This window comes from Grammomys surdaster, unplaced genomic scaffold (assembly GCF_004785775.1).
Source record: "Grammomys surdaster isolate TR1022 unplaced genomic scaffold, NIH_TR_1.0 140, whole genome shotgun sequence".
NCBI lineage: Eukaryota > Metazoa > Chordata > Mammalia > Rodentia > Muridae > Grammomys > Grammomys surdaster.
The window spans coordinates 12,121,893-12,250,878 of record NW_021604598.1 but is presented as its reverse complement, the minus strand read 5'-3'; the positions used below and the strand labels follow the sequence as shown (position 1 = coordinate 12,250,878).

Below are 128,986 nucleotides of genomic sequence, written 5' to 3'. Positions count from 1 at the left end.
TCACTCTGTAGACCAGGCTGGCCTCGAACTCAGAAATCTGCCTGCCTTGCCTTCCAAGTGCTGGGATTAAAGGAGTGAGCCACCACCGCCCAGCTTCCAACATGCTTTCTTACTAATTGCTAGAGTTGTGAAAGCCCAGTGTAACATGGGAACACAGAAGAAATGGAACTTTTTCTTTGTGTGTTTGAGACAGGTCTCAGGATGTAGTCCAGGCTGGCCTTGAACTCATGAGCTTCTTGCTTCTGCCTCCCAAGTGCTGGGATTACTAGACATGCCTAGCTACTAGTCTTCCTTAACATGTAATAATGAGCATGATATGCAGATTACATTGAATATTGCAGTTTTATGAATAGAAACTCAAAGAATCGAGAGCTATCACAGTGTGTGTTGTATATCTGATTATCCATGTTTAAAGTGATATGTGGACAGACATCACTGTAAGTCATGTAAATAATTTGTCACCAAACATTTTGATTGTGATATAATATATAAAACCTGTGGTGGATAGAGGCTCATGCCTTTAATCCCAGAACTTGGGAAGAAGAGGCAGGTAGATCTTTGAGTTCCAGACCAGCCTAGTCTACAGAGCGAGTTCCAGGACAGGTAAGCTTACACAGAGAAACCCTGTCTCAAAAAACAAAAACAAATATATATATATATATATATACCATACATTATAAAATGTAGCATATATTTTTAAATGTACTATTAAACCCATTTAACTGTCCAGCATGTGGCTGTGCATCATCTTTAATATCCTGATCCATAATTTTTCTCAACATACCATGCTGGAATTCTGTATTTATTAAATAAACATTCTCCAGTCCCCATCTTCTACTCCTTGGCAAACGCAATTCTTCTTTGTCTATAAATCTGACAACTCTAAATACATCATATAAATTAACTTGTCCTTGCCGGGCAGTGGTGGTGCATGCCTTTAACCCCAGCACTTGAGAGGCAGAGACAGGCAGATTTCTGAGTTCGAGGCCAGCCTGGTCTACAGAGTGAGTTCCAGGACAGCCAGGGCTACATAGAGAAACCCTGTCTCGAAAAAAACAAAAAACAAAAAAAAAACAAAACAAAAAAAAAAGAGGTTGAGGAGGGAGCAAACAGCCCCTTTTATTGTGAGTCAGGCATACCTGGCTGTTGCCAGGTAACTGTGGGACAGAGCCTAGGAGGAATGCTAACAGTGGTGATAGAAGTGGTAGATGTCGAAAGACCACCACAGTCTATGATGTCACCAAAGGTCATGTTGGTATCTGTGGTCCATTCTGCTGCCTCCAGACCTAAGGGACCTGAGAACCTCTTTTGGCCTCCACAGACACCACACATATGGTGTACAGAAATAAATGCAGACAAAAGACTCATAACTATGAAATAAAACAATCTTTAAAATTTTAGGTGTTGCCGGGCGGTGGTGGCGCACGCTTTTAATCCCAGCACTTGGGAGGCGACAGAGACACAGAGAAATTCTGTCTCAAAAAACAAACAAACAAACAAAAAAATTTAGGTGTTGATGCTTAATGGTAAATACAATTTGTTCTAGAAGGCAGTAAAAAGATTAAAAAGTGATGAAGTTGTCAGTGCATACCTCATGTCAGGGATGCAGTTAGGTTCATTTTGCCTTTCTTCTTCCTTTATGCAGGAACACAGCATTTTCTCCTGTGACAGAGGCAGAATAAGGTGCCGCCATGAGAGTAGAGTACAGTATTCATCAGATAACCCAATCTGCATACACACTGAAACAGCATAAATGCTGACGTATTTAGATAACTGTCTAACTGCCTTTTAAATGGTCTCCTTAAATATTATCATGAGGATTTAAGTTACTGCTTAGTATCTGTCAAGTTGAGGCAGAACTGGCCATGCCCTCTCACGTCCTTTTAGTGGCCCTTGGAGGCATGGGACTAGGAACAAATTCTTCCTGCTTTTGTTTATCCAGAAATGTCTTTAAGTGTCCCTTCACACTGAAGAGTGCTTTTATTATAGAGAATTATTTGCTAATGGTTTCTTTCAGCAATCTCACTGTCTTCCTGTGGCTTTTGATGGGAAGTCAGCTAGGAGTCATACTGAGGATTCTGGAGGGAACACGTCACTTCTCTTTGGTACTCTTAGGCTGTGCTCTTGGACCCTGAGTTTGACAGTTTGATTACCATGTGAGCTGGAATGGGTTTGAGTTTATCCTGCCTGATATTAGGATTATTGGACATACAGATTTAGTCTTTCACCAGGTCTGGAATATGCTTAGCCATTATGTCTTTTATTAGTCTTTCTTCCCCTTTCCTGCTCTCCCACTGGGGACCCCTTATGTGTAATGGTATGCTATTTGATGGCCCACAAGTCTCTGAGGGTCTGTTCATTTTTATTCATTTTATTCATTCTTTTTCTTTTCTTGTTCTTCAGAATCAGCGATCGCAATCAATTTATCTCAAATTTGGCAAATTCTCTATTCTGACTCCTCCAATGTGCAGTGAAAGTCCCACAGCAGGAATCATTTTTGTTTACGATATAGTAGTTTTCAATGTGAGAATTTTTATTTGGTTCCTTCTTGGCTTTGGTCTCTCCATGAACATTTGTAATGGCTATGACTTTGTCCTTTTGATTCACTTTAGTTGTTTGACCATCACCTACATTAGCTCTTGCAGTATTTAAAAGATTCAATGGAAGAACCGGGTATGGTGGAACACATTTGTAACCATAGCGTTTGGAAGATACAGGCAGAAGGATCAAAAGTCAAAAGGCCATTCTTACCTACATAGTAAATTTGAGATGAGACAGAGATATGTGAGGCTCTATCTGATAAGGAAACAGACAAACAAAGCTATAGAAAGCCTATGTAATATTTTAAATTCTGTCCTTCAGGGATGGGCTCACTCCCTTTCTCTTCTATATGGGTCATACTATGCTTGCTCAGAAATTCTTTAGTAAGGGGCTAGAGAAATGACTCATCAGTTAAAAGCATCTGCTTCTCTTGCAGATTTCAGAAGGATTCTGACAACCTCTTCTGGCTTCCATGGACACCTCTATGTATACAGCACAGATACACACAAGTAGGCACACACATTCACATAAATTACAAAAAGGAGTCTTCATTACAAGCAATGTTTTTTGAATATAATATGAATATAATTATCGGATTCTTCTCTCTAGATTTTGTTGCTGATGTTCACTTAACTTGATTATTGTTTGCTCAGTGGTTTTTGTGAACATTGTGCGTCTGTGAAATCGCTCTTCTGTTGGTCTAATGGTGAATTAGTATCTTAACAGATATTTCCTCCAGTTTCTGAAATAAAAACAAGAAAAGAAGGTTTCTGTCAATAGGCCATTTGCTTTACAGCATGCCTTCAGTTTTCAGGTAAACAGCTCACAATGCATCTAAACTTTTCCTTCCAGACTTGAGCCTGAGTCCTAGGCAGAAGTAATGAGTCAGAATTGGAACTCTTGGTCTAATGTAGCCTCAAACTTACTACTCAGTGAAAGATGACCTTGAGCTTCTCTGATCCTTTCCTTTCCATCTAGGCAGTGCTGAGATTTCAACACGAGCTGCCATGTCCAATATAAGAGTTGGAGCTTTAGAAGCCTCAATTCCTCAAAATATCTTACTTCATCATTTTCTCTCTGAGCCACTTTTGATGTGTCTATTTTTTTATCCCAGCCATAATTCTTGTCTATGTGGTAATACATAATATACATGCTTTTAAATATTTTTGATAAATATTCTATGAGTGAAGAGTCAGCTCTGTGTTTCAGAACAGATTTGGGTAAAATTAAATCAAGCACTTTGCACCAGTCCTCTAGGGAGTTGCATGAAGACTAAAGTAAACCACCACAATCCTTTGAGAACAAGGTGCATTTTTCTTCCTGTGGCACCAGAAATGCAACTGTATATTCAACTGCTGAACTGGGGACAAGGGGACAGTGAATATAAGCCAAACAACTCTCCTCTGAGATATAGTCAGCTTTTACTTAAAAGTCCACAAAAACGTGATTTTGACAACATGATTTGCTAGTTTATTCATTGGGATTTACGTGTGTGTGTGTGTGTGTGTGTGTGTGTGTGTGTGTGTGTGTATAAGGATGGATCTAGAGTTACATATTTGTCATTTAACTTTTAAAAGATTTATTTTGCTGGGCAGTGGTGGCACATGCCTTTAATCCCAGCACTTGGGAGGCAGAGACAGGTGGATTTCTGAGTTCGAGGCCAGCCTGGTCTACAGAGTGAGTTCCAGGACAGCCAGGGCTACACAGAGAAACCCTGTCTTGAAAAGCCAAATAATAATAATAAATATAAATAAAAAATGAAAAGATTTATTTTATTTAATGTGTATGAATGTTTTGCCTGCATGTATATACGTGCACCATGTGCAAGCCTGGTGATCACAGAAGTTAGAAAACAGCACTGGATGTCTTGGAATTGGAATTATGGATGGCTGTGAACTATCATGTAGGTGATGAGAACTGAGCCCCGGGCTTCTGCAAGAGCAACTAATGCTCTCAATCTCCCATCCATCTCTCTGGCCCCCTTTCTTGGCTTTTTTGCTGACCTCACCTCCACAGGACTGATGAATGACAGAATAGAAAAGATGAGTCTGTGAAAAAGAACGAGAGGAGTGTCAGTGCAGCAGAAGGAAAATACAGAATACATTGTACCACAGAAGCAATAGGACAAGAGGGTGCAAAGAGGGGGTCAGATATTGTGAGATCAGGAAAAGAATGCCCAGTAAAGACAGGTATAATAAGATCATTGGCAACTTTAAATTTCTTTTTCTTGGGGATGGAAAGGTGGCCAAGGACACTCAGTATTCTTCCAGAGTAACAGAGTTCAGGGCCCAGACACACATTATGCAGTTTAGAATCTCCTGTAACTCAGCTCCAGAAGACCTAACGTCTCTGGAAACTACACTCACATGCACATACCTACACCTACACACACACACACACACACACACGCACACGAGAAATAGCAGTAAAAGTGGAGATACTGGTATTATTCTGGGCAGAATGATTCTTAGCTGTAAAGGACTGTTTCTAAACATCTTTGACCACTGACAGCTAAATGTCTGTAATAACCCCTACTCTCAGGTATTACCGAAAACCATATAAGAGATACAAAGAGCTATTGCCCACCCCCCTCTGAAGAAGCAGCATCCTCATGAAGATGCAGTGTCCTGAGGCAATCTGCATTGGTGATATCACAGAGGTGGAGGTCTGACTGACTCATCTGAAATAAGAACAGAATAATGAAGCCTGTGAGGGCCAAGGTCAAGACTTACAGGAAGTCTGGCTAACATGAGGAAGGGGACAGCCTAAAGGCAAGAAAGTTGGGGTCAAGAAATTTCTTAAAGAAGGATTCAGAAAGTGAAAACAAATCAGATGAAATGGAAAAAAATAACGAATCATCAATAAAAGGAAGAATGAATAAAGATAAGTGAAAGTATGTAAAGAAAGTAAAAATGAATGACCTTAGAAATATTGACCCTAGAGCCCTAGAGCCAGGCAGTGGTGGCGCACACCTTTAATCCCAGCCCTTGGGAGGCAGAGGCAGGTGGATTTCTGAGTTCGAGGCCAGCCTGGTCTACAGAGTGAGTTCCAGGACAGCTAGGGCTACACAGAGAAACCTTGTCTCAAAAAAAAAAAAAAAAAAAAAAAAGTGACCCTAGAAAGTCAGAAGCTTCTTACCTGGTGTTCTTCATTCTTTCTTCACCTCCCAATAGAACTCTGAGCTCTGTCTCCAGCACCATGTCTGCCTGCATGTTGCCATGCTTCACGGCAATATGAATTCACCAGGAAATAATGGAGTAAACCTCTGAAACCATATGATAGCCTCAATGAAATGTTTTCCTTTGTAGGAGTTGCCATGGTCATGATGTCTCTTCATAGCAATAAAACCCTAATGTGGAGAGCTTTTGGGGCTGCTTGGCAGGAATCTGACATTGGCCAAGGACAAGGAAATGGGCTTTAGGCAAGAATCTGACTTTGGGCCATGACAAGGAAGTAAGTTCATGCAGGAATCTAATTTTAGGCTAAAACAGAAAAGTAATTTCAGTCAGGAATCTAAGTCTTTGGCTAGAACAAAGAAGTAGGCCTCAGGCGTGAATATGACTGTGGGTGAGGACAGGGAAGTAGGCTCAGATATTTTTGTCATCCTGATGAGCCCTTAGAAACAGTGATCATGAGAGTGATCACGGGACTTTGTCTTTTGCCTTGCTTGTTCTGGACTATTTGTATCTATTGTATTGCTGCTTCCTTAACCTAGAACTGACCAGCCAGGCGGTGGTGGCACACACCTTTAATCCCAGCACTTGGGAGGCAGAGGCAGGTGGATTTCTGAGTTCGAGGCCAGCCTGGTCTACAGACTGAGTTCCAGGACAGCCAGGACTACACAGAGAAACTCTGACTCGAAAAACCAAAAAACAAACAAACACAACAAACAAACAAACAACCTAGAACTGACCTAAATACTTGCATGTAATTAAAATTATTTAAAAGAAAAGTGGGAAAAAATAAACCTGCCTTCAGCCTCAGAACTGGCTGGGATCATGCTGCAATATTGTCTAATTGTCTTTCTCTTTTATTTGGTTTTTCGAGACAGGGTTTCTCTGTGTAGCTCTGGCTGTCCTGGAACTCACTCTGTAAACCAGGCTGGCCTCGAACTCAGAAATCCACCTGCCTCTGCCTCCCAAGGGCTGGGATTAAAGGCGTGTGCCACCACCGCCCGGCTTGGCTAGTCTTTCTTTTTAATCCTCACTCCTGTGCTGGAGAACCTGTTGACCTGCTGAGCTGGCTTGGTCACCCTAAGACAGAAGTTGGTACCAGGGACTCGGGTGTTGCTGTGATAGGCCTGACCATGATTTTGTTTGGAGAAATGGGGACTTTGGATTAGGAAAGCAGCTGAACACTTAAGTGGGGCTTACTGGGCCATCTTAGTAGGAGCAATGGAGACAGTGGTGCTGAGTGTAATGTGAACTGAGTAGGCCTACCTCAAGAGGTTTCAGAGGAAAAAGAAATGTTAGTATGTGTCCTAGAGATTGTTTTTTTGTGATAATCAAGAATGTAGCTGCTTTCTGCCCTCGTAAACAAAATTTGCCAAGGCTAAATTAAAGAGTTTTGGATTAATTGCTTTTGCTGAGATTTCAAAACAGCCTGGTGTGGACCTTGTCCTGTGGTTATTAGTGGCCATGCTCATGCAGATCTATAATGCGAAGGTACAGGCTGAGCAAGGAAAACTGTAAAATGTACAATTTGTATTTGTACAGAGAAAAGGGGCACCAGGAAATGGAATGGAGCTAAATCCTGTGTTCAAGGAGATAAATAGATTAAAGAAAATCCTGATGTCACATGGCATAAAGGGTGTGGTGATCTCAGGGCAAGATCCCATCCAGCCAAGATTTTAACAGGTGAAAAGGAATTTAAAAAAAAAAATACTTAGAGCCCGGGGTGGTGGTGCACACCTTTAACCCTAGCACTCTGGAGGCACAGGCAGGCAGATTTCTGAATTTGAGGCCAACTTGCTGGTGTACAGATCCAATTTCAGGACAGTCAAGCTTAGGCAGTGAAAGGAAACACTTGAAAACAGAAAAATGGTGAAGATGTAATTGAACAAGTGGGTCATGTTCCAGCCCCCAAAAGCAGCAAAATTTGGTAGCTTTGGCCATGTGCTAGTCAAGGATAGAAGAAAGAGGCTATGGAATCAGCCTCCATATTCCATAAAACCTCTGAGACTAGGCATATGTCAGGGGTGTCCCTTCATGAAGGGCTAGCAAAGCCATTGTGTGAAACTGTGGAGGTGAAGCCTGGATTGCCTTGGAGAACCCAAAATGTTAGAGACCTGCCTGCCTCTGCCTCCCTCCTGAGCACGAGGATTAAAGGTAGGAGCTACTATAGAAGACTCTGCTTCTTGAGGGAAGATGCAGAATAACCAACCAGTCACCTCATACTCCTGCCAATGAATGGACCAGTTCTCAACAGGGTGGGCTGTATACCCTTTAGCTTGTATCCCAAACAACCTTTCCTGAAGTGGTGTGTCAGGCATTTTGTCACTTTAGTGGTAACATCGATCCTCACAGTGAGTTTGCATATGTGATGGCAGGGGAGAGGCTCCAGGTGCCTTCATTTAGTTTGGAATGATGAAGCAATACTATCAAGTAAGTGAAAATAAGGTAGGGTAGTGTGGAGAGAGTCTAGGGAGGATGAGAATTTGAAAAATACCTTAGAATAGGTGAAAGAAGTTGCTTTTGTTTCAAAAAACAAATAACTAAAAAGCTTATTTAAAAAAAAATAGATGGCAACCACAAGTAGAGAGTGTATATGCCAGGGACAATCACACTTATTTACCTAATTCCATTCACTTTTCAAACAAAATAATACCCTCCTTGAGTTGAGTTTAGAGATAAGAAAACTGTCAAAGCAAAAACACAGTTCTCACCTCAGAGGTAAGAGCTTGCTCACTTGCATCCCCCCTTATTTCCTCTCTTTCTCCCTCTCTCCCTTTCCTGCATTAGTGTTTTGTCTGCATGTTAAGTATGTATACCTTACATGTATGCAGTGCTCTCAGAGGCACAAGAGGGCATTGGACTCCTGGAACTAGAGTTCCAGGCAGTTGTGAGCTGTCATGTGGGTGCTAGGAATCATCCTGTGGAAGAGCAGCCAGATCTCTTAATGGCTGAGCCATCTACTTAGCCAGGGATAGCTTATTCTTGTTATGTAAGTAACCTTAATCCATGTTTGTAGATCATATGAATATGAATGGTGACGATCTAGAAAAAAAAAGGATTAAAGTTGTCACCAAAGACTTTTTCTGCAATGGAATGGGTTACATGAAATTTTATTAGTTAAATAACAAGGACCAAATTAAGGCATATACCAGATAAACTGGCACATTATAGCAAAACAGGCAAACTACTATAAGTGTCAAATGCTGTCTGGTGCCATTCTTAGGTTTTGGAGTAGTAGAAGTTTGTGGTCTGTTAAGAAAGCATTATAGTGGTTTTGAGAATGACAATGATGTTAGGTCAGATATAGATGTGGTTGTTAAATGGCTTTTTAATATATGAACTAAAAATGCCCAAGATAATTTGTCCCTGGTCTATAACATTTAAGTTCTCCACAATCAAGAAATTCAGTCCATTTGACCTGAGTCTAACATAGTTGTGACTTTTTTTTTTTCTGAGAATTTCCCGTTTGCTAATCACATTATATATATGTAGGAGCCATTCTTTTATGTCTCGTGGTGCTGAAAAGGCTCACTCTTAGAGTTTGATTAAAAAAAAAATGGAGCTGGGTAGCAGCAAAACAGTCTTCAGAAGAGAGAAACAGCTGCCCAAGTCGTGTAGGAATAAATCCCTGGATTATATCAAATTTATGTTATTATAATAGGGTCTGATTTTTCTTTTTCCTGCCCTCTGTATCTGACTTAACATTCACCTGTGACATTGTAGGAATACTAGGTCTAAAGTAATCAAGAATACAGTATGACCTAAAGAAGTAAAAATTATCTAGGGGGAACAGGCAGTTTAACCCCCCAACCAACCATAGTCTTTAATCAGACTGACTGTATGTCTCCACTTGTGTCTACAGTTATTTGTATTCTGCAAAATATTTTATTTGATGTTAGGAAGATAAGCTGTTATCTTTTAATTCCTACTTTTCTCCTATCTAGTTTGATTCCATAGCTATACTCTTCTGTGGTGGCTAGTTCTAATTTTAGTTTAGTTTAGTTTTTTTTTTTTGTTCTGTTTTGTTTTGTTTTTCGAGACAGGGTTTCTCTGTGTAGTTCTGGCTGTCCTGGAATTCACTCTGTAGACCAGGCTGGCCTCGAACTCTCGAACTCAGAAATCCGCGTGCCTCTGCCTCCCAAGTGCTGGGATTAAAGGCGTGTGCCACCACCGACCTAGTTCTAATTTTAGAAAAAAAATTTTAAATAAAAATATTATCAGACACCGGGCAGTGGTGGCACATGCCTTTAATCCCAGCACTTGGGAGGCAGAGGCAGGCGGATTTCTGAGTTCGAGGCCAGCCTAGTCTACCAAGTGAGTTCTAGGACAGCCAGGGCTACACAGAGAAACCCTGTCTCGAAAAAAAAAAAAAAAAAAATATATATATATATATATATATATATATATATATGTGTGTGTGTGTGTGTGTGTGTGTGCATATATATATATATATGCATATATATATTATCAGAACTCCAATGGCTCATGGTCTAAAATCATAAATGGGACCTCATGAAACTGAAAAGCTTCTGTAAGGCAAAGGACATAGTCAATAAGACAAATAGGCAACCTACAAATTGGGAAAAAAAATCTTCACTAATCCCACATCCAATAGAGGGGCTAATATCCAAAATATATAAAGTCAAGAAGATAGCCACCAAAAAAAAAAAAAAAACAATCAAAAATGGGATATAGAACTAAACAGAGGAGGAATCACAATGGAGGAATCTCAAATGGCTGAGAAGCACTTAAAGAAATGTTCAAAGTCCTTAGTGATCAGGAAAATGCAAATGAAAACGACTCTGAGATTTCACCTTACATCAAACAGAATGGCTAAGATCAAAACCTCTGTGACAACAAACTTTGGCAACGATGTAGAGAAAGGAACACTCCTCCATTGCTGGTGGGATTGCAAACTGGTACAACCACTCTGGAAATCAATCTGGAGATTCCTCAGAAAATTGGAAATAGAGCTACCTGAAGACCTAGCTATAGCACTCTTGGGAATATACCCAAAAGATGCCCCACCATGCCACAGGGGAAGATGTTCCACTATGTTCATAGCAGCCTTTTTTTTGTGATAGCCAGAGCTGAAAACAAACCAGATGTCCCACAACAGAAGAATGAATACAGAAAATGTGGTTCATTTACACAATGGAGTACTACTCAGCTATTAAGAACAGGACATCCTGAGTTTTGTAGGCAAGTGGATGGAAGTAGAAAATATCACCCTGAGTGAGGGTAACTAAGACCCAAAAGGACATGTAGCGTATGTACTCACTAATAAGTGTATATTAGCCAAAAAAAGGTACAGAATACCCAGGATACAGTCCACAGAACTCAAAAAGGTTAACAAGCTGAAGGGCCCAAGGCTGCCTCAATCCCACTTGGAAGGGAGAAGAAAGCAATCGCAGGATGGGGGAGGGACGGAGGAAACTGGGTGGGAAAGGGGACAGGGAGGGGAAGAGGGGAACATGATTAGGTATTGGGGGTTGGGGGGGAGGGGAGAAAGGACTGAAGCCCTGAAGGACAGCAGAAAGAATGAAAACAGGCAACCTTGGGAGGTAGGAGGTGGAGGTGACCCTCCAGAATGTACTAGAGACTTGGAAGCTGAGAGATTCCCAGGACTCAAAGGGAGGATCTTAGATGAAATGCCCTACAGTGCAGAGAGAGAACTTGTAGAGCCTACCTCCAGCAGAAAGACAGGGTATCAAGTGAGGGATGGGGCTGCCATCCCACAGTCAAAAACTCTGACCCATAATTGTTCCTGTCTGAAAGATTGCAGGGATGGAAACGGAGAAGAGCTTGAGGAAAGAAAGGTCCAGTGACAGGCCCAAAGTGAGATCCAGGTCAAGGGGAGGCCCCAAGACTGACACTATTACTGAGGCTATTGAGTGCTCACAAAAAAGGGCCTATCATGACTGCCCCCCGCCCCAAAGACCCAACAAGTAGCTGAAAGAGTCAGATGCAGATATTTATGCCCAACCAAATGGACAGAAGCTGTTGACCCCTGTGGTTGAATTAGGAAAAAGCTGGAAGAAGCTGAGCAGGAGGGTGACCCTGTAGGAGGACCAGCAGTCTCAATTAACTTGGATTCCCGAGATCTCTCAAACACTGGACCACCATATGATACGAGGTATACACCAGGTGATACGAGGCCTCCAACGCATATACAGCAGAGGACGGGTGTGCTTGAGTTCAGTCAGAAAAGATGCACCTAATCCTCAAGAGACTGGAGGCTCCAGGGAGTGGGGAGGTCTGATGGGGTGGGAACGTCCTCGTGGAAGACAGGGATGGGGGGGCGGTAGAGGGGGAAGGAGATATGGGATGTGGAACAGAGAGTGGACCAGGAAGGGGATAAAATCTGGACTGTGAAAAAAGATTAAATAAAAATTTAAAAATTATCATAACTTCTTGTGACACATAATTTTGTAACAAACTATTATTCTGTTATCATATTAGGTTCCAGTTTGGGAATGTAAATGGATAGTAACATTACAGAAGAAATCAGAAATTCTAGTATCACTTTAAAATTTTTAAAACAAAATTATCCTTTCCCAGATATCAAACAGTGACAGAGATGAAAAGCTTAAACTTGTGAGAAGTCAGGTTTTTCCATAGATTTTGTGAACATAGCCAAATCATGTTTCTTTTTTTTATAATCAGAAAAGAAACTGGAACCACAATAGAAGTAATTTTGTAATATTGCCATTTATTTTCATTGGCAAAACATAAATATTATTCAATTAAAAGTTCTGGGTAACTGTGACAGTCTAATGACTCAATCAAGAAACATGAACTCTTACAGAGTAAAAACCACAGTGAGCTTTGTTGTCATTGGAAACTTTTTGTACAATTGAAATAAAAAGGGTCAACTCAGAGCTGGAGAAGTTTCAGTAGTGGGAGTTCTTGAAGCTTTTAATTGGTTAAATCTAACATTTTAATATACATAGTGACACAGTTACCTACCCACTGGATCCAGATACTCTATTTCCTTTTTTCTTAGCAGAAGTAGTGCTTTACTTCCTCTGCACATTTGTATTTAAAATAAAGGAATACCCCAAATGGAGTCCCTTTAAGAAACTTTAAGGTTTCAACCTTAAATAAATCATTTAAAATGATTTATTAAAGTCCAAATCATACTGTATGATGAGAAAATTATTTTATGAAGGCAGTGAGATTTGAAGCATTTAAATATGAATTTATGAGTTAAGTAAAACAAGATCTTGGTAAGCTGTCACAGCAAAAACACGATTAATGAAAGGGCATATTACCATCATTTCTAGTTTTACCAAAAGCACCATTATTTCTCACAATAGAAAAACATACCAAGGAAAAATTTAAAGATCTCATTTAAAAAATACCTAAATTTAAAAGGATTTAGAGATATATGAGGTAAGCATTAGTGGTGAAGTATGAGTCCATGTGGATATGCTTTCACAAGTTGGCACAAGTTTGAGATAAGAAATTTATGTAGTTAAGTCTTATAGCACAGGGGGTAGTCAGATGTACCCAATAAAATTCTTTTCCTCCAGGCTGAAGGGATTTTTTTAAAAAAAAATTTTAATTTTAATTACTGTGTGTCTGCATGTTTGTGTGTACATGAGTGCAGGTGCTTGTGGAGGCCAGAAAAGGGTATCAAGCCTCTGGGAACCAGTTACAGGAGGCAGTTGTAACAGCCTGACATGGGTGTTGGGAACTGAATTATGGTATTAACTGATTTTTAATACCTATATATACATGCATCTGTATATATACATGTATATATGCATATGTATATGTATGTATGTATGTGTATATGTGTATATGTGTGTATGTGTGTATGTGTGCTTTTTTCACAACAGGGTTTTTCTGTATAGCCCTGGCTATCCTGAAACTGATTCTGTAGACCAGGCTGGCCCCAAACTCAGAGGTCTGCCTCTGTCTCTGAAGTGCTGGGATTAAAGGTATGTGCTATCATACCCAAGGTGACTTTTAATTTTTTTTAGTTTTTATTTTTATTTATCCTTCTCATACATCCCAAACAGAGTTTCTCCTCCCCAAATCTTCCATTTCTCTGAATTTTAATATTTTTAACTATGGTAAACTAATATATTTGTTTCTTTCTATTAATCTCAGTCTTTTCTAAACCTTTTAATAACATAATTAACCTTCTAGTTTGTTTTTACCCTTCTCTGCTAAAAACTATTTTACTTTAGGAAAGAAAATTTACTGTAGAAACCTCCATATTAATACCACAAGACAAAGTTAACATAAGAATATATTTTTGTTTTGTTTTGTTTTTGTTTTTTGGAGACAGGGTTTCTCTGTGTAGCCCTGGCTGTCCTGGAACTCACTCTGTAGACCAGGCTGGCCTCAAACTCAGTAATCCGCCTGCCTCTGCCTCCCAAGTGCTAGAATCAAAGGTGTGCGCCATCACTGCCCAGCAAGAATATTTATTAACTTAATCCAAATTACATTTGTGGTACAAGGTAACAACCTAGGACAACCTGTATGTGAACAGGCAGGGTTTCTCTGTATAGCCCGGGCTGTCCTGGAACTCACTCTGTAGACCAGGCTGGCCTCGAACTCTTGAACTCAGAGATCCGCCTGCCTCTGCCTCCCAAGTGCTGGGATTAAAGGCATGCGCCACCACTGCCTGGCTGCTGCTTAGGTTTTTTATTTTTTACTTTTTATATTTTTAATTTTTACGTGTATGGATGTTTTGTCTGCATGACACATCACATGCATGTAGTGCCCACAGAGGGCAGAAGAGGACATTGGATTCTTCGGTCTGGATTTACAGATGGTTGTGAACTACTATGTGGATGCTGGGAATTGAACCTGGACCCTCTAGAGGAGAGTCAGAGCACTTAACCACTGAGACACCTGCCTAGATTTAAAAAAAAAAAAGATTTTTTTTTTTATCTTTGAAGACTCTGAGAGTTACAGAACACAAAGTTCTAGGAGAGCCTAGCTGAGTTACCAAATGACGTTGAATAATTATTTTACTTTATATTTTTTATATTTTTATTTTTTTATATTTTATATATTTATATTTTATAATAATTATTTTACTTTAGTAAAGGCAGAGAGACACAGCTAACCATTGAACTAATCATGGGGTTCCCAATGGAGGAGTTAAAGTGAAGACTGTATGAGCTGAAAGGGTTTGCAGCCCCATGAGGAGAGCAACAATACCAACCAACCAGAGTTCCCAGAGTCTAAACCACCAGCCTGGGAGCACTTAGGGAGGGATCCATGGCTCCAGTTGTATATGTAGGGGAGGATGGCCCTGTTGGGAATAGGTGGGAGAGGAGATCCTTGGTCCCATGAAAGCAGGACACCGTGTGTGTGGGAATTCGAGGGTGGGGAGGTGGGAGTCGGGGTATAGGTAGGGGCACGTCCACAGAGAAGCAGGAGGAGGGGCGGTAGGGTAGGGGTTCCTGGGCAGGGGGTGGTGGAATGGGGTAAGGGAATAACATCTGAACTGTAACTAAAATATTCAATAAAAAAAACCCAAAAAACAAAAACGCAAAACAAAACGAAACAAAAAAGGCAGAGAAAAAATACACAGCTAAATTTCTTCATGGTCCTTTAATTAATTATGGATACAGAAGCTTTCTGTTTCTCTGAAAAACTAAGGGGGTTAGTAAATGGTTAGTTTTATTCTCTAGGCTAAACAGGAGTATCTGTTGAAAACACTAGATGCAGACCAGACCTAGAATATTTGCATATTTATGTAGTTTTTAAAAAGCATATTTGAAAATTTATATCATATTCTACAGTATTCCATCATGTTGAATATGTCAGAAACCCACTCATATAGCACTGTCTTACATGCAACAGAAGCACATTTTCTGCTAAGACAAATATATATTTAACTTTTCAAAACTTATTATTATTGTTATGCTATGTATGTGAGTGGGATATTAGAATGCCACTGTGCGTGCGGGAGACATCTCTCCTTCCACTGGGCTTCTGCTCATAGAATTCAGGTGTCTCAGGCTTGCACAGCAAATGCTTTTATCTGCTGAGCTATCTCACCATCTGTAAAACATCAATATTGAGTCTAACGACAATGAGTATAGAGATTCGTAGATCTAATATTGTCTTTTGTCAACAATACTAATTCACTTTGGTAACTTTAGCGTATATACATTCACTAGCTATTAAAATATCTAATTTTATAACATTTATAATAGAATGCACCAACTCTTAAAAATGAATTAATGTTGAGTAATACTTTAGTTTGCTTACCATTTCTAAGATAAACAGCATGACCAAACGATCTTGGAATGAAAAGGTATATTTCAGCCTGTATGTTGTTTCTATGTTTGTTTGGGGTTTTTGTTTTTCATGGTTTTGGTCTTTACTGTACTGTAATTAGCTATGTACCAGGCTGTCCTTAAACTTACAGAGAATTCTGCTTGCTTCTGCCTCTCAAAGGCTGGGATTAAGTTTTACAATGTGCATTGCCATACTGGGTGGGTGGGCTTTAGCTTGTATTTTATAGTCCATCTCTGAGGGAAGCAGGCAGGAACTTGAAGCAGGAACTAAAGCATAAGCTTTGAAAGAGAGCTGCCTATCGGCTTGTTCCTCATGGCTTGCTCAGTTTGCTTTATTATACAACCTTCCCAGGGAAGGCACTGCCCACCATAGGATGGGGCTTTTCACATCAACCATAAATAATAATAAAAAAAAATGCCCCATAGACTTTTCTTCAGGCAGTTTATAGAGGTAGGTTTCTCAACAGAGGCTCCCTCTTCCCAGATTACCCTAGCTTGTATCAGGTGAGAAAAAAAAAACTACCATGAGAGACAATTTTATCTTTCAAATAGCAAAAGTAGCAAGCTCAACCTTTAAAGAAATGCGTATTTCATATGTAAAGCCCAGAGGCCATGTAAAGGTGTGTCTACATATAAGCTGCTTCCTTCTTTTCTTTTCTTTTTTTTTTTTTTTCGAGACAGGGTTTTTCTGCATAGCCCTGGCTGTCCTGGAACTCACTCTGTAGACCAGGCTGGCCTCGAACTCTTGAACTCAGAGATCCGCCTGCCTCTGCCTCCCAAGTGCTGGGATTAAAGGTGTGCGCCACCACCGCCCGGCTCTTTTTCTTTTTAAATCTTATAAATTTATAAGTTTGCCTAGAAAAGAGCATTAGAAATTTCTTGAGCATTTAAGCATAGTTTAACAATTTAATCAATCTTTAAGCACAAGATACTATTTCTCATGTAGTAAATATTTTCTTTTGTAGTTTTTTCAGAATTAACATTTGAAAACGCCAGATATAAATCATTCTATCATGAAACTCAAAATTAACATTGCAATACCTATAATTTTGTTAGTTCTGACTGAGGTAAAGTCTTTGTGTAACTCAGACTTTACAATTAACTCTTAGTTTTCTTTCTTTCCTTCTCTCTCTCTTTCTTCCCTTTTCTCCCTCCCATACTTTCTTAGTAAGGTTTGGCTAAGGACCAAGACAAGTTTTTTTTCCCAAGAGACAGTGGTAGAGACAACGAAGAAGGAACAATATAGGTAGACAAGTAAAAGCCCATATACATTTATGCCATAGTTCTAATTTGAGAAATTATCCTAAACACACACACAAACCCTTATATTAGGCATCCTGAGTATAGTGACATTAGTGGATCCTAAGTTAACAGAAAACTGGGGCTGGAGGGATTGTTGAGAGGTTAAGAGTATTTTCTGCCCTTGCAGGGGACCCAGGCTCAGTTGCCAGTACCCACATGATGCTCAGAACCATAACTCCAGTTTGGTCTGATGACATTTTTTCGCCTCTGCCAGCACCAGGCTTCCTGTAGTGCACATGTATACATACAGGCACACACATGAAATAAATCTTTTTTTTTTAAAGCATAAAACTGAAGTGGAGAAAGGTTTGCTGCTCACGACTGAGCAGCAAACCTAAAAGCTGGTCTAGATTAAAACAACTACCAAACCCCCTCCGCCAAAACACCCAAAAAACCCAACTGCCAGAATGCATGTCATAAACTCCAAAAGCACAATTACATTAGACCATCATTCACAGAAATACAGTAGTAATGTATGTAGCATCTGTGAAAGGAAAAGATGAACACGTGAAGCTTGTTATGTAGACTTTGGTCAAGTCTATTTTTTAATATTTATGTAAATTATTTATTTATTTATTTATTTAATGTATGTGAGTACACTGTTGCTGTCTTCAGACACACCAGAAGAGAGCATCGGATCCCATTGCACATGGTTGTGAGCCACCATGTGGTTGCTGGGAATTGAACTCAGAAAATGCTTTATTATGCAGGTAGGGTGACTCAAAGTTCCTTGCAAATTCTACCAAATCTAGCAGTGGTGGTGCACACCTTTAATCCTAGCACTTCAGAGGCAGAGGAAGGCGGATTTCTGAGTTTGAGGCCAGCCTGGTCTACAGAGTGAGTTCCAGGACAGCCAGGGCTACACAGAGAAACCCTGTCTCGAAAAAAACAAACAAAAATTTTCAACTATGATTTCCAAGTTCTTTTCTCGTATTACATTATTTAGAATGAACACTGTTGTAACTTTTTGGATACCAAATAGTCCTTTCGATTTTTTTTTCTTTTTAAACCTTGAAGGGGTATTGTTGTTTTCCTTATGTGTTTATCCTGCTCTCTATACTGTTTACTGCAATTCTTCCTGTTAAGCCCATGTTCCGGGAAATAATAATAAACCAGTCGACTGCCACCAAGAAAATATTGCCACTGATACGTTTCCTCCCCGTGTATCGCAAATAATTTATAGCAACCTCACTCACTACACCGCATGCCTTCTTTTACACCCGTACTCTCGGAAGAATTTCCTTCCAGGGAGAGGAAGGACGAGGAGGGACCCCGGAGTCGAGGTAGGAAGGCTCCGTGGCGCGGTGCGGCCGGCCACTTACGTCTGCAGAGCCGAGGCTAGTGCCACGGCGCACGCTCCGCGCTGGCCGGAGACAGTACCGGCCGCAGTTCTCGGTTCACCCGGCGGGCTGAGGGCGACTTCCGCCGCGGCCCGCCGAGGCTCCGCGACAACGGTCTGGGCCGCCCAATTAGGGGCTTTCCGACCCCCGCACAGAGCCCGAGGGGCGGGGGCCGCGGCCGCCTCGCGGAGAGCACCCCGCCCCCGCCGCCGTTGCGCCTCTGGGCGCACGCGCAGCTACCGCCGCTCCGCATTTAGTCCGAGATGGCGTCCCTCGCGCCCCACGGTTCTCCTCCCGAAGGCCGCTCCCACCCCGCGCAGCCCGGAGGCCCCGGGGCCCGCCTCACGCAGGCTCCCGAGCACGACTACCCCTAAAGTGGAACGGGAGTGGCCGGATTCGAGTGTGAGGAAAAGCAGCGACCGGAAGGGCTTGACGGGTCGCGGGGCTAGGAGCCCAGGCCTCGGAGGAAGAGGAGGGCGGGAGCAAGCCGAGGTTTGCCGAAGGCGGCGTTCTCGAGCCGTGCGGGGTGGGGAGGAGGGGGGTGTGGCGGAAACTGCCGAGCTTTCCCGAAGGCGGCTGCGTCCGAGTAGCCCGGATGTAGTTGGTGGAGCGGCGGCGGCGGCTGTAGCAGCGGCAGGAGGCGGCGAGAAGGACCCGGCGGCGGCGGCGGGGGGAGGAGGGCAGGCGGCGGCGGAGCAGGAGGAGGGAAGGTGCTGGAGGCGTTCGCTCTCCGCGGGGACCGGAACACGGCCTCTCGCCCCCCTCCCCCCGGCTCGCGCTGCCGCCCTGTAGTTGGCACCTCTGCCCCGGCCGACCCTAAGCGGTAGTGACGGAGGGAGATGGCCCGGGACCGCCGGCGCCAGTAACGGGGAGGTGCCGCGAGCCGCCGAGGGTGCGCCGAGTCCTGGTGCCGGGGCCGCCCGCCGCCCGCCCGCCGCCCGCGCGCGCGCCCGCCCGCCTCGCGGCCGCTCTCCCCCCTCCCCGACACACACACACAGCCGGGCATTGATGGTAATGTATGCGAGGAAACAGCAGAGACTCAGTGATGGGTAAATCGTCTTTTCGTTTCGGGCCGGGCTGCGGCGGAGGGCGGGCGGGCGGGCGGGCGGGCGTCCTTATCGGGAGCTGGCCGCGCCGCCATTTTTGTTGTTAACCCTGATCGGGATCGGTCGGAGGAGGCGGCGGGCCGGGCCGGGCCGGGTAGACAGGCGGGCGCCCTGGGGATCTGGAGGGCTTGGCGAGCGGGCTGCGGTTGCGGACCAAGTGCGAACCCGGGCTTCTGAGCCCGGGGAGCGTCCACGGCGCGCAGTTCCGCGCCGGTACGTTTGTCACCGACCCGCGGGGAGGGGCGGCCGGGAGACCCGCTTTCTTCCTTTCCCGCGATGTCTTACACGACTGTCCTTTACTGTTTTTCAGCTGTCACGACCGGAGGGGGGACTCTCAGCCTTTCCAGGTACCAGCCGGTCCTGGGGTGGAGGGATTGAACGGGCTGGAGGGGGAAGGGAGGGACTACTACTCGAGCGCAGGCTTCAGAAGTCGCTACAGGCCCTTTGGTGCAACAAATCTGAAAGTAGCACCACTGGTCCGCTTAAAATTCGGTATTGGGTTTTATTAGCATTCTACAAACACATCTAAGGGCTTATCTTGGGAGGTGACTAGAGGAAGTTCAGCATTTTGTTTTGTTTTGCCTTATGTTTTTTGTTTGCTTGCTTGTTTTTAAGAAAAAAAAATACTCGGAAGTGGGAAGACCTGTCTTGGTTTCCTTGTGAAGGAGTCACTTGAGTTGTAGTGATAGGTGACTTCAGAGGCCCATTTACTTATGCTGTTGGAGCGCTGAAAGATAAATGTGAAAGTTTTAAAAGTAGATGAACGGCTAGAAAGAAGTAACTTGAGTTACTCTCAGTAATGGTACTCTTACCATTTTGTTTATTTTTAGTTCAGATTATTCTATTTCAAAGGAAAGGTTTTGTTTTTGCTTTAGTTAATTTAGACCTTCCTTTATTTAGTACTTCATGCTAATAGAAACGATTCTGGGTGTCCCACTCAAGGTTTTTCATGTAAAGTTTTAAAGGTTTGTTGAAGTGTCCTCAGGGTACTGTCTGAAGACAACAGAAGCAAACACTTTATGCCTCCAATCACCTTTAAAAGAGAAAGAATAGGAACAGGTCTGTGTCCCCTCAAGGTTCTGTGGTCCAGGCTTGCTTCCAGTTTTACTCCTGTCTAGTCTTTTGAATGCTGGGTTACACGTGGGAGCCACCAGCCTGGCAAGAGTGCAAGCAGGTTTCCAACCTGCTACTTGATAACTTGTTACTTACTGTACTGGAGCTTCTAGGACCGGGAATATTTGCATCTGTCAAACATTAACCTCCCTCCCTTACTCCCTCCGGGATTGATACATTGTGTTCATCTTCAGACACCTGCAGTGTAAAACTATTTTTTGGAGGGCATTCAGAATTATGCCTTCTTAGAAACACTTCATGTATCAGTTTGTTTTGGCACATATTGTTGTTACATTTTGAAAAGTATTTTATCCCTGAAAGAGCTTATAAATTAGGGATAGTGTTTTATTTGAATCAAAAAAGAAGAAAAACTTGTCTATTTAAAAAATAACAGTTATTAAAATATGCTTATAGATGTGCTTGGATGCATTAGTTGTAGAGGTTAAATGGATAGTAATTTAAGCTCTCAAAAAGTGATTTTAGTTCTGAAGTTTTTTTTCCTGGAGGATCAGTGTGTCAAAATGCTGTTTAAAAAAAGTTTACATAATCAGATAGGATTTTTCTTTTTTTTGTGTTTTGTGGTTGCATTTGTTATCAGGAGTTGCAAGGTAACTCTTGAGCATTTACATCTCTGAATAAGGGAAGTACTGAAAATGGAAATTCTGAGTTTTGATGTAAGGGAACTTGACTTACTAGAATTTGTAATTTAAATTGGGAATTGAATTTAAATTTTCAATTTTTCTCTCTCTTTGGGGGGGTGATGTTTTACAGGCACTTAAGTATTCGTCAAAGAGTCACCCCAGTAGTGGTGATCACAGACATGAAAAGATGCGAGACGCCGCAGATCCTTCACCACCAAACAAAATGTTGCGGAGATCTAATAGTCCTGAGAACAAATACAGTGACAGCACAGGTCACAATAAGGCCAAAAATGTGCACACTCAGAGAGTTAGAGAGAGGGAAGGTGGTAAGTAGCTTTGGCCTAAACTATCCTGTACTTTGAGAGTTAAAACAGTGTATTCAGCACGTTTGAATTTAAGAAAGTTCCCATGTGCTAATGCTATCACATTAAATCCATTTTGTTTTGTTTTTGAATTTAGCAGGCACTATGGGAAAATGGTCTTAGCATGAGCATATAGTGTTTTTTTTTTCCTTTTTCTTTTTTTCTTTTTTTGATTGGATATTTTATTTATTTACATTTCAAATGTTGTCCCCTTTCCCAGTTTCCCCTCCGGAACTCCCTATCCCATCCTTCCTCTCCCATCCCACCCACCCACCTACTCCCACCTCACCACCCTGGCATTCCCTTACACTGGGGCATCAAGCTTTCACAGGACCAAGGGCCTCTCCTCCCATTGATGCCTCACAAGGCCATCCTCTGCTACATGTGCAGCTGGAAGCCATGGGTCCCCCCCATGTGTACTCTCTGGTTAGTGGTTTAGTCCCTGAGAGCTCTGTGGGCACCGGGGGCCTGGTTGGTTGATATTGTTCTTCCTATAGTTTGCAGACACCTTCAGCTTCTTCAGTCCTCCTCCACTGGGGACCCCAGAGCACACATTGTTTGATAGTGCATTTACAAATACAGTCTTCTAAATGTTTACTAGTGATTGGAGAGTTCCTTAACAGTTTCCCAAGAAAGAAACTTGAGTTAAGAATTTTGGTTTTAGTTTGAAATCATTGGTCATTCAAATTATTTCCTAAGGTGTTCAGGATTTAATTATAATTGTGAATTATACACTGAAAGAAGAGGTTTTTATCAAGATAGCTAACCATTAAAGGTTTTTTGAAATTCAAGAAATTAGTTTTTGTTGTAACCATTTAAAATTTTATACCACCCCCGCCCCATCCTGTTGATGTTTAGATGAAACATGTAGTCCTTTGTTTTTTTAATTCTTTGCCTTTTGTTCTGAGGCTGGCCTCAGATGAGCTCTACAGCTGAGGAACATTTAAGCTAGCCTTTTTTTTTTTTTTTTACCGTGCTGATATCTTCCTGCTACCTGCTCACAAACAGTGGTGGGGACTGGGAAAAAGTACATTCTCAGGCTGCCTTCGCTTACAGTTTATGAATGTAACATTTACTTATAAAGCCTACATTGTAGGATAAGGTGATTTCACTAGGTAATTAAAAGCTGTATATTTTTCTTTGCCAATAAGACCTCATATTGCTTAAGTAGATAACATTCACTCACACAGTATTGCTTGACCATGGGAGGAGAATCGCAATAGACTGACAGGGGCTTATTGTTTTTGTTTATGACTAGTTCTAGATGTCTTTAATTTTTGAAAATATTTTGCATCTTCTGTTTCACTTTTTTTGTTGTTGTTTTGGTTTTTTTGCCGCATAGGGTAGAATCAGCTTTCCTCACTGTGATCATATATTGAGAAACACTGGCCTCTGAATAATTAATTACTGGATTGAGGAATTATTAATAATCAGAAGATTGCTTTGGGATGGAGTAATTGGAAGGAAGAAAGATAGTTGTATTGAATATAGATATCACTGTGGTGCCTATGCAGATAAACTTACATGCTTATAAGTGTAGCAGGTATCTCATTTAATGTTAGAAAATTCTGAGTACTAATTGATGATTGTCAGTTTTATGGGTGAATTCTCTGTAGTTTTTCATGCATCCTGGGGTGTTGAGGATAATATTTTAAAACCCAATCTGGCTCGTTCTTATGAGGTGCCATGTTCCCGACAAGACAAGGCCTGAGGCCAAGAGTGGCTGTCACTGAGGCTCAGGCTGGCCAGAAGCACTGGCCCTGGCACCCACGAGATGCCAGTATGGGAGGTTGGCAGAGCCATCCTCCCAGGCTGTCTCCACAAAGCTTGGCTGAGCCCAGATAATACCCGCCATCCTGCGGTACCTGGTAGAATGAAGACTTAATGGCTATCCAGTTGGTACATATATTTGGTAATGCTCAATTAACAAGATGCTCACACAATTAGTTGTTACCCAATACCTAACCTAGATATTATAACTACCTTAGACTGCTAGAGACATGCCCACATCCTCAGCCATCTTCTCCTCCCAGGTTCCTCTCCTTTTCCTTCTCTTTCCACATTAGCTCTTCCCTAATCACTGTGCTTATTGCAAATAATGTAGGCAATAGCAGCAGGAAACCATCCTGCTACACTGGGGTAGTACTATTGATCAGTCACTCTTCTGTGTTTATTTTACATGTTAACTATTGGAAGACAAGACTAATTGTACTTTTTGTACGCTTTATTTCAAGGCATTTTGGCATTGACAAATAGGATATGGTACTTGATCAGATCAGACTCTCAAGTTGTTTTTGTAACAACTTGACCCAATTAGACCATCCATTCCAAAATCCAGGAAGAAATTAGTTTTACACACTCAAGAAAGTGTAAGTGATTTCATCTACTTATAGTGAGGCAGTGAATTCCTCTAGAGTTGAAATAGTCTTCATCAAATTCTGCTTATTCTTTCAACAATTGTTGGACATATGTTATATGCCAAGAGTTGTGTGATATTCTTGAAGTCAAGCTATGATGCTATCCTTTGCCTAGAAGCCTTCCTTAGGGTTTTTGACTTGACACTTAAAAGGCCTAGTAGTAGTGGTTTAGTTGCTTGCCTTCTCTAATTTTTTTTTCTTTCTTCACTTTGATTTTCATTCCCCTTTATAAGTGAACTCAAATACTCATTGGCTTTTACTTTTTATTTGTGTCTGTGTTGATTAGTTCCATTTGCAAGCAGTTTGTTAGTAATTTTTCTCCTGAGTTAGTCATTTGCTACATTATACTTGACTTCGTTATTCACTTCCATTTCTTATCTGACTTCTCCTGGAGCATAGCAGATACCATAACTTTATTCTTTCATAGTCATTTACATCAGGAATGGAACATACCATGAAATAATGTTTTTTTTTTTTTTTAATTAAAATTTTGGTTTTTTGAGAGTGTCTGTCTCACGTGGGCTTGGAATTTGATACAGACCAGGCTGGCCCCAAATCCACAGAGATTCATCTCCTTTTCATAAACTCAATCTTTAGTTCAGAGTACATCTAGGAAGTTCATTATACATGTGTATATAGTGTATACTTTTTTTTCTTTCTTTCTTCCTTCCTTCCTTCCTTCCTTCCTTCCTTCCTTCCTTCCTTCCTTCTCTCTCTCTCTCTCTCTCTCTCTCTCTCTCTCTCTCTCTCTCTTTCTTTCTTTCTTTCTTTCTTTCTTTCTTTCTTTGTGTTAGGGCCTTAGGTGATTGATTACCTTACTGCCTCAGCTTCCTGCTGAGTTCTGGGAGTTGAAGAGTGATCCACAGTTTCTAGATCTGTTTTTGTTTTCATTGTGTTCAAAAACAAGAAAAAAGAAAATCTTTGAGAGAATCCTTAAGAGTTTTGAGTAATTAAAAAAAAATTAATGGTACAAATAAGTTAGGGTGTATTATCTTTGTAGTGATTCTATGAAACTTCACAGAACTTCAGTCTTAGAATAGTCATTCCTGTCTTCCATGAATCAAAAAGTATATTTGGAGTCCTTGGTTAGATGAAGTAAGTACGTATGGATGTACATATATATTTATGAATGTGTGTATGTATATATCTACACATATGTGTGTGTGAACTTCGTAAAATTGTACAATTTTACAATTGTACATATTTTGTTAAAGTTGGAAATTGTTCTTAGTAGAAAGGAAAACTGCAGCTGGGTGGTGGTGGCGCACGCCTTTAATTCCAGCACTTGGGAGGCAGAGGCAGGTGGATTTCTGAGTTTGAGGCCAGCCTGGTCTATAGAGTGAGTTCCAGGGTTCCATGACAGCCAGGGCTACACAGAGAAACCCTGTCTCGAAAAAGCCAAAAAAAAAGGCAACTGCTTTCACGAGTAAGTTAAGTACTGCTTCTAAGGATTTGAAGTGTCTAGCTCTGTGTTCTTTTTATTCCACCAGTTCTGGAAATGCTCTCATCCCGTAATGTAGTCATTGTATATGTTGAGCATGCTTGCTTCATCAGAAAATCTGAAATCCTTCTGGATGATGGTACATGCTCAGTTGGAAAACTCTAAAAAGACTCCCCAAACCTCAGAAGGTACTAAACATTTTGTGGTGACACACTAATATGTTGAAGAATTAGTCATTACTGATCACTGGAAATTTAAGTTTTCTAGTTGCAGTTTAATAGTGTATGCATCTTTTTATAAAATAATCCTATTCCGTTTGGTCCTATGTTGATCATGGTACATTTTAGACAGCATTTCTCATCATTAATAAAAAGCTCTGAGTTGTACTTGGGCCTCATTTTGACATTGGAAAGTAGCACAAATAGTTTTCGCTATTTTTACAATTCTACAAAAAAGGAAATAAAGCAAAACTTTTGATAGGTATTTCTTAGAATTTTCTACTGGTTCTAAACTCAGAAGTGAGACAAACTAAAAATTTATTTGGTAGTGTTTAATATGGGATAGGTTAGTTTAAAACTTGGCTTTTATCATCTTTGTACCTTTGTTAAGCTTTTCTTTTCTTTTTTGTTTTTGTTTTTGTTTTTGTTTTTCAAGACAGGGTTTCTCTGTGTAGCCCTGACTGTCCTGGAACTCACTCTGTAGATCCGCCTGCCTCTGCCTCCCAAGTTCTGGGATTAAAGGCATGTACCACCACTGCCCAGCTTGTTAAGCTTTTCTTAGTGGTTAGTTTTTTACCTAATTTGTAATATCAAAGGTAGGACTGGACATTAATTATAGTATACTATACTTGTATAGCTCTAGGCAAAGTTGTTACATGCTAGTGTTTTCTATTTACCAAAAGTTTCTTTAGGAAGAAACTATAGTTTTTTAATTCATCTGTGAATTAAGCTTGTTTATTTTTCTTTTGCAGAGTGAGTTTGTCTAGTGAAAACAACTTTTTCTTTAAAAAGCCATCTTATGTAGTAGAGATAGAAATGCAGTCATTGAATCTTTTTAGGCGAGTTAAACACAAAATATTTTGTGATCAACAGAGTAAGGTTAACATAACAGATAAGCAGTCTGATTTTTGTTTTTTTCTTTTGGTGACACAGGGTTTCAATGTAGTACCCTTATCTAGTCCTGATGATCCTGCATCCGAATCCCTACATTTTTTTTTTTTTTAATTTACATTCACATACTTGTGTGTAGGGAACATGTAAGAAGGTCAGAAATTATTTCTCTCCTATCATGTGGAACCTGGCGTTTGGACTCAAGCCGGGCTTGGCAGCAAGCACCCCTACCTTCTGAGCCTTCTCACCAGCTCCTCCCTAATGTTTTTCTTTTTTGATCATTTTGAAAGGTGGCCCATGCTGGCCTTGAATTCCTGATTCTCCTGTCTACACTTCTGTAGTGCTGGAACATACTAGCAGTCTACAGTCTCAGTGTCTTAATGTTTCAACTCTGGCATTTTCCCCTTAATTTGAGAAAACACCTAACTGTGCTCAAAGCATGTGTGATTGTAAATCTTGATTGAAAAATTTATAACAAGTTATTTCTCTTACAGCTTTTTGTCATGCCATTATTTTTCGTTTCTACTTTACTTTTAAAAGAAATTGCTATTTAGTGAGGTTGTTTTGCATTTCTATGTCATAATATAAACATTTGGATGGTCCACTTTGACTGTTTAAGACAATTTCTTACTCAAACTAATTTCTACTTAACTGGATAACAAAAATAATTGGTATTAACATACCAATGACTTTGGCTTTGTAAGTTATAGGAAAGTTATGATTGTTGTATTGGCTGAAAATACAACTCTTCCTATGTGTGTTTGTAGTGTGGCTTTGCGGTAACATTTCAGTTAACTGATGCTAAAGAGAAGATGACATTGAACTGGTATCTCTGAGAGAGACACTGTAAGAAGTTATAGAACACTTATTCTCTATCATTCCAGAGCCTGGTATTTTAAGTTTATATGTCCATCTCTTTTAAGGGATTCTGTGATACCTTAAAGTTGCAAAGTCCCTTTGCATCTGACTATAATCTGAAATCAGTCCATAATGTGTCCTGGTCTGCTGATGAAATGAATCAAAACCTTTAGGTCCTACTGTTGAAAGTAGCAAGCTAGAGTTTTCCCTGTACATAAAACTTTATTTCTGCCCTCAGATTATACTTCAGGTGGAGTCCTTCCTACTACTTAGAAGAGGATGATTTTGTGCTCACTGCCACTTTCTAAGCTCCTGAGTGGTTTTTTTTTCTTTTTGTTACATATATTTTTTCCCATATAGGAAGTAGAATCAATCTAGTTAAAAGTGCTGTTAAGCCCGTGCCACTCTAAGATTTAAGAGTTTTTCAGTGACCTGAAATTCTTAGGCCTGCTCTTACTATATTGAACGGGTTTTTCAGTTTTTACTTGCTTGCTAGTTTGTTTTTAAGACAGGGTCTTGTATGCCCAGGCTGGCCTCTGACTCATGGCAATTTGCCTTCCAGCTTTTGTGCTGGGGTTGTATGCCATGCACTCCTGAATACTTAAGTTAGTGTCAGTATCAAAGAGCTAGAAAAGGAGAGTGGTGGATAGTTGAATAAAGAGCTATAAAACACACTAGAGAGACTGATAACGTTTGTTCACATCCATTGTGCCATTTGCAAATTTGTGTGGGGGTGTTGATAAGTAAGAACTTCAGTTCGTGTGGAGACATGATAACCAAATTTAGCTGCTTGTCAGGATTGCAAGAAGAGCTTGCTGCAGTTTATTTGATAGCATCTGAATTACTCTAAGTCATAGGAGTTAGGAGATGGAACCTAGAAAATTGAATTTTAAATAAAACTTGTTGAATGTATTTGTAATATGAAGTTCTAGGGTTTCTAACTCTTGACAACATGAGGAGTCTGCATATTAGAGTGATTATTTGCTAGAACATGTATTCTGCATACAGCTCAAGGACTTCTCTGTGTCACCATCCTATACAAATGGATGGTATTGTAATTTGTATGCTTCTTAAATAGCCAACTTAATGTCTAGTGGCAAAGGTATCTAGCTAATGTCTGGCAGTAGAGAGATTTCTAATTGGTATTAGCGACTGCATAGATCAGTGGATATACTGAATTTGGGTAATTGTAGCCACTGTTATATTATATAAAATTATTTTAAGCACTAGGACATTTCAGTAGTAAATTTGAGTTCTTGCTTGTTTGGAAAACAAGCATACAGGTTAGCATATTTAGGTGCCAGCAATTCATATAATTTATTTATGTGTATTTGTGAGACATTAAAGTGAGACATCAGAACAAAGCACTTTATAGCACAAGCCAAACGACAAGGTTGATCCTGGGAACCCGTGGTAGAAAGAGCCCAATCTTTAAAGTTGTTCCTTGACTGGTACACTTAACCTGTAGTATGAACCTGAACTAACTTATCTTACATACTGACAAACCACAAGCTTTCAAAGTATTAGCACTTAAAGAATACTTCGGATATGTCTTCCTGTTAAATTGATAGGCCTAAATTTAAAAAATTTTTGAGTTCTTAATTTGAATTTGTATGACAACAACGTTTTCTGAAAAATTTTAACATATTTCAGCCTCATAGAACTTACTGTCTGGTAATAATTAAAAACAATATTTGCAAAGTATGATCTCAGAATATTATGCCTAGTATGAGGAAAGGATGCATAAAATTTTTGCATTCAATATTTGTGATTTATAACAATAAATTTGAATCTTTATTGATATCAAAGAAAGCTGCGCCTGTTGGAGACAGTTGAGTTGTAAAGATGCTTGAGAGTTGTTCAGTAATAAAGAATGCTAATATTTTGGCATAATGATAAAAGACATCTTTTTGTTTCATTTTTTGGCGATTTTCTTTATATATCCCTGACTGTCCTCAAAGTTGCAATGTACTGGCTGGCCTTAAACTCAGAGACAGATCTTTCTGCTTCTGCCTCCCAAGTGCTGGGAATAAAAGCTTATACCACCAGACCTGGCCATGTATTTAGGTTTTTTTTTTCCTTTTCTTTTTTTTTTTTTTTTCCTGAGACAAAGTCTCAATATCTATCCTTGGCTGGCTTGAAACTTGCTGTGTAGTGCAGGCTGGCTTCAAACTCCCAAGTGCTGAGATTTTTGGTGTTATGCCACCATACCTGGCAGAGAACTTTTTTTACATGATCACTATATGTTGTGCTTTGAAAGCTGGTTGTGCTTTGAAAATTAACATGTAGAATTAACATATATTGGCTAAAAAAACTGGGACTGAAGTTATTTTTGAGACCTGATCTTTAAGTAGGCTAGAGTAACTTTGTCTTGATTCCCTTTTCCCCCATATAAGCTTTTTATTGGAACATGTAAAATATGAAAGTATTGCTGCTTTGTTTACATTGTATAGGCTTTGATTCAAAGTCCAAGGTTATCTTTTTTATTTGTATCTATGTGATTTCAGTTCGCTTTTTTGACCTTTTTGGTCCTTGTCTACATTAATTAGTTTGTCTTTTTTTTTTCCCATGTCTACATGAATTCTAAATTGTCATTATTATTTAGTTTTCTTTTTATTAAGCTTTACTGGTACTTGCAATTAATGATTCTTTGTATATCATAGATTCCTCACTATCCTAGATACTTGTTATGTTTCATTATACTAGGTACTTTTTGTCTTGGGAGTGAAATCCAGGCAGGGACTCATGCTAGGCAGTTGCTCTACCACTGAGTTGCACTCTGCCTTAGAAATAATTTGTTTGATGTTGGAAAATATTTTTTCATTGCTATGATTTCTGTAAATAGATCAAGCTCTTTGCTTAGTATCTTTTGTATTAATTTGTACTTGATTCATGGGTTTCCTCACAGTGGGATAATTGTACAGTTAGATTTCATTTCTCAGTTTTTAAGGCATATTTTCTATGTATTCTGTCTTTGAGAATACATAGAACATAGAACTCAAGCTTTTTTCCTGGATAGTAATGAGACTACATATGAGGAAGGTCTTATCATCAAGCTTTAAGAAAATGAGTTGTTTAAGTTAAATTAATCTTGTTTTAAAATTTTAATTGATGAGTTGATATTTTTGAGCTTATTTGCTAGGTGTAGTTTTACCCTGCAATTCAGTCTATGTAGACTAGGCTGCTCTTACAATTGGGGTAATCCTTCTGTCTTCCAAGTGCTGGGATTACAGGTGTATACCAGTAAAATACTTATCAAGTTATTTTTCTCTCCTACAATGCAGCTAAATCATGATTGTGCATTGATACAAATGAGTGAAATCTGCTATTAAATGCAAATGGTCCTTGACCCCAATGTCTCCTTTTCATTTGGAAGTTAGGATTCTTAAGTTTAAATGAGTTTAAATTACATTTTTAGTCCTTTGTAAGATTCTAGACATTATGTGTTCTTATGCTAAATGAAGCTGTTACTAGTTTCCTCCAACAGTAACAACACACCAGGAAGGACCAGACAAACACAAATTAAGGAATAGAGTTTTCCTACAGTCCTAGACTGTGTTCTTTTAGGACACTGAGAACAAGATAATGCTCTTTGTAGGGAAACTCTGTCTTGTTGACCTACTAGCCAGCTTGGCTTTTAGGTCAGCTTGCTGTTTGCTGTGAGTGAATGTAGGGGCCCTGGATTAACAATGGCAAGAGACTGGATTTTGCTAGAGTCTAGGACTGTCCTGAGCAGTCTGTCAGGCCATGATATCAGTGCTTGCTCTGCTTTTTACCTTTTCCAAATGTTCCTTTTCTGTCATCCTTCCATTTGTCTCTAATTCAGCTTAGTAAAACTGCATAGATAGTCCTGGTATGTTCTTTTATTTTTATTTATTTATTTATTTATTTTTTGGTTTTTTCGAGACAAGGTTTCTCTGAGTAGCCCTGGCTGTCCCGGAACTCACTCTGTAGACCAGGCTAGCCTCAAACTCTCGAACTCAGAAATCCGCCTGCCTCTGCCTCCCAAGTGCTGGGATTAAAGGCGTGCACCACCACCGCCCGGCGGTATGTTCTTTTATATACTATTGTCTCTTTCTCTTTATATCTTAAACTGTCCTGCTGCAACTCCTGTCCAACTTGGCTAAGAAAATAGTGTTTAGTTGTTTGTTTTTTCTTTTCCTATGTTTATGTCTGTTTACCATGTCTGATGGTACAGAAGAGGAGGCCAGAAGAGAATGTCTGATTTTCTGCAGCTAGATTAAAGATGGTTGTGAGCTGCTGAGTAGGTGCAGAAATCAAACCCAGATCACCTAGAAAAGTCTCCAGTACTCTTTTAATGGCTGAACCATTGCTCCAGAGCCTTAGTCTGTTGTTGTTGTTGTTCTCACTGTAGGAAACCTGCTTTAATCTTGACTTTGCTTTATATCATGGCTGGTTTTTTGTTTGTTTAGTATTTTGAGATAGGCTCTCAGATTAACCAAGTGGACCTTGAACTCACTGTGTCTCAAACTTCTGATCTTTCTTTCATATCAAAGTGCTGTGATTTTAAGTGTGTACCACTACCAGAACTGTTAAAAGTTTTGCTGCTAAACTGAATGCAGGGCTTTGTGTATACTAGGCCAACATTCCCAACTAATTGAGCTACATCCTTAACCCATATTATAAAATTCTTTTTTTTTGGGGCTGGAGAGATGGCTCAGTGGTTAAGAGCACTGACTGCTCTTCCAGAGGTCCTGAGTTCAAATCCCAGCAACCACATGGTGGCTCACAACCATCCGTATTGAGATTTGATGCCCTCTTCTGGTGTGTCTGAAGACAGCTACAGTGTACTCATAAGTAAAATAAATAAATCTTTAAAAAAAAAAATTCTTTTTTTTTTTTTTTTTTTTTTTAAGGTCTTTCGAGACAGGGTTTCTCTGTATAGCCCTGGCTGTCCTGGAACTCACTCTGTAGACCAGGCTGGCCTCAAACTCAGAAATCCACCTGCCTCTCAAGTGCTGGGATTAAAGGTCTGTGCCACCACTGCCCGGCTATATGATTCTTTATATTGTGGTAAATATACTGCACTATAGGCTTCTGGTAGTCAGATTATATTACCTATCTCTAAAAATGCTGACAGATTGTGGTCTATGCTCTTCATTCTTGAGAACAATTCTTATTTAAACTAGTGATACTACATGGGTAAACTTAATCCTTTACTATTTTTATACAATACATTGACTTTTGAAAGTAAATCCATTCAAAGCATAAAAGCTGTTCTCATTCAGCAATGACTGAATGTTTAAAAAGTTTTGCAGATTGATTTCACTAATTTATGTTGCGAAGCTATTTGACAGATAAATCAATGTCTCTTGAGTCACATCTAAGTTTTCACCTAAAATGGTAAACCAAGTTGCCTTCTACTTTACAACATGCTAAATTTACTGATTTTAGCCATCAGACCTGTCCTTAGTGATAAAGGAATTGGATATTTGAGTTAAGTTCTTAGGTTTATTTTTGGAGGAATACTATTTACTATTAATGTGTTTGTGGCTCTCTATTCCTTTTTGAATATTAATGTAATAATATGTGCTTCTGAAAAATCACCACATTGTCGCCTTTCCAGTATTATCCTGTGTGTCCTTAAAAAAAAATGTCTTCAGGGTTTAAGAAGAGTTCAGTCCTTTATTTTTTTCTAGATGCTAAGGTGGTATATCATGTTGCTTTTCTCCTACCTAGGTTCATAACTGACTAAACTCATGTTGAGAAATTCAGAGTTGTTGACTCACAAGATACTTAAGTTTTGGTTTGTTGGCCTAAAGAGGGTATATTTGAGGATTTTATACATGGCTATATCTTGATCAAATTCATTCCTTATTCCCCAACTCCCCTTTCTGTGCCCCTGCCTCTTATTCTTCCAGTCAACTTCATAGGCTGCATTTAGATATTTTTAGTTCACTTAGTGCTGACTTGTATGTACATGGGGTAGGACCATCTCCTCCTGCAGGGAGCACAGCTATCCTTTCAGACCTTATCCCTAAAGAACATTTTTTCTCCTAAAGCCATGATTTGCCAAAAACCTCTGAGATAGGGCTGGAACTCCATGAGCTCTTCCCTCATTCATTTTGGGACTTTTCAGGCTTCATCTTGTGCATGCATTCCCAGTCATTGATGGGTCATGTGTGCATTGGTGCTGTATTGACAGTATGTAAATGCATATATAAAAGTGACATTTTTTTCTTTATCCCAGCTAGTTAATAAATAAATTTGACAGAGACTATGGTTTATTATTGTACAGCATAGTAGCTGAGCAGTTGTTAATCCAGTCTGTTCCTCTAAGCTAAAATCCCTGAGATATTTGCATTTTAGTATTGGTCTGGCTTTCTCTGCTCTCAAGTATGTTCTCATTGTGTCTCCCTCCTCAACTCTCTGGCAAATCCTCTCCTCTCCCTTTCTCCTGGCTAGATCAGAAATTCAGCCCTAGTCTCTCTTCTCTTCAGCCATTGACTGGTCAACTTTTATTGACAAATCAGAATAAATTGAGACAGTGTTTACATAACATTCAGGCAGGAGATACTTAGAATAAGCATTACAATTCCTTGTCTAGATTGCAACCAGGTATGAGGGCAGAGAAATCAGCATTTTAATAACAGAAGCATTATGCCTATGATATGTCTGGCAAATACTGTTCTATTCTAATCAGCTTTTGGCTGTTAAATTGTTTCTGCCCCTTCTTTCAAGGTCCATCTAAGTACCTTGGTGGCAGTGATTTGTAATTAAGATAAGCCATTTAGCTTTATTATCTGTGGCTGTGGTTTTCTGTTGAGGATTGAGAAGTTCACTTATATATAAAGACAGTTAAGTACACTTTGTGTATTTAGCTAAGTAATAAGGGTTTCTTGGGGGATGGGGCATGCCCTAGCCAGCTACTGTTTTTGTTTTTTTCTTTTCTCTATGGATGTGGGTGCCACGTTAATAGTGTCAAGTGTGAGTTCTGTTCTGCATTAATACATTTTTAAAAAGTAGTTGGTAACTCCCATAATATTTGTGCCACTATTACATTAGTGGGCGTATCTCTCCAGGTTAGTTATTATTGTAGCGTACAAGGGTCCTGCAGCATACAGTGAAAGCTAGCCAGTTGGTACCACCTTGGTTTCTCCATGTCCTATGACTCAAATATGTGGTATTTTCAGTAGGGGTCTTAGCAGTCATTCTTGGAGGGCAAGAAGGGGTGTTGTTTATGGATCCCACTGACCAACAACTCAAAAAAAGGTAACTCAAAGCTGTCACTGGGCTTTTTATTTGATAAGCTTTGGTTTGGAGGTGGAGAGAGACAATGTCTACAATTAAACTCCACACATAAAACTAGCTAGCATACAGTAGTAAGAGAGAACATGCAGTATTTTTTTCCCCCTAGTTCTGGGTTACCTCTTTCAGAATGATAATTTCCGGTCCATATATTTACCTGGAAATTCCATGATGTTTCCTTTTTTAGATAAGCAATTCATTGTATATGTAAACATGTTACTGTATTTATAAAATATTTATGTATGTATTAAGCTTATGTAAATATTTTGGGAAGCTTCTGTGGTTTTCCATATGGTATTTTTAAATACATTTAGTGTCTTTCCTCTTTTATTCTGTTCATCTTTATATCACATCCCTGTCAACCTTACCATGAACTCTTATTAGTTTCCTGCTTTTGGGTACTTCAACTTAATTAAACATATAAGTCTAGGTAGCATCTGTATGCAGAATACATGCATTTTTTTGTCTTTCTCAGACTGAGTTACCTCCCTCAGAATGAGACTTTTCCAGTATCAAGCATTTACTTGGAAATTGCATTATTTCTAGGTAAATAATACTCTATAGTGTGTATAAACCATATTTTCATTGTTCAGTACCATTTCCTGGCTATTGTGAATAGAGCAGCAATGAACACATGAACAAATAGCTGTGTAGTAGTATATAGAGTTCTTTGGAACATAGCTGGTATAAGAATGGTAAACTGCATAGTATGCTAAATGTATCCCTAGATTCTTATGTCAGATGTATAGCTGGTGAAGTCTTTGGCCCCTCCCATTCTGTAAGCTGCCTTTTTGCTCAAGTGATAGTATCCTTTGTTTATGAGGTCCCATTTGTCAGTTGTTGGTTTTAATATCTGTACTACCTGTACTATCCTGTTCAGATAGTCCTTTCTTGTGATGCACATTCCACATTTTCTTTGAGATTCAGGGATCAGGAATAAATGTTACACATTTTAAAGTTGAGTTATGTGTATCTTTAATGTGTTATGTACTTTAGCTTTTTATTTAGTATCATTTGTGTTGGTGTCAGTGGAAGAGGACAAGTACATGGAGTTCTTGGGCTTTAGAAGACTAATTAGTTGATCTGTGGGTCTGTAATGTACATGTTTGAGTATCACAGGAATGAACAGTGAAGAAGAAAATGTTGAAGGGCTGAGGATCTAACTCAGTTTGACAGTGTGTGTGTGATATACTCTGTCCACAGTATTGAGGGCAGGTAACTTAAACTCATAGCCAGAAATCTTTTGAGTTCTGACTGGATTCTGACATTGTGAAAAGAGTCCCTTTTGAGGTTGGCAATGTGTGCAGAGGTAATGAATTAAGAGGAAAGAATATTAGCCAGGTCTTAATTAAAATTTGGAGGTTAAATGTTTGCTAGATTTTAGCATTCTGATTGAACACATAACCTCTTGGTTATTATTTAACAAAATACAGAACCAGATTATAATGGATAAATACAAAACTCCCTTGTAAATAAATAAGTAAATCAGGAGAAACAAGACTTTTGCTTGAGTTTCTGCTTTACAGGGTTTTGCTATATATCCCACCAGCACATGCTAACTAAAACTTGTAGCCAGAAGTGTAGTGTTTTCTTTTGGTTATATGTTGGTTTGACTTGTTGGTGTGGAGATGTTCATGTAGGATTTTTAGTAGGTAATGCAAAGAACAGCAGACACAGACACCAAAACCGAGACCTTTGGTATTTTCAAGTTTAAATTGATGAAGACATAAAGTTTCAAGAATATTGTAGACAGAACTCAGTTTAGGTTTTCTTATAGGTGCCAAATAAACTTTAAAAAGACTGAAAATATTTTGATTTGGGATATACTTCTTTAATCTCAACACTTAAGGATCAGGGATAGGTGAGTAACATTACTTTAGTTCTATCAGTGTAACTTTTAGTTTGTCTTGTCTGTTAAGTTTAAAAATCATTTTCAAGAAGAGAGGTTTCTCAGCCCCCCCCCCCCCAAAAAAAAAAACTAGAACCAACTGTTTCAAGACATTTTATTACTTATGAAAGCTTAGGCCTTATAGCTTTATAGGTTTATTCCCAACTAACTCATATAACTTAATAATAATTCTGTCTATACTAATCCCTGTTTGCCATGTGGTCCATTATCTCTCATTCTGTCCCCCAAAGTCCAACTTTCTCTGATCCTGATTCTTTCCCGGAGTTCCAGCTCTGCCTGGAAGTTGCTGTCAGCTCTTTATTAAAACCAATCACAAAGTGATGGAGAAGAATGTTTACAAAAGACCCAGGGAGGTAAAATCCAGTAAAAGTAACAATACCAAGGTCAGCCCATTACACAACTCTGACAGTTCAGAAGTCAACATTTGAATAATACAAAGAACCTTTACATGGTGTGCAAGGTGATTATCTTAACAAATAATTTCTCCCACTTACTTTTCTAACCATTCATTCATTGCCCACCCATCACCGCCAACTCAATTCATGTTCTTTAATTATTACGGTTATATGTGCATGTATGTCTGTCTACACACACACACACACACACACACACACATATATATATATATACATGCATATATAAATAAAGCCTGCTGAATCCATTTGGTATTGCTTGTTTGTATGTCTTCAGGGATAATATTTGGATTTAGGGGCTCATCCCTGGGGAAGACTTAAATCTCCCTCAGTCAGGACAGAGCACTAACTCTAGGGGTGGGACCCATGGGATTTAGCATGTTTGTTGGTGTCATCTTTCAGCATCTTTCAGGTCTTGTTAGGCAATCATGTTGAGACATGGGTACAGCAGACTTGCTGGTCCTCGGTTCCTAAAATCTTTTCTGCACCATCTATGGATGAGCCTTAGTTTGTGGCTCATCTTGTAAGTTCATACCATTTGGAGTTGAGTATTCCTTCATCAGTTGTTTTCTTCTTTTTATCATTGTGGCTTTCTGTAATGATCTTTACTCCTGCAAAGAGAAGCTTTGATGAAGGATGAGAGCTACATTTCTGTTACCACAGATTCTTGCACATGTTCTATTTAGAATAGTATGGAAATGGAATCATCTTCAGTGTACATCAACTGATGAATGATGATAAATAAATACTTCATAAGCATAATGGAATTTTATTCAGTCACAAAGTGAAGTTTCGTCAGAAATGGATTAAGTGTGGAAATAATAAATAAAGTAACCCAGACTCTGGAAGTAAAGTGCTACATGTCCTCTTTTATATATACATCCTAGGTTTTTGTATTTTTTCATTGCTCTGGAATTCTAGTAGATTTTATTGGGTGGCCAGCACCTCCTTGTTTGTTCCTCCTAGTTGTGTGGTCACAAACTCAGACCACCATGCCCATCTTCTTTTTAAATGGATTCTGAAGTAGAACTGAGGTCCTATGCTTGTACAGCAAGTACTTTACTGACCAAGCTATCTCCTTAGTTCCTAGATCCTAGCCTTTTAAATATGTATTTGTATCAGTGATTGTTACTATAGTTGGCTCATGAGACTGTAAGGGAGAAAGGGAATATAATACAGATTGAGAGGATCATAAAAGAATGCTTGTTACATGAAAACAGAGAAAGTCTTATTGGGGAAGGAAAGTTACAAACGGGTGAGAATGTGCGGCTAGGATCTTAAAAAACAAGTTGTATTTTTAAAAACACCACAAAGAAACCTAGTATTTGGTATGCCAATTAAAAAATACTTAATATCAGAATGAGTAGCTTTTACCCTCAAAAATTCTGGCTATTAATCGAGTAGTAATTTTTGTTTCTCATAAGTTTAACTTTAAACTCAAAATATTAGGGTGCTGTTGGTGGTTCAGAGGGTGAAGGCACTTGCCACCAAGCTTGAGATCCTTAGTCTCTAGGATGTTCATTGTGAATGGAAGGATCTGTCTGACACTTTGTCCTTTGCATCCTCATGCACACACATGTTATCGTAATAAAAAAAAATCGTGTAAAAAGGCATTATACAACTCTTATAAGTTATTTTGATGGTTTTATACATGAGCATGCTATACTTGGATTGTTTCCATGGATACCCCCTCCAGCTCCGTCAGTCTTCATGCATTTTTTAGATTTCTATTTTGTGTGCATGAGGGTTTTGCCTGCATGTATTTATGTGCACCACTTGTGTGCCCCATATTGGTACTGGAGATCAAGTGCATGTCCTGTAAGAAAAAGAACAGCAACTGTCTTAATCTCTGTCACCTGTTTGGCCCTAATCTTTATATGTTTATTAAAACTCAAAAGTTACTTGAGGATGTTGTATATGAATACAGTGGATTTTCATTATTTGTATCTCACTCTATTTAGTTCCTTCTGTATTTTCCCAGCCACTCGTTTTTAAAGTTGTGATTTATTCCATTTGTCTTTGCTTTATATACACTTAATATACACACATAACTTGAGTCCAGTTATGTCACCCTTATTTGCATTCGTGTAGGGCTGATCACTTAAGATTGTGATAAGTATCCTAACTTATTATTCCTTGTTGTGAATATTAAAACCTAAATTTCATTATTGATTTTTAGAAATGGATATTTCAAATAGCTAGGATTAGTATAAGTTACAGACTTCTGTAACTCTTGAGTTGAGGGTACTGAGGTTTAATGAAACTTAGTTATCATGTTATCGATGTTCACTTAATGTTTGCTTAAGCAGATGTGACTGTATAGCAGAGGCTGGCCTTCAGTTCCTGATTCACAAGCTTCCACAGTTTAGACCTTGATTTTTGATGTCTTTATCTTTCTTTGTCCATACCATTCATTCACTACTGTTCATATCTGTATGGAGCATGCTCTGTACTTTTCTCCTTTTTTGGCATGGTCAGTAATGTTATATAGTTGTTTTTCAAAGCTTGGTTTATGATTGCTTGAGTTATATAGAAATGCCACTAGTTTAAGGCCAAGTATCTGCAAAGTTGTGGGTGATAGGAGCTGCAGGTTTATCATGCTTCCAAAATCACAATGTTACTCTTAGATAGACATTGTGCCTGTGCAACTCATTTAAGAACAAGATGATTAAATAACACAAGTTAAGGGCCAGATGTTAAACTCATGGTTAGGTCAGATTCTAATTTAATTATAATAAAGTGGTTTCAATGTACTCAAATAGAAATGATTAGGAATAGCTAAGATTTAACAGTTCAAATATACTTTACATAGTCTTCAAAAACATCTGAAATCCACAAAATCTGATAATTAATCATTTCATTATTACTAAGTTTTGACTAGAGACATGTCTGCTCCTGACAGCACTCCCTTCACAGATCAGAAAAGATATTGCACATCTTTATCTCCACTTTTTGTGGCAAGGTAGCCACGGAGCAAAAATTGCCTACTTCATCCACAATAAAACACTGCCCCAAATGAATGTACTATGTGGAATAGTTGATTGATAGCTGTCTAGACAGGGTAAACAGTCCTTTAATTCTGTTTTACAAAGGTCTGTCATGATCCAGGGCCAAAGGGCTCCAACGTTTTGAGGAATAGAGGACTGTCCAAGTAGTCAGCTGTCCAAGTAGTCTCTACAATTGTTTAAATTTGAGAAGCCATGTTTGGTGCTTCCTACATACTCAGGTAATGTTTAATTCATTCTCAGATTTCTGGCAGGGTTGAAAACTACTTATAGTCCCATAAACAAACTTAAGTTGTTTATCATTAGAGACATGATGTAGAGTAGAAAACATAGTTTTTTTCAGATGGTGTTATAGGCTAAAATCTAAACATAATTCAGGGATAGAATAGTAACTAAGGAATGATGGTAGACTACATTATCTTGACAAGTATGATTGACTGGATTTTTATTATATATTTGTAGTTTACATGATTGTTATGGTTCTGCTCAATTTATGACTGAGAGGAGTTTTTTTAGTTGAAAAAGGTAGGATGCAGAGGATGGTTCTGATGCTTTGATTTAATCGGGAATCTTTTTATTGATGAAAGTGCTTGCCCTCAATTGGTTGCCAGTAGCCAATGGCTGAGCACAGGGTGGGACACTGAGAGTTGCAGGACAATCAGAGACTGGGAGAGTAGAAGGGGACACAGTAGCAAAGGAGATAAGGCCAACCAGCCATGTGAGTTTTCGGGTAAGTGGCCTCTGGCTACTTCCCCTACTGGGCCTCTGGTAGCAAGGGAAGATTTAGGAGTGCCCAGTAATTGAGTTAGCAAAGAATATTAAAAACAACTGTCCTGCGTGTAGTAGTTGTGTGTGTGTTATGTGTGTGTGTGTTTGGGTGCACACGTGGGATCAGCTTGGAGCATCAAACAGAGTAAGGAAACTATACACAGTGGTAAGTCCATTTAGAGTTTGTATGCGATGTCTTTAGGGCTTCTCATTTGTGATTGGATAGACTAGATATAGCCTATTAGGGCCTTGTTCCTGAAGAAGACTGACTCTCAGTGGCTATTAGTTGCTTGGAGCTCATCAAATAGGAGTGGGTCCTAAGATTTCTCTCTTTATTATTGGCATGTTATCTGGCATTGTGTGGGTCTTTTTTAGGAGTCTTGTTGAGGCTTTATGGATGCAGCTTCCTTGTCATGTATAGAAGACATTGTTGTAGTGGCACCCTGGAACTCTGGCTATCATCTGGCTGTCATTTCTGCTACTTCTTCTGCAGTGTCCTGTGGTTGAGGAGGGGTAAGGTGTACACTTGCCTCTGCACATATGAATAAATATATAGAGTGCAGTTAGAGAGTATACTGGTTTGGAAACTGGTACTATATTAAGAGTTCTTTAAGTCCATAAAATTCTGTAAAAAGTCTGTAAAAATCTTGAAGTCTGTTAAATTCAGATAGTGAACTGGATTTATATTACAGGATAAATCATTTCCTTTTGAGAGTGCCTTAAATCCAGTTAGACAGTTGCTGGTTAATCTAAGATATACTTGCTACTATTTCACCATGGGGAATATCTTACTTTTCTGGTCATTGTTGTGGTTCATAGGCATCATGCCTGGTCGGACTATTTACTTTTCTTCCTTGGCAGCTTGGATAGCACCTGTGGATATTGTGAGAGCTAGTTCTTAAGACAGGGGACTTCCAGGTTATTCCCAGCTTGATTCTTCTAAGTGCTGTGGTACAAGTGTGGCATCTTCAGCAGAGTCAACCAAGGGCGAGGGCAAAAGCCTATACACTATTTTGCTAATCTCTTCAAACCTCGTGATCAACTTGAAGGGAGGTTCCCCATGCCTGACACTGTGTTTTTATTATCTGGCACCATTTTTCTCATTATGCATCAAGTGGGGTAGTTTTTTTCAAAGTGCGTGTATACAAAAATAAATGTGTTTTTAAGATGTTTCCTTATATCTTTTCAAAGTCCTTAGTGTTATTTATCTCACACTCATTTCTCTCCCTTTGAATTTCCCTACTTTCCATATCTGCAGTTAAGATACATTACTATACTACATTGCCCAATAGCCACCCCACACCAGCCTGGTTTTCCCAGTTTCTCTCCTTCATAGAGCCTGTGTTCTACCATGCCCACACTAGAGCTTCTTGTACCACACCCCGTCTCCAGGACCTTTGCACTTTCCTGGTTTCTGCAGTTAATCCATGTTTTGTACTCACATCAAGACTGCAGGCTGGAATCTATGAATAAGGGGACAGTCTTCTGATCTGGTGTATTTGACTCTATATAAATACATTTATCATATATTTTATATATTAGAATCTTATGAGGTACTTGACTCAAAACCACTTGTTCCATTTTGCAGGGCAGTGTCTGCTGTTGCTACTTCTGCCACTGCTTCTGCCGCTGCCTCTGCACAGAGGGTGATTTGTGCTGTGATCTCAGTGAATTTGTATGTTGTTGTTTGTGAGCTCATGTCATACTCAAAATTATCACCAAGAGACATTTCAATCAGTATTAACTTTTTACTTAAGTATTTAACTTTTTTGCATATGTTCTAAAATTTCTCAGTGTTCTTCCTTCTTGCAGTTGTTTAGATCTCCTGTTATTCATAGTTTGTTCCTTATAATGTATTTCTCAATAGCATATGCTTTGTGTGTTTGTTTTGTGTATGTCTTAGTGGCAGACCCATACTAATTGAGTTACTATATATTTTTTTTTAAATTTTTATAATTAAAAGTATGATTACTGCTGTTTTCTTAAAAATGTTTATTTAGTATGTTTTATGAGTGCATTCAAATTTTAGAAGATTTTTTTATCTTTTGAGAAAGGATAGTTAACGATGACTCAGATTGAGGTGATCTTTGTCTAATAAGCAGTTATTTCTTGCATGAAAATGGCCTTATATAATCAATTATGATAATTAGCTAATAAACAGGTATACAGCTGATACTCACTTTTGACTACTGTGAATATGGCTTTTTGTGTCAGTGCATCATCTGTGTCACTCCATGTCCCCAGTCTATGAGACTACATCCCAGAACTCAATGATGGTACAATCATCACTTCTGCCCAAATCTTAGTAGTTAGAATGGCAGAGGCCTTCAGTGTCTCTGCAGCCTCCTTTACCCACTGCTTCTCTCCCCCTCTTCCCACAGCCAGCTCTCTAGCTGCAGTTCACCGGCCACGTTTCCCTTGTCCTTAAGAGCCAAACAAGTAGGACAGCTCTTGGTAGAGCCTGACTCATGGTAGTTTACTCAGTGTCATCCTGGGGCTTCAGGCTTCAGTCCAAGAGCAATGTGCTCCATTTCATTTTCTGTATTCCCTTTTGTTAACCACCCTGTTCTGACTCTGTTACATGGAACATTTGTTATGTTTTCTGACAGGAACTATATAATTGGTTGATAAACTGTTGGCCATAACTTCATATGTTTACAATGCCAACAGAAATACCTACTTAGACAATGTAGCAGTAGTAGTATAAAACTAGTCATAATACACAGTGTCACCATTAGGTTTATGAAAGATTTTTTTTAAAGCATCCCTAATAAAAAACTTGAATAGCTTCAAAATAGTTCAGAACTCAGAAAAATGTTCTCTTGGCCTATTTTTCACTTTTACTCCTTGCCCTTACCCTTACTGTGCTTGGAAGGGAGAAGCAGGGTTACTCTAAGAGACCTTCAGTACACCAGATTGAGAACCTGGCTTTTGGTGTGGAGGATTTCATGGAAGTTGAGTGATCTGAAAAGTGAGTCTTGGAGGAATTTGAACATTAGTTTCTGTGCTGCAGTCAAGTGTTGGAAGAATCAAAGAAGTAGAGGTGGTTTTTCTTTGTGTTTTTGTTTGTCTTATATCAGATTGGTAGCTAGTGTCCCGAAGGCAGAACATTGGAGTGGATTTGCTAACACAAAGATTTAGAGCTTAAGGGAATCAATTTAAGACTCTAAGATGAAGCTGGGCGGTGGTGGCGCACGCCTTTAATCCCAGCACTTGGGAGGCAGAGGCAGGCGGATTTCTGAGTTCGAGGCCAGCCTGGTCTACAGAGTGAGTTCCAGGACAGCCAGGGCTACACAGAGAAATCCTGTCTTGAAAAAAAACAAAAACAAAACAAAACAAAACAAAAAAAGACTCTAAGATGAATGAATACTAGGAGTCAGCAGAATTTTTTTTTTATAAAGGTCAGATAGTAAATTTTAATTATATAGTCAGTGGGCATTGCAGGTACTATACTGCAATATTGTAAGTCAGTATTAAATAACTTAAAATATTGTAAGTCAAATGAATTTAGTGTATCTATCTGCGTTGTAATGTGGCTGATTAGGACTTACAGATTGACCAGAGAGTCCATGTACTAATACCCTGGGAAAAGATAAATATTTGAAGTATAACTTCTACTAAATTTATATTGATTTCAAACCATTATAAAATCATTAAGTGTAACCATTGCTAGTTGGGGAACTTGAACTTATACTAAAACAATCATAGGCAGGAGGGGTGTGGCCTGATTTAAATAAGGATTTGCCAATGCATATTGCTCATAAAGAAGTGAGGGCTAGGGATTTGCCCTGGAACTTAAGTGAAATTTTGAGAACAAAACTTAGCACAGGAGAGTGAGCTGCTATTGATAGAACAAGAAGAATGCCTGGGAAGGTTATCTCCTGGAGGCTCAGTGAGGAAAGCATTTTAAAAACTGTGGGTGGGTCAGCCCATGTCAGTGAGTAGAAAATGTGAGAATTGGTATCTTGGAGACCTGCAGGATATGGACCACAAAAAGAGAAGAGTGAGTGGATTTGGGCTTTTGACTCCCCACCCCCAAAATCAATCTGTCTGTCTGTCTCTCTGTCTGTGGTGTTAGATGAAAAATAAGTACTTGAGACCCTGCAAGTCTCTTAAGGTATAAAGAAAAAATGTATTTTAATGTCTAGCAATTCTTAGCTGATAATTTTGACCCACCCATCAACATACTTGCCCTGTTTAATGATACTATGTGTAAGTGAAAAGTCTAGATTTACGAATAAGGAAAGTTGCAGAGATTAAAAATTGTTTTTTTCCCCCATGTACTTATTTTGTTGTTTTTGTTTTTCGAGACAGGGATTCTCTGTATAACCCTGGCTGTCCTGGAACTCACTCTGTAGGCCAGGCTGGCCTCGAACTCAGAAATCCACCTGCCTCTGCCTCCCAAGTGCTGGGATTAAAGGCATGCGCCTCCACTGCCCGGCTCCGTGTACTTATTTTGTGTGTGGCTGTTTGCATGCCATATAGTGAGTAGAACACAACTTGGATTGATTTTTCTAGGGAATCACAGTCATCACTGTTTACCTGCTGCCTATATCAGTGGCCTCAGGGTTTTATTCAAAGATTGATGTTGTCTAAACCTGTCTTAACAGCATCTAGGCAACCAAGGCTGAGGCCTGAGAAGTGTCTTAGTTTATTCATGCTCCTGTAGGATGTGACAAAATCCTGTCACCAAAAGCAGCTCGGGGAGGAAAGGGTTGGCTTACAGGCTATCATGCAGGCAAGTCAGTCAGGAACTCAAGGCAGAACTAGAGGCTGGAACTGAAATAAAGATGCCAGGGGAATGCACTTTACTGACCTGCTCTTCCTGGCTTCCCTAGTTTTCTTTCCTGTTTCTTTCTCTTTTTTTTTGAAATTGATAATAGATTTTTATACTATACATTTTAATCCTGGTTTTATCTTCCCCAGGTCCTCACAGATCTTCCCTTCCATCCTAAGCTGTAGCACTTTTTGACTCATTAGCAAATAAGCAGACATCTAAGAATTCTCATTGTGTTTCTATTTATAGCACCACCTACCCAGTGATGGTAATGCCTCTTCCCAAATAACCCTAGGTTATATCATGTTGAACAAAACAAAACAGAAAAGCCCAGCTAGGACAAATGACTGACCTATTAACTGGAGCCAGTCTGGGCTGTGGAGTGAGGTCCTATCTCAAATTAAAATCAAATAACAACAGCAACAAACCCTCTCATAATTACTTACTTTTAAGCATATTCTTTTCAAATATTTTGATTGTTGTCATCAGCACTTTTGAAGACCTGGTTTTAAAAGCACTTAGTATTTTTTATCTATTGTGAAATTTGACTTTTAAACAAAGCTTGATGTATTGTTGAGGTATGTATAACTGGGAAGTTTTGGGCATGGGTAGGACCTGCTTCAGGTGTTATATACTTTGCTCTTTATTTCTGAAGCAAATCTCAGGATGACACCTGAAGAATGACGAAGTTGTCCTCTGTCATCTTCATTAACATTGCACCTTACACATGTGTGCCTTCCTATGAATGAATACACATGCACAACAGAAAGAAAAATTGAAGATTAGGAGTTGTGGAAAGTGAAAATGTCATTAATTTGACTGATTTTTATAGCTATAGGGAACTTAAATGGGCTGATTGAAGTTGGAGAGGGAATAAGGTTCAGAAGAGCCATTAAATTAACATAGTTAATAAGAATGATTAGTAGTTATCAATGTCTATGGAGTGTCAGAAAGTGGCTTTAAGCGAAAAGCATACTACTACTCTTGTGAATGTACTTGTATATATTTAATGGTCTGCTTTTTAAAAATTTTTAGCTTGTTAACATTTGGGGTGTGTGTGTGTGTGTGTGTGTGTGTGTGTGTGTGTGTGTGTGTGTATGCTCTTGTGCTCTTGCTTTCTCATTGTCTGTGAGGTCTCTGAGCCTGGGCAGGTTGGTATAGGTGTCCCATTTGGGACTGAGCACTCAACAATCACTTCTTAGCCCTTTGACCAGTTTTGACTTTCTGCATCAACTGATGCTCACTGCAGAGAGAAGTATCTTTCTTTGTACAAGGTTGAGGACAGCAGAAACTCGGGAGGTATAGACATAAATAACTTAGAAGGCAGTTTTGTAATATTATTTAGCTAAATGACATTAGTAGATTTATCTCCTAGAAGCTATAACCCTGTAAGCTGAGGTCTTTCACCAGGTTTATAGTACCAAGTATGAGTTCCTCCTGTGGCAGCAAGCAGGCTCCCAGTCAAATTTAGAAGGAGTTGCTTACCTTATAACAGGCAACGGGAAGTTTTACTTTTATGTTGTCTTCTGTGTCCAGAATAAGGTCGTACCCTACCACTGACCTTTACTTCCCAGCCCTCTTTGATTATTTATTGTGTACTATTTTTTTGATCATATTAGTTTGTGGGGAGGAAAATCTTTGCTTCTGAGATTTCTTTGAAATGTATTTTCTTGACTGGTTTATGTTGTAAACCTTTTAGCCTTTGTTGCTAAGATAATATGTACTTTCCATATTCTTGTACATTTAAATGTATTTGTATATAGGTTTTTTTTTTCTTTCATTGTCTTTCATTCTTATTTTTTTTTTTTGGTATATTTTTTATGTCCTTAAAGTCTGTTTTTATAATCTCATACAAATACAGAAGAAAGTTTGAAAAATTTATTGGAGTGGACTGTGAAGTGGAGAGATTGTTTTCTCTGAAGTTTGTAGTATTTGATTAGTTATCCTCTCAGGCAAAGACATAGATATCTTGTGGTTCAGGAAGGTCTTTATTACACTTAAAAAATATCTTAAGGAAAGAGTTCTCATCTTCCACTTATTTTTGGGCGGGCACATTTTATGTGGGTCATAGAGCAGCCTTGTGCATTTTTCTGTTTTTTTTTTTTTTTTTTTTACAAAGTTTTAAAATATTACTTATTTAATGTGTTTTGGTGTTTTGTGTTTCTGTTTGTTTGTGTAACCACATGTGTGCCTGTTACCAAAGGAAGCCAGAAGGAGGTGTGTTGGAATCATTGGGCCTGTATTTGTAAATGATTCCTCTGAAGAGCAGTAATAGTTCTTAACTACTGAGTCATCTCTCCAGGGGCTGGTTTCCCCTGATTTTTTAATTGGGTTATTTTTACTAAGCTGTAACATTTCTTGTTACTACAGCAGTTGAAAGTCATTTTCCCATACTGTTTGGTTGTAAAAGATGTCATATCCATCTTTGTTACCAAAATCTGGATAGAGTTCTGTGTATAAAAATGGCATAGTTATTGCATATGGCCTATACTCATCTGCTTTATCATCTATGATTTCTACACTAATTCAAATACTATGCAATTAAAATAGTTTTACCATATATTGTTTAGTTAAATATATTTAAATGATCTATATGAGAAATGATAGTATATTTATTTTGTACTTTCTGATTGATTAGTGTGAATAGCATACACACACAGACACACAAACACACACATATGATAAAGCTCAATTCATGACCTTTCAAGTGTTTACTAATTGGTGGCTGTCATTAAAATCACTTATCCAAAAGTGATCACTGACTGTCAAGTGCAGTCCTTGTTAATTTATCTTCTAATCTACACATTAAGAGACTTTGGTTCAGTTTTGGTTTGACATCTCACTACTACTAGGCAGCTGTTAAGTATTTTGTAAATTACAGTATAATCCAAAGTTAGCTTATCTTGGTTCATGCATTGAAACATGTTTTCAAGGCAGAGAAGATCAGTATTTAAATACCATTTAAAGAGCAGAAAGCAAAAATTATCAGCTCATTGCTGAGCAGTCAAGAGTTTAGTCTAAAAGTAGTACAGATCCATGTTATATCTCCAGGTTATGCTTCTTGGGATAGACATAGAGGAGGGTAGAACTTTGCTTATCTTCAAATTACAAATATAAATGTCACCTTCCCACCCCCAGTATTACCTTATGAAGAAATCCTTCAAGTGCTTTACTGTTCTGTGATTTTTTTTTTTTTTGTAAGAGTTTGGTAGATTGATAGATTCTTGGGTCTTAACTTTGTGAGACATCATGCACAAAATACTGTGTTCATAGAGTAAAACCATTGTGTCTTTAACAAAGCTCTTACTTGATCCTTCTGTAGATTTAACATAGCTTTTTCTTTAAGAAAATTAACAAATGTCAAAGTAGATAATCTTAATTCATCCTTATTACTAGATTATTTTGTGTTCATTTTAGACAATAGCAGTAGTTTTTTTTCTTCTATCATTTTTGCAATATTGTATGGAAATCCAATGTAAGCAACAAGTTGATGAATAGTGCATAAAGACACTAATGGCATGTGCTAATTGTTGCATTATTTTTCTGTAAATGGAAATTTTAGCATATATCTAAGATTCTCTTAAAACCTTGGTGTAATAATTGGTAACTGTTACTATATATTTATTTGTAACAACCTTGTAGGGCAACCTGTGGGTCATGATTCCTTTGGGGTCAAAACAACTTTTTCACAGGGGTGGTCTAAGACAATCGGAAAACAGAGTTATTTGCATTATGATTCAGAATAGCAAAATTACAGTTATGAAGTAACAACAAAAATAATTTTATGGTGGGAGGTCATCACTACATGAGGAGCTCTATTAAAGGGTTGGCAGCATAAGGGAGGGGTGAGTACCTCTGTAGGCATACTTTGATGTTGAGTTCCTTGAATAGAAAGATCCATGTGTTGCAGTGTGGCAGATTCCAGGGCTATGTTTCCAAGTGTCTTCGACCAAGTAGCCCCTGAAAAATACCCTTCATTCTTCCAGAATCAGATTTTGATAGTAGTTCTAGAAGGCTGTCTCTAGCATGCTCAAATTGGATTTAAGTTAAATTTTAAATAAGATAGGAATAGTTTTATTCTTACACATGAGAAAATTTATGCTCTTAGTGGGAAATTGATGTTCAACACAAGCTGTATTTTGTGCATGCAGGTTAGAAACGGTGAGCAGCACTTAGAGTTAGGAAATTGTTTTTGTTTTTTTTTGTTTGTTTGTTTGTTTTTTTCGAGACAGGGTTTCTCTGTGTAGTCCTGGCTGTCCTGGAACTCACTCACTCTGTAGACCAGGCTGGCCTCGAACTCAGAAATCCGCCTTGCCTCTGCCTCCCAAGTGCTGGGATTAAAGGCGTGCGCCACCACCGCCCGGCGGCGAATTTCTTTTGTTAAATTCCTCACATTGGTGTAATTTGGTTAACTGCACTAATGCTTAAGTGGTCCTCTTATCATGTGTGACATCAATAGAGCTTTTGAGTCTGTTCATAACTTCACTTATAATAAAGTGAAGGATCCATATCTAAAAGTCAATCTCGGCCTGTTGCTGATTGCTTTCTATTCATGCACCATGAATGTGTATTAATTCCCAGGGCAAATGCATCTACTTCTGATCTCACACACTCTCTTCTGTTTTTGAGTAGGTCAACTTATGGTTCTGAGTTTTGCTCGTTTAGATTTGTGTAGCTTCTCTTTCATTTCCCTGGTGCTAGCAGTTAAACCTGTTGTTTGCCTTGGTGTGAGTGACAAGAACTCTGTACTGAAGGCTCTACACTGGGTTTTCCTAAGACAGTAGAGGAGAAACTGTGTGTAGATTATTGGTTACAGCTCACATTATTTTTAAGAACTTCTAGGTTGAGTTGGTCCTGTCAAGAGGAAACATTTGATTTCATCTTTACCAACCAGAGAATAGGTTCCTCACTTAGATTTTAAACTCTTAAAATCTTTAAGTTATTTTAGCTTAAAAAATCTCAAGACCATTAAAAAGCAAGTTTAGAGATTATCTTTTAAAAATCAGATTTCAAAAGTACTGAAAACAGCTAGTTCTGTTTTGTCCTTTATTATTTGAGTTTTTATACTCCTTTCATTTTTCTTTTAAAAACAGTCTGATATGATTCCTTCATGTCATAGCTTCAAACTCCTAGAGATCACACTGCTTCTGCCTATAGAGTTTTGGAATTAAAGACTTACACCATTATGCTTAGCTGTGCAGTGTTATTTTTAAGCCATGTAGGATCAGACATTTTGTGTAGTATGAGCTGTTATACCATGTAATTTCAGCTGTCTTGTGCTGAGGCTATATGAATGAATTAAGTACCGATCTGGATTAATCAGGGATTACATGTTTTTATTTATGTTCATAGGCTATGATACTCAAACAGTATTTACAGTTGTATAAAAAATAGATGAAATATAACTATGCTTATTCTTTGTTCTTTCTACTTAAGGGACCAGTTACTCTCCACAAGAAAATTCACATAACCACAGTGCTCTTCATAGTTCAAATTCACATTCTTCTAATCCAAGCAATAATCCAAGCAAAACTTCAGATGCAGTAAGTATTAGAATGATGATAGACGGTCAAGATAAAAATGCATACTGCAAATATTCTTAGATGTTGTCTTTTAATTTTTAAAATATTTCAATTGGAATAGAGCGTAATATATTTGTTTTCCTTTGTTATATATGAAGTACAAAAAATAACAGACCAACACATTTCTAAAGTTATTTAAGGTTTAATTTCTTTTAGATTTACATTAATTGCTTATTTATTCTCTGCTCTGTACTTTGTACTTTATTAGACAGTGAGGACAATATCCTCGTCCACAAAGGTGTGAAAAAAAATACCATAATTTTAAATACTTAGGCAGGCTTAGATTAATGAAGTAGCTGGATACGTTTTAGTGTTGTGGGTTCAAATGAGATTTGTATATATATTCACTTAGCAGAAAAATAACTTTAATCAAATATATGCTAAAGTGTCATAAAACTAAGACAGTGTGGCTCATTTTATTGGAACTTATTGGTGTCTGGTGTTGACAGAAATGCCTTCAATTTAGAATGTTCTTGGGCTGGAGAGATGGCTCAGCGGTTAAGAACACTGACTGTTTTTCCAGAGGACCTCAGTTCAATTCCCAACAACCACATGGTGGCTCACAACCATCTGTAATAGGATCCGATGCACTCTTCTAGTGTGTGTCTGAAGGCAGCTGCAGTGTACTTATAAATACAAAATAAATAAATCTTTTTTTTTAAAATGTTCTTAAAACTGGGGGGGGTCATTAAGATGACTTCCATCTCTTCCAACAAGTTGAGTATAGCTTAGGGAGCTCAGGATACTGTTTACTATTAAAGAGAGAAAACAGCGCTTAAAAAGAAATGTGAAATTGATGGACAGGATGGCACAGGCCAATAATGCCAGAACTTTGGATAAACTTGCCATAATTAGCAAGAACTTTGAAGTCAGATGTCAATAATAAAATTGTCTTTTACTAAAGAACTTGAATTTCATACAAAAGAGTGTGAATGAAGGATATAATATATAGCAAACACAGATTTGCAATTTCAAAACTTATCAAAAGTGTTTGAAATACAGGAAAGAATAAATAAAAGGAAAAGTGTTTGAAGAGATGCCTCAGAGGTCCCAACAGTTTACAAACTAACTGATACTGCCTTTTAGCTCTGTGAGCACCTGCTCTGCACATAGTATGTACATACAAAATGTGAGTCTTAAAATATTCCTTAAATACTTACGATACATTTCAGCAAAATTTCCCTGGGTGACCCTCATGTTTTAGCTGGCATCGGAAGACAGGCCTTAGCAGTGTAGTTTTTCTTCCTCTGGTCAAATAGCATAGATGTATAGAACATTCGAATAGCTAGTCGGGTATTATAAAATTCTAAAATGTAATTTTAGATAATGTGCCAGGTAAAGGAGGAAATAAACATGCTACTTATTTTAAAATCATGAATTAAATACATCTATATGTAGACTTGAAACAAAGACTTTTCTGAATTTGCTCCTTTAGTTAAAAATAAAATGGGTCTGGAAAGATGATTCAGTGTGTATTTAAGACCAGGATCACAACCAAAGTGATAGAAAAAACCATGGAGTCCTACGTAGTAGCAACACTATGATAGAGGACTGGAGAGAAGACACAGTAGGTAAAGGCTCTTGCTGTGCACCCTGAAGACCTGAGTTCAGTCCCTATCCAGGAAAGATGAAATGAGAACTGACTCCACAGCATCCCTCTGTCATCCACAAGCTCACACATGGCTTGTGTGTGTGCACTTGGGCAACAAAACCCAATCCTACCCCAATCCCCAAGGAGTCTATGCTGATGTTGTGTGGCTGGAAAGTGCTATAAACGCAACTTTGACTTTTTGCATTAATGTAACAGCACTCTTGTTATGAACTAAGCAGCCTTTATAATTTTGGAGCATTTGTTTATCCTAGATCTTTGCAATCCTCCCCTTTGAGACAGGGTTTCACTGTGGTGCTCCACCAGGCAGGCCTACAATTTATGCAGACCAGGGTGGACTAGAACTCAGAGTCCTAACTGCTTTGTCTTCTAAGTGCTGGGATTAAAGATGTGTAGAACCATGCAGCCAGTTTTGCAGAGACAATCTCCTTTATCTACAAAAAGAAGGAAATTTATTAAAGAATTACTGGAACTTTATGAAATTCTTTGTTATAGGAAAGACCATGTGTGTTAATGAGCTGTTAGTAACTCATGAGTTAATTTTATTTAGTGTTACATTTCTGTACTTTTAGGAAAGTTGGTAATGTGAACAACTTAAGAAAATGGAGATATTTTTGAAGAAGAAATGGCCACATTCATGTCAGAGATATATCCAAATTAGAATTCAGAGAGAGAATAGATAGATGTCTTGATAGAAGTTCCTTTTTGTGGGGGTGGTTGAGACTGTCTCATGTAACCTCAGCTGGCCTGGAACTTGCTATATAGACAGGATGGCTTCAAAGCCTTAGAGAACAGCTTTCCTGTTAGAGGGTACTTTTCAAAGTCACACATTCTTGTGCACTTTTCCTTGGACAGTTTCTATAAGCTTGATGCATATTATATTGAAGATAAGAATATTTTACAAACTTAAATCATTCAGAATGCCAATTAAGTCCATCATGTGTTAATATGTGTAACATTTAACATGTAACCTTTCTAGAGAAAAAGATACATTAAAATCTGTGATTTTGTTGAAGTATCATAGAATTTCATATATGTCTCCTGCAGCATGCGTGTGTGTGTGTGGGGGGGACCTGTGTGCGTGTGTGTTTGTGTTTGTGCGTGTGCGTGTGTGTTTGTGTGATATCACTCGTCCTGTATGGCTTCTGGGTGAATGCCCATTTTCTTTTGATAGATGAAGGAAGAAAAAGGCCAACTCATTTTAGTAGTGTTAGGAAGTATTTTAGTCATTTGAAAGAAGTTCAAGTTACCTCAAGTGTTTCTCATAATACCCGAAAACTGATTGTCCGTGACTATATGTTAAGTAAATTAGAAAATGTGATGTGTATGTAGGACTTGAGTTGTCAATTTTAATATACTCTTTTTGTAAAATTAGTAAAGTTGGCTACTGCCTGCCATTTATTGCACATTGATATTTTAAAATTATATACAGTATAACTCAGTGGTGTATTAGTAACTCCTTACTAGAAATGGGTTGAGATGATTTCAGAAGTGTCTTGCATTTTATAAAATAAGATATCCTATTTGTACAAGGTGAGATCTGATGTAGTGTTGTAGGCTACTATACTCCATGGCTATGTATGTTGTATGGTGGGTAGATGGGTTTACTGTATAGCCAGTGAGGATTATATGTTAGGTAATTTTGGAACTAGCTTATATATAAACAGACATTTGCTTTAGGGGGAAAAAAACAAAACAAAAAGATTGAAACAGCTGACAATTTGCAGAATATTCCTTGGTGCACACCAGTTGTTTAGACACTGGTATGTATCTGCCTATTCGGTTCCAATGTCCTTTTATTATTAGCCCTGAGTCTTAGTCTGTTTCTCTGATCAGTCTCTCAGTCACATTTTACTTCTGGCTAATGCTAGCCTCTTAACAAATACTTAATGGAGAAGGATTTCTAAAGCCAAAATACTTGAAAGGTTCCATATACCATATACCATAGGGTTGTTCAAACAGGTCCTTACTTTTAACCTGTCTTTCTTGTCTTAGACACTAATTCCATGGAACTGCTCCTAAGATTTTTCTGATTTCATCAGAACTTTACAGGCCTATCAAATATTTGTGTAAGACCAACTGAGAAGTTTAAAAGAACAGTGTTAGTTGCAGAATTACACTGCTACCTTCTGTTTTTCATTTTTCTCTTTCTAAATTTAAGATGTTAATAATTTCATGTTCTTCATATGCTTAATACAGTCTATATACACTATACTATGCAATATACTATAGTCTTTCTCAGATACTCTTAATGCATAAAGGTTTTAATCGATTCTGTTTATATATGTATTTGTATGTTTGGTATGAAAATTAGAATTTTTAATATTTCATGTCAAATGCTTAAATGGCAGACTAATTTTCAAAATGTATTTTTAAGCCTTATGATTCTGCAGATGATTGGTCTGAGCACATTAGCTCATCTGGAAAAAAATACTACTACAATTGTCGCACAGAAGTTTCACAGTGGGAGAAACCAAAAGAGTGGCTTGAAAGGTATTTGCTTCTAACCTAGTAATATTTCCTACTTAACTCTGCAGGTCAGCATTCTGTGGCATTAAACAGTAGCTTTAGGTTTTGTACAATAAACCCCTTGATTTTTCAGTTTTAGTCATGGTCACATTTCTGTATCTTCCCTTATATAAAAGTATTTCTTGGACGTAAAAGCAGTCATGTATAGGTCTGGTAATACTCAATAGGCTATGGAATTAGTAGTATGAATAGCTACAGTTTTCCTTTCAGTGAGAATCATTTAGTAGTCTGTTTGCTGTTATCACATCTTCCAGATCAGCTTCAGTCGGAGACCATGTTCTTTTTTATCCATGTACAGTCTTGTGGAATATTTGGCAAGAATAGTACAGAGACTCAGGTACTTAATGTCATTTTTATTCATAAAGTGATGTTTACTTATTTTACTTCTAGAGAACAGAGACAAAAAGAAGCAAATAAGCTGGCAGTTAATAGTTTCCCAAAAGACAGGGATTACAGAAGAGAGGTGATGCAAGCAACAGCCACTAGTGGGTTCAGCAGTGGAAGTAAGTGTTTTTTTTTCTCTCTTTCCCCTTTCCTTTCATTTCCTTTCCTTTCCTCTTTCCGTTCCTCCCCCTTTTCCTTCCCCTTTCCCTGTCTCTGAAACGGTATGTTTGCTCTGTTATTATTGTTTGTTTTAATTTAACAACTCCTAAGTTCCATCTGCATGTGTAAATTGGCATGAAAATATTCATGATTTCTATTATGCTGAATGTCTTTTCAGCTCTCTTGGCTTTCTGGAAAGGGAAACAGGTGCAGGGTGGAATAGGTGTCTGTGTGATAATCATTATTCATGTTGTCTATAGTATAGACTTGGTAAAGAACAAGATTTTCATCTTTAAAAAGAGGAATAGCTTATAGTCTTAGTAAGTAATAAATAATTGAGTCCTAGCCATACACATTGATAACATTCATGGTGGTTTAGGCTGTAGGGTTAGTATGAGTAGCTGACAGCTTTCCCTTTTAGTGCGAAACATTCTTAGTAGTCTGTTTTCTGTATCCCAGTATGCACTACTATTATTTTGGTTATGAATGAGAAGAAATCAGTATGTAGATGATCTCCTAAAATGGATGTTGTTTTGACATTATGATGATGTTAGAATATATGTAAACAACTCTTCTGTTTTTCATTTTCACGATAATACTAGAAAATCACATCAGGTAGTAATTGTTCAGTACAAAATAAATTTTATGATAGATGTTGTACTGAGTTCACATGATGTTGGTTAGGCTATACTCTCCCCTCCCCGCCTCCAGTAGCATACATGTGGTAAGTGTGTTTTCAACATCTCTGGTTTACAATAGTATTGTTGGGGTCTAAAACCCCATTATCTGTACTTAGGTATTAATTCCACTGTGTTTAGAGATCTGTATAAGCTGGGTACTGAGGCTTTGCATAAACATTTAAATCTTAGAAATTATTTTTCAACCCTTGTTTAAGGGATCCTTGATCTATGTGATAAACTGAGGTTATACCATAATGTTTTATTGAGATTTATCCATTGATGTGGGTAATTGAGTCTCAATAAACGGGGTATTGATTCTTTAATGCCAAATTTATTTAGTGTGATCTTGGAACATAGCAACATTAAATTTTCAAAATATGAGCAAAATTATTCTTAACATTTAGTGACTGATTTATTAATACTATTTATTAAGTATTAATAATGCATTTATTATTTATTAAGTATTAAGTTAGAGAACTAAAGAACATTATATTTTAAGATGTAAGACATGGAGGTTGTGTTGCCCCTTGTCTCAGGTTACTAGATGACTGACTAAACAAAAAGAAGCCAAGGTTTTTATTTTGAAGTAATTATGTAGCATATAGTTTATTGTTGCTAGTGCAGTTGGTGGGCGGGGAGCATGGATGAGTGACACGTGTGCATGAAAAGAAACAAGGAAAGCTGTTGTTCTTGTGAACTAGATCCTAGAATTAGACAGTGCTGAATTGGACCAGGTGGTTGCCATTAGGCTTAAGCTAGTAGTTTCCAAAGAGGGAAGTCTGTGACTTCTTGGTTTCCAGGAGTATTGGGTGGCTTTCATTAATTTCACAGTCTGATTTGTATCTGCTCCTTAACTGAATTCATATATGTACACATAATGAGTCCATAAGTCTGTAGCTGGATTCATGGTTATATATATTTTTGTTCTCTAACTTTTTAAGAGTTTTTCTATACTAACCACCTTTTAAAGTCATTCTTCTCTAAGGTTATAAATGTTGGCATATATTCAAAGCCTAAGTGTTTAATAGAGTTAGGAAAGTCTAATATGGTTGTGCAATCCTTTAATTACTCTATCAGGCAAAAATAGGTGGATCTATATAAAAGTTAGAGTGACCTCATGACCCAGGAACATTTCGATGTACATGCTTTGTTTACTATATATGTGTGTATAGAAATCAGACCTGTTTAGAACCAAAAATGAGATTATTTTATTGTTTTAGCCTATTTGTTGTTCAGTATTTATTATATCTGGGATCTGCTTTTATTTTGGTTCTACATCTGTTAAATTAATTGTCTGCACCAGCCTGCTTTATTGTACCATCCATAAGTAGTCTGCTATCTGAATATTGGGTGGATTTCTCAGGTATTTTACGCTCTGATTCATATCTGTCCCTTAATGAAACTAAACTTCTGTATTTACAAATGATGAATCAGCAGATTTGTGGCTGAAGTAATAGTTGTATGTATATATTTTTCTTATTTTTAAAGTTTTACATAATGGTTGAGAAAGATTTTAGTTTTTCTGTTGAATTTTTCCACTAAGTGCTGTAGTAAGAAAATCAGTGTCTCATTTAATTATTTGACATTGTCAAAAACTGTTGGGTGTTTATTAGCATTCGGGTAGAATAATGGTCGGAGTGTGTTTCTTTCAAGAAATGAAAGGAGTGGGAAGATTCTCACAAAGAGATAGTAGAAATGTTACCACAATCTGAATCTCAGAAATGTATGGATAAAAATTTTCTTTTCATATTAAAGCTGCATGTTGATTATATTTTTCTAAACTAGATAGTATGATTCTTCTAAGCTCAGAAAAATTTCCCCTGGGATTTCTTATAACACTAGTGACATTTTGGATCAGGCAATTCTTTCCTGGAGAGACTGTCCTGTATTTTAAATTGTTATGCCTGCTAAATTAGCTAGTCACACACCACCTACCAAGGCCTTGAAATGAGTGGGGAGTGGTGGTGCAGATAGAGGCACTAGTGTAAATTCTAGTGATGATAGGAATCGGTTGCAGCTTTGTCTTCCCCAGTTCCTATGATATACTGTCATTTTGACTTAACAGGTATTTGAAGTATCATTTTATGTCATCTTCTGAACATTTTGACCCTTTGTTTTGCTTCAGCTATATACAACTAGAGAATTTTCTAGGTTAATGAAATAAAATTGTAGGTAATTAAAGTGGTGTGGTGTTGTTAGGCATAGGGTCTACCTAATGTTTCAGGTAGAGTAGCATCTTCTTTGTAGCAAGAAACTAGAATAAGATTCTAATAGTGCTACGTCCATACAAGGTGGAACGTATGTATGTATCTATACAGGATTTTGGATACCCCCGTCACGGTTGAATCTACATTCAATATTGGTTTGATGTATAACATACTGAGTTATAGTAGATAGTTGGAGAGTTTCTTTTGATACAGTTGAGGTCTTTTTGATGGTAAGCCACTGTGTTAAAGGTACTGTTGTAGTTCTATAGTGACAAGGTAAAAACTGACTCCTAGAAATCTGCTCTTTGTACCTTCTTTATCTTAAAGTAGAGGAGTTATGGGTTGGGAAAGACATGCACATTCACTGGTGGACATTCTTTGCAAGACTGTTATGATCAAAGGGCACACTCATTCTTTTAATCTTTTAATCTTGTGGTTTTTCTTGGGAATATTAGAGGTTTTTTTTTTAAACAAGTAACCTTTGTTCACATAATTGTTTAAAAATTTCCTCCTTTTGTATTATTTTGTAGATGCAGAGTGCCAGCATTTAAACTGTTGGCAGAGTTTTAGCTATTTTCTGTACCTCCTTTTTGAGCTTAAATTCTGGTGTTTATTGCCAGTTATTCTGGAAGTAAGCACATTTTTTCCCCATTATGCCTGCATACATATCTTGGATTTCTCTTTTCAGAATAACATGTGAAATATGATTGTTACTTTTGTCGGCATTATTTAAAAATCTTTTATTGGTTTTATTTGTGATGCACAATTCAGTATATGTTGAACCATTTTGTATCATTGAAAGATGTACAATAAAACACTTTAGAGCCCACATTAGCTAGCTGCTTAGGTATTCAAAAATCTGGAAGTAATGAAGCCAGTGGTCCTTTGTAATTGAACTACTGGATAATTATTTGACCCTGTGATCGATATTTTAAAAGAAACAAGACTTTTTATTTTTAGAAACATTTTTTTAGTAAAATGTTAGACTAGAATCTGAGTATCGATTAATCTCTATTGTTGTTAAAATTCTTGCTGTATTGCTGTTATATGCCATTGTTAAAGTTGCAGCCACTAACTGGGCTTGCAGTTTTAAGGAAAGGAAAATAAGTTCAGGTGTGTTGTTCAATTAGCTGATGTTCATGACGTAGATTTCTAACAGCATTTGTTTTTCTCCCCCCTTCTGTCATTCCAACATCTCTTTTGGGAACTGTGAACTACAGTGGAAGACAAGCATTCCAGCGATGCCAGTAGCTTGCTCCCACAGAATATTTTGTCTCAAACAAGCAGACACAATGACAAAGACTACAGACTGCCAAGAGCAGAGACTCACAGTAGCTCTACGCCAGTACAGCACCCCATCAAACCAGTGGTTCATCCAACCGCTACCCCAAGCACTGTTCCTTCTAGTCCATTTACGCTTCAGTCTGATCACCAGCCAAAGAAATCATTTGATGCTAATGGAGCATCTACTTTATCAAAACTGCCTACACCCACAGCTTCTCTCCCTGCACAGAAAACAGAGAGAAAAGGTATGCTGTTACTGCTACACGCTGCATGTTGAACTGTAGTTGTAAAATAGTCTTTCCTTTGGCTCAAATAAGATTCTTAACTCTAAATTCTTTTTCAGATTTTCAGAGTTTATTAGGTAGGCTTAGGTCTAAAATTAGTAGTTTAGTTTTTCTTTTAATTTATAATTCTCAGAACTTAGCGTTTTTTGTTTTGTTTTTTGTTTTTGTTTTGTTTTTGTTTTTTTGGGGGGGTTGTTTTGTTTTTCCTTTTCATTTGTTTTGCTTTGACACCAAAACCAAGTATTTATTTAGTTTGTAACACTTAGTAGTTGTTTTAAATAACATGTTAAACTCAGATGGCACAATGAATTCCCATTTGCTTAAAATTATTTCTCAGTTTTTGTGGATATTATCTTCATAGTTCAGGAGTTTCTGGCCTCAGCTTGTATATTAGAAAGCTAAGGTATAAAGCAGAAAATAAAAGCAATCATACCTCATTTCTAATTAGACCTCAGATCTGAGAACTGGAAGTAAACATTGCAACACAGATTTCCTTCATACAGCATATATTACATTGTGGCAACAGTGTTACAAAAGTTACATTGTGGCAACAGCTGCTTGGGGTGGTAGACAACATAAACAGCATGAAAAGTCCTCATGGATAAGGCCTTCATATTTCAATCTGAAAACAACCCCAGTTACATCTGTATTAGAACTGCTGCTTCACATCGGGTTAATCTGTAGGTTTGTGGTAGTGTGCAATATTAAATGATGTATGAGCAGGGTCTTTGGTTGTGTCTCTCTTAGTGATGTTCCATTCCTGGGCCTTGACAAACAGTAAGACATTTGTGGTTTGTTTTACATGGTGGAACAGGGTGCCGGGAATAATGGTAATATGTTTTGAATTGGAGAAATAACTTCATTGGCTATGGTTTGTTTTAAAATGTACTTATAATCTGAGAGCAGTATATTTGTTGCACATGTAATTAAAGGATTTTACAATAGGTGTAGATCTAGTTAATGTCATATTGTTTGAGAGAAATCCATTTGTGTTTATCTCAGGACAGAAGTGTAGGGAAAAGAGAACCTCATCAGTTTTGCAGGTTATGTTGGTGTGTGTGTGTGTGTGTGTGTGTGTGTGTGTGTGTGTGACACAAAGGGGTCAACTTGTCCTCTGTATGTGTGTGCCTGTACTTATTTCAGTGAGAATGAACATTTCTTGGTTATCTTGTCTTAAAACAAACAGGAAGTGATAGACAGCTACAGCAGGAATCTTACTTTCATCAAGCAGCACACAATGGCCTTTCTCAATTGCTCTCATGTCCCTTCTAGTTCTAAGTTCCTTCCTAGAGTTGTGAAGTTACAAAACAAGCGGTAGATACAAGCCCCTCTGGTGAAGTAAACCCATGTTAGAAGAGTTTGCTGGATTTAAATAAATTAGCAAGTTTCATCTTGTAAGTAAAGGTATGATGTGTTTTATGTTTTGCTAACACAAAACAGTTAAAAAAGCCGGCCTGTTCATATCGAGCTCTTAGCACAACTAAGTTTGATAGCTAACAGTCTGGTTCAGAAATGGAGCAGGTAGTCAGTTATTGATTGATATGCTGGATGAATCAGGTACTTAGTGTAAAATTCCTTACTCTGTTTTATGTTGTCCCAAACACGAATGAGCCTTAGATTTACTATGTGTTTAGGCAGTAATGCCTTTTTGTTGCTGTCATAAAGTATACATTAACTAAAGTGGACCTCCCTCAAATGCTTGTTTTTAAAACACGTTTAAAAGGATCCTAAGTATTTTCATAAGAATTGAGAGATTGAGCTGGGCGGTGGTGGCGCTCGCGTTTAATCCCAGCACTTGGGAGGCAGAGGCAGGTGGGTTTCTGAGTTCGAGGCCAGCCTGGTCTACAGAGTGAGTTCCAGGACAGCCAGGGCTACACAGAGAAACCCTGTCTCGAAAAACCAAAAAAAAAAAAAAGAGAGAGAGAGAGACTGCTTTAGACAGAAATCATTGTTAAGTATATGTTAGTCAATATAGTAAAGTAAATGTTACTTGCAGTTTACATTTGATAACTTAATATTTGCAACGTTTCAGAAAAAAATGCTTACCGTGTCCACTTTAGGTGAAAAGTGTAACAGAAACAACCTTGTAAAAAGATTATTAGAAAATAATTGCTCATAATGGGAGCAAGAAATATATCAAAAATTTTTTTTTTTTGCTGTGCTAGACATTTACGAAGACTCTATGCCAGATTGAAAAAAAAACAAGATTGGGAAATATCAATCAGATTTTTTCAGTTTAATGAAAGTAACACTTGCAAACATTCATGTATGTTTATACATGTGTAGAAAAAAGTATGTGTGCCTATACATGTCTTTGCGCGCAAGTACACACACCTGTACCTGCACTTAACAGCCATTACTGTCACCTTACCATGTTGTTTTTCTGCCATATAATATGTTGGTCAAGAAACAAACACTTGAGTGCTGTGTGCCACAGGAAATTGATCAGTAGTGTAATACCTGAGCCTTAGAATCTTACCGTGTACCAGAAGGGAGTTATTTGCCAGACCAGAAAAGCGTGGATCAGAATTACATTTTGACCAGTGTTTTCTCTGTTGGATAGCTTGGAATAGCTAGGAATAGAATGTACTTCTTTTAAGTTCTTCCCCCTCTGGCAAAAGTTGGAAATACAAGTCAACAATTTATAAGTAAAAGCATAAAGGATGGGTAGTTGGTATCTCTCCTTTGGACATATAGCTTAAAAAATGGAACATGCCCTGCTCTGTATTTCAGTACAAATCACATAATTAAGGTGATGCTGATAAGCAGTCTATTAAGATATAGCATTCAGAAGCAAACACTGATTTGCATTTTGTGGAAGTACTCTCATTTATGTCATTTTGGCTAGCTTAGAACTTACTAGGTCACCTAGGCTGCCCGCAGACTCAGCTACATCTGCTCCTGCCTCCTCAGTATTGGACCCAATACTTATCCCGAAATAAGACTAGAGAATTTAAGCCTTAAGGGATGTCACTTGCCCACTTACATAAATTGTAAGTGGGAACCACTCATCTCCCAGTCACACTGTTAAGTCTCATAAAACTATATACATCTATTCTTAGTAAATAATCCTATTAAATTTAGAAGCTAAAGCTTTCCATAGCTTTAAGGATATCCTCTAGTGGTGATTTATACTCTATTCCCCTGTCTTACAATCTTTTTTGTTTGTTTGTTTGTTTGTTTGTTTGTTTTGTTTTTTTGAGACAGTGTTTCTCTGTATAGCCCTGGCTGTCCTGGAATTGACTCTGTAGACCAGGGTGGCCTTGAACTCAGAAATCCGCCTACCTCTGCCTTCCAAGTGCTGGGATTAAAGGCTTGCACCACCACCGCCCAGCCCTATCTTACAATCTTTATAGTGATAAGTACTACTGTCATTCTTTGCTGATTTTCAGTTCAAAACTGAAAACTTTTTGTGTCTTCAAAAACATTACCCTGCCCATTCAGTGGCAGTCTAGTGATGAAAGGAGAGGATAATACCATAGGAATATAAGTACTGATTTAATAATTTACACATTAAATCAAATAGCATTTGTGTCTTTCTGAAGGAGAAGAAAATGCGTTCAAGGAGTAGGTTCTAAAGAAAATTACAAATTATAATTTTTACAAAAATTTTGAATGTACATATAAGTATAAGGTGTAATAGACTGAAAAATAAACCAGACTTGGTGACAACAGATTTTCCTGAAGAGAAATTGCTATTTCAATAATTAATGTTTCTTTCTTTTGTCTAAGGACCCAAAGCAGCAATGCTTAAAAGTGATAGGTAGTCTTCTATCTAGTCTTAGGGTTTGAAAAACACTTCATAACTTCTGAGCCAATATTTATAGTAGTTTTGGAATCTATACATTAGAAACATGTCATTCCTAGGCATTTGACCATGGAAGTGACATTGTGAAAAGACTGGCACTCAGTAAGCTTGAAGACATTCTCAGCTTCTTCGGGGCCATGAAGGTTCCTTTTTTAATTTCTAGAGTTAAGTGCAGATGTTTATGATCATATTAGTTGACAGTATAATTCTCATGCAAGCACTCTTGAATCTTGTACTTGGACTCTTGGCTTCATTTGTGCAGCCTTAACAGTCATAACATGTATATGATTCTTACAAATGAATGTATAGAGAAAGTGATGCTTTAGCAAATGTTGATAGTCTTTTTTATGTCAGTTTTAATAGGGTACAAAAACCAAACTTTTTTTTTTTTTTGGTTTTTCGAGACAGGGTTTCTCTGTGTAGTCCTGGCTGTCCTGGAACTCACTCTGTAGACCAGGCTGGCCTCGAACTCAGAAATCCGCCTGCCTCTGCCTCCCAAGTGCTGGGATTAAAGGCGTACGCCAACACTGCCCAGCAAAACCATTTTGAATTGTCTAATCTGCTGTTATTTAAGTGCCCATATTTTTAAAACCCTTTACATGATTAATGCCGTGTGAATTGAACTAGATAATCACAAAAGGAACAGTTTTGGTTAATGTTGTGTGAATTGAACAAGATATTATAAAAGGAACAGTTACAGATAATAGTGCTTAGTTACTCATACATGTACATAAGTATGTATATGTATGTGTATCTACATCACAGTTTCTGTGAAAGCCATCAAGGAAGTTTATGGTCACCTGTTCTAGATGACATGAGTTATGTTCAGTGTGGCTGAGTTTAGTCTGCTTCATAAATGTTAAGTAAATGCTTCTTGTTCTATAAGAATGTAGTATATTGTTTGGCTTAAATTGTGTCAATATGATAAGTACATTTTTTCCAAGTTTGCATTTTTCTTTCTGTTTAATGAAATGTAGTGTTATACTATTCCTATGTGACAGGGTCTCACTAATGTAGCCCACGGGCCTTGGAATCATTCTTATTCACATTCCCATCCAGCTCTCATAATGTTAAAGATAAACACAGTCACACTACTTTGGGTTGTTATTAATCTGGCAGGGTATGGCTTGCTGGTTGTTTACTCTTTGATCAGCAGTTGATTCAAGTCTTCAGGATTTGTATTTCCAGTTTGTCAAATACAATGAAGATTACACTATTATTGATGCTTTGCGTTCAGGTGCATTGAATGTATACATAAGAAGAACTTACAGCTTTCCATGCATGGTCATGTATCTTCTGTTACCAAATCCTGGGACATGGGGTTCTCCTTTGTTTTTACTATTTAATTAAAGGCCCTGTTTATAGATAGTGATGTTCATTGCAAAATTTTAAATCTTAAATCTTAACCACCATAAAATGTATCCTGGGTCTTCTCATTTGCCTACTTTATACCTTGTCCTTTAAGGTCATTGTTGGTTGGTTGTTACTGTGGTCCTGGCACTTTTGACTTTTTTTTTTTTTGGGATACAATGCATAAGTCCTGTAGCCTTGTTATCTTCGATTAACTTCCTTGTGTGTATGTTTGGTGCGTGACCATATAGCAGTGTGATTTTCAAATCATACATGAAGATGAAGATCATTTATCAGCTTTTTAAAGTTAAGCAACTAGAGAGTCTCTCATGCTGTAGCTTTTTACTGATAAATGGGGTTATAAAATTATCTACTTCAGTATATTACAGGCAGACGTTTCCTGAGGTTCAAATACAGTTAGTTAAGTGTATATAGCACATGGAAGATGTTGCTGTGGTATGGTTGGTTTAGTTTCTGATGTTGAAACATTTCTTTTTTTTCCCTTCCTTCCTTCCTTCCTTCCTTCCTTCCTTCCTTCCTTCCTTCCTTCTTTTCTCCTTTCCTTTTCTTCATTTTTTCTTTTTTTTTCTTTTTTTTTATGAACGTTCTCTCCCTGTCATTTAGAATCTGCTCCAGGAGACAAGTCGGTATCACATTCTTGTACAACTCCTTCCACATCTTCAGCCTCTGGCCTGAACCCTACATCTGCGCCTCCAACATCTGCTTCAACAGTACCTGTTTCTCCCGTTCCACAGTCAACAATACCTCCGTTACTTCAGGACCCAAATCTTTTTAGACAGTTGCTTCCTGCTTTGCAAGCCACGCTACAGCTTAATAATTCTAATGTGGACATATCCAAAATAAATGAAGGTGAATATCCATGTTTACAGTTTTTCAACATTATTATCTGCATTATACAAAATTATTTATACAATTCTCAACTCAAGGAATGACTTAGTGTTCTTTTTAAATTTATGCTGAAATTTTCTGCTTTAGTATCTCCACCTCCATTTTGCTTGGTTGTATAATTGAGTTAGTGGTGTTTGTAGACAATTTTCAGGTCTGTTAATATGAAGACCTTAGAAATAACGAGAGGTAGCTACTTGGTAAAACTGCTAGGTTTTTGTTTTTGGTTGTTTTTTTGTTGTTGCTTTGTTTTTAGTAGTGTTTTAATCATATGAATTTGATATTATTATTATTTCCATTTCTAAAGTATATGGACCAACACCTCAGATAAGCCTGATCAAAAATGGATTTGGTTTTAATTTGAAGACATTACAATTCAAATGTTAAATCTCTGTTTATGCATTTTCTTACAATAGAAGGTGTTAAGTGATTTTTGCTTCCCCAAAAGTTAGAGCCTTCTCAAATTGCTTGGTTTTCTTTTTACTCTCAACTTCAATGTATTTATTTATTTTGTTCTTTAAGGTAACTTAATTCTTTAGTGTTTTTTTTTTTTGGCTGAATGTTTTATATAAGTAGTCTGAAATTATAAAGCCGTCTTAGGCATCAAAAATACATGGTATTCCTAAATATCAGCTGTTTTGGTATCCCTTTTAAAGATATGGTAAGTATTGGTATATAAGGCTTTATTGGTCAGCTTGTTAAAAATAGTCATGTAATAAAGCATCCATTCCTTCAGTCTTGCTAATAAAGCAACTAAGGACTAGCTTGTATAGGCTACTGCTGCTTTTAACATGTCTTGGCAGCTTTAGAGTTAATTATCAAGTTACCTTTATTGTTCTCTTCCTCTGTCTGTTTCAAGTTTTTTTTTAATTATGGAATTTATTTATTTGTATATGCGTTTTATGTTTTGCCTACATGTTTTCTATGTGAGGGGGTCGGAGCCTGAGTGACAGCTATGTGAGTGCTTGGAATTGAACCTGGGTTGGATCCTCTGGAAGAGTAACCAGTGCTCTTAACCACTGTGCCATTTTTTTCCAGACCCCATTTCAAGTTTTTGTGTTCATTTATTTATTTATTGTCTGTGCCAAGCTTTCACTTTAAAAATTTCATGAAACTAATTTGTATTTTTACTATTGCTATTTATTAGCTATGTGTTTCAAGTTAGTAGTGTAAGATGAATTTCTTTGTTTTGATTGGATTTTGAATGTTTTAAGTTCTTACAGCAGCTGTAACACAAGCTTCCCTGCAGTCGATCATCCACAAGTTTCTTACTGCTGGACCATCTGCTTTCAACATCACCTCGCTGATTTCTCAAGCTGCCCAGCTTTCTACACAAGGTAGTCTTTCTTCCTCTTGGGTTACTCAAAAGATTGTCTTTCCTTTTTGTTTTAGTTTGAAATTAAGGGAAAGTGTGTTTTTAGTTCAAGAAAATATTTGTTAATGATTTTGTGTGACTTTCAATATTTGTGTGTTCTCATGTCTATTTCCTTCACTGTAGACTTTAGTATTCATCTGACTGTATGTGTCAGATGAAAATATAAACGTATTGATAAATTTTACTCACAGCAGAAAAGCAAACCATAGTATATACTCAATCTTTTTGGAAACATCTCACATATTTGAGGTAGAAATTTCCTTTGAATTGTTGCTGGAAGCTTTTTGAGTAGAGGAAGCAGAAATAACATGCATTTGAATTGTGTCTCTTTTCAAATGTCTGCAAAAAGGGAGATGTTGCAACATAAGGGTCTCTGTCAGAAAGTCCACAAACAAAGCATAAACAGCATATTGAGGAATAGCAGCTTAATGGTAGAAAATCATAACTGTTTGGCTAGCCCACGAGGTAAGGGACTATAGACAATTGCTATGCTTATACAGAGAGTAAATATGAACTAAGAATGTTTAGGAGGCTAATGTATGAGAATAGGTACCGGCTTAGTTTTTCATGAAAGCTTTGTTCGTTCCATAAGACATCAGATTCTGATAGATTCAACTGTATGTATCTTCGTATGGAGTGACATAGCAAACCTTACTGCATACATGAAATTTTGGGGGTCATTTGAAATTAATTACATCATTCTATTGCAGCCCAGCCATCTAATCAGTCTCCAATGTCTCTAACGTCTGATGCTTCATCCCCAAGATCCTATGTGTCTCCAAGAATAAGCACACCTCAAACTAACACAGTTCCCATTAAACCTTTGATTAGTACTCCACCTGTTTCATCACAGCCAAAGGTATGTTATCATTGTACTAATTATGGAATTGACTAATGTTTAGAAATGATAGCATTTTCAAATCTATAGGCCCAGGAAATGAGTTTTGAAAATGAGATAGTGGTGGAATGAGGCAGATGTCTGACATTCGATGGAGCAGTAGGGGTGAGTTGAATCTGAACTAGTTTTGTGTATTTTGTGATTTATTCCTGATTGTTTTGGGGACTGGTGACATGTAGGGTTTTTTTTTTTTTTTCCCTCCCATGATTGCATTTTAAAACTGAACCAGCTTCTCATAATAAGAATATGACATTTTAAAACTTGCTTGAATCACATGCTTTTTGCCTCACTTAATAAAATTTTTATGTAAATCTAGTTTTTGTAGTAGTAGGCATGAATTAATTTAGGTAAGGAAAACCTATAAATTCCTACTTAATACACAGTTGTGGACTGTAACTGGATTTTACTAATGTTACATGGCCCCTATCATATATCTAATCATGATCACTATTCACTCGGATTTGTTTTTGTGTTTGTGGGTATGGGTGTATGTGTTTGGGTGTGTTTTAATAGGCTTATATATGTAGGCTGTTGAGTACATGTGTGGGCTCTTCAGTTGTTTGTCACCTTATTTATTGTGGCACTGTCTTTCAGTTGAAGCAAGAGATTATGAGTAAGGCTAGTCAATGTAGCCAATTTCATGTGGGAGTCCTGCCTCTCTACCTTTTGAGTGCTGATTTTATAGGTTGGCTGTTCTGCTAGTCTGGCATTTATATAAGTTCTGGGGGGCTCCTAAGTTTTGTTGTATAGCAAGGGCTTTCTCTACTGAGTCATCTGCCCAACTTTTTTTAAAATTAAGATTCTATCCATTAGTAAGTAAAGCTTAGAGCTTGCCATGTATTTGGGCTTGTGTTTTGTTGTTTTTAATGATAAAGGTAAGAAATTTCTAAATTATTAAAATTTCTATCTTTTTTTGTGTAGGGCATCTGAATATGTGTGTGTGTGTGTGTGTGTGTGTGTGTGTGTGTGTGTGTATGTATGTATCATTGTCTAGGGTGTGTGTTTGTGTGTGTGTGTATTCAGATGTCTATACATCATTTTCAGTCATGGGCCTCTTATTTATCTGTAGGGTAACATTCTTTTAATGATATATCAAATAGAATATACATACATTATACATACTTGCAAACATGTTGATATGTGCTTGAAATCAGAGTATCTGTGTACCAGTAATGTGTATTTTTTTAGAAGTCATAAAAAAGAAATGCTGTATTAGAAAACTACTGGCGTTAATAATATGCCTTTATGATTTTTACCATAGGATGTTTTGTAAAAAGAATGATTTAGAATTTAACTTTTGGGGTAGCGACATGACTAAGTTGTTAAGTGTAATTACTGAAGGGAGATGGGAGTTTGGATCCCAGCATTTAACTTCTGTGACTTATAGATGCTCAGAACTAGGTCCAAAGGATCTAATACTCATATCACACATAATGGGCAAGAGTACACATAAAGCAGCTTTAACTTTGTAAAATCTGCTAATTTTACACTTACAAAGTAGATGTGTGGATATATGTATAACTAAAAATGTTTGAGTCATCAGTATTAATGTAATGAAACAATTTTTGAGAACTATTCACCTCTGCAGAATGTTACTGGTATTAGATTTTTTTTAATTTAATTTTCTCATGTGATAAAAGCCTGTCTCACTAGATTTTGACATTTTAGGTTAGTACTCCAGTAGTTAAGCAAGGACCAGTGTCTCATTCGGCTACACAGCAGCCTGTAACCGTTGACAAGCAGCAGGGTCATGATCCTGTCTCCCCACGAAGTCTTCAGCGCTTAAGGTTAGTTGGTTGAGACTGTGTTATTGTTTCTTTTTTAATATGGCATCCTATGTTGTTTGAGCAAGATGTACCTGATAGCACTTCATCACAGAAGAATTTGTTGACCGGTCTATGGATGACTCTACTGATTAAGTCACATAGTTTACAAAGACTGGCTTCTTTAAAATGTAACTAGATGGGAATAAAATGTGTGGTACTTGTACAAGAAAGGAACATGGTGTCATGTTTGCCATTTTTTAGCCTACTCATAGAAAATTTGAGAGTATTGATGAAGTAAAAGGAAAAAACCCTCACCTCCAAAATTGATGTCACACATCTCTGAAGTCTTTAAATCTGACCTTCTACAGATCACTTTTCATGTTGTTATAAGTGACTGTATTCTGTTTACACTGTTTTGTGTTCATTTTGATTAGTTTTTATGTATACTTGCTTTCATTTATACATTGAAATGAGAATTTCTTCATTCAAAATGATACACCTTCAGAAGTCAGCAGTGTTGCCATTGCTCAGAACAGTTTTGGGAAACTTATTTAAATAACGTTTAGAGGATGCAATGATCATCTTCAGTGATGAAAATGCTTTCAGAAATTTAGTTTTGGGGGAATTACTGAAATCTGTTCAGAACTGAGTCTGGTGAAGAAGTTAGGAAATCAACTTGGTGATTTTGAGATTTTGGTTTTCAGCACCGTGTGTCCCCACACCTTGGCCCAAAGCATTGAGATTTCAAGGAAGACAACTAATGTTAGTGTGCTCCTTTTTTGCTCTCATTCTGTCAGTAGTTCAGAGTTCTCCAGTCACATGCTTGTGTTTTGCCTGATGTTATTTCGTAGTCTTGGTTGAAGAATATTTTGCTACTGAACAGACACATAAGTGCTGTTAATTAGATGTCTATAAAATAAAATATTCACATGTGCCTTATATATATGACTATGAAAATTTGACCTTCATTTTGTGTTTGTTCTGAGGTTAACTGTTCTGTTATTATTTGAAGTTTAAGTTTTAAATAAAACTATGTTCTAAAGGCTGTTGAGTAATACTTTTGATATACTTTGGATCAGCAGTTCTATTTGATATATATATATATATATATATATCTTACTCTCTGTGTGTGTTAAGAATCTGGATATTTTAAAGAATATGTAGTGTTTTCTAGGATTTTTTCATGCCATCTAGAGACCCACTATATATCCATTTGTTTGTCTTGCAGTAGCCAGAGAAGTCCATCACCTGGTCCAAATCATACTTGTAGTAGTAACGCATCAGCTGCAACTGTTGTACCACAGAATGCATCTGCTAGGCCTGCGTGCTCATTAACACCTACTCTAGCAGCACACTTCAATGATAATCTCATAAAACATGTGCAAGGGTGGCCTGCAGACCATGCAGAGAAACAGGTATGTCTCTCTCTTGTCTCTTCTTCCTCCCCCCTCTTTCTTTTCTATGGTTTTTCTTCTCTTTTTCTTCTGTGTAATGATGGTCTGAAAGATACTGTGTAAACATGAAGCTGGGTTGGAATTTAATATCTTAATCACTTCATCTGCTAGAGTGCTGGGATTATGTGGACTAAAACAAGATCTGATTGAAACCATGTAGTTTTAAGAAAAAGTAAAGCAATTTTCCTGAAGAAAAAAAAAATCAAAACACTTTCCACCCTTGAAGAAGGTTATGTTATGTCCTTATACATGGAAAGTTGTATTATACCTTTAGTGTAAGTTCTTACATTCTTTTGTGTATGTATGTTCATATTTTATGTGAGCTTCAATTCATTAACTGTAGGCATCAAGATTGCGTGAAGAAGCCCATAATATGGGAAGTGTACACATGTCAGAAATATGTACTGAGTTAAAAAATTTGAGATCATTAGTTCGAGTATGTGAAATTCAAGCAACTTTGCGAGAGCAGAGGTAAGTTTTTCACTCTGTGTGTGTGTGTGTGTGTGTGTGTGTGTTTGTGTTTCTAGTGTTTCTATATAATATATATTATATAATACATAGTTTTGGGGTTTGAATGAGCTTAGGAAGTCAGATTTGGCCAGTAAACCTGAGAGAACCTCCTGTCTCTGCTTTCCAATACTGGAATCACAGATATATACTGTCACACCTGGCTTTTTAGTATGTGTGCTTGGAATATAAAATCTTACACAGTTACAGTTAGTTTTTTCTTAAAGGACCCATAGTTGTCTTTTTAGAAAGTACATTCCCCATTGAATACCTATAACTGGTTAGTGGGAAACCAATTAATTTAATGCCTTCAACATCACCCACACAGGTGTTAGCTGACTTCATAGCTTTTGCGGTTTGGGTTCCAACAGTAAAATTAGCATGATTCTTATTTACCTGCAAGTCAGTATTCTAGAAAGAGAATTCTTTTTAAAAGTTACTTAAATTTTTTTTGTTGTTGTTGTTTTCTTCTTTTTTTATAAGTTGATCAACCTTTTCTTTTTTAATCATTTATGGAAGCACTTTGTGATTTGGTAATGTCCTGTTTCAGGATCTGTATATGTAATGGAACTTACAGCATCATTCCTGTGTTAGCAATATTATTTAGGAAAATAATAGCTTTTTGAATATAAGCATTTCAATACTTCAGAGGTCAATCGGATACTCAAGAAAAGGGACTACATGAGTAGTGGGGATACCATGTGTAGCTTGTATATGTTGTACAAGTTGCTGCTTTATACCCTGCTGAGAGGCAGGACAGGAGGGACATGAAGGGACCCATGCAGCAAAGAACACTGAAGTTTCAACTTGGAATTGCTCATTTCCTGAATTTTTTGAGATTAAAAATAACACAAAAGGTCTAGGTGATTTGATGTGACAGTTGTTTGATTAGGGTGCCTTTGTTGGAGTTTTTAAGCCTAAAGCAGGGACAGCTTGTGAGTGAATGACTTCAGATAAGATAAGCATGTGAACAGAAAGTTTATGGGAAGAACCACATCCACTTCAGGATGGTGAACTTCACGTGGATGTGGTTTTGGATTAGTTGTGGGAATCATGTAAGAGTCAAATTATAGTCTTTGTAATCTAATCATATCATGTTCTACCAATATTTTTATACTATAGTTGGCCTGTGGTGTGCTACAGTGTCTTGGTTTCTCGTTAACTCATAGTTGCTTTATTGGGTTTTTTCTTCTTAAGTTTATAACTTTTTACTCCTTGGTTCATAACTCTACTTTGTACTAGGATATGTTACTTTAAAGATGAGATGTTGCTGGCAGCTAATTAGAAACGCTCCTCTTGATTTAAGTTATGTATGCATGTGTGGTTAGATTGGCTCAGTAAAATTTTAGATTACTGCTTATATTCTTACATCCTTTTTAAAATAAAGACTATGCCGGCCAATGCTGGTGCACATCTTTAATCCCAGCACTTGGGAGGCAGTGGCAGGCGGATTTCTGAGTTCGAGGCCAGCCTGGTCTACAGAGTGAGTTCCAGGACAGGCAGGGCTACACAGAGAAACCCTGTCTCGAAAAACCAAAAGAAGAAAAAAAAGAAAGGAAGAAAGAAAATAAAGACGATGTTGTACTGTCTAGCCAAGTGGAGTGTATCTGCAGTCTCAGCTTTCCTTGTACTGATATTAGGTGTTCTCTGCAATCTTAGCTTTTCCATGTGCTGGTATTAGATGTTATCTGGTATTAGATAACTTAGGTATATTTGAAACATGTGCTTTAAGAGCAAACTTCTAGTGACATTACAGCTTTTCTTTATACATCATGATTCAGGGGAAATAATTACTCTGGTTCCAATCCATAAATATACATTGGTTTTTATTAATCTAGTGATATTTATTACTTTTATGACTATCAGCTAGAATTCTTTGGTTGTAGGATTGATTAGAAATTAGCTCTACCACTCAAACAGCATTGTGACTTAATGACAGGCATTTGAGTTTTTCAGTTGGTTAATGTGTCTTAAAACCATTTCCCTGGGGGCTGGAGAGATGGCTTAGTGTTAAGAGCACTGACTGCTCTTCCAGAGGTCCTGAGTTCAATTCCCAGCAAACACAAGGTGGCTCACAACCATCTGTAATGGAATCCAATGCCTTCTTGTGGTGTGTCTGAAGACAGGGACAGTGTACTCACATATATAAAAGGAATTCGTTCAAAAAAAAGGAATTTCCCTGGTCAGATATCAAGTCAGTACATAATTCAGTGTTAGTACAGGCAGTGAATACTGTAATCCACATGAGAGAATAGATACTATCAAATTTGTGACTGACTGAGTGGAATTTGTGTTTTATCTTGGGTGTGTGTGGGGGGGGGTGTGCCTGTCTGTCTGTCTCAATTGGTGTGTCACTTTAAAAGTATAGATGGGAGAATGATTAAAGATTGATTCCAGGCACTCACCTTACCATGAGTTACACTCCCAGAATTGTTTTTCAGTTTTAATTGTTGTAATTTAATTGTATGTTCTTGGCCTACATAGTGACATATTGACATTCATTGAATGTCTCCCTGATGTCTAGCTTAGGATAATTTGTCACACTCAAAATACTTCAAGTAGCAGTTTTGAAATGATAGGCATTTTATTTGGCATCAGTTTTATGTATCTACATCTACAGTAATTTCTTTGTAGTAATTTTGGCCTCTATGTTTAATTCTAATCTTAACAATATTATAAGTGTGTTTTATAAAAAAGGTAAGGAAAAGAGGAGAAAAGGTTGATGGATATACAGTCTGTTGTGGGGGAAGTGAGTGTTTCAGCAGGCCCACGCTGAGGTATCCCTTCCCCCTGAGGGACCAACTACACTATGGTATAGTATAGAATAGAGTCTATTGAGGGAAGTTGAGAGGGTAGTAGAGACAGAGAAGGCAGAGAAAGTAGAGGAGTAGAGGCTGGCCATGAGCACGTGGAGGGAGAGGCAGGAGGGGAATGGGGACAGAGAGGGTAAGGAGTAAGAGGACAGCAAGAAACCAAAAGAGAGGAGAGGCCAAGCAGTCCCTTTTATAGTATGAGTTAGGTACACCTGGCTGTTGCCAGGTAACTAGTGGGCGAGCTTAGAAAGAGTCAATGGTGGAGCAGCAATAGGTCCATGGTGAACTTTTGCTACTTCCTGCTGACTTTGGGGTGTTTCTGGGGAACCTAGGAAAATGAGTATGGAGATAGATGTTGGTCATTTTTCCTTGCTGTCCAGGGTCTGTGGAACCATCTGTGGATACATAGGAAGGAGCAGGTTCAGTAGAAGCATCTGTGTCTGTAAGATTAGATTGAAGCATCTGGGGTTTGCCTCTCTCGGCTGTCCTGGATATACTAAACACCTGGACTTGATAAGATGTTGACACACACACACACACACACACACACACACACACACACACAGAGAGAGAGAGAGAGAGAGAGAGAGAGAGAGATCTGTATATTTGAAGTAAATATTGAAAAATTGCTAAGAAATTAAGAAATTTTCTAGCTTGCTTTTTCAGTATTTTAATATATGTGTTAAATGCTCTTAACTATAAACTAAGATGGTTTTATTCCTCAGTATAAAGACTATTTACAAAGTTGGGTTTTTTTAAAATAAAATATAGATATTCATATCTACTTTTATTTTCCAGGATACTATTTTTGAGACAACAAATTAAGGAACTCGAAAAGCTAAAAAATCAGAATTCCTTCATGGTCTGAAGATGTGAATAATTGCACATGATCTCATAGAGGAACTGTAAATCTGTTGCCCAGTCAGAACATTTTGAGCTGCATTTAAGTAGACCATGGACTGTTAAGCTGGGCAAATGAAATGACATGGGGACGGGGTCTGTGAGAGTCAATTCAGGGGAAAGATACAAGATTGATTTGTAAAACCCTTGAAATGTAGATTTCTTGTAGATGTATCTTCACGTTGTAAATATGTTTTGTAGAGTGAAGCCATGGGAAGCCATGTGTAACAGAGCTTAGACATCTGAAACTAATCAATGCTGAGGTGGCTAAATACCTAGCCTTTTACATGGAAACCTGTCTGCAAAATTAGCTTTTTTAAAAAAAAATAAAAAATTTGGGGGGTTAATTTATCATTCAGAAATCTTGCATTTTCAGAAGTCCAGTGCAAGCGCCAGGTGATGCGTGTCTGAGGATACGATTTTGAACCTTATGAGCAGTGTACAAATATCATGAGACAACTGAGCAGCACTCGCACCTGATCGAGAGCAGTGCTGCCCCATTTGTTTTGCAAAGAAATGTTTTCATTTCCTGTATGTTCCATTCCCTCTGAAGTCCCTTGGCCTGATTTTATCCATTTTTTTAAAGGTGCCCCCTTTCCTTTCTTAGGGCACTGTTGCTGTGGCACTTTTCTATAACCTTCTCATTCCTATGTACAGTAGCTGGAAGTTGCAGTGATCGAGCATAACCCACGTTTGTATAAATTATTGAAATCCATTTTCACCCTGTAAGAATGGACTTAAAAGTACTGCTGGGCAAGTGTGCTGAAAGTACATTGACTGCTCAAATACAAGGAAGTGGCCCAGTGAACATGGTTGTGGGAGGGGAAAGGAGAAACAAAGCTAGTCAGATGTGAATTGTATCTGTTGTAATAAACATGTTTAAACAAACACATTTTGTTACATTTTTTTCCTTCGGTCAGTACATATTAGAATTTGAACTATGTGAGGATTCTTTATCAAAACTATTCTTGTTGAATATATCTTATTACAAATAATAATTCCTTATAGGGAGGTTTTGTTTAAAGCACATTAATGATAAATTGTGTAAAAGATATTTGAATGTGAAATTCAGCAAGAATTAGGAATCACTTCCCAAGTGGTGTCATTTGTTCAACTTGGTTTACCTGTCTTGCTATTCTGACACTTCATTTTGAAGGATTGTCTGTGTTGTACCTAACTCTTCAAGTCTGGTGCTGACTGCTCTTCTTAGCATCACAAAACAGTTTGTGTCATTGAGTTTCCTGCTGTTGCACAGAAACAGTGGGAAGGCTCAGCTTTGTATAGTGTTTCCTAAAGTATATTAAAATAAAAACGAAACTATTACTACTATAAAGCTACCTTGGCTTTTTTTTTTTTTTAACCCCGTTTGCTTAAAAATTATAGTCAACACGACACTGCCAGGATTCTACCAAGTCATAGAATTTTTGTATGTATCAAAATTGTAACATTTGACTTCAGAATTGCCATTGTTGGGGCAGATATGTACTTGATCTACAATCACCAAGGGATGATTTTTGTTATATACCAGAATCAGTGTTAACTTTCTGAAACACTGAAATCTAATTGTTACTTCTTTGCTTTGACTATATTATATTTAAGCTACAGAAGGTAACATTAAAACTTTAACTTTAATAAATAAATCTGAAATGATAGTATTGGTGTTTGCTGAAGCACAGATTTGATGGTGTGGTGGAGAGGAGGGATAGCCTTATACAGGAAACTGACTTCCTCTTGTTACTCTCAAGTACTTCTTAAACACTAAAAAAAGACATGTCATGATGAAATGTCCAAACTTGTGACGTTATTTGCTGAACTGTGCTCTATGTGTTAATGGTATTTTTAAGAGCTATGTCAAGCTAAATCCTGTACAGTATCTTTTTGGGCAAAGGGCTACAGGTTTGTAGTGTAAGGGGACCATGGCCTGGTCAGGTGCAGCTGACTTGTGAGTTGCATAAGTCATTTCTGTTGTCAGCGTTCCATTCAAATGTCACTCTATCCCTGTTTGTTTGAATGTTTACAGCCCTAAGTAGATTAGTTAAGTATTTTAGAAAAAATGCTTAATTTGAAATTCTTGAAGTATTTTGTAATACTTGATCCAATTGCATTTTTGTAGTAAAACTTGTGGTATCTGGCTCCTAACTTTTTATTAAGCGACTAAGGCGTATCTTTTAGAGCAGTTCAGTATCCTGGGTTAGCCTTAGGTGCCATGAATTTGAATATGTGTAACCAGGTTTAGGGAATTTGAAAATAGAAATTCTGCATAGCTCTAGAAAACATTACTATCCCTCCTATTTAAAAAGTGAGTATTTAAACTTTAGCTGCTCTTATCACACGGGAGTTGTGATAAATTTGTTAGAAAAATCTTCCCCAAAGAACCAGCATGTCTCCTTATTTTTCTATTTCTGTTTAGTCTTAAAACTTTGGACTGATTTTTTTTAAAGCAAAATACAGAAAACTCTATACTCAAACTTTTTTTTAAAAGTAAGATTTTTGCTCCCCAAATAGATGGCATTATGTTTATTTCATGCTTGTAAAATAATCTTATAGTGGAAGTGCTGAAAACAAGCAGATGAGATTGCTTTTCCTATTTAATATTCTGTGTATAAATACCTTAGCTCTAAGGGAATTTTTCAAAGAGGAACATTCAGGAAAGACCATTTACTCGCCTACCAGAGCCTTGAAGTTCCTGCTTCAAGCAACTGTGTTTAGGTGCTGAGTTAAATATCCAGAGTTCTTTTCAATACCTGTAAATACTGCTTTTATTCTTGTATTTGTACAGAAGTGTGCAAAATGAACAAGAAAGTAATAAAAATGTTTTGACTCTATGGTGCAGTTATTTCAGAACTGTGAAAAAAGACTTCAGGACAAAATTTTGTATTTCTGAAGGAAATTTAAAACTCTTGTTCTAGATAGCTACTCAAAATATTAGTAATTGTGTTTAAATGTTCTTCCACAGTCTGAATATTTCTGGAACTATAGGCCTGCAGGTCCAGTACAGTGCTCTTATTGTATGTATGAATCCAAACTTTGATTTCCATCTCTTCCCTGTCCCTCGAAGAGCTTGATCAAACTTTATTTAGAGCTCCTGTTTTACTTTTATTGTCTGTCCTGAATCCTTGAGCTTTGGGGTATGCTGCATCCAGCTTGCCTAGATGGTTTATGCCTTGGAGAAACCCAGTTACATTTAGATGGCTTCTGAACTGGGTCTGTGAGTTCCTGACCACAATCTGTAGATAATTTGCCTTCGTGACGTGAGTACGTATACAAATTCTCTTTAGGATAGGTTCCCTATAAGTTTTGCCCCTTGCCATGTATAACCTACCCATCAGCCTTGCCTTTCAAAATGCATTCAATGCCACTCACCACTGACCATAGCAGTCCTCTCTGCTGTCATCAGTCAAGATTCTGGCACATCCTGACCTTTCTGCTTCTGCTTTAGGTTCTCATAGGCTGCTGTCCCTCATTCTATCCCTCTATACATACATTGCCTGTTAATCTATACCTTTGCGTTTAAAGAATCGGCCAAATCTGCTACTCAGTGCTTCCTTTGTGTGTTGCAGGCCGTACACACTTATTAGAAGTAGGAAATCTTGCTGTCTCCATAGTATTGTCCAGTTCTTCACTAATTAAAACAGCACCCTATACATTTTGTCTTGAGTACATAACCTTTCCTTAATGCTTAAGTGAATTACAGCTGTCACAGGCTTTAGGACAGAGCCCGAATTCAGAGTTGCAAAGGTTATTAAAATCGATTTCTCTGAGTACGGGTAAAGCAAGAAAGGAACAACAAAGAGATGTGGTTTGATAATAGTTGAGTCTAATGAGAGATTTCCTTGGGGTAAGAGGAATCAACTCGGCATAGCAGAAGCCTGTGAACACACAGTGTCAGCCAATGAGAAGACACTGCTACTCCTGGGACCAACCTTGGGGCATGAACCAGGAGGTCTTGGACCACCTTGGGTAGAATGGTGTGAGGCATGGAAGGAGGTGGTGGCTCTTTGTTTCCCAAGGTAATGGACTTAAACCTTTCGTTCAGGTGATTTCCCATTCACCCAGCCATTTCCCTCTGACGTATATTCATTTTAAAAATATCTTTAATCCTTTTACCATCCAGTCGTTAGCCCCCTCCTGGTCCACCCTCCAACAGTTCCTCATTCCATTCCTCCCCTAAGCACATGGCCAAGCTCCACAGGTGTATGTGCTCGATGTTTTGGGAAACATTAAATTCACTGTTAGAATAAATAGCACCATGGGCAAGTTCAAACCAAGACTCACCTTTGTTCTTGGCCATTTTATTTGTCACACATAGAAAATAGGCCAGAGAACACTCACTGTCAATGCTCTGTCAGGCTGTATTTCTGTGGATAAGTTCCAGAAATGGGTTTCCAAAGGTCCTCCTACCTAAAATAATTGATGAATTGATGCTGAAAGTATGAAGATGGCCTCAGGTTTTAAAGTGGCAGAACATTATTCCACAATGAGAAGCATCCAGCCCTCCTCTGATCTAAGAACTGATGCCCATAGTGAAAGGAACATAAGAGCCCGTGAGTTCAAGCAAGCACATTCCGTAATCACCCCCAGGCAGTCTCATGGGTTAAGTGGAGAATTAAAAAAATTAGGAAGCTGGACCTGTGGGTACGTAGCACATGAGGATAAAAGTCACTACTAACCAGGATGCCTGCTGAGCTGACAGAATTCTATCATTTTTGCCTCAGTGGCTGCATTGGCAGACCTTTGGTGGGAGCTCTGGGCCATTCCTTGCAACACCAGAAGGAAAGAGAACTGTTTTTAAAAGTGTTTATGTAAAGGAGGATTTTATAACCTCACTATACACGCCATCCCTGGTTAATCTCTGTTTCCCATTTGTTCTTTCCCTTACCCAGGTAGTGTCCCCTTCTGTGTATTTCACAACTCTTCCTTCCCCCCCTACACAAGTGTTCTCCCTCTTCTCATGTTACTTTCTTTTTTAGTTTTGCTTGGGAGCTTAGCCTTTAATAATGATCCTTCTCACCACTCCTAACCCCTTTTAATTTGTATTTACTAGTTGTATATGGGTATGCATGTGCCATGCTCACATGTGGAGGACATCATTGTGGTATCAGTTCTTCCCTACCTTTATGTGAGCTCCAGGATTTGGACTTGTTTGAGTCAAATTCTACCACCCTTAACTTTTTAAGCCAAAGAGGCAAATATATGCTGCTGTTCTAACAGTGACCTCTACCACAGCAGAGGGAAAAATGCATAATTTGAATGTTTATTTTTTATTTTTTTAAAGATTTATTTTATATAAATCTACTAGTACTCTGACACTGTCTAATGACACACCAGAAGAGGGCATTGGATCCCCTTACAGATGGTTGTGAGCCACCATGTGGTTGCTGGAAATGAACTCAGAACCTCTGGAAGAGCAGTCAGTGTTCTTAACCAGTGAGCCATCTCTCCAGCCCAAATGTTTATTTTTTTTCTAAAAATTTAGTTCCAGTTAAATTCATTAGCATTATTTTTTATATTCTAAGTTTTGGTGTATTTATTTACATGCATTTGTATGTATGTGGAGGTCAAAGGACAGATAAGGGGAGTATGCTTTCTTCTAGAAATCCAGCACTGTCGGCCTTGGCAGCCAATGGCTTTACTTGCTGAGCCATCTTGATGCTGGCTCTCACCTCACTTTCCTTTGTGGAGAGTTTCTTAGTTTTATGCAGTATGTCGTGGTTAGACTCCTACCACTATTGCCTTTTCTTATTTTCCCTCCACACATATTAACTCCTGTAGAGAGACTAGACTACCTTGTGTATTTTATGGTTGCATCACCTGTCAGTTAAAAAGCCCATGACTTGGGCAGGAAATAGAAGGTGGGACATCGAGGAGGCAGAAAGAATTCTGGGATAGAGCCAGGTGCTGAGAGATCAGCAAGGAAAGATGTGATGAGATGAGTGCATGGTAACTGAGTACAGGTAACCAGCCATGTGGCAGAATATAGGTAAGAATAGATGGGATGTTTTATATCTAGTCAGAGCAGAGCCTAGTTATATGGCCAAAGTATTTGTAAATATATTTTGAGTCATATTTCTGGGAGCATGGGGCTGAGAGGAAGAACTAGGACCCAAATTACAGCAATTAGAACCCAAGTTTACAGCCTAAAAATGCCCAGGTTAAAGGTGGGGAAGAGTCAGGCTAGCAGGAAAAGATGCTTGGTCTATTTAAAAAAGAACAAAATCAGAGCAAAGCCGAAGTTTCCCAGAACAACACAAGAGGGATGGCTGGGAACGACGTTTCCTAGCCAAGGAGCAGGAACCTGCAGAGAAATAGTATAGAAGAAAGCTTTTTAAAAGAAGCCCCTACTAAGTTTAAAATCAGAACACAAAGGTTTGGCCTTCTCCCAAGGGCAGAGCACAGCAGCCAAAGGGGAAGAGTCAGCTCTAGGTTACACACAGGATGTCAGTACAACGGTGAATCGCAAACCCCGTGGAGACTTCCCAGAGACCACAACTGTGCTATAACTCACTTCAGATTCTCCCAAGCTGGGCACAGCAGGTCAACCTTGTCCTGTCCTGTGGGAATTAATGCTCTGCGCTCATGGTGAGCGGGAGAGAAGCACTAGGTCGGGTGCTGCAGCCAGAATCAGTTGGGAGATGTGGAATCATCGCTCCCTGTAAACAAAGAGATGGGGGCATGGCCAGGCACAGCACAGCATTTTCAAACAGCAGACACAGGAAACAGAAACAGGCAGGTCTTTGTGAATTCTACACCAACCTGAGCTACACAGAAAAGTCAGGCGAGGGTTTCTGCTGATAGATATAGCAGTGGATACTGCAAAGGACAGTCTAAAATTCAAAATGATACATTTTTTTCCCTTAAAGGTACTATGTAGGTTTTTGCTTAGTAAAAGTAATTAGGAATGTCCTTAGTAATTAATATATATCAATCTTAAATTTATATAAAGAAAAAGGGCAACATATATATACATATATATGTATATACATATATACATATATATGTATATATATATATATATTTTAAAAGTTTATCCACATAAGTATGTCTATAATTTCAAATTGAAGGCTAATGCTTTTTCTGTTGCCAAAAAGCACTTTGCCCTAGGAAAAATATGTTCTGTTAGTCAATGTAAGAACCTTGAGTTAGGGTTGAGGCAGGTAAGGAATCCAGAGACCACCGGACAAGAGAAAGTTCTAAAGAATAATACTGTTAAGCTTATTAACTGTATTCCACATTAATTATCAACGTGGCAATACAGTATAAAAATGGGAGATAAATATGCATGTCATAGAGAATACTATATAGTTTTAAATTTAACAAGACAAAGGATTAATGACAATTGAAGTCTAAATGCCATCATGGCATCCAATTTGCTACACTGACAGACGATGGTCTAATGAAAAATGACATAGACTGGGGACTTGCTACACCCAACGAAGTAGGGTGTCAATGTTATTCTAAGCAACTAAGCTCCTTAAATGTGGGCTGTCGCCGGGCGTTGGTGGCGCACGCCTTTAATCCCAGCACTTGGGAGGCAGAGGCAGGCGGATTTCTGAGTTCGAGGCCAGCTTGGTCTACAGAGTGAGTTCCAGGACAGCCAGGGCTATACAGAGAAACCTTGTCTCAAAAAACAAAAAACAAAAAAAAAAAAAAAAATGTGGGCTGTCATGGGACAACTGGTTACAACTCACCCTAGCGCATGACACATAGACCTAAGGCAAAACCTTTAAGCAGATGCAACTTTACTCGGGAATATACTTATACACTAAAATGGAAGGGAATATGAATAAAGTTGAATATAGGAAAGAATATTAAATTAAGAGAGAGATAAAATAAAAAAATCTACATACTTAATAATCTCCAGAGAAAGGAGAAATAAAAATTGATATGTTTTTAAGGATACACAGATACTAAATAAATATATCTACCCCTTTGACCTCAATACTTGGCAGTAAAAGGCAGGGACATGTAGATTCTTTGTGAGTTCAAGGCCACCCTAATTTATGAAACTAATCCAAGTTAGGCCATGTTACTTACACAGAGAAAATTTATGTCAATAAAAACTAATAGTTTTAAATGATCAGAATAAAGATGCTTATATGTTCAATGGTTAGAATGATATTACACATCCTCTTTGAGAGAATTCAAGATGAATTGGACCTGAGTAGAAAAGGGTGCGCTAGATTAAATCAGCCTGTACTTCCAATAATTTTAAACTGCTGGACAAAGAACATGCTACGCTGGGAGAGAGGCTCTATGTTTGTGTTAATAGGAAAGAAGACAAAGTTTTGGATCCAAAAATAATAAGGATCATATTTAATAGAGGGAGACCCCCTTCAGAAAGAAAGGAGAAAAATGAAAAGGACCAAATGGGCCAGAAAGGTATAATAATAAACCCTCTATTGAAACATCTCTGAAATGGACTGCGACGTATATATCTCCAGCCAGAATTTCAGCTTACATGCCCAATAAATCTTGTTGGCTACAGAATTCTCATAATGTTGCATGCCATCCTTTCATATGGCATGAATGGAGATTTATAGTGCAGTTTGATTATATGATCAAACTAACTTTTACCTGCTCATAGAGCAAGAAATCATCCTTAATTAATCTGTGCACCCTGCACATTCCATACAAATGCCTCTATAGAACTATATATTGATTGTAAAATGTGTATGTTGCAGAATGGAAGGTCAAAAAAGCAGTCCTGGCAAGATCCTCCCTTGAGGATGCCAGGGTGCCTGATCCTACCTCAATTACATCGATGCTATTTCCTCTAAAGATGTGCTTCTTGGACAGCTGCAGAACAGCTAGCTCACTTGGTTTAGCCTTTCAGACTGTTCCAATTGGGTCTTCATTTAAGTCTGCACTTTCTCAGCGTATGGAAACTGGACAACAAACACTACAGCTAGCTTTCTTTTTAATTAATTATTTTATTTATTTACATTCCAGACGTTGCCTCCCTCCAAGTCCCCCTCCCACAGTTCTTCATCCCCTCCCCCTCCTTTGCCTCTGAGAGAGTGCTTCCCCCCACCCCAAGGGATCCCTTTTCCCTGGGGCCTCAAGCCTATACAGTATTAGGCACATCCTTTCCAACTGAGGCCAGACAAGGGAGACATATGTGCAGGGGGCCTTAGACAAGCCTGTGTATGCTCTTTAGTTGATCTCTGAGAGCTCTGAGGGATCTGAGTTTGTTGAGAGTGTTGATCTTCCTATGGGATTGCCATCCCCTTGAGCTCCTTCAATCCTTCCCCTAATTCTTCCATATGGGTCCCCAACCTCAGTGTAATGGTTGCCTGTAAGTATCTGCATCTGAATCAGTCAGCTGCTAGCAAAGCCTATCAGAGGACAGCCATGCCAGGCTCCTGTTTGTAAGTACAACATAGCATCAGTAATAGTGTCAGGGTTTGCTGCCCACCCATGAGAAGGATCCCAAGTTGGGCCTGTCACTGGACAGTCTTTCCTTCAGTCTTTGCTCCATTATTGTCCCTGCAGTTCTTTTAGACAGGAACACTTGTGGGTCAGAAATTTTGACAGTGAGTTGGTAACCCTGTTCTTCCACTTGGGCCCACTTGGAGGTGGTCTTTTCAGGTTCCCTCTCCCCACTGTTGGGCATTTTGGCCAAGGTCACCCTCATTGAGTCCTGGGAGTCTCACACTCTAGGTCTTTTGGACTTTCTAGAGGGTCCCCTTAACCCCCACCCGCTGAGGCTGCATATTTCCATTCATTCTTCTAACAATCTGGGTTTCTCTACCATCCCCCTCATTCCTGATCCTTCCCTCTTTCCCCCTCCCCCTCCTCTCTCGCACACAGGTCCCTCCCATGATTATGGTATAAGTGAAATTTTATGGAGGTAGGAAAGGCAAGGGAGAAATGTCGTAATTAAATTATAGTCTCAAAAATAAAAAATACATAAAGATGTTATCAGAATCTCACAAAGTGAACATGAGGAGGCTATAGTAAAAACATATGAGAAATAGTTCCTTGCTAGGTTTTCAACTCAGAGCTGAAATGGCCATAAGCTTGGTACGCAATGGATATCTGGCTGTATAGAAAGCATTACAAAAGAAGTCACAATGCAGGATCTCACCCACCAAAATGTTAAATATGGATATACATAGTGATTTTTCAGTGACAGTGTTGTCATTTTCACAAACAAAAATATGGATAACTGGACTGAAGAAAAGCAATGTAAGGTCTTTCCACCTACCTTTTAACCCTACTTGGACTGGGTGACAGGTACAGAAGAATCAGTTATTAAAACAGCAGCTAAAGGCCTGAAGAAATGTAGGAGCCATTAAAAGTATACAGTGCTTTTTTGAGTACTCAAGCTTAGTTCCCAGAACTCAGGCTAGACAGTTCACAGCTACCTATTACTCCAACTCCAGGAGACTTAAAGATCGTTTTAGGGCTCCACAGGTATCCATGCTTCTATGCACTAACCCATACTCAAATACTATTGAAGTTTTATAAGAATTGCACCCATGGGCTCATTATTTGAAAGCTTAGTCATCATGGAGTAGCACTATCTGAGAAAAATTAGGAGGTGTGATCTTGTTTTAAGGAAGTGTGTCACTCACTGAAGATGGAATTAGGGGTTGCAGAACCCCAATTCAGACCCAGTGTCCGCGTATCTCTGCCTATGTATCAAGATGTAGCTTCCAGCTCCTTCTACAACACCGTGGCTACCTGCATGCTGCTATTCTCCCCACTGTGAGGATCATGGACTAAATTTCTGAAACTGTAAGCTAGTACCCAATTAAATGCTTCCTCATGCCTTGGTCATTGTGTATCCTCACAGAAATAGACAAGGGACTAAGACACACATATAATTACAAATTTAAAAAAAATATATATCTTCAAAAACAAAATGCTTCAAAAAGAAGCAAGTAATGATTATTGTGATGGTTTGTATATGCTTAGGCCAGGGAGTGGCGCTATTAGGAGGTGTGGCCTTGTTGGAATAGATGTTATTACTGTGGATGTGGGCTTTAATACCCTAGTCCTAGCTGCCTGGAAGTCTGTATTCTGCTAGATGAAGACATAGAACTCTCAGCAACTTCTGTACCATGCCTGCCCGGATGCTGCTATGTTCCTGCCTTGATGATAATGAATTGAACTTCTGAACCTGTAAGCGAGCCCCTATTAAATGTTGTCCTTATAAGAGTTGCCTTGGTCATGGTGTCTATTCACAGCAGTAAAACCCTAACTAAGGAAACACTGTTATATGGGAAACGGTACTCCCAGAGATGTTCGGGTTGTTGAATAAAAATCCTGGTTACTCAATGTTGTTGGCTAGGGGACTCTCTAAGGCCTCACAAAGCTAAAAGAATACGGCCTTTGATGCATTTCAGAAGCAGAAAGTAACACTTCATTGTTGAAGATACCACATAATTTAGTTTTAGGACATGGAGAAGTAAAGTTGGGAATGGGTTTCATACTCCATTTGTACTAACTAGCTTTCAGAGGACTAAGTGTTACTGTGTGGCTTGCTAGGGACTAATTATCACTTACAGTGCTCCCTGTCTGTGGATCCTGTGTGCTACAGTACCAGAATTCCAGGCATGATATGGCTGCTAGTTCAATACAAGCCATTAATTTTTCTAATGGAACTCTTCTGTGATAATATTGCAGGTCCTTCTGTATGTAAATCATTGCTTCTATTCCTTCTGATTCTCTTATTATCAATAGAAGGTACTAGTCAACGATGTGACAGCACAATGTCACATTAATTACTCCACATGCATAGATAACTCTTCCTATTCAATAAAATACTTGAAATCTTACTAGAGCGTTGAGGAAAGTCAAGGAAAGGAAGGGGAAATTATGAGGGGAAGAAGTGAAACAAGTTATATGAACAAATGAAGTTCTTCTATACAAGAAAGAACCTAATGGTTCCAGGTGCAAAGATCTATGGGTGATAAACACGTTTGGAACAGCCACAAGATTTTAGGCAGAAAAAAAAGCACCTTTTATGTATATGGTCTGCAAACATACTAAGATCAATGGAAAAATATCATTCAAATAGCTTCAAATGATAATAATAAATTGAAACACACTAATCAAAATCATCCAACTATAAAGTGAAAACATAAATATTAATGTTAATGTGCTGACATTATCAGAAGTTGGCACAATTGGAATGAGCAGTGCTGTAATATGGTCCTTTTTCAAAAAAACAAAAACCAAAAAACTTAACAGCTTTCTTCTCAGAATTGTAGTAAAATGTTCACAGGAATTGTATCCACAATCTTGATTTTGTATGGATACGTTAAATAACTGGAATAGTCAAACCAATAAGCAACACTGAAACACATACACACACACGCACACACACAGGCACATGCACATGCACGCACGCACACATGCACACGCGCACACGTGCACAAACACGCACACGCACACATACCCAGTAACCATCAAAAACAAAATAATAATGTTAAAAATAATGACACAAAGCGTGCTATATGTTTCACTATAGCAGATTTCAAGTTGCATTTACAGAACAGCAAATCATCATGGCACTGGACTGAAATTTAGAAGTGTTGATAAATAACAGAACATTTCATTCTCTTAAACCATCCAGAGTTCCATATCCAGTTGCTTTTTGAAAAATATACCAACAATTCCCACTGAAGAAGGATGGCACAGTCAAAGAATGGTGAGGGACAAACTAGATAGTAACATTTAGAAGAATGCACCTGGACCCTTCTCTCCACTTTCTATAGACCTCAATTCCAAGTGCATCTTATCTGTCAAAATTAGAACTCAAACTATGAATATACCACAGGAAAGTGCATTATATAAACATAACTCCTTGGCACACTGAAGTTCTTTTTGAACAGGACCCTGGAAACACATGCAATAAGAAAGGTTAATAAATGGGGCCACAGGAAACTAAACAACTTCTGAGAAGACCAGAATACCACTACTCAATGGAGTGACATGCTATAGCACCAATAACCCATTCACCAGCAGGACGTGTGACAAGGATATGTAAGTATATAAACAAGACACTCACTACGCCATTATACAATATGGGCCATGAACTGAAATTTGACTCTTTCCCTTACATACACTGTATTTAGTTATGACATACACAGAAGTGATTTTCAAATTTGGACAATTGTTTGCTATTCATCAAAGGATAACAATAGTACGTGACTGAATTCTAAGAAAATAAGTATAAAGTAGCCTAAGTGCTTTCAATGTAATATCAAATTGGTGTTCTAGTAACTGTACAAAGTAGTTTAAAATGTACATTATCTTGCATGTAGTGATAGTGTCAAAGCCAACACAATAAAGTCAGTAATGTGAATTTAACATTTAATATTAAGACATGGGTAGGGTGTCTCAGTGGGCAACCATGCCAGGCTTCTGTCTGTAAATACACCATAACATCATTAATAGTGTCAGGCCTTGGTGCCCTCCCATGAGATGGATCTCAAGTTGGGTCTGTCATTGGACTATATTTCCAATAGAGTCTCTTCTCCATTTTTGTCCCTGCAATTCTTTTAGACAGGAACAGTTCTGGGTCAGAAATTTTGACTGTGGGTTAGTAACCCTGTCCCTCCTCTTGAGGCCATGTCTACCTACTGGAAGTGGACTCTTCCAATTCTATCTCCCCAGTGTTGGGCATTTTGGCTAAGGTCACCCCCATTGAATCCTGAGAGTCTCTCACCTCCTGGGTTTTGTTACTTTCTAGAAGGTCCCCCCGCTTCTCACCCCCCAAGGCTGCTTATCTCCATTTATTCTCTTGGCCCTCTGGGCTTCTCTCTTGTACTCCCATACCTGATTCTGTTCCCCTTTTCCCCCTTTCCCTCCCCTCTCCTACTCAAGTTCCTTCCTCCTTCTGCGTAGTGTGATTATTTCCCTATTCTAAGTGGAACTGAAACATCCTCACAAGAGTCCTTCTACTTGTTACACTTTTTTTACAGCCTCTGGGTTGTATCTTAGGTATTCTGTACATTTTGGCTAATACCCACTTATCAGTGAGTAGATATTGTGCACCTCCTTTTGGGTCAGAGTTACCTCACTCAGGATGATACTTTCTTCTTTTTTAAATTTTATTTTATTTATTTACATTTCCCAGTTTCCTCCCCGGAAACCCCCTATCCCATCCCCCCTGCCTCTATGAGGGTGCTCACCCACCCACCCACCCACTCTTGCCTCTGTCATTGCCCTACACTGTGCCATTGGGTGTTCAAGGACCAAGGGCCTCTCCTCCCATTGATTCCCGACAAGGCCATCCTCAGCTACATATTTGACTGGAGCCATGAGTCCATCCTTTTGTACTCTGGTTTGTGGTTTAGTCCCTGGGAGCTCTGGGGGGTCTGGTTGGTTGATATTGTTGTTCTTCCTATGGGGCTGCAAACCCCTTCAGCTCCTTCAGTCCTTTCTGTAACTTCTACATTGGGTACCCCATGCTAAGGCCAATGGTTGGCTTCGAGCATCTGCCTCTGTATTTGTCAGGCTCTGGCAGAGCCTCTCAGGAGACAGCTGTATCAGGCTCCTGTCCACAAGCACTTCTTGGCATCCACAAGAGTGTCTGGGTTTGGTGTCTGTATATGGGATGGATCCCCAGGTGGGGCAATCTCTGGATGACCTTTCCTGCAGTCTTGCTTTACATTTTATCTCCATATTTCCTTCCATGAGTATTTTGTTTCTCCTTCTAAGAAGGACTGAAGCATCCACACTTTGGTCTTCCTTCTTCTTGAGCTTCATGTGGTCTATGAGTTGTATCTTGAGTACTCTTAGCTTTTAGGGTAATAAAGACATATCAGTGAGTTCATACCATGTGTGTTCTTTTGTGATTGAGTTACACACACATCCCTTTGAGTAGAGGAAGCCTGGAACACATGGGCACAGGGGAAAAATTCCTGAACAGAACACCAATGGCTTATGCTCTAAGATCAAGAATTGACAAATAGGACCTCATAAAATTGCAAAGCTTCTGTAAGGCAAAGGACACTGTCAGTAGGACAAAAGGGCAATGAACAGATTAGGAAAAGATCTTTACCAATCCTTCATCTGATAGAGGGCTAATATCCAATATAAACAAAGAACTCAAGAAGTTAGACTCCAGAGAACCAAATAACCCTTTTCAAAAATGTGGAATAGAGCTAAACAGAGAATTCTCAACTGAGGAAACTCGAATGACTGAGAAGCACCTAAGGAAATGTGCAACATCCTTAGTCATCAGAGGAATGAAAGTCAAAACAACCCTGAGAGTCCACCTCAGCACCAGTTAGAATGGCTAACATCAAAAACTCAGGTGACAGCAGATGCTGGATAGGATGTAAAGAAAGAGGAACACTCCTCCATTATAGGTGGGATTGCAAGCTGGTACAACCACTCTGGAAATCAGTCTGTCAGTTCCTCAGAAAATTAGACATAGTATTACCTGAGGAGCCAATTTTACCACTCCTGGGCATATACCTAAAAGATGCTCTAATATATAAAAAGGACTCATGGTCCACTATGTTTATAGCGGCCTTATTTATAATGACCAGAAGCTGGAAAGAACCCAGATGTCCTTCAGCAGAAGAATGGATACAGAAAATGTAGTACATTTACGCAATGGAGTACTATTCAGCTATTAAAAACAATGACTTCATGAAATTCTTAGGAAAATGGATGGAACTAAAATATCCTGAGTGAGGTAACACAATCACAAAAGAACATACATGGTATGTACTCACTGATAAGTGGATATTAGTCCAAAAGCTCACAATACCTAAGATACAACTTAAAGACAACATGAAACTCAAGAAGAAGGAAGACCAAAGTGTGGGTGCTTTGGTCCTTCTTAGAAGGAGTAACATCATACTCATGGGAGCAAATATAGAGACAAAATGTGGAGCAGAGACTGGAGGAGGGACTGTCTGGAAACAGTCCCACCTGGGGATCCATCCCATGTGCAATCACCAAATGCAGACACTGTTGTGGATGCCAAGAAGTGTATGCTGACAGGAGCCTGACATACCTGTCTCCTGAGAGGCTCTCCTAGTGCCTGACATAAACAGAGGCAGATGCTCAAAGCTAACCATTGAACTGATCACAGGGTCTCCAATGGAGGAGTTAGAAAGAAGACTGAAGGAGCTGAAGGGGCTGGCAGCACCATGGGGAGAGTGACAATACCAACCAGAGCTCCCAGGGTCTAAACTTCCAGTCTGGGAACACAAAGGGAGGGACCCATGGCTCCAGGTAGTTGAGGATGGCCTTGTCAAGCATCAGTCGGAGAGGAAGGCCTTGGTCCCTGGAAGGCTGGATGACCTAGTGTTGAGGAATTCTAAAGCAGGAAGGTGGGAATGGGCGGATGGGTGAGGACACACCCTCACAGAAGTAGAAGGAGGGGGAATGGGATAAAGGGGTTTGGAGGGGAATGGGGAAAGGAGATAACATTTGAAAGATAAATAAATAAGATATCCAGGTAAATAAGTTTAAATAAAAAACAGATAATGAATAAGTGAGGATGCTTCAATCCCACTTTGAAGGGAGGAGAAAGCATTCATGGGGGGGGCAGAAGGTGGAGGGAGCTGGATAGAATAGGGGAGGGGGAAGGGAAAAGGTATAAATGATTCGGTATGGGTGGGGGAGGGAACGGGAGTGAAGCCCTAGGGTCAGCAGAACGAATGGAAACAGGCAATGAATTTGGGAAGTGGGGGACCCTCAAGAATGTATCAGAGACTATGTCGGTGAGAGATTCTCAGGGCTCAGAGACCTTATATGAAATGTCCCACAGCCGGGGAGAGGGAACTTGTAAAGTCCACCTCCAGTAGAAAGACAGGACATCAACTGGAGGGATGGGGTTGCCATTGCACATTCAAAATTTCTGACCCAGAATGGTTCCTGATTAAAAGAACTGCAGGAACAAAAATAGAGAAGAGTGGGGGAAAGGAGGTCCAGTGACTGGCTTACATTGGGATTTTTCTTAAGGGAAGGCTCCAAGGCCTGACACCATTACTGTTGCTATAATGTGCTTACAGAAAAGTGCCTAGCATAACTGCCCTCTGAGATATCCAACAAGAAATCTGACTGAGACAAATGCAGATACTTACACTCAACCAATGAACTGTCTGGGACCCCTGTGGTTGAATTAAGGAAAGGCTAGAAGGTGAGAAGGAGGGTGACCCCATAGGAAGATCAGAAGTCTCAACTAACCTGGACTCCCAAGATCACTCAGACACTGAGCCACCAACCAGGCAGCATACACTAGCTTGTCTAAGTCCCCTGACACAGATACAGCAGAGGACTGCCTGCTCTGCCCTCAGTGAGAGAAGATACACCTAACCCTTGAGAGACTTGAGAACCCAGGGAGTGGGGAGGCCTGGATGGGTGGGATGGGGTGAGGTGGGGGTAGTGCATGGGGTGGGTATGTTGGGGACATCCTCTTGAAGGTGGGGGAGGAGAAATGGAATTAGGAATTGTTGGAGGGTAGACCAGGAAGGGAATAATGACTGGACTGTAAAAGAAGATTAAAGATAAGAAATAAACAAATAAATAAATAAATAAGTAAATAAATTTAACATAGCCAGTTAAATGATGCAATTTATACCTAAGCTTAAATAAAGGAGACATTTCTAGTTGCTGCTAACAATGTTTCATGTTTTCTTTTAAATTAGTCTTCTCTCATATAATTCATCCTGACTTCAACCTACCCTCCCTCCACTCCTCCCAGTTCCCATCTAAATAAACAGGGTACAACCAAACTGGGCACAACCTCTCATTACTATGGCTGGACTAGGCAAACCAGTAGGAGTAAAAGGGTCCCAAGAACAGAGAGAAGAGTCAGACACCCCGACTCCTTTTTCTGTGAGTCCCATGAAACCCACAAACAAAGCAAAAGCAACATATTCGCAGAGAACTTTCACAGGTCCATGCAGGCTTCATCATTACTTATTCAATCTCTGTGAGCCCCTATGAACCCTGCTTAACTGATTCTGTGTTCTTCTGGTGTCCTCCACATCTCTGGCTCTTCCGTTCCTTCTTCCCCTCTTCTTCTGAGGGGGTTCCTGCAGTTCAGCCTAATGCCTGCCTGACATTCTTTGCATCTGTCCTTTTCCCCCAATCTGGCAGAGGAAGCCTCTCTGATGACAATTGGGTTAGACACTGATCTATGAGTGTACCAGAATATCATTAGAATTCATTTTATCAACTTTTTACTTTCTTTTTTAAGTTAATTTTTATTGGGTATTTTATTTACATTTCAGATGTTATCCCCCTCCCCCATTCTTCCCCCCACACCCACACCCAGAAACCTCCTATCCCATCTCCCCCCCACCCCCACCTCCCTTTTCAATTCTGTTTAGTACTACTCTAAGTCTCTGGGCCATCCAACTTTCAGTTCCTGGCCATCCAGGCAGTACTGAGCATTGGCTCCCTCTAGTGGTGTGGGCCTCAATTTAACCGTTCATTGGTTGGCCACTCCTACAAGTTTTTCTACACCATAACTCAGTACATCTTGCAAGCAGGACATATCGTAGGTTGAAAGTTTTATGTCTTGGTTGATATCTCAGTCCCATCACTGGAAACCTTGCCCGGTTACAGAAAATGATGGCCTCTTTCCTATTACCAGGAATCACCACTAGGGTCACTCTCGTATGTTCCCGGGAGTTTAAACAAATGAGTAATACTCTTTTGTGTAAATGTACCACATTTTTTTATCCATCCTTTGGTTAAGGGACATCTAGGTTGTTTCCAGTTTCTGGCTATCATGAATAAAGCCATGATGAACATAGAAGAGCAAGTTTCTTTGTAATAGGGAAGAACATTCTTTAGGTTAACGTCCAAGAGTGATATAGCTGGGTCTTCTGGTAGGTAGATTCCCCATTTTCTAAGAACTGCCATAATGATTTTCCTAGTGGCTGAACAAGGCAGCATGATCACCAGTCATCCTTGTCAGCGTAAGCCCTCATTTGAATTATTGAGTTTAGCCATTCTGACAGTGTAAGATGAATCTCATTGAAGTTTAGGTTTACACTTTCCAGATGGTAAAAGATGCTGAACATTTTAAAGTGTTTCTTATCCTTTGGTATTCCTCTATTGAGAATAATCTGTTTAGATCTGTTCCTCATTTTTAATTGGCTTGTTTACTTTTTAGATATCTATTTACTTGAGATTTTTATATATCTTGGATATTAGCCATCTGTCTGACAAGGAGTTACTGAAAATCTTTACTCATTCTGTAGGCTGCAGCGTCAGCCTATTCACATTGCCCTTTGCCTTGCAATTATTTCATTAGTTTCCTCATGTCCCGTTTATTAATTTTGATTGTCGTGCCTGTACTATTGGTGTTTTGTTCAGGTAGTTGTCTTCTGTGCTGAAGGTTTCAAGGCTGTTTACTACTTTCTCTTCTATCAGGTTCAGCTTATCTGATTTTATGTTGAGGCCTTTGATCTTCCTGTATTTTGAATTTATGCAGGGTGATATATTTGGATCCATTTGCATTCTTCTACATGCAGACATCACATTAGATGAACAGTATTTGTTGAACATGTTTTCTTTTTCCATTGTGTATTTCTGGTTTCTTTATCAGAAACTAGATGGATTTCTTTCCCAGGCTTTGATTCAAATCAATTGATCAACATATGTGTTTTTATGCCAACAACATGTGGTTCTTATTCCTATAGCTCTGTAATATAGCTTGAGATCAAGGGTGGCGAATGTTGTGCTTTATAAACATCAGTATGATGTGTCGGCAGAGAGCATCTCCCTGAGGAATCAGCAATGGGATAGGCATAGTATAAAAGGGAGATCACTTGTGTTGAATCCTCAGATTGATTTGTTAGTGTGACCATGTTTACTATGTTAATTCTACTGATGCATGAGCATGGGACATCTTTCCCTATTCTGATATCTTCTTCAATTTTCTCATACAAGTCTTTCAGTTGCTTGGTTAGGGTTGCCCTGAGGTATTGTATTTGATTTGTGGCTATTGTAAAGCATGTTGATTTTAAAGTAATGCATTACTTTGGAGGATTTTAGTGAAGGAATACAGATTTGTAAACCTAGGAGGAACAACACAATAATGCAGTTATGAGTTAATGGGAAACCAAGGCACCGTCGTACTCAGCATACAGAATAAGCTGCAAAAATAGTTCTAGAACATAATTTCATTACACAGAATGAAGATTTCAATTTCAACACAACTGATCCAAATGCATGTGAATTTCACGTTACTAAAGTTGACAATCATGTGGTTCTTCCCATAAACTTCCTGATCACATGCTTACCTCATCTGAAGTCATTCACTCACAAGCTGTTCTGTTAGGGTTAAAAACTTGACACCAACAAGGACACCCTAACAAAACAACTGTTATATCAAATCACCCAGACATTTTGTGTTATTTTTAAACACAGAAACTAAGGAAATGAACAATCTCCAAATTGAAACTTCAGTGTTCTTTGATGCATGGATCTCTTCATGTTCCTCTTGTCCTAATCCTACACAGGGTGTGAAGAATCATCTTGTACAGTATAAACAAGCTGCACATGGTATTGCCCCACCGATTACACATGTAGTCTCTTTCTTGTCAGATTTACTGTTGCAGTATTGAAATGCTTACATTCAAAAAGCTATTATTTTTATAAATAACACCCATATGATAGGTTGAATATGATTGGCATAGGGACTGCCAATATTTGGAGGTATCGCCTTGTTGGAGGAAGTGTGTCACTGTGAGTGTGGACTTTAAGCATTTGTTCCAGTTGTCTGAAAGCCAGTCTTCTCCTAGCTATCTTCAGAACAAAAGTAGGAACATTCAGCTCTTCTGGTTCCATGTCTGCCTAGACGCTGCCATGATCCTGCTTTGATGATAATGGACCGAACCTCTGAACCTGTAAGCCAGCCTCAATTAAATGTTGTTCTTTATAAGAGTTGCCTTGGTCATGGTGTCTGTTCACAGCAGTAAAACCCTAAATAAGATAGAAATTGGAACCAGGGGCTAGGGTATTGCTGTGATAGGCCTGACCAGGCTTTTGATTGGAGTAATGTGGATTTGGGGACTTTGGATTTCAAGAGCTGTATAATGATATATGTGGGAATTAATGGCCTATCCTTGTAGGAATTTGTAGGACCTTGTTGCTGAGTGTGATTTGGACTGTGCAGACTTAGACCAAGACGGAGCAGAACTTTAGAATGTGGACTAGTGACTGATTATAGTACTTTGGTGAAGAATGTGGCTGGTTTTGCCCTTGTCTGAAAAGTCTACCTGAGGATAAGGTAGAAAGATTTATATTAATTGCTTTAAAAAAGGAAGTCTCAAAAAAAAAAAAAAAGCTCAGTAGAGACTTTGATCTCTGGTTTAGTCTTATGAAGAGTGTTTTAATGAAAAGGAGCAAACTGAGAAAAAATATAAAATGCATGGTTTAAGTTATAAAGGAGTACCAACAGGTGAAATGGAGCTGAATTCCATGTTCCAGGAAATAAACAGGTTTAGAAAGTAATGACTTTCAGGCAAGACCTCACCCAGATAAGCTTGTTGTACATGCTTTTGCCGTTGAACAAGGGATAGTTATATCTAGGCTTTCTAATTACTTGGTTATTGTTTTCATTTGGACTTCTAATCTGAAATTAACTACAATCCAGATATGGAGACCATACTTATGATCCAGATCTTGAGGCTGGTGACACAGGCTTTTTGTCCAGACCTTGAGGAACATGGCCATAAAAATTTAGGTCCAGACATAGTAGTACATACCTTTAATCCAAGGAAACAAAGTCAAATAGATCTCTGAGTACAAGGTCAGCCTGGGACAGAGCAAGTTCTAGGTGAAGGAGAGTTTAAGTTCAGACATGCCATTAATCTCAGTATTAAATACTTGCAAATCACTGGGTTCAAAGTCAGTTTACAGAGCAAGACTCAGGACAGCCAAGCTTAGTCAGTGAGGAATTTGGAAAACAGAAAGTTGGTAGTATAATAAGGGGGCATGTTCAATTCCCAGCAAGGATAAGCATCGGCTATGTGGCACTGGATTTAAAGTCAAGAATAGAAGGCACTACTGGGACAATTGATACTGATTATCTGGAGCTAAGAAATTAGTGGTGATTAAGAAGAGACCAACATCACTGAGAAGAAATCTTCTGAAAACTGTTTTCTGAGAGCACAGAGAAGCTGAGTTCCAGAGATAGCCAAGGTTGCAATCCATGCAGCAGCTGTACTTGATAATGTGTAATATTCACCCAGGTAGTACTGGTTTTGAAGGCATGAGTGGTCATTCAAAGATGTTGTGTTTTGACTCCACAAAATCAGCCTGTGAGAGGCTACTGATGAAGCCTAGTTGCAGCAAAAGAACCAGCATATTGGAGATGCCAGTAACTGAGTTGACTACCATCACCAATAGCAGCAGTGGAGTGAAGTCAAACAGGAACAATTATGGGTCAGAGTTTTGTCCGTGGGATAGCAATCCCATTCTTCACTCGAAGCTCTATCTTTCTGCTGGAGGTGGGCTCTACAAGTTACCTCTCCCCACTGTAGGGTCCCTCCCTTTGAATTCTGAGAGTCTCTCACATCACAGGTCTCTGATACATTCTGGATGGACCTCCCCATCTTCCTACCTCCTGAGGTTGCCTGTTTCACTCTTTCAGCTCAGGGCTTCAGTCCTTTCCCCCTACCCAATATCAGATCTATTCTCCTCCCCACCATCCACTTTACCTTCAAGGCCCACCCTCTTGTGGTTGCTTTCTTCTTCCTCCCAAGTGGGACTGAGGTGTTCTCACTTAGGCCCTTCAGCCTGTTGATTTTTTTGAGTTCTGTGGACTGTATCTTGGGTATTCTGTACTTTTATTTCTTCTTCCTCTCCTCCTCCTCCCCCTCCTCCTCCTCCTCCTTCTTCTTCCTCTTCTTTTTTTTGGCTAATATCCACTTATTAGTAAGTACATATCATGCATGTCCTTTTGGGTCTGAATTTCAAGATGAAACTTTCTAGTTCCATCCATTTGCCTACAAAACTCAGGATGTCCTAGTTCTTAATAGATGAGTAGTGTTCCATTGTATAAATGAACCACATTTTCTGTACCCATTCTTCTGTCTTGGGTTATATGGGTTATTCCCAGCTTCTGGCTATCCCAAATAAGGCTGCTATGAACATAGTGGAACACATGCCCCGTGGCATGGTGGGGCATCTTTTGGGTATATTTCCACGAGTGGTATTGCTGGACCTTCAGAGGAACCTCCAGATTGATTTCCAGAGTAGTTGTACCAGTTTGCAATCCTACCAGCAATGGAATAGTGTTCCTCTTTCTTCACATCCTCACCAACATTTGTTGTCACCTGAGGTTTTGATCTTAGTCATTCTGACTGCTGTAAGGTAGAATCTCAGGGTCATTTTGATTTGCATTTTTCTGATCATAAGAACTGTGAACATTCTTTATGTGCTTGTCAGACATTCCAGATTCATGCTTGGTCTTTGACAAAGAAGCCAAAAATAAACGATGGAAAAAAGAAAGCATCTTCAATAAATGGTGCTGGTCTAACTGGATGTCTGTATGTAGAAAAATGAAAATAGACTCATATTTGTAACCTTGCACAAAGGACCTAGGACCTCAACATAAAACAAGATACACTCAATCTAATAGAAAAGAAAGTGGGAAAAAGTCTTGAACTTTTTGGCACAGGGGGAAATTTCCTAAACAGAACTCCAGTGGCTCATGCTCTAAGATCAAGAATTGATAAATGGAACATCAAGAAACTGAAAAGCTTCTGTAAGGTAAAGGTAAGACAAATCAGCAATCTACAGATTGAGAAAAAAATCTTCACTAACCCCACATCCAATAAAAGGCTAATACTCAAAATATATAAACAACTCAAGAAGCTAATCACTTAAAAACCAAACAACCCAATCAAAAGTGGGATACAGCATGGTCAATTTATTATTATTAGAAACCATATTTTCCCTGTGAATTGGGCATTTTCTTGTTCCTGTGCCCTCCCCCAAACAACAAACTAATCAAAGGAGGAAGGATCTGTTCACGCTCACAGTTTTAGGGTATATAATCCACCATGGAAGGTGACATGCAGCATGAACATGAGGTGGCTTGCTCTCACACTGTTGTAGGTAAGGAAGCAAAGATAAAAAAAATTTGATGTGCTCCACTGGCTTTTCTTTTGTTCCCTTTGGATTCGGTCAAAGACCACATCCCATTGAATGATGTTGTCCACATTCAAAATGAAACATCCCTTCAGTTAACCCTCTCTAAAATTTTCTGAAAGGCACACCCAAATGCATGCCTTAGTACTCTAGGCATTTCTCAGTTTAATAAAGTTGACCAAGGAAATTAGACACACTCTCCATCTTCTATTCTAGAAAAGATAAATGCAGATTATTTCTCTTCATCACAGTGTGGTGATTTGAATGAGAATGTCTCCCAGGGGCTTGAGTATTTGCCCACTGGGTAGTGCTGTTTGAGAAAATGGCACAGCCATGCTGGAGGAAGGATGCCACTGGGGGCAGACTTTGAGAGTTCATAGCCTGTCCTCTCTTGCAGTTTACTCTCTCTGTTTTATGACTGTGATTGAAGACGTGATCTGTTCCAGCTTCCTGCTCTTGCCACCATGCCTGTCACTTGCTTCCGTGCCTCCCTGCTGTGATGGGGTCCATCCCTCTGTAACTGTAAACCAAGTAAACTCTTCTGTAAGTTGCTCTGGTTATGGTATTTTATCAGTGACAGTAAAGTAACTAATATAGTAGGCAAAGGAGTCTCTCTGAGAGATTCTCTGCCAAGACCAAGGCAGATATGTGGTTCAGTGTGACTCACTGACTGTCTCCATGAGGAATCTGATTCCTGAAGAAATATTACAGAACTGAATGACCTTATCATTGATCCCTGATGCTCCTGCTCAAGTGTCCCTTCCATGGAAACAGTCCTACACTCTCTAACTGTGAATTCTGGACATCCAAGTGTTCCTTCCACAAAAATAGTCTTCACTCTCATACACTGCGTTATGGTACTAGACCATTTCTGATCCTGTTCTTTGATCAACAAATACTCACTTTCTTAGTGATTCTTTTTTAATATAATTTTTACAAATTAGTTTTCTGAGATAATTGTATCACTTTTCACGTGCTCTTTTCTCCTACTAACCTCTCCATGAACCCTGCCTTGTTCTCTCTAATTCTTGTTCTTTGTCTGTAAGTGTTAGTGGTAGTGGTGGTAGTGGTGGTAATAGGTGTGTGTGTGTATGTGTTCCCAAATACATAAATACAGTCTGATTAGTTTATATTTCACATGTATGTATGTATGTATGTATGTATGTATGTATTCTCAGGGCTGAGCATTTGCTCTTGGGTAACCAGTTGATATGCTCTTTCTTGGTGAAGACTATTAGAATATATGACTCTCAGCATTCCTCTCAGTCTGAAGTTCTTTGTGTAGAGTTGAGGGCTCTTGAGCTGTATCTGTTTTATGTTAACAGTATATTGATGTCATCCTTGTTCAGGTCTTTTTAGGTAGCCATATTGATGATACTTCATATTGATGTAGCTTCTGCATTGCAAGAATAACAGTGTCACAGAAATTTTCCTATTCCTCTGACACAGTCCTTCACCCCCTCTTCCACAATGGTCTTCGAGTCTTAGGTGCAGGAGTTATATTATAGATGTATCAACTGGAACTGGGCACCACAGCTTTACATTTTGATTAGTTGTGATTTTCTATGTTGGTCTCTGTCTGCTGCAAAGATAAGTTTCTTTGACAATGAGATAGGATTATACTTATCTCTGGGTGTAAGGATAAATATTTAGAATGTTAGTAGGGCTTATGTTAGTTTAGTAACATGAGAATTGAGGCTTTTCTTTCAGATCCATTACTTCACTAGCCTAGGATTTCCTGTATCCAGAATGTTTCCCCTCTTTTTCATATCTTAAGTCTAACTAGTGAGCTGTTGCCTACCACGAAGGTATGTGCACCACTATTACACTCTTAATGTTATCCCATGCTGGTTATTGCTGTAGCATGATTCTTTAATAAGTTCTTCTTATTCTTTCAATAAATTACTCAGGTTTAAATCAGCCATATTTGGCTTTGCTCTATGTATTCAAGGCCTCTTTAGTGATATGGTTACCAAGTTATTTCTGAGTATGAAAGATGCTCACTTAATTTAGTTGTCTTTAAAAATGAAAAATCTACCTTTCTTCTGGTCTGGGACTAAGCACTGAGCAGATTCCGGGCAGCAGCTCTGTACCCAATCTCACAAACCCCAGAGGAAGTGGGCCTCCCAGGAGCTCTAACCTGGGCAGTATCTTAGGTAAGGAGACAGCAACACCTGCCCCAAACAGGGAGTAACTGGGACCCAGGAATTCTCTCCTGGCCCAGAGCACTGGTTCCTTTCGATCTGGGCCCGAGCACTGAGCAGATCCAGCTCTAACTCCAGTAGTAACATCCACCCTACACAATTCTGAAACAACCAAGATAATAGGAAAGACAGGCTCCTGTCAGAGACAGGGCGATAGCATCAAGGAGATCCAGATGGTGAAAGGCAAGCGCAAGAACATAGGCATCAGCAACTCAGGGTACTTGGCATCATCAAAACCTAGTTCTCCCACATTAGAAAGTCCTGAATTCCCCATATCACCAGGAAAGCAAGATTCAGATTTAAAATCACTTCTAATGATGATGATTGAGGACTTTAAGAAGGACATAACACTCTCTAAGAATTTGAAGGGAAATATAGGTAAACAGGTAGAAGCCCTTAAATAGGAAACACAAAAATCCATTAATGAATTACAAAAGAACACAACCAAGCAGGTGAAGGAATTGAACAAAACCATTCAGGACATAAAAATGGAAGTAGAAACAATAAAGAAATCACAAAGGGAGACTACCCTGGAGATAGAAAACCTAGGAAAAAAAATCAGGAGTCATAGATGCAAGCATCTCCAACAGAATACAAGAGATAGAATAGAGAATCCCAGGTGCAGAAGATACCATAGAAAACATTGACACAACTGTCAAAGAAAATGCAAAATGCAAAAAGCTCCTAACCCAAACCATCCAGGAAATCCACGACACAATAAGACCAAACCTAAGGATAATAGGTATAGATGAGAGTGAAGATTCCCAACTTAAAGGGCCAATAAATATCTTCAACAAAATTATAGAAGAAAACTTCTCTAACCTAAAGAACTAGATGCCCACAAACATACAAGAAGCCTACAGAACGCCAAATAGACTAGACCAGAAAAAAAATACCTCCCGTCACATAATAATCAAAACACCAAATGCACAAAACAAAGAAAGAATATTAAAAGCAGTAAGGGAAAAAGGCCAAGTAACATATAAAGGCAGACCTATCAGAATTATACCAGATTTCTCACCAGAAACTATAAAAGCCAGAAGATCCTGGACAGACATCCTACAGACCTAAGGGAAAACGAATGCCAGCCTAGGCTACTATATCCAGCAAAACTCTCAATTACCATAGATGGAGAAACCAAGATATTCCATGACAAAACCAAATTTACACAATGTCTTTCCACAAACCCAGCATTACAAAGGATAGTAGAGGGAAAGTTCCAATACAAGGAGGGAAATTATACCTTAGAAAGAGCAAGAAAGTAATCCTGTTCCAACAAATCCAAAAGAAGGTAGCCACACAAAGACAATTCCACCTCTAATAACAAAAATAACAGGAAGCAACAATCACTGTTCCTTAATATCTCTTAACATCAGTGGACTCAATTCCCCAATAAAAAGACATAGGCTAACGGTCTCAATAGGTAAACAGGATCCAGAATTTTGCTGCATACAGAAAACCACCTCAGTAACAAAGACAGACACTATCTTAGAGTAAAAGGCTGGAAAACAATTTTTCAAGCAAATGGTCCTAAGAAACAAGCTGGAGTAGCCATTCTAAAACCTCTAGCCCGAGAACACAAAGGGAGGGACTCATGGCTCCACCTGTATAGGTAGTTGAGGGTGGCCTTGTCAGGCATCAGTTGAAGTGGAGGACCTTGGTGCCTGATAGTTTGGATTCCCTAGCATTGGTGAATTCAAGAGCAGGAAGGCGAAACTGGGAGGATACTGGGAGCACACACTCTTAGAAACTCCCAGAATTATGTGGATTAGACATGACAGAGGCAGGCCGCCAGAAGACTAGATTTCAGAATTCAAACAAAAAATTATCTTGATACTAAAATTTGTTTTGAGAATTATATATTGCAGTATACACAGCCTTGGTGTATCTACTCATCAAGCAAGCTGAGCAGACCTGCTCGACCTCTGATGTCCTGGAATTTCTGCTGGATGCAGTGAAGTCACAGATGTCAGAGGCTTATCAATTTACTCTTCCCCCGCCCCTCTTCTAATATCTCAATGCCCGTAATCAGCTTGAAGAAGTTAATGAAGAGTCAGTGCTCCTATTCCCTGGGCTTGGGGACTGAGGTGGTTAATATTGGGCTGTCTTTCTAGGAAAAACTAGTGGTTTTGTCAGAACAGGGAGGAATAGCTAGGATTTATTGCATAGCCATAACATATTGGTAGAAATCTGTGTAATTGTTATTAAGCTGAAGTTGTAATTTCTTAAATGGTACAAAATTTACTTTGATTCCAAATTTAAGGTTTTCATTGGTACGCGTTTCTTATTGATATAGAAGTGAGATTAATATTGTTACTCTCATAGGCATTGTCCCTATATAACACATTTAGGAATACAAGGCTTAGACCTCGTCCTTCTTTAACTTTTTTAACTAACTTGAGATGGCTAGCCTGTGAGTTAAGGGCCTATAGAAAATTCATGGCTCTGAGTTTATTGTTAGAGTGTTTTCTATATTTTATTTAGAAATAGCTGAGAGGAGTTAACAGACAACAGTCCAGATTGCCTTATATGGATAGTTGGTTTTCAAAACATCAGACGTCCACAGAATTGATGTTACAAACATTTCTGTATTAAGGTTCATTTTGATTAGAGACCTGTCTGCTCCTGACAGCTTCCTGTCTTGGATTCTAAGAAGAAATTGAGCATCTTTGGAGTTACTCTAGTTGTGGTGAGACAGCCACTAGGCAAGAATTGCGTCTTTTCATCAACAGACAAAGTACTGTCCTGAAAAGGACACACTTGCAGAATAATCGACTGATTGTGTCTGCTAAGACAGAGTAATCAGCCCTTAATAATTCTGCATTACTAGGTCTGTCAGATGATCCTGGGCCAGAAGGATGAAGATCGGATGCTCCAACGTTTTGTAGTATAGGGACTGTCCAGGTGTTCAGCGGTCTCTATAAATTGGCTAAGTTTTAGAAGCTATGCTTTGTTCTTCCCATAATTTCAGTCATTCTGGATTTCTAATGGGGTTGAAGACTTATAGTCTCATAGCCTATCCTGGCTATTTATTTTGAGAGAAAAGATTTGAGAGAGTGATTTTCAGCTGACATTCATTCTAAAGCCAAGAAAAAAGCCAGGTTCAGAACTAAGTCTTTTAGTTAGGAGAGATGACAGAAGTTCTGGTTAGTCAACAACATGATGGACTGGATATTAGGCCTATCTTGTACTTTATTGATATAAATTGGTATAGTTATGCTCTAATTGTATTTTGAGAGAAAAGTTTTATTTTAACAGTGATATGTAGGAGAAACTAAAGTGGGAGGAGTAAAAAGAGGAAGAGGAGGAGAAGGAGAAGGAGAAGAGGAAGAGCTAGGAGACGAGAGAAAGAGTCGGGGAGGGGAACATGGAGGTAGATGTCCACGTGTCTCAGTCAAAGATAGTTGGTATATCTAGGTTGGGTATTGTGTTACACTTCTGATTGTATGGGCATCTTGTTATTAAGCATTACCAAACTTATAAAGCCTTTGATTAACATTTAAAAAAGTTACTAATGAAAAGAAAGAACAAAAAAAATTGAGGTTCTAATATCAGAAAAAAAAATGCAAAATCTATTGGGCAGCAGAATTTCACTCTCCCTGACCTGTGGAATAAATAAATGATGTCTGCCTTTTCGAATGACTACTGCTCAGAGAAGCTTACTAAAGATACTTTCCACAAATACAGTTAAAGTTCGAGTACTTGAAACTAAATCTAGATTTCTCTCTTGACATTTCTCGTATCGAGAGAAACAAAGTAGATTCTGACCTCTATTAGTGATAATAGTGATAATAGGCATATAAGTTCTGAAATAGCTCTACTCTGGCAGTGTAGACACCCGTTGTTGCTGCTGAAGGAAAGCAGGATCCTTCAATAGAACCACTTTGCTCAGCACCTCCTGATGCAAGAAGAGGTGATGAGGGAGCTGGCCATACATTATTCTTGACCCAAAGCCACATTAATCTTTTCTATTTTGGCTAATTTCTGACAATAAAGAATCTAGAAAAAACTCTTAAAGAGCTCATTTGCCCTGGCCTCCACTGTGAGGTTAGCCTGCTGACTGTTCTCAGGGTCACTAGAACATCAGAGAAAGACTGTCAGTTGTCTTTAAAAATGCAAAATCTATTGGGGAACAGGATTTCACTTTCCCTACAAAACAGAACTAAGACCAGAGTTGGAGAGATGACTCAGGGATTAAGAGTGCTTATAATTTGAGAGAACCAGAGTTCCGATCCCAGCACCCACCATCACAACTTCCTGTATTTCAGCTCCAGAGGATTCACAACTTCTTCTTGCTTCTGTGGGCATTCTAATACATGTATATACACTTGCATACTGCATACGTACATACAAACAAATGAAAATAAGTGCCAGGATAGTTTTTATATGGAGCTCTGTTGCTCTTCAAAGCTGGGATCAGGATTCAGGTTTTATGCTGAAAGGGTGGAGACTGATTTCAAATTCCCTGACATGCATGACTAGATACCAGTGGTTCATGAAAAATCCAGTTATCCAGAAGCTGAGAAATAATATTATCCCATCTTGTATATCACAACCCCATAGAGTAACAGGAGTAGTCATGCCATTCTTTTCTAAAATCTCTACAAGTGATTATAGAATAGAAGAAAGTCTTTGCCAGATATAGATCCATATGAGAGAGGGATCATATATAGAATATACAAAGAATACAAAAATTTAAGCACCAAAAATAGTACCACTAATAAATGGCAGAGAGTTATGAAACAAACTAAAATTAGCCAATAAATGTATGATAAAATGCCTGTTACCCTTAGTCATCAGGAAAACATCTGAAACCTCACTGAGGGTCAATCTCACCCCAGTAAGAATGACTGTCACTAGTTTTATGTGAACTTAACAGAAGCTAGAGTCATCAGAGAGTGATTAGGTTCTATAAGAAAGTAGGCTGAGCAAGCCACGAGGAGCAAGCCAAATAGAAGCACCATTCCATGACCTCTGCATCTGTTCCTTCATACTGCTTTCTGCCTTGCCTGAATTCTATCCTCATGCTTTTAGTGATGAACTGTTACATAGAACTGTGAGTGAAATTTCCTTTCAATATTGCTTTGGTCATGGTGTTTCATCACAATAGAAATCCTAACTAAGACATTAAGAAATTAAATAACAGATGCCATCAAGGATGGGGGAGGAAGAAACCTTCAGCACTGCCAGTAGGTGTGTAAATTACTTCAGCCACTTTGGAAATCAGTGTGAGCTTCCACAAAAAAATAAAAAGAGTCAATCATATGACCTAGCAGTGACAATCCTGTAAATAGCTGTGGGAATCAAAGTCATCATGTTACAGAGATTCCTGCACACCCATGTTTACTGTGGCACTTCTCACAATAGCCTCAATAGTGCTCAAATCAGTTTACATGTCAATTAAGAGAAAAATGGATAAAGAAAATGTAGGAAATAGCCTCACATGACTTAGAAGGATCAGGGACATCATATAAGGGTACAAGATTCTGTTTTTCTGTTAAAACCATCATTATTTTACAGAGAAATTTCAGAACCCAACATTCTGCAAATACCTAATGGTGCAACCAGTACCTTTCAAATGGAGACCCTTCCAGTTCTAAGAATCAACAGCCAGGGAAAGTAGGTATCTAGGATCCTGCTGGCTGTGTAAATTTGTACTTATGTATGGGGAAACTGAAGTGCTCCAGACTTGAAGGACTGCCTGTTACCCATAGTACAGACATCCAGGTCACCTCAGAAAAATGACTGTACACCATTCTGAAAGCCACTTGTCCTCACTACCCATTTTTATCACTTGCTTAGGACTTCTCATGTGGCCTGTTTGCCTACAGAGTGCTATGGATATCTATCTGGCTGGTTATCAAGTCCAACATTAGACATGTGGGTTGCAGATGTGTACAAGATTGCCTTCAGCTGTGTTTTTGCCAGCTGTAGAAGTATCATATGGCAGTTTTGAGCTACCAAACATCTGGAAAACAGATCCCACAAGAAAAGAAACTCTTAAGCAAGGTGAACGTTTAGATGACAGATACAATGTTCATGGTGAATCCAAGTGAATGTTGGGAACAGAATTCTGACCAATATAGTCAAGAGATAGCTACTGAGTGTCTGCTTTGTGAGAGTCTAGAGAACTAGTAAAAACAAGAAAGACTAAAGTATGCTGAGGAGGATGGGGGTGATTGTGGTCTCCAAAGCAGTGGGAATGTCTTCTTGGAAGACCAGTGGGTAAAGCATTCATTATAAAAGCCATAATTGTTACCATTGCTTTTCATTGAATATTGTTCTCCCTACTTCCCTAACTTAAGCTTGCCTAGTCAACTCCACCTACACTGGCATCATTGTAGCCCTAGAACATACTAAATATGATTGTGTCTCAGGACATTTATGCCCAATAATCTCTGGTGTCAGTTTACAAAGGATCTCTTTGTTCTTCATCACCCTTTATCCTCCCCAATCTGTGTTCCCCACTCCCTACTGTGTTGTGTAAATATTTTAAAAATGGCCTCAGTCATGCCATGCTGACTATCTAAGTTGTGGTGGCACTGCCTACCTCATATGCCCATACAAAGAGAGTTATTTCCCAATTAGCTAACCTAAATAAAAGTTGTTACCTGCAACTGCTCTCCATACCTTTGTGGCTCTCCATCCTCCTACATCTCTGCTCTCCCTAGCTCCTCCTCTTCCTTTTCCTCTTCCTCTCCTTACTTCTCTCACCTTAGCTCCTCCTACACCACTGAATAGCTAAACTTTCAGGAGCAAGTTAGATATGATATCTCATTCTGCCTTGCTCTATCTTTCTCACAATTCTGCATTCTGTGCTTGTACTTAGCTCAAGCATCAGACCCGGCCTTCAAGTCAGAAAACAGACAACCCATGTACTGTCCTGGAATGCCCCAGCAATATGGATGATTGGATCAACTTCCTTTCCCTGAAGGAGCTAGCTGCTTTTCAGACATATCCCAGGCAGCATGCCTGTTAATTGACACTGTCAAGAAGTAAGAAGCCTAGAGAACATGTCAGACATAAGCAAGATAAAACATGTGACCTCTTAAGGGTACTTAGACCTGTGGAGCAGACAATTGCCAATGGTCCAGCTCTTCCCCTGATAAGAGAGGGTAAAAGCACTCTAAGAGATGTTTTCTTGGAGCACTCAGGGATAGCAAAGGCTAAACACACTAGAGGATTTGGTGGCGAAAGAACGGAAAACGCTAGAAGACTCACTCCTGATGATTGAGCCAACTCTATATTTCTCATTAACCCATAAGCCCAGGTATTTACCTTTCTTCCTCTGCATGCAGGCACTGCTAATATTAGGGATGCTGGAGGAGGTAAGAGAGCTGGGTTCCCAGACCATAGGTGCCCATACAGACTGAAAGACTGTGGGCATCAACATCCTGTGTAGAAAAAGAGGGGAACAAGGGTCAGAATGTGGTTCTGATGACAGAGTCAGGCATTGCCCCTCATTCTAAAGCTGTGTGTTCCTAGGCATGTTTTGAGAAGTGATAACCCTGTGTAGGCTATGAGCTATAGTATGATTTCATAGTGAAAATCCCAGAAGAATATAAAAAGACATAAAAATTAAGAGACATAAAAAGTAAGGGGAAAGATAATCAAGGTGTGCTCAGGCACATGTTATTGCCCTTGAAGGTTGTAATGGGCATTGAAAAGACATGTGGTCACAATGAACATTGGAAAGACATGTGCAGGCTGAAATAGGAGGGGAGCAGATTGGTTCTACAGGTATGAGTTGCTGGCTCACCAGTAGGACAGTAATGGAATGTCAATGGAGACAAGATATTTGGAAGGGCCATTAACAGTTATGTCATGGATGGATGGATCTTGGATTCTGTCACTAGCTATGGGAGGCTGGAAACCATTGGGATTTTGTTCTCTTCTGCAGATACAGTCATTAGCAGTGGTGGGGTCACTTGTGGGTGTATGAGCTTTGGATATCTATACATAGCTTCTGAGGAAGAAAAACTGACCATCAGGTGCAATCTATATTCTTCACACAGATGAAAACCAGGGTCAGAGAATTGGACCCTGGCTTGTAGGTCCCTGGGAATGCCTGCATGTATCTTTTAAAACACAACCTAAATCTTCTTAAAACCCTTCGTGAATCTCTTGTGGCTATTAGAATAAAGCCTGGCTCTTTGGGCGCTTAAGGCTTTGTGTAGCCTCTGCTTACCTCTCTAATTTTACTGCTTCCTCATTAAAGTAGAGATTGGTTCCCAAAATTATCTTTATGTGTCAATAACCTGGGGATTAACTTAGAAATTGTCAGGCCTAGACCATTCCTGAGACCAGCTCAGTTATCAGAGGTTCAATGCTGCTTGCTAGGAGGTAAGGTGCATACAAGGTCCAGTTGCAGTGGATATATTTTCAAGTTTCTGTGTTCTTGTGACATTGCTGATGGACTGTGATTTTGCAGTGTGCGGGCAGTAGCTCTGTTTGGCTACAGATCAGCTGGGCTTGCTTTCAAGCTTATGCATTCATTCAGGAGCGCTCAGCTCCCTCATCTTTCTGAGAGTAAGATCTTTCCAAATGTAAGCTTTCAAGGTGATGATACAAGCCATTTTGATTCCTTGCCTATTTGCTTCTGGCTTGCAATCATTTCATTCCACTTCCAATGAATGAATCGAAACAAGTCCCATGGTATATATGTTAGTTATACTTCTGGTTGCTAAGATAAAATATCTAATCAAAGCAACTTAAGGAATTAAGGGTTTATTTTGGCTCACATTTTGAGGATACAATCCATTATGGAGGAGAAGGCATAGCCACAGAAGCGTAAGGTAGACTCTCATATTATATCTGCCATCAGGAAGCAGAGAAAGGGATGCTTCAACTTGCGTTCTCCCTCTTGTTTAGTCTGGGAGTTGGAGAGTAGAATGGTGCTTTTCACCTTTTGGGACACATGTTATTTCTTCATTTAGACCAATTTAGCAACACCCACATACCCAGAGCTTTGTCTTTCCTGTGATTCTAGATCCTATCAAGTTCACACTATTGATCATCACACATAGCCAAAGTCCATAACAGCAGGGCGGAGAAATAGACTGGCTACTCTCAAGCTCTATGTTGCGGCTTGAGTATAAAATGCTGTCTCAATAGACTTATGTGTTTGACCTACTGGAACCCCAGTTGCTGATGCTATTGTGAGAGGTTGAAGAACTTTTAGGAGGGGAGATCTGGATGGAGGAAGTGGGTTACCTTCTTCCTTTCTCCCCTTCTACTTCTTCCTGTTCCTCAGAGACCTGAATAATCCCAATTATGTATTGGAGGACAGGAGTCTTGGTTCTCGCTTTCCACACAGCTCCCTGCTGCCATGCCATCCTCTCCATACTGGTGTGTGTCATGGCAAACTGTACAAAGAAAGATAAATCCTCCCTCCTTTAAATTGCCTTGTCAGGTACCTGGTCAGAGTAAGAAGAAATGTAATCAATATGCTTCCCAAGGTAGATGCAGGGGGAAGGGTGGATCTGAGAATGATCTGATCTGATTCAGAGGTAATCTTGTGGCCGGAAACTGTGAACTACAGTGCCTGGATGGTTTCATTGGCCCATAAGGGCTCCCGACATCATTGCTGTCCACCCAATTCTTATGCAGACCTATATATTCACAGGCATAGCCACTCACTTGTATCCACACTGCATGTTTTAAACATCACTCTTATTTTTAAGTATTACATAATTTCCAAAGGCTTTGCACTCACACTTAGGCTATACATTCATCTGCTATTGCATATTTTTGCACATATAGTCCAACATACTCATATACTAGTTGCGTTTTAAACATCATCATGTGGACACACTTCATAGGCATATACTCAAATGCATACATGTCCCTGTGTACTCAACCACACTCATACACTAGCATATCCCATGTACTCTGAGACATGTTTAGTTGCAAATGCATCTTCTCCTGCACTTGTGTACCCTCACCCCTGGCTCACGTATACATCTCCCAGACCTCTGTGTCCACAGCTGCTTAATCCGAATCAGGGTCTGCTGATGAGGCTGCTGTGTTTTTTTCCTCCTGAGCTTGATCCTACTTCTCATGAAGGATATGCAAAACATTATCATCAAATCCAGGCAGCTCTGAGAACAAAAGGAACACCCAAGGAAAACTTCTGGTAGTCACGAGTGACCTGGGATATTTGCCGTTACTAGTTAGGATAGACAGATTTGACATGAGCCTAACTTAAGGATAACCCAGACTGAAAAAACCTTTAATGATGAATGTGCTCATTTTGCAGTGGAAGGCATAAACAGAAGCTGGCTTATGTTACCATGGTTGCCATTGGTAACAAAACAGGGTGTAGATCTCCCAGACTTGCTGTCTTCCTGGTCCTAGGTTCTTTGGGAGCAGACGCTAAGATTATATTAGGATATGAGTAGTTACTAGGAGAGGATGGAAGCATGCATGTACCTACAAAGGAACTATGGCCTAAGCTGACCCAGTGAATAGCCCCAGAGATGGAATGGACCACTGCCATTTCTCCAAATGTGGTGAAGTGGAGCCAGGCTTTGGGACTCCAAGGAGGAGCTATGACCTCAAGATAGACAGTATCTTTGTATCATGCCATTGAGAAAAATTCCCAGACCTTTTAGAAGCCAAGCCAATGAAGGAAGCAAATGTCTTTGTGCTTGTTATGGTTTGGATATAAGATGTCTGTCACAAACTCAAGTGTATGAATACTTGGGTTTCCCCAGTTGGTGGCATTGTGTTTAGGAAGAACTGGAACCTTTGGGACTGTGGCTTACGGTCACTGGCATTTGGCTTTGAAAGTGATAGCCACTTTCGTTTCTACCCAAGATTTCTGCTTCCTGGTTAAAGTAGGACCAGATGTCTCTTGCTCCCACCGCTGAGACTGAACTGCTTTAGCTGTTGTGAGTTCTCTTTCTCCCCTGAAACTGTGAACTCAAGTAAAACATTCCTCCTTGAAGTTTCTTCCATTAGATCCTATGCCAGAATAAGAAAAGAAACTAAGGCATCAAATGTGGCATGAAACATGTTGGTGAGTCACTGATAATGTTAGTGTCTTATTAAAGAATAAACTGAAAGCACTTTCTATGGAAGTGCTTTTAACCAAGTTCCACTCCAGATTTGAATATTGCATGTTTCTCTTTTGTCTGTCTGTTGTGTGAAGCTGAATCCATGGCTGTGTGAAGGCTGCCTTGTGTGTATGTCTGTTGTTTGTCTGTGTTCTCTGTGTTCACCCCAAATAAAGAACTCTGTGTTTGTTAAATAGCACAGAAAGCGTCACATGGAGAAGGAATGGGATAGTATATAGAAATCTTTAACAGATTTTTTTTGTTTTGTTTTTTTGAGACAGGGTTTCTCTGTGTAGCCCTGGCTGTCCTGGAACTCACTCTGTAGACCAGGTTGGCCTTGAACTCAGAAATCTGCCTGCCTCTGCCTACCAAGTGCTGGGATTAAAGGCATGTGCCACCACCGCCCAGCTTTAACAGAGTTTTATAAGAGATAAGTCACTGGCTACAATGGATCTCAAATGACCCAGAAAGCAAACAGTATTGAAACCATCATTGTTTATCAACCAATATCCATAAGTGGACATTCATTTCATAAGATCACTTTCAACCTCTGCATGTGCTGCTTTCAGTGTATGATACAAATGTATTGTCTGGGTCAGAGGCATGGTAAAAGTGCATAACTTAAATTTAAAGCCATGTTGGGAAGTCCAAGGCAAGAAAGGTTGGCTGTTATGTGTTTTTCTTTTCTTTTTTTGTTTTGTTTTTAAAGTTGTTCACTTTTCTTTCTTTCTTTTTCTTAAGTTAAACTAATAAAATTTATTTTTAAATATTCAACTCAGCATTGACATTTTTTTAAATCATCAAAATAATTTATAATAGTTAAATGCCTCTTAAGTATACATGATATCTTCTGAGCACTCAACCAGTCTTTAAAGATCTATTTGGAACATTAAACACGATAGAAATAGAAAAAAAAAATCTCTTACGAAGTCATCTCTGAAAGGAAATTGTGACAAGCTCTAAGTAGACAAAAACCATTCCATCTCCAAGTGAGAATACTCACTGTGGCTTCATAGAATGAATTGGGTACTGTTCCTTCGATTTCTATTTTGTGGACTAATCTGAGAAGTATTGGTATTAGATCTTCTTTCAAGGTCTGATAGAAGTCTGCATTAAACCCATATAATCCTGGGCTTTTTTTTTTTTTTTTTTTTTTTTTTTTGGTTGGGAGTCTTTTAATCACTGCTTCTACTTCTTTACGGGTTATGGACTGTTTAGATGGTTTATGTGATCCTAATTGAACTTTGGTACCTGGTATCTGTCTAGAAAATTATCCATTTCATCCAGATTTTCCAGTTTTGTTGGATATAGGCTTTTGTAGTAGGATCTGATGGCTTTTTGAATTTCTTCATATATATCTCTCCCTTTTCATTTCTGATTTTGTTAATTTGGATACCATCTCTGTTACCTCTGGTTAGTCTGACTAAATCATGTTGATTTTTTCAAAGAACTTGTTGATTCTTTGTATAGTTCTTTCTGTTTCTACTTGGTTGATTTCAGCCCCAAGTTTGATTATTTCCTCCCATCTACTCTTCTTGGGTGTATTTGCTTCTTTTTGTTCTAGAGCTTTCAGGTGTGCTGTTAAGTTGTTAGTGTATGCTCTCTCCAGTTTTTTTTGGAGGCACCAAGAGCTGAGTTTTCCTCTTAGCATTGCTTTCACTATGTCCCATAAGTTTGGGTATGTTGTGCTTTCATTTTCATTGAATTCTAAAAAGTCTTTAATTTCTTTCTTTATTTCTTTCTTGACCAAGTTATCATGGAGTAGGGCATTGTTCGAATTCTGTGTGTACATGGTGTTTTTGTTGCTATTGAAGACCAGCCTGAGTACATGGTGATCTGATAAAATACATGGGATTATTTCAATCTTCTTATATCTGATGAGGCCTGTTTTGTGACCAAATATATGGTCGGGAGAAAGTAACATGAGGTGCTGAGAAGAAGGTATATTATTTTGGTGTAGGATGAAATGTTCTATAGATATATGTTAATTTGGTCCACAACTTCTGTTAGTTTCAATGTGTATCTGTTTAGTTCCAGTTTCCATGATGTGTCCATTGATGAGAGTGGAGTGTTAAAGTCTCCCACTATTATTATGCGAGGTGTAATATGTGCTTTGAGCTTTAGTAAAGTTTCTTTTATGAATGTGGGTACCCTTTTATTTGGAGCATAGATGTTCAGAATTGAGAGTTCTTCTTGGTAGATTTTTTTTCTTTGATGAGTATGAAGTGTCCTTCCTTATTTATTTTTTGATAACTTTTGGATGAATGTCTATTCTATTCAATATTAGAATGACTTCTCCAGCTTGTTTCTTGGGACCATTTGCTTGAAAAATTCTTTTCTAGCCCTTTACTCTGAGGTAGTGTCTGTCTCTGACACTGAGGTGAGTATCCTGTATGCAGCAAAATACTGGGTCTTGTTTACATATCTAGTCTGTTAGCCTATGTCTTTTTATTAGGGAATTGAGTCCATTGATGTTAAGAGATATTAAGGAATAGTGATTGTTGCTTCCTGTTATCTTTGATGTTATTTTTATCTTTCTGTGGCTATCTTCTTTTGGGTTTGTTGAAAGAAGATTATTTTCTTGCTTTTTCTAGAGTGTAGTTTCCCTCCTTGTGTTGGTATTTTCTATCCATTATCCTTTGTAGGGCTGGATTTGTGGAAAGATGTTGTATAAATGTGTTTTTTTCATGGAATATCTTGGTTTCTCCATCTATGTAATTGAGAATTTTGCTGGGTACAATAACCTGGGCTGTCATTTGTGTTTTCTTAGGATCTATGACATATGCCCAGGACTATCTAGCTTTCATAGTCTCTGTTGAGAAGTCTGGTGTAATTCTGATAGGTCTGCCTTTATATGTTACTTGACCTTTTTTCCCTTACTGCTTTTAATATTCTTTCTTTGTTTTGTACATTTGGTGTTTTGACTATTATGTGATGGGAGGAATTTCTTTTCTGGTCCAATCTATTTGGAGTTCTGTAGGCCTCCTGTATGTTTATGGGCATCTCTTTCTTTAGGTTAGGGAAGCTTTCTTCTATAATTTTGTTGAAGATATTTACTGTCCCTTTAAGTTGGGCATCTTTGCTCTCTTCTGTGCCTATTAGCCTTAGGTTTGGTCTTCTCATCGTGTCCTGGATTTCCAGGATGTTTTGTGTTAGGAGCTTTTTGTATTTTGCATTTTCTTTGACTGTTGTGTCAATATTTTCTATGGTATCTTCGGCACAGGAGATTCTCTCTTCTATCTCTTGTATTCTGTTGGTGATGATTGCATTTATGACTCCTGATCTCTTTCCTAGGTTTTTCATCTCCAGGACTGTTTCCCTTTGTGTTTTCTTTAATGTTTCATTTTCCATTATTAGATCCTGGATGGTTTTGTTCAATTCTTTCACCTGTTTGGTTGTATTTTCCTGTAATTCTTTAAAGGATTTGTGTGTTTCCTCTTTAAGGGCTTCTACCTGTTTACCTGTGTTCTTCTGTATTTCTGTAAGGGAGTTATTCATGTCCATCTTAAAGTCTTCTATCATCATCATGAGATGTGATTTTAAATCAGAGTCTAACTTTTCTGGTGTGTTGAGGTGTCCAGGGTTCACTGTGGTGGTAGAACTCGGTTCTGTTCCTGCCAAGTAGCCTCGGTTTCTGTTGCTTAAGTTCTTGCCCTTGACTTTTGCCATTTGGTTATCTCTGGTGTTAGCTGATATCGGTGTCTCTGACTGTGGCTTGTTCCTCCTGCAAGCCTGTATGTCAATACTCCTGGGAGACTAGTTCTCTCTGGGAGGAAATTGGGTATGGATATCTGTGGCACAGGGCAGCTCCGGGGCGCAGACGGAATCAGAAAGGATTCTGTCCGTGGCTGTTCTTTGGTTCCTGTGTCCTGATGACTCTGGGCAGGTCCCTCTTGGGCCAGGAATTTGAGCAGATGTGGTGGTGTTACCTGTGCTCTCAAGCAAGTCAGCACTCCTCGGAGACCAGCTCTCTCCGGACCTAATTTGTGTATGGAGCACTGTGGCACAGGATCAACTCCCTGCCGAGCTGGACACCAGAAGGATCCTGTCCCAGGCTGCTCCTAAGTTCCTGTGTCCTGAAGGCTCCAGGCATGTCTCTTGGAGCAGAAGTGGTGGTTTTACCTGTGCTCACAGGTGTGTTGACACTCCTGGGAGACCACTCTTCCTGTGGTATTTGTGTATGCAGCGCTGTAGCACGGGATCGCTCCTGGTGCAGAAGGAAAAGGGAAACACGTAGTTTTCTTAATGGCAGGTTAAACCAACAGTCTGAGTACATCGTAGGATCATAGTCTTAAGGTGTTTTATTAACTCTGGCTGTGAGGTCCAACAAAGATTCACCTCTTTGTGTTTTGGAAATATTTTTATCAAAGGGCAACACTCTCCAGTGTTCACCACACCATGCATTCCCAATGGCTCCCTGGTCTTGTGGGCCATGCAAACAGTGCCTTCCGCCCCCTGCACTCATTTCACTGCCTCCACAACTTTCAGAAGTGGCCGAGAAGGAGACTTCCCAGTGAAATTTCTCCACTGGCCCCAAGCAGCCATCCCTATAGTTGCTATGAATTTTCCACACTCATCAAACAGCACTGATGCTTGCTTGTTTTCTCCATAGTCCTCCTATATCACATAATAAGGGAAAATCAAAACAAAACGGTTGAGATATGGGAGGCTCTGGCCTCTGCAGCAAGTACCTGGGGCTATCTTCTGACCCACGGGCTTCTTTCTTTAAGTGAATCTGGGAAGAGAGGCAGGGCAAAGGGTAGCCTCCAGAACTGCTGCTGAGAGAAAACTCTACTGCTATGTTTTGTGTCTTGCTTGCTAACAATTGTTGGCTGTCTTAACAGCCCTGGAGTCTCAGTCTGGCTCAACACTGTCCCACAGCACCAGAGCCTGCTTTCTTCTCTGGAAAAGAAAAGCATCTTTTTTCTCTGTATCCCACATGTCTGCTCCAAAGTTTCATGGATAGTCTTATACCTGCCATAAGCTCTCAATTCTCTGACACTTCGTTCAAAACATTTCCTCCAGCTTGGCCACGTACTTCTCTACTTGTCTACCTGGTTAAGAATTAAACTCTCAGGTTGAAAGGGACAATCAACTTGAGAAGGAGGAAGGGTATGAGATGTGTGGGAGGGGGTATTTGTGAAGGGCTGGGGGTATTAAAGGGGGATAATGGAATAATTCTAACTCAATTAAAACATATTTTAAGAAATAAAAGGGCAATCTATTTTTAAAAAGAATATAATACAGTAATCGTTAATGCTATTGCCATAAGTAAATTAACACAAACCCAAAAGATTTAGTCTGATTTTCTATTATTTATATTCAAGAATTAAATTTTTGATTCTTCCTTTAAAAAATAATTAAGTTTCAAGATTCTGCTCACTTATCTCTCACGTTTTCCAGAAAGCCTTCCTGGTTGACTGCCAAGTAGAATCAAGCGTCTTGGTTAGTAATGTCACTAACCTCCATTATAATTTTGACTGAATTAGGAATAACTAGAAGTCACACCTAGGTCATCACTATGATTCTTTCCAGGAAGGTTTAATTAAGGGAAGAGAGAAGATCCACACATGTTGCTTGAGTCCAACAATCCTATTTTCCATCAGCCTTACCTCCTAGCTAGGGGCACATGGCATACACTTTCAAGTGTTAACAGGCAGACTTTTGTGAACTAAGCTTACAAGATTTCTTTGTGAAAAACAATTCACAAGTACTCTACGCAGTAGTGTCAGTGGAGGGCACTTGTAGGGAAGAGAAGTGACACAGAGAGGGTATGTGGCCTCAGCTCTGCATTTGTCTGACTTAGACATGTTTTGATCAACTATTGGCTGAAATGTCACTGCTCTGACTGGCTAAGACTCAGCAACTTGTCAGAAAAAATTACACTGCCAAATCAGACTACCAGTTTGTTTATATAATAAGTTAGCTTGTAGTTTGTTACCTAGAAACTCAAGGTGCAGAGGCATCTGCGGGTCAAACTTACTTTAATGGAGGATTAAATGAGGTAGTCTAGAAGCAGGAAAAGAGCTTCAGTGTAAGGGCACTGTTGAGCATGCAGGATGCATTGGATCTCCTGTTCCTACACACACTTTCAAGGCATCTGTCATTCCATTTTACTAGTGTGTATGCTTGGTTTTGGGCCCAGAACTGAATTCAATCTCATACCATACAATTAAGAACTCCTGTATTGGGCTGGAGAGATGGCTCAGTGGTTAAGAGCACCGACTGCTCTTCCAGAGGTCCTGAGTTCAATTCCCAGCAACCACATGGTGGCTCACAACCATCTGTAATGAGATCTGATGCCCTCTTCTGGTGTGTCTGAAGACAGCTACAGTGTACTCACATACATAAAATAAGTAAATCTTAAAAAAAAAAAAGAACTCCTGTATTTTAGAGTATTCCATACCTCAAAGGAATAGCTTCATACTTCAACAGGGCTGGGATTCAATTTTAAAAATTGGTGGTAGCGGGGAGTTCTGGCCTGGAGCAGGATTTGTTGTTGTTGTTGTTGCTATTGTTGTTTAATGTTTCTATCATATTGGGGATATCTGTCAAAAAGAGCAAAACCCTCATGTTCCTTAAGAGCTCAAGAATTTCAATGCTAAAAACATTCTTCAGAATATTTTTACAGACAGACATAGACAGACAGACAAGCATGTAAGCAGGCAGTGAGGCAGAAGGACATACACATATACACATGGAATGATTCAGATTTTTTCTAAGGGACTACAGAATTACTTTTCAAAAAACAGCTAATGACACAGTATTGGGCTGGGCTGAAATCAAATGAACTCAGAAGTGTCATGTAGGGCTGTTTTCCCAGTGGTCTGTAGAATGCTGGCTGAGCTGCTGGAAGGGGTCACTTAAGGGTTATCGGCTATCAGTGTAACTCCTCATAGATAAAGTGCCAACTAGACGGCAAGACTCAAGGGATTTCACAACCTCCTCGGGGAGATGAACATAAAACCTGGAAATGACTACATGGACACACCATTCCAAAATGGGGTAATAGGACGGAGATCAATACTTGGAGTAGTGCCAGCTCTGTTTTGGAGGATCAGGGAAGGTTTTTCTGGAAGAAGTGTCAAGTAATCTAGGTTTGGACATGTGAATAAGAGTTTGGCTTTAGTAGTTTCCTATTGAGTAATCAGAGGAAGGAGACTTTTCTGTGCCTTATGGCAGCTGCTGCCCCACTATGTGTAACTCTCTATTCAAATAAGAAGAGTATCACGTCCTGTGTTCCGGCTTACAGTTAGCTTTAGGTATCTTTACTTGTTCACACATATTTTTAAGAAGAAAGCAAGACAATTTCTCAAAACGTGGCCTGTGTGATTACAACATCACACTGCATATGGGAATCTCTGAAAGGGATGCACTTTATTTTTGTATGGGACTCAGCTCATTGTTATCTATCTGTGCTTTCACATACACATTTCAGAGAAAACAGTACAATCCCTTATGGCTTAAAGGCAATATGCATGCCTATGTGTAACTGATTCTCTTAAAAACAAGAAGAGTGTTATTTGTTGTTCCTGTTTACAGTTAGCTTCAGGTGTCTTCAGTTGTTTGCATGGTTTTTTTTTTTTTTAGAAAGAAAGGAAGGAAAATTTTCAAAACACATCCAGTCATCCAAACGGATGTGCTTTGTTTTAGTGTGGGAACACAGTTTGTCATTACATTCCAGTACTTTCACATACGCATTTCACAGAACACAGACCATTCCTTATGACTGAAAGGCAATGTGCATGCCTATTTGATACTCTCTGTGCTAATAATCAGTAGAGTTTTGTGTTTAGTGTTAGCATAGTCATTTATCTTTAAATGTCTTAGGTGGTAAACATGTATTCTTTAAGAGCAAGCAATTATGTTTCTCAAGACATGACCTGTGTTTGTACATATTCAAACTACACTTAGTAGTCTCTGAAATGGATATGCTTATTTTCAGTATGGGACTACAGTTTGTCCTTACTTTTCTGTACTTTCACATGCACATTTCACAGAACATAGTACAGTTCCGTATGCCTGAATGGCAGTGTGCATGCCTATGTGTTACTCTCTGTGCTAATAACCAGAAGAAGATTGCCTTTAGTATTCTCATGTGCAGCTAGCTTTCAGTATCTTAGGTTGTAATCTTGTGTTTTTTAAGAAGAAAGCAAGGGTGATTTTGGACAGGGATAGCATGAGGACAAGATGTAGCTACTAGTGTCTCCCAGTTTCAATGATGGATCTGCCAGGATTTGCCACCAGAGGATTTAGATTTTATATGGCTTACAAGATTAGGATTCTAGTTGTTTCACCCTGAGATTGAGTTACCATTGTTTCTGAACCAAGTTTGTGTGGTGTTTTCCTTCCCATGGCAGATCTACTGGGTTTGAGAAAGAAAGGTATGACAGCAAAGTGTGGATTTGCCAGATGTGCACCACAAAGGCTGCTGTGGGGGATTTGAAGAATGGGGCTGGTGTGGTAGCAACTCACCAGTGGGAACTTAGTGAGCTGGGTGGAGAGATTTTGGAGCTCTGAGAGAGTCTCCAGGAGATAAGAACTGGCCAACAATACTACCTGGGCAGAGAGTAGCTGGGTGTAGCACGGGAACTTGCCATCTTTTTTAATATTTCCTGCAACACGTGTCAAACCAACGTGCTGGGCAAGAATCTCCTAGAAATTTAAGATTATTTGCCTGAGAGTTAGAGTTTTATATTTTTAAGTGAGTAGCTGGGTACCACTGAGACAAGTCATGTGGACTCAGGTGCAGGAACCTAGAAACTGCTCACAGGCCCTGAGGTCCCTGCTGTGGGGAATGCAGGATGCTTTGAGTCAGAGAGCTGGAGAAGGGAAGTTACCTTCCTTCTTGGAGTAGAGATTGATGCAACTGTGAGTTTATAAAATTGAGATTATTTGCTTTTAGGTTAGATTTATATACAAATTTTGTCCTAATCACATGGGGAATTTCATCTGTGGTTCAGAACTAGGATAGAGAAAATTACTTACTGACTTCAAGTAGAGAGGCCAGTGAACAGGTTTAATTAATGATGTCTGTGGCTCCAGGCAGAGAGCCCAACAGATGGATGTATAACAAGATGGCTGCTCTATCCAGAGAGACTAACAAGAAAAAACTACCTGCTTCCTATAGGCAGATATTAGTGAAAGTTTGAATTAATTGCTTTAAAGGTGGTATAAAGATATATTGCTCTAATATGCCTTATAGGATATCCAAATTCTGTCTAACATGGGCTCCTGCATGGAGCAAATAGAAAAGGGCTAAGTAGGCACTTATAGTATTTTAGTTTACTTCATTTGTTTTGATTGTTTTAATTTTCAAAATGAGTATGATTTTGAATTTTGTGGTTATATTCCTCTGGGAGACGTCAATATAAAGGTTTTTCTGGTTACTGGTTCAAGGATATGATGATTTGGGAGAAAGATTTTGTCGTTGCATTTTTAGAAAAGGTGATTAGTGTCTATACATCTTCCAGAGTAATATGGATCAGATTTGATAGAGGGAGACCCCTAGAGAACTAGATTCCAGAGAATCAAACAAAAAAGTTATCTTGATGATATTAAAATTTTGTTTTGAGATTTGTATATTACAGAATATACAGCCTTGATGAGTCTCATTGTCAGACATGCTGAACTGACCTGCTTGAACTCCTGATGTCTTGAACTTTTCAGTCGGATCCAGTCAGGACACAGACATCAGAGACTAATACAATCATTGATGTAGCGTTCTTAAGGCCAACCAACTTCCCCATTTTCCCTACCCAGCCCTTCAAAAATATCTCAATGCCCATATTCGGCTTGAAGAAGTTATGAAGAGTCATTGTCCCAGTTCCCTGGGCTTTGGGGCTAGAGGTTCTATTCTAAGGTTGTCTTTCTAGGGAATTTAGAAATGGTCATAGTCGGAACAGGCAGGTAATAGCTAGAATTGATTGTATAGCCATAATCTCATTTGGTAGAAATCTTTATAATTGTTACTAAGTTGAAGTCAAATTTCTTATTTTGGCACAGAATTTATTTTGATGCAAAACCAAGGTTTTTCATTTGTATAAATTTCTTCTATTGATACAAAAAGTTTAAAAGTACAGGGCTTAGACTCAGTCCTTCTATAACTGTCATTATAAACTGATCTGAGATGATTAAGCCTGTGAATTAAGGGCCAAATAGCAAATTCATTGCTCTGAGTTTATTGTTAGGGTGTTTTCAAGATATTTAATTAGAAATTACTGAGAGTAGTTAATGGAGAACAGTCACGATTACTTTACATAAATGGTTGGTTTCCAAAAATGTCAGAAATCCCCAGAATAAAAGAAAAAAAAAAGAAAAAAAAAGAAATCCCCAGAATGTGACATTTAATGTTATTTATTTATTTGTTGTTGAGACAAATCTGCTCCTAACAGCTTCCTATTCATTGATTCAAAGAAGCAGCTGAGCATCTTACCTCCAGGTGAGGCTGTACATTATGGCTAGGTTACCACTGGGCAGAAATCGCCAATCTCTCCTGAATACCTGTACTGTTCTTGAAAAGACACAATTTACAGGTTAAGATAGCTTAGTTTTGCTGAGACAGAATAGGCTAGTTCTTAATGATTCCTGTTTTTCAAAGGTCTGTCAGATGATCCTGGGCCAGAAGGCTGAAGACAGATGCTCTGACTTACTGACTTACTGGGGCTGTATAGGTAGGCAGCTGACTCTACATCTTGTCTAAGTTCTAGAAGCTGTGTTAGGCTTCCTATATCTTCCGATAATGTTGGTCATTCTTGGATTTCTGACAGAGTTGACAGACTGCTTATAGTCTCATAGCCAACCTAGGCTATTTACCATTGAGAGAACAGATTTGAGAGGATAGTTTTCAGATGGTGTGCAATCTAAAACCAGGACATAAGTCAGGTGTAGAATTATACATCTTTTAAGTTAGGATAGATGACAGTGTTCTATTTTATTGACAAAAATGGTGAACTGGGTGTTAGGTCTATCTTGTACTTTAAAAATTACAAGATGGTAATAGTTGTGCTCAATTTATATCTGAGATGAAAGAGTCTTTTAAGTGGACAGAAAGGGGAAGTGTTGTGGATAGTTCTGTGCTGTTTGTATTTTGATGTTAGTTCGGCTCTCCTGGGAGGGGCTGTAGACGAAGAGTGAGTCAAGTATTCAGTTGACTTTTTGTCAACCATCCCCTAATGAATAAAGGAGCCAATCACTGGGTGAGTAGGAAGTACTTCCAGGTTAAACAGTGGAAAAGAGAAAGCAGGAGAGAGATAGGGCCTTTTTGGACAGGGATAGCAAGGGGGCAAGATGTAGCTACTAGTGTCTCCCAGCTTATATGGCAAATCCTAGGGGATTTAGATTTAATAAGGCTTACATGATTAGGATTCTAGTTGTTGAACCCAGTGATCGAGTTACCATTATTTCTGAATAACAACAACAACAACAACAAAAAGAAAGCAAAGATATTTCTCAAAACAAGGCCTGTGTTGATACATCTTCAAACTATATTTAATACTCTTTGCAATGGATTTGCTTTATTTTAACATGGAAACACAGTTCATCACTACATTCCTGTTGTTTCACATACACATTTCACAAAACACAGTACAATTCCTTATGGCCCAAAGGTAAAGTGCATGTCTATGTTTTGCACTCTGGGCTAATGACCAGAAGAACGTTACATTTCATGTCCCAATGTACAGCTAGTTATAATTATTTTAGGTGTTAATCATGTAATTTTAAGAAAGCAAAGACATATCTCAAAACATGGCCTGTATTGATACATCTTCAAACTGCATTCAGTACTCTCTGCAACGGATTTGCTTTGTTTTAGAATGTGAACACTGTTCATCATTACCTTTCAGTACTTTTATATACACATTTCACAGAACACAATACAATTTCTTATGGCTGAAAGGCGATGTGACTGCTTACGGGTCACACTCTGTGTGAATAACCAGAAGAGCATTACATTTAGTGTTCCAATGTAGAGCTAGTTCTAATTATTTTAGGTGTTAATCATGTGTTTTGAAGTAGAAAACATGAAAATTTCTCACAGTTTGTCATTACTTTACAACATACACATTTCACAGAACAAAATAAACATCCTTACGTGTGAAAGGCAATGTGCTTGCCTTTGTGTTACTCTCTGTGCTAATTACAACATGAATCTAGAATTTATTGTTCCCACATACAGTAAGTTTTAAGTATCTTAGGTTGTAAACATGTGTTTTCAGAAGATGCAAGGGAATTGGTCAAAACACTGCCTGTATTGTTACATCTTCAAACTACATTTAGTACTCTGTGCAATGAGTGAGCTTTGTTTTAGGATGGGAACACAGTTAGATATGACTTTTGTGTATTTTCACATACACATTTCACAGAACACAGTGCAATTCCTTTTGGCTGAAAGGCAACGTGCAAGACTATGTGTTACTCTCTGTCGTAATAACCATAAGAGTGTTTCCTTTAGTTTTCCCATGGACAGTTAACTTTAAATATCTTAGGTAGTAAAAATGTGTTTTTAAGAAAGCAAATACTTTTCTCAACACAAGGACTGTGTTTTTACATCTTCAAACTGCTTTTAGCACTTTTTGCAACGGACATGCTTTGTCTTAGTATGAGGACAGAGTTTGCCATTATTTTCCTGTACTTTTGATTCTTTACAAATTTCTGAGAACACAGTACAATTCTTTATGGATAAAATGCAATGTGCCTGCCTTTGTGTTATTCTTTGTTCTAATAACCAGGAGAGTGTTGCTTTAGAGTTCCCACATAAAGTTAGCTTTAAATAGCTTAGGTGGTAAATATGTGTTTTTAAGAAGAATGCAAGGAGGTTTCTCAAAACACTCCCCGTGTTGTTCCATCTTCCAACTATATTTAGTACTCTTTGCAATGGATATGCTTTTTTATTTTATGGAAACACAATTTCTCTCTACTTTCCTGTACATTTTCATACACATGTCACAGAGCACAACACAGTGCAATTCCTTATGCCTGAAAGGCAATGTGCATGCCTATGTTCTAATCTCTGTGCTAACAATCAGAAGAGAGGTCTGTTTAGTGGATTTAGTCAGCATCTAAAGAGATGATTGTGTGACTTTTTTGTTTTTGTTTCTTTATATAGTGGATTGCATTGGTTGACTTCTGTATATTGAACCATGCCTGCATCCCTCGGATGAAGCCTACTTGATCATGTTTGAATGATGCTTTTGATGTGTTCTTGGATTCAGTTTGCAAGAATTTTATTGAGTGTTTTTGTGTGTATGTTCATATGTGAAATTGGGCTGAAGTTCTCTTTCACAGTTGGTTTTTGTGTGGTTTAGGTATTAGGGTAACTGTGGCTTCCTAGAATGAATAAGGTAGTGCTCCTTGCTTTTCTGTTTTGTGGAATAATTTGAGGAATATTGGTATTAACTCTTCTTGGAATGTCTGGTAGAATTCTGCAATAGAACCGTCTGGCTCTGAGCTTTTCTGCTTGGAAGGTTTTTAATTACTGCTTCTTTTTTCCATGATGGTTATGAGATGTTTTAGATAGCTTAACTGATGATAATTAATTTGTGCTACTTGACATCTGTGAAGAAAATTCATCCATTTTCTTTAGATTTTTTGGTTTCATCAAATGTGGCATTTGAAGTAAGATCTGTTATCTTTGAACTTCCTCAGATTCTGATGTCATGTCTCCCTTTTCATTATAGATTTTGTTAATTTGGATACTGGTTCTTTGCCTTTGAGTTAGTTTGGCTATGAGCTTTTCTATCTTGATTTTTTTTTTTGAAAGAACCAGCTCTTGGTTTTGTTTACTCTTTGTATTGTTCTCTTTATTTCCAACTGGTTGATTTCAGTCCTGAGTTTGACTGTTTTCTGCTTCTACTCCTTTTGGATGTGTTTGCTTCTTTTTCTTCTATAGTTTTCAGATATGCTGTTAAGTTGTTAGTATGAGGTCTCCCCAATTTCTTTAAGGCACTTAGTGCCATAAATTTTCCTCTTAACACTGCTTTAATTTTGTCCCATAAATTTGTGTATGCTTTACCTGAATTGTAGGATATCTTTAATTTTTCTTGTTTTCTTCCCTACCAAGTTATAATAGAGTAGTTATTCAGTTTCAATTAGTATACAGGCTTTCTGTAGTGTCTGTTGTGAAGTCTAGCCTTAAACTGTGGTGATTTGATAGGATACAAGGGGTTATTTCATTTTCTTGTATCTATTGAAACTCGCTTTTTGTGCATAATTATATGATCAATTTTGGAGAATGTTCCATGAGGTGCTGAGAAGGTATTTTTGTGGTGTACGTATGTATGTACATATCTATCTATCTATCTATCTATCTATCTATCTATCTATCTATCTATCTATTAAATCAATTTCTTTTAATACTTCTATTAGTATTAAATAATTGTTTCTCTTGTTAGTTTCTTGTTTTTTTCTTTTTTCTCAAATCGTAATTAATTCACACAGGGGTTATAAACACAGAAAGGCAGGATGTGGGGAAGGGAATGACACTGGAGTATGGGTGTTCAGGGGGAATACAGATATCTTCAGAACCGGGTATCGGCTAGGTGAAGGTTCAGGGGACAATTCACTATGACTCTGCCTATGACTTGCTTGTCCTTATCTAAGTTGGTATTGTCTGCCAAGGCTACCTATTTACAAGGTCTATGACTACTCAGCCTTATAAATTTCCACAAAAGCTGCCTGTTGACATTAGCTTATAGCCATCTGTTTCAATGTTTTTCCACTGAGACCCAAGACTTGGTGTTAGTATACATGTATGACAGGCCTATTGCTGATTTTAGGCCTATGGCTGATTTTAGGCCTTCAGTGTGTAAGCAGGGCTGCCCCTGACATCTCCTCCCTTCTCTAAGTATAGAAGGGCTGAGGCAATTCTAAACTTGCGAAGGTGGGGATAGAGGCCAGATCTCCAGTATTTGAAGGGGACCCTGTAATGGCTCCAGTCCACCTGTCGTTGTCCAGTGAGGCATGAGGGCCATACCCATCCCGATGTCTTTTTCCTGGAGAGGGGATACTTTTGACATCAACCCCTATGCAGTCAGGCTTGTCTCTCAGGGAACCCAGATAGATATTTTTATCTTTTATTTATATTCCCTTGCAGTGCTTAGCCTCGCAGCCTAAGCAAGAATTCAGATCGCCTGTCAGAGGGGGTTCTGGTTGGTCCCTCTCTGCTTGGTCTAGGGGCAGAGGTCCCCCCTTTTAGGTTGGGTGGAGATGGGTTTTGGAAACACCCTGTATAAAGTAACAACCTCATCTTGAGTCTCGTGGTCCTCCATAGCTAACTTATGATAATGTATCTGAGTAGGTTTTGTTACCAAATTATTTATCTGTTTTATCA

The 128,986-nt window shown here is 38.7% G+C and overlaps 1 protein-coding gene across 6 annotated transcripts; it reads left to right on the top strand.

Moving 5' to 3' along the window:
• The first annotated feature begins 19,030 nt into the window (after positions 1-19,030).
• Wac (WW domain containing adaptor with coiled-coil) lies at positions 19,031-77,640 on the top strand. Of its 6 annotated transcripts, none has more exons than XM_028763742.1 (14): positions 19,031-19,116; positions 20,041-20,077; positions 21,615-21,810; positions 51,249-51,355; positions 55,381-55,496; positions 55,923-56,035; positions 60,183-60,491; positions 66,313-66,558; positions 67,809-67,931; positions 68,680-68,828; positions 70,536-70,654; positions 71,862-72,048; positions 72,431-72,558; positions 76,206-77,640. In XM_028763742.1, the coding sequence occupies exons 3-14, from the start codon at positions 21,672-21,674 to the stop codon at positions 76,273-76,275; spliced, it is 1,806 nt and encodes a 601-aa protein (XP_028619575.1). In that variant the 5' UTR covers positions 19,031-19,116; positions 20,041-20,077; positions 21,615-21,671; the 3' UTR covers positions 76,276-77,640. The 6 variants fall into 6 exon arrangements, with proteins under 6 accessions (XP_028619575.1, XP_028619574.1, XP_028619577.1 ...); XM_028763741.1 differs by lacking the exon at positions 19,031-19,116 and adding an exon at positions 19,429-19,673; XM_028763740.1 differs by lacking the exon at positions 19,031-19,116 and adding an exon at positions 19,615-19,673 and having other exon boundaries at positions 21,597-21,810; positions 67,818-67,931.
• Positions 77,641-128,986: the final 51,346 nt, after the last annotated feature.

Coding starts and splice junctions, on each gene's coding strand:
- Wac (XM_028763739.1), top strand. CDS start 19,633: ATGGTAATGTATGCGAGGAAACAGCAGAGACTCAGTGATGG. Junction 20,078..21,596: donor GGGACTCTCAGCCTTTCCAG/GTACCAGCCGGT, acceptor CTCTCTCTTTGG/GGGGGTGATGTTTTACAGGC. Junction 67,932..68,679: donor TGCCCAGCTTTCTACACAAG/GTAGTCTTTCTT, acceptor ATTCTATTGCAG/CCCAGCCATCTAATCAGTCT.